Source organism: Thalassophryne amazonica, chromosome 4 (genome assembly GCF_902500255.1).
Source record: "Thalassophryne amazonica chromosome 4, fThaAma1.1, whole genome shotgun sequence".
Taxonomy (NCBI): domain Eukaryota; kingdom Metazoa; phylum Chordata; class Actinopteri; order Batrachoidiformes; family Batrachoididae; genus Thalassophryne; species Thalassophryne amazonica.
The window spans coordinates 22,445,737-22,589,915 of record NC_047106.1 but is presented as its reverse complement, the minus strand read 5'-3'; the positions used below and the strand labels follow the sequence as shown (position 1 = coordinate 22,589,915).

Here is a 144,179-nt window from a genome sequence, read left to right as displayed (position 1 = left end):
CAATGATTCTCGGTGGCATTTTCAATATGACCACCATGACAGCCATATTTGACATCGGATTGTAATGCCTTGAACAAACTTTGGTGTCCTTATAGGATGGAATATTTGCCAAGTTTCAGCTTCCTTGGCTCAGCTGTTTTGGAGAAGAAGGTGTTTACACACACTGCCACTGCCGAAAGACAGGTGACCCATGACATACGCTCACCGAGCCTTTGGTGCAGGTGAGCTAAAAATTCACAAAAAACAAACTATCAGATCTGATTTTTGGTCTTCTGGATTGCTACCCATGTAGCAAATTTCAGCTTAAATGCTGCATTAATGGATGACAAATGGCACTATAGGCGATTTTCAAGATGGCCACCATGCTGGCCATATTTGAAATCAGATCAGAATGCCTCAAATAAGCCTGGGTGTCCTCATGGGTAGGAACAAGCACACCAAACATCAGCTCCATTGATTCAGTGGTTTTGGAGAAGATGATGTTTAAAGTGAAAAGTGGAAAAACGGGCTTGGTCACGGTCCAGGGGTCATATCAAGGTCAAACAAAAACAATGTTATTTTAAAAACAAATTTTTGATGTTTCGAATACATGGGACATGCACATCCCGGGCATGTGTATGTTTTATAAACATGCATCTAGCGTTATTGAGTTTGCATCAGGATGGCGTCAGCACAATCTCTGCTGAATGCATCACATTTTGGAAACATTTTCAAGCTGTAAGAGCTTATAGATGAAAATGGAGTGAGATTTTATTTCCGTTTTTATTTAATGCAAAACATTTTAATCTCATCTTTTTCGTCAACAATAATGCATGTTAATCGTGTTAGTGTTTAATACACTGACGTAGTCTCGTCATCTCACCTTAGTTGTGAAAAAAATTGTTGACAAATATATTTTGTCTCGTCTGATGAAATTAACACTAGCAGGTAAGAAGGTTTTATCCACGCTTTTATTTCATGCAATCCTCAGAAAGAGTGTTGTGTGTACCCGTATTTGGAAGGGGGAAAGCATTAGTAGTTTGTTTTGTTTGTTTTTAACTCACCACAGGTGTACTGCTGTTCTGTTTTTAGCTGCTATCAGCTTCACGCTAACACAGCCAGAAGACGCCCACAAATTTTGAAAGAAAAACAAAGCGTAAATAAAAAAGTCTGCTGTTTGTTTCGTTGCCACCGCGCTGTGAGACGCAGTAAGATGAGGCAAACAGCTGTAAAGCACTCAGAGGTGCTGCACAAAAACAGCAGACTTTAAAAGCTCAACATCCGTGCTGAAATAATAAATTATGGAGAAATACTAGTACACATACCGCATGTCTTAACACTGTCACCGCGATATGGCCCCTAATCCAGACCCAACGTGATTAACCAAGCTTATTTACTTTGGCAAAATATGTTGAGTTGGTGGGAACTTTTGCTTTACATAAACACTGAGTAATCACGTCTTCAGAAGAGTCAGTTTGAATCTGAGCCCATTGGAAATTAGCCATGGCTACACTTAGACATGATGAAACTTAATGACTCATGGAAAGAGGAATGGCTGAAATCTCTGAAGAAATATGACGTTTCATTGAAGAAGTAGCTCCTTCCTTCAGTGAGTTCAGGGAAGTTGCCACGGTGAGTCATGTTCAGGATGTAAGGTGAAACCACAGCTTCCACACTGCTATTTCTGGCATGGATTTTCAGGACACTTCTTAACACAATGCTGCTTTTCACACTTTCCACAATTCCGGCGTGCACTGAAGGGGGATGTCAAACATGTACATTAAATGCATACATTCACAAAACAGCAATGGTTACTTCCAAGTTCCAAATGAGTCTGAAATCAAAAACTCTTACACTGTCCACAAAGGAGGGCTTCATCCAGATTATTCAGTGACAGGAGTTTGGATTCTGAAACATAACATTTTACACACGGTGATGCAAGTCTTAGCAACTGTTGTCGTCTTGCTAGTGTGACATTGACATGTGCGGCAAGCAGGGGTGTTAGAGACCCTGCTCCTGGAGAGCGCCTGCCCAGCACTTTTGGACATGTAAACACACCAAATCTGTCAGTGTTACATTTTATCTACCTTGAATGGGGTTGCTGTGATTTCTGGTTTGGTGCACTGGATGTAGCTTCCCTGCGCATGACCACAGAGATGTGTTATAGTACTTGTGTCCGCAGCACTGGTGCTTTGGCTTGGTCCTGTACAACAGCTCCATCTCCTCACTCAAGCAGCATTCACCCTGTTACATATGTAGACATTTGATTCCACACTTTCCCCAGTCCCTATCTTATGAAATGAAATCTGACATATTGTAAAGTCATAGGCAGCAGAAGCAAACTGAATTTCGGGATGGGGGGGGTTAAGTTGTCCACCCAGTAACCATTGGGATAGGATCCTGCCCACACATTACCCTTAACTGGAATAAGCGGGTATAAAAATGAATGAATGAATGTGTGTTGGGTAGGTATTTTGAAGCTAGGCTACAATGTCAACTAAAATGATATACAATGCAGATTGTATTATTTGTGAAGCAAGTGGTGGGTGATTTCTTTGCAGTAGGGTGAAAATGATCAGAGCAGGCTGCGGTGAACAGCAGTCAGTGTGTGTGGGGTGGTGCATTCATTGACTCACTGTTCACTGACCTCTTTAAATCTCTGGAAATATTCATCCAGAATTCTAAGAAAAGCATATTGCACTCTTCAGCAGAAGACAGTTTTCAGATGTTAACAGATACATTTTTGGAATAATGTCTTGTTATAACCACAGTAAATTTAGACTGCACACAGTACTGTTGCGAGTATGCCCAGTAGCTCCAGTGACATGGTGCTGTGTTGAATGTCGCTTGCAGTTGGCAGTAATCTAGTGCATGTACTATGACGCAAAACTTTAGACTGCAGTTGTTGACAGTTAGACTTGATTTCCTCATTGTTTGAATTGGGATGATAATTGAGGCCAGAAATCGTCAAGGTGCAACATAAGAGTGAAAATATATGTATGTGAGTATTGGTGATACACTGAAAAAAATGCTACTTTGGATGAAAAAAATGTATAATTTGTTAAAGCTAATTTTTTAGTTTCTCACAACGTATATTTAGGATTTTGTAAAATGATTCCAGCAGATTTAAACTGGAAACCACAATTTTCCATTAGACCAGTGTAAATAAGTACTTTGAATGAAGTGCACTGTTTCATTTTTTTCAGTGTAGGTCTGTGAACATAAATGGTCATTTAGGACAGTTATTTTATGTTAATGATATTTCATGTGCACCAGTACTGTGGTTTTACGGCCAAGTGCTTTGGGGCATGTGTAACTCCACTTTGCTAACTATACTGCACACATGACAACTGCTTCAGCTGAAAAACAGCAATGAACCTTCATGTGTGCACTGTGTTGCTTTGGACCAGGAGTTCAGAATGTGTAGACAAGGTTATGAATGTTTGAGTAGTAGCATTTAATTATGTGTGCAGAAAAACTGTGCATTTTGAAGGTTTCAACTTAACATTAATAAAAGAGGTCCCCGATTTAAAACTGCATTGGTGGCTTACTAACAACTTTCAGCAGGTTATTACTTTAACCAAGGTTATTGAAAGCTTCTTATTCTTACATTTATGACAGCATTAAGTGTACCTTCACCAGCTGTTAGGTACACCTTGGTAGTACTGGGTGGGACCTCCTTTTGCCTTCAGATCTTCCTTAATTTTCCATGGCATAGATTCAACAAGGTGTTGGAAACATTCCTCAGAGATGTTGGTCCATATTGACATGATTGTCATGGTCTACTCATCTGCCTTGTCTGTTCCTGCCCTGTTGTCTCTCTGTTTTCCCTCCAGGTGGTGCGCAAGCAGAGCTGAGGAACCTGAACCACACCTGCAGCTCATCTGCACCTCATCAACAGCCTAACGAGGTAACCTGGCCTCTCTATTTTCTGCGATAGAGCTTGCTATTTTGGTCTTTCCACATGCCTTCCTATTCAAGCGCCGCGCTCAGTGCCTGTGTTTCTTCCTGATTACTTCCACGCCAATTTGGGGTCGATCACCTGTCCAGCCATCACCTGCATTTGGGTTCAGTACCAGTCCTGTTTGATCCATCCAGACCCTAACCATTACAATGATTGCATCATGCAGTCGCCCATTCAACCAATCTGCCTATTCTCCACTGACCTCATTTTCATCCACACACCTTCTCTTTTCTGGACCATTCTCTGTAAACCCTAGAGGTGGTTTTGCCTAAAAAATCCAGTAGATCAGCAGTTTCTGAAATACAGAGACCAACTGGTCTGGCACCAACAACCATGCCACATTTAAAGTCACTTAAATCCCCTTTCTTAACTATTCTGATGCTCGGGTTGAACTTCAGCAAGTTGTCTTTAGCACGTTTATATGTCTAAGGGTGATTCTTTAACTACGGGCACTATTGGTCTTGTAAATGTAATTTCCACCACACATTGCCTTACAATATAAAGCGCCTTGGGGCAACTGTTTGTTGTGATTTGGCGCTATATACATGTGCTCTGATGTCACTGTTTATCTCCATAGAAACTACCCAAACAATCTTTCATACAAGTTTAAAGGGACATTACAGTGTTGTGGTGGAAATTACGGCAATAGTGTGGGACAACTACATTTTGTTTAAAAAAATCACAACAGTTGTATGACATTGAATACCCCAATTATGTTTTGATTTTACTGATATTTATTCAGAGATATTTTAAAACATTAGAAAAAATGTTTCTTTACCATTCATTTTATCACTGAAGATCAAAAGTCTGGGTGTGGGACAAGCACAAAACAGCAATATTTGCATATAATGATGCTGAAAAACGGTGAAAAAGTCATCATAGACTACTAGAACATTTCTTAACACACTTTCATTGTAAAGATAACTATAAAAGTGTGAAATTTCCCCTTTTTGCTGTTTTTCATACAATATGATCAAAGGACATAATAAGTGCCCGTAGTCTAAGAATCACCCCTAAATGCATTAAGTTGATGCTGTGTGATTGGCTAATTGGCCATTTGTATTAACAAGCAATTGAACAGATGTGGCCAGTGAATATGTAATCCTGTATAAAAAGCTGAGGTCACCATGAATGTTAATCTCTGTTCTGAAGACAGAAAAATTAGACTGGGGCAATGAGATTGAGGCAGGTGAAACAGAAACAACCTCATTGAAGGGCCACTAATACACAAGGATGCTGAAGGACTACACTTTCTCTTTCTGATGCATTTTCATTGTTAATGTTATGCCCAGGCTCCAGATACCACAGTCAGCCCAATCAGTCAGTACAAGATATAGTTATCCAGTTATCTTTCACCCAAAACCTCAAATCTAGGCTTTTGCATCTCAGATGAACCTTCTGGCACATTGTAGCTGAAGTTCTTTTTAGAAAACCCTCCTCTGTACCACTTCATCATGAAGCTGTATAACTGGGGATACAAAATGCAAAATTTGCACTATGCACAAGTTCTTCAATCACAGCCAGAGAAGCCTATATAACTTCTTCTGGGTTGTCTGGGTGTCTTTGTGGCTTTCCTCACTCGTCTCCTTCTTGTACAGTCACTCAGTTTTTGAGAACTGTCTACTTCACACAGATTTACCATAGAGTGCCATACTGTTTGTATTTCTTCATAAATGATGTAAATTAAGTCCAAAACGTATTCAGTGGCTTGGAAATGTTCATGTATCCATCCCCTGACTTGTTTGAAGAAAACTGGCATAAAACTGACTATTCACAGGTATTATACCAAAGGGGCTGATTACTTATGCAACCCATCATCTTGGCTTTTATATTGTAATTAATTTACATCAAGTTGTAGAGATTTGCTTTCAGCTTGAGTTTAAAGTGGATATGACACTTAAAGACACATAGTCTTATTACATGTAACAAAGGTTATATAATTCAGTCAACCTAGGCGTTTTGGGAAAATGGACACGGTTCTCCTGTTATATATAACATTTGAACGTCCCGCCACTGAAAAATGTGCACGCCCGTGACCAGCTATTTACTGAGCAACAAGCCTGAAATACATCACTACGTATAGACCGTATCGGCTTGCGCACCTGGCGGCCATTGTTTTCACTTTTTTAAGCGTCAGAAACTTTGATTCAACACAGCTCTCAGGGACTTGTTTGTCGATATGCCTGACCAGTGTGTCGCAGCATATTGCACAAACACAAGGGCAAAAGGTTTTAGCCTTTTCAAGTCCAGGCAGATTGATCGAAAGCTGCAGTGTTGTGTGATGCACGAAATGTCAGGCTGCCGCTAGCTCCGCTCGCACACCCACATTTGCTCCCGACAGCAGACACTTTCCTCTACCGTCTCCATGTTCTCACCGCTCACAGGAACACCTAAAATGTCAACCCCAAAATATGTTCACAATAATCTTGAAATGGTCAAGGAACTTGTAAAAATATCAGTGCAATACGTAGTAAACGCGGTGGCGGCATGTTCACTGTTGTTCTCGGCGATCTTTCTCGAAATGTTTGCCATTTATTTCCTATTCTTTCATGAAAATAACATAACTAAACACGAATGAATGCAATGCCTGGCACTCGAAAACGGCAAAAACCCGAAGGTAATGACGGTGGTCCGCAAGTAATAGCTACACTGTCGCGGCTCTGGAACAGTAACAAAGGCAGTAAACAGACGCTAGAATGAAAAATGCTATAATTATAGTGTTATAAACAGCAGCAACAAAAATCAAAGCCTACCTTACCATTCCGTATTCTGCAGCCTTTCAAAATCCATCGGAATTGGCGCGTCTGCCTCTGCTTCGGCTCCGCCATAAGCACCGTCAGCATTATTTTCGCTGCCAGAATGTTCCTGGTTTGAATGTTCGTCCGAAAGATACGGCTCCAATCTGTAGGAACTAATCACTGCTGTGACATCCTCAGGATCTGAGTCAGAAATAATCCACACTTGAAGAGGAGTCAGAAAAGTTCTTGATCTCGTCACTGTCCATGCTGAGGTCTATCTGTTCCTGTTGTCAATCAAACAGACAAAGACGGGACTCTACACGTTGTGATGTCACGGCATCACGTGACCGCTGATGGAACGCTGCCAGCGCGCTTTCCAAGAACACACTTTTGAGAAACTGTACAAACTTTATTTCTCAGTGATAATGATTAAAACCACTTTCAACTTACAATACTGTATGTATATTTTGATATTTATATCAGTTTTACCTCATTTCTAGATGTCATATCCACTTTAAGGAAGATCATTTTTGAAATTTGTATTTTTTGTATTTAAAATGGCATAAACAAATTAAATGTGTAAGTATTCTAATACTTTTGGAGGGCACTGTATTTGTCAACCAGTCAAAAAAGTTACACTCTCTTGGGTATTTCTCCCTTCCTTTTTCGTCATTAAAAAAGGTCTTTAGGCTCCGTTATACAATTCAAAGATTAACCTGACAACTGTCAACACATGTAGACTGAATAGCAGCAGTGCATTTGCCAAAAAACAGGAATGTTCCTGTCTTTTCCACATGTACGAGGTCTGTCAATAAAGTATAGGTCCTTTTTATTTTTTCAAAAACTATATGGATTTCATTCATATGTTTTTACGTCAGACATGCTTGAACCCTTGTGCGCATGAGTATTTCCACGCCTGTCGGTGACGTCATTCTCCGTGTTGATAACCATTTGTAAAATCCAGGTGGCTTTTGATGGCTTTCAGTGGAGTGAGTATATGAGAAATTGTTTAACAGCTGGACATGTTCCAACTTGTCCTTAAGGCTTCCAACGGAGGTGTTTTTCTGTGGCGGAGCGTCGCAGCGGCTGCGAGCCGACACTGCAATCCGTCCGCACGTCTTTCATTAAAAAATCTCCTTAACAGTGGAATATCCGGATAAAATGCTGAAACCGACTTCTTCTGAAACTTCTCTGTTCTCTCACGTCCTGGATCAATAGAGCCTGAAATGTGGAGGTTTTCAGCTTGAAACAGGCTGACGACGGCGCCTGGGAGCGCTGCACGTCGTCTTGCACCGTGGGAAGTCCTTAAAGCGACAGTATCACCTCAAAATCTCTCATCAGCTGTTAAAATTTTCACCGAAAACCATCTTAATTTTTCGAACCGTGTCCACTTCGATGTGTCTCACAGGTTTAGAAAAAATTTGATCAAACAAAGCACCAGTCTCTCAGAAACTTCTCAGACAAAGGAATTCCAAGGAGGGGCTGGACGACTCCTCCCACAAGGAGTGCTCAAAGGCGAATGACGTCACCGACAGGCGTGGAAAAACTCATGCATGCGCACGAGGGTTCAAGCATGTCTGACGTAAAAACATATGAATGAAATCCATATAGTTTTTGAAAAAAATAAAAAGGACCTATACTTTATTGACAGACCTCGTATTTAGGCATAATCATCTTTTGATAAATATTTGTTATTTTCATTAAGACTCACCGCTGGGTCTTTCAGAATAGATCCACAACACTGCGCATCACGTTTATGTTCGTCTAAATTTGTCAGGTCGTGCAGCGTCTCAGAACAGCACTTGATCAACGGGTTGCTAATGTTGTAGGCCTGACGTCCACAGCAATGAATGTTTCTGCCTTTGGGATGCCTGAGTGTACAGACACAGCCATTAATCAGATGTGTAGACAATCCATACTACATTCACAGTCTAAGAAGAAGAACTCTGACGTTCAAAATTTTAATAGTGGTGCATCTTAGCTACAATTTCCATAACAATTGTGCATTTTTTGATTTTTTCATAGAATTTGGTACACATATAGCCAAAGGTATCATGAAATTTCAATGTGTCACCCAATGGCAGCAGTTTGTCGAAATGAAAATCGAAAAGTGCTCCAATCATATTAAAAATCTGATCATAAAGTCTGATCATAAAGATTCCAAAAAAGGTATTGTTTGGACTATCTATGACTGAATTCTATGGAGTTATGGACATCAGCACTTTTTCAGCACATTGAGACAGACGTGCGGAGGAATTCCGCACGTCGCGGTGGTGCCGCATGGCGCACAGCAACGCCGTGACGAAGCCTCACGGGACATGTTCTGGCATGTCCAGGCACATCCACAATTTCTCGGATAATCACTCGATGGAAAAACCACCGACAGCTGTCTGAACGCCATCTCAAAGCCATCCTGTGAGACCAAAACGGAGGTGGTTTTGTCTCGCTCCAGTAGCGAATCCATCGTGAAGCGCGAAGCCTCCACTCGGCTTTCCATGACAAAATCTCTTGTTAAAAGTGAAATCTGCCAGAAAATGGTTGATGTCCAGCTCTTGTGATACCAGAGAAATGGCACACAATGGTCACGGATCCAGAGAGCCATCCGTTTAGAAATGTAATGGTCGTTCAGCCTGTTGATGGCGACTTCGGAGCGCGGCGCGCCCCCAGCCGCTGGGGGCCGTCATTAAAGCGACAGTAACACTCCTTATTCTCTACCAAGCCCGTAACATTTTCACTGAAAAAATTCTGATGGAAAAAAAGCCCAAATCATTCCGCCATTTCCTGACAATGAAAATCCGACGAGGGGGCTGGACCACTCCTCACACAAAGCCTGCTCACAGGCGAATGACGCAACAGACAGGCGTGGAAAAACTCACACATGCGCACAAGGGTTCAAGCTTGTCTGACGCAATCACATGTGATTCAAATCCATATGGTTTTTGAAAAAAATAATAAGGTCAGATACTTTTCTAATAGACCTCGTATACTAGGTACCTTGGATCATGGCAGCACTATCGTGCATGTAAGCAGACCGATCAGATGATCCTGCCTCACGCAGGCGCAGTGGTGTGATCAGCTGTTATGAGCACACACACGTGCAGTGGGCCATCAAATGATCCAGCCTCATGCGTGCACAGCGGTGTAATCAGCTGCTATTCCTGCTGGTCTGAAAGGCATAGGAAGCCCAGAAAAAAAATTGCAGGAGGCCTCCAATTTCACATGGATACAGCCTTGGTGGCTACTATGTCGCTGTATTACGTTACTAATCCATATGTATTGATTTCTAACACAAAACTGTCAAAAAAAAAATACTGGAAAAACTGGAAAAAATATAAGTATAAAGATGATTGAATGTTTGGCCTCCTGCGCCCCTTGCACAAAGGTGATTATTTATTCTGTTCATATTGTGATGGCTTGGTAATACAGTTGTGACATCAATCCTTCATATGAGTTAGATGTTATAACTGTTCTATGATGTGTATTACAGCTGTAACAGCTCTTTCAGTCATGCACAGTGTAGTACGCTCTGAGATGCACTGACTCACTACGCAGCTCACCTGACCGGGCTGTTATAGGCACGTTGAACACAATATTACAGGTATATTATGTAACCCATAAGTGGGGATGTCATTGTATCTGTAATATCATGTTTATTATGGATGTAACAGCCTGTTCAGCCGTGCGTGCTGCAACGCAGCTCTGAGATGCACTGCCTTGCAGTGCCTGGCTTTGCACTATCACCACACCAAATAGGATTTGAAATATGGACCACTTATTTTACACCTCTGGCCAAGATGGTGCCCTGAGAGTTAACCAAATTTTGTGCAACAAAATTTTGGCAGAGCTCGATGAGAATTCTGAAGCTACCTTTCTGCATTTTAATAACATCATAAACTACAGGGTTTTTTTAATGTTCGTATCACAGGTCATTATCAAAGAACAACCAAGAGTTTGACTCTTAAACTACAGAACTCTATGAAAATAAATAAATGTTCTGTGGACGTCATGAGAAAACAAACAGTGTCCCAATACTTGTACATTCTGTAAATTCTTAGACAAGCAGATCACACAGTTAAGCAGACCACCCAGTTAATAATTAAAAAAAATTTAAACGCATCTCAGTCTGCAACACAGACAACAATGCATTCCTTGGCATGTTTTGAGTCTTTCCAGAAGTCAAAATATGTCCTGTCTGAGTGCTGGAATGCCCATCTGTCTCCAACCCAGTGTGAATGAGACATTTTCTGCACCACACCCGTCTGTATGTCTGTGATCGCTGATTTGTTGAGGTAAATGTTTCCATTGGGAGGATGGTTATCAAAGCCAAAAACAAAAAACCCACACAAATTCCAGACACTGAAGTCTGACATTTTGAAGGACTCACTTGCATCCGCTGCAGCAGATCTGAGTGTGAGGATCGTAGACGTCTGTGCCGCAGCAGTGCTGCCCGGCTGGCCGGTGTACCTTCGAGCAGCAAACCGTATACGTAGCTGCGTCGTAATCAAAGCTGGCCTCTGCACATCGCTGCGTGTCATTTACGCCGGCGTGTAGCTTACTGTTGCAGCAGAGAACTCCACTTTGAGCCAAACCATACGGCGTCTCCCCACAGCACTTGAAGAATAAAATAAAATTACAGTCAGACTTACAGCACAGACTTGCAATCAAAGACAAAGACTCCTGACAAAAGTGTGATTAAAATCTAAACAGATGGTCTTATACTGGCAGTGACGCTTTGCACGCAGACGCGTGTGAACGCTGCACCTTTCCAAGGGTGCTGCTGTGTCATCCTTTTGCATATGAGCTGAACGATAATGAAGAAGTTTGCAGGATTTTTTGTTCGTCAGGGACAACCCTATAAACTGTATTAACAGCAGCTGGGTGGAGCTCCAACTGCAGCCTATGAGGCTGGAGCAACACAGCAATCTGTCTTTTTAATATTTCAAGTGAGACGCAAACTTTTTCATTCATATTTTACAAAACGGGGAGGGTCCACTGCTCCTAACCTCTTTATAATATTTGATGGTGTATATGTGGTATCTGGGACATTCTATGACTGCAGTAGCGAGGGTTTCCTGCAGGGCTAGGCGCCATATTAAAGGCTATGACTGCAGCACAGACAGCGCAGAAGTAGAGTGGGATGAACAGAGATGAGATGGTTTTTCTTTTGATTGCTGGAAATAAATGTCAATAGTTCCAGTGCAGCTACGTTGTTTCTTCGAATCTTACGAACTTAAACCGAGCAGTAGACAACATATATTCCAACCCCAAACTGATTTTAAAGTTCACAACAAATGTAATACTTTAAAATTGCTAACAAACCCAAGCCAGTTTTGTTCAGTTTACAAAAATAAAACATATGATTCTGTTGACATACACCATTAATCACTTTTAACTGTACTGCTGTCTATAAAACTTGAATTGAAAAAAATCAACAAGTACTGGTAATTCACCATAATTAAATGTTTTTGTTTTTTTCTATTGTCACACTTTTGTAAACCTACCATAAATGCAAGTTCAACATACTCTCCTTAATACAAGGACTAATGGGAAGTTCCCTTATAAAACTACAGTAAAAAAAAATACAGAAAAAATGTTGAACATTGCAAGAAAAGAATATCACCAAATGATTACTTGGTGAAGCAACGGGCTCAGAAAAGAACAGCTTTTCTTCTTGCACAAATAAATGTAATGTGTCTTTAGCCTAAAGGGGACATTACTTTATCCATCCAGGGCTTCCTCTCAGATAGAACACCATCACAGCAGATATCAGTATGTGGGTCATAGACCTTAGCAGCAGCGACGCTCCAGTCTGAAACAAACAAAGGAGGGTCAGTGCCAGGAATTGTCATGATGTCTGCTGGTTCTGGGGTTTTTAGTAATGTCTGCGTCACACCTGACCTGTGTGTGTGTGTGTGCTCGAGTGGTCTCATCATCTTGGTTCTTACTGTCTGTTTCTGTTACTGTATCTTGTCAGGGTAACGCTCGACAGCGAGGCGGGGTTATCTGACAGCCTGACAACTGGCCCGGCTATGAATTGGGCCGGATACTGGCCTCCATTTTGACGTGAGAATTCCTTCTCCTAAACGACCAATAGGAGAGCAGCGATCCCGCCACATCAACGTGAGGCTGACGCATGGGCTGACATTAGCATCTCGGCCGCCAACCAATCACAGGCTCGGAGAGAGAGGCCAGTATCTGGCCTAAATCAGGGCCGGTTGTCGGGTTAGATTATCTGACAGCTACAGGGAGGGCTGTTCACCCCTCATGCCGATTTTCCTGCTTTTCATGTCTTTTAATTTTTCCCATCATTGCAGTTATTGTATTTCTGTTCTATCAGTTTATTATCTCCGCCAAGGAGGTTATGTTTTTGGTCGCGTTTGTTTGTCTGTCTGTCAGCAGGATAACTCAAAAGGTTTTGAATGGATTTTGATGAAATTTTGTGGAGTGGTTGGAAATGACAAGAGGAACAAGTGATTAATCCGATCCGGATCCCAATGCTAACGTGTTAGCATGTCTATGGCATTTTCAATGTTAAAAGTTAGCATTAAGCAGTTGCAGCTGTCATCACGTTCGGGTGCATTTGTTTTCAAATTGTAATATTTCTTAAATTTATTTTTGTTTATAGAAATTTTGTGGAGTGGTTGGAAATGACAAGAGGAACAAGTGATTAAATTTTAGTGGTGATCCGGATCCGGATCCCATGCTAATGCGTTAGCATGGCTATGGCATTTTCAATTGTTAAAAGTTAGCATTAAGCAGTTGCAGCTGTCATCACGTTCGGGTGCATTTGTTTTCAAATTGTAATATTTCTTAAATTTATTTTTGTTTATAGAAATTTTGTGGAGTGGTTGGAAATGACAAGAGGAACAAGTGATTAAATTTGAGTGGTGATCCGGATCCGGATCCCATGCTAATGCGTTAGCATGGCTATGGCATTTTCATGTTAAAAGTTAGCATTAAGCAGTTGCAGCTGTCATCACGTTCGGGTGCATTTGTTTTCAAATTGTAATATTTCTTAAATTTATTTTTGTTATAGAAATTTTGTGGAGTGGTTGGAAATGACAAGAGGAACAAGTGATTAAATTTTAGTGGTGATCCGGATCCGGATCCCAATGCTAATGCGTTAGCATGGCTATGGCATTTTCATGTTAAAAGTTAGCATTAAGCAGTTGCAGCTGTCATCACGTTCGGGTGCATTTGTTTTCAAATTGTAATATTTCTTAAATTTATTTTTGTTAATAATTTGTGGTGGTTGAAATGACAAGAGGAACAAGTGATTAAATTTTAGTGGTGATCCGATCACGATCCGGATCCGATGCTAACGCATTAGCATGTCTATGGCATTTTCAATGTTAAAAGTTAGCATTAAGCAGTTGCAGCTGTCATCACGTTCGGGTGCATTTGTTTTCAAATTGTAATTTCTTAAATTTATTTTTGTTTATACATTAATAATCTAATGATTATTATATACAATTTTAGAGAAAGAGACAAAAAGAAATCGATCACTGTGCCAAGGAGGGAATCTCTTTAGGGTCAGTGACCCTATGGCCTTGTTTAGAGAAGTGTTTCATAAATGTTAAAAATTAATATATTTGCAGTTTAGATGAATAATCAATTGAATTTTGTCTCTTATTTGTTTTTGTCTATAAGCACATGCAATATCAATATCAGTGCTCAGATTACAGTAGCCTCTGGGAAAGGTGCAAGTTGCAATAAACTGTGATGCCAAGCGCTAAGGATACATGCTATTCAGTCACAGCAGATGAAACTTTTTTTACTACTGAGCAAACATCATTGTTAGACTTTTTTAGGTTTAATGATTCCACGGTGTAATATTAATTCTAGGGCTCGATTAAAGGAAAACGTGCGCACGAATTATCACGGCCATTAAAACGTGCACGTTTTATTATCTTTGAGAGCATGTTTTATTAATTCGTGGGCTCAATTAAAGGAAAACGTGAGCACAAATTATCATGGCCAGAAAAACAAAAACAAAATCACTTTAAGTGACCTCTCCCTGGTTCCGTAATATACAACGTAGTACTACAGAGAAATAAGTTGATCTTTTGTTATGAGAGCTCTTGCAACACAGCACATGTATGCTTTTTCAGAAATAATGTGGAATCTCAATAAACTTATTTCAATTTAGCAACTTTTTACTGACCATATGGACCAAATAATGCAGGTTTGAAGGTATTTCAGAATCAGAATCGCCTTTGTCATTGTAATTTACATTGCAACGAGATTTGAACAAACTTGGTATATATTAGCTAGCCCATGATCAACACCAGTTTTGAAAATCAGGGTGAAATTTTCAAGCTTTTCAAAAATTTCATCCTGATTCACCACATCGTGGCTAGTGTGTGGTTTTCTTCTAGATGTTCATAGTCTTAACAGCTTCAGTCATGTTCGAACGTTTTTAAACAGGGTAGTCCTAGTGAGTACAGCTTGATACTTGTTTGTGCTCCATCTGGGTAAAAATGTGAAGCAGAAGCAGCGTTTGTTCCGGTTCTGGTTATAGGGCACAGCCGGTCGTGGCTCCTTTCTTTTGTTTTTGGGTAGATTGCCAGGTCTGCACTTCATAAGACAGCTAGTTGCCAGATCTGCACTTTATAAGCCAACCCATTAGGAGGCAAAGCAGTCTCTTCCCATGTTTGCACTTTTTGTGGATGGTGGTGATCGTAATAGAACGGTGCCCTGTGGAATAGGGGTGTAAGATATGTGTGCATCGAGTGAAATTATAGTGATATTATTTTGGATGCAAATGATGTTACCATTTGTAGCAGCTATCAGTATCTTCATGGCATTAGGTTGTTAAACCACAATTACTGAGGAGATTATCGGGTCATAATTTTTAATGCCCACACAAAAGCAAAACCATTATGAGAACCACTGCTCAGCTGCCAAAATATGATGTAATGAACACTGAAACCATTGGTTAGACTGTAGCTGAACTTGTTGGTACGATGCTACCAAAGTTAGCATTTATAGCATCTATCGATGCAGTGCTGTGACTGTGGAGGTAGTTTGTTCAAGTTAATCCATGATTAACCCCCCAAAAACCCCAATATGAGAACCACCACTAAACCCCCAGAAATATGATTTAATAAACATCCAAACCTGAGGTTGGCCTGTTAGCTGAGGTTGTCCGTTGGATGCTAATGGTGTTTAGCATTTGTAGCTGCTATAGGTAGCATGAGGATTTTTCGGTTGAGTTCATCCACTAATGAGGAAGTAAGCAGGTCATAATTTTTAATGGTTACTCCAAAGCAAAACTGATATGAACCAACCTCAGCATCCAAAATATGACTTAATAAACATCCAATCGAGGTTAGCTTGTGAACTGAGCTTGTCAGTGTTTGGGCTTTGTTTGTCCTGCTCAAGTCCATGCACGGCTTGTATGTGCTACCTCTTTAGCCATATATGGGCTGCGGACGGAGACACACACACGCACATAGGGACGTGCATGCATACCTGTGCATGCAGTTGTGCATTAGCCGCTTTATGCATTAGATAGTAATGCTATAGGCCTTTCACAGGAATCAACACATTTACCAAAATAAAATCCAATAATGAATATAAATAATGAAAAGTTATACTACAACAGTGCACATAAGTCACAATTAATGTCCTGATTCACATTTTTATTATAGTCTCTACAATCCATGTTCATCTGACAATTTCTTTTTTATTTAAACTTGTGTCAAATAACATCCATGTTGTCCTTCTCACATTTATTTTTTCATCTTGTTTATTTTGGAATGTATCACATTTTGACTTTGTCCAGTGTGTTGTGTGGTGGGGCGCTCACGCTCTCATGAGGACTGGCCAGCATCTGAGCATGTGGGAGAGGTGTGAAGCAGCCCCACCAGCTGATTTCACTTCCACCACATAAATTGCAGTTACATGACAGATAAAAAGAGTGGAAATTAAATCACACAAATAAGGGTGACGAAGACGTGAACTCATTCTGTGTGAGTGCTTTACTGGTGGGACACTAGCACGTCAGCTGACTGCCGACTGACTGACAGCTGGACATGACCATGCACGCAAGGTGTACATTACAACACAGACAGAAATACGCCATACACAACGCCGTTTTGTCAGTTATTACGGTGAAAATCAAAGACTTCCTCTTGGTACATCGTCTAATTTCTTTTTTCAATATCTCCTTGTTAATTTAGGCCATTTACGCTCCTGTTGTAGGACAGTGATGGTAGTACAGTGGTAACGTATCCCTCTGTTAATCAGAGCTTTTGTAAATTGCAGGTTTGAATCCCACAGGTGACATGTATTTTTTTTCTTTTCTTCACAGCAGCAGCGTGATGTGGTGCAACATGTTCAAGCTGTTTTTTATTTTTCCCACAACAGTAGCGCGATGTGGTGCAACATGTTCCTTTTATTTTTTTCCCATAACAGTGGCACAATGTGGTGAAACATGTTCCAGCTGTGTTTGTGCACGTGCATGAGCGTGCACAAAACCGTCCCCCAGTGTGTTGTGCACACCTGCGCGACCCATGCGTCTCTCATGACAGCAAGTGGAATGTTTTGTGTGTTCCATTTCATGTTTGGTTCGAGGATTTTCTTCCGGTTTCTGTGTCTGAATGACCAGATGATCAGTCCATGTTAAATTCTTTATTGCATAAAAGAATCTTTGGAAGAGTGCGTGTATGCAGTGCATCTGTAAAGTATTCGTAGGGCTTCACTTTTTCCACATTTTGTTATGTTACAGCCTTATTCAGAAATGGAGTAAATTCATTTTTTCTCCTCAGACTTCTACTCACAACACCCTGTAATGACATCTAAACTAATAATTAAATAATAAGTAATTAATAATCTAAACTTTAATTTTTGCAAATTTATTAAAAGTAAATAAGAAATCACTTGTGGAGAAAGTGAAGTGCTGTGAATACTTTCCAGATGCACTGTAGTAGTTTTGTCATCCTGTAACAGCTTTTATTCCTGTGGCTGCAGTTTGTTGATTGTACGAGTATTCTCTGCATACCTTTCACTTGACTCACCAATGGTGGAGACCACAGTTCCCACAAAGTAGAAAGCACCTGGAATGTCCCAGAGGGCTCGGCTGCCTTCTGCCCGGATGCCTGCCGTCCTCGCCTTCTCATAGTGACACAACAGGTATTTCAGGTCTTCATGCTTGATGTTATGCTTTCTAGTGAAGTCCATGAGCCTTCTCTGCCAGAGCTGGTGTGCCTGCAGCTCCGCTGGCCTCTCCAAGCAAGAGAACATTGCAGCACCAGCCAGCATGTAAAGAGCGATGAGGAAAAACAGCAGGAAAAAACGAGCGGTTTCTCTGCTGGGTAACACGACCCAGCAGCAGTCTTTCATTGATGACATCTGTGGAGTTTTGAGGCTGATTCTGTAAAGCTAAAATATGCGCACATCAATAAGAGGAGAGATGTTTGTAAAGATGTTTGGTCTCATAGGATCCTGGTTTTGCTTTCATTTTTTTTTTTTGTTCCAACCTATTGTCTGTTCAATAGATTCTTGCAGCTTTAATCTCGACGATATTTCATTTAGCATCGCTTACCAAACATCAGATTTCCCATGCAGAGGTGCATTGGTGATTGTTGCGTCTGTGTCCGGCTTTGGCACCGACTTTAATAACCGGTGTAGCTACTGCTTATCACCAGCTCAATAATCTCTTTACTCTCTTTTTATGAGGCTGTACATGTGCCGCTTCCATCTACCTTAGTCCCAGTTGTTTAACAAAGCTCACAAATATAGAAACAGATATGTCTCCTGGCTGATCTGAATCCAAGGATAATATTTTTTACGTCTCCCAAGGACGTAATAAAATCAGTTTATCTGTCTGTCTGTTAGCAGCATTATGTCAAAACTACTGCACGGATTTTGACTAAATTTTCACCACAGATAGATATTAGGCCATGGAAGAATCCATTAAATTTTGGAGGTGATCCAGATTCTGGATCAAAATTTCACGTTATATAGGCTTTGAAGGATTACGTCAAAACTACTTCATGGATTCTCACCAAATTGGCACCACAGATAGACTTAGGCCATGGAAGAATCCACTGAATTTTCACGGTGAGCCGGTGTCGCCAACCGAACGACACTGGGCTCGGCTGCCTTCTGCCCGGATGCCTGCCGTCCTCGCCTTCTCATAGTGACACAACAGGTATTTCAGGTCTGCCGACTGGACCGGTGACCAAAATGTGGTCCCCCTGCTTCACCACGCATGCATCATTTCGGAGCTTCAGCAGCAATTCACCGATTATCACCTTGTTTCTGCTTCAAACTGGATTACAATCATCATCTATCTCAACGACAGATATCTGAAGCTTTGTACAAAAATCATTTCCACATAAATTCAGCATTATTTCATAATAAAAGAAGGAAGCCACAGCAGCACATCTGAGTCTGACTCTCTGAGTCTGACTCTCCACACCCAAACCGTTCAAAGGGAATAATGTGATTATTAACCATCAGATGACAAATTCAAACCTCTTAAATCATTCTAAAGTCATTTTTAAGCAGAAATGAGGTGATAATCGGTGAATCGCTGCTGACTCTCCGAAATGATACATACACAGTGAAGGCAGGGTGGACTGATTTTTAGGGGGACCACTCAGTTGGCGACACCAGAGCCAGATTCTGGCTCAGGATTTCACTTAGGCTTTTAAGGATTACGTTAAAAACTACTGCATGGATTTAGACCAACTTTTCACCACAGATAGATATTAGGCCATGGAAGACTCCATTAAAGTTTGGAGTGGATTGGGATAAAAATCCCGATTCTGGATCATTTTTAAAAATTTTCACCATTTCCAGGATCATCTCAAATCTGCTGATAGAGCTTGACAAAATTTAAATCACATGTGGCTGTTGTAGACCCTGTTAGTGTTGGATGTTCGGAGTGATTCAACTCAATGTGCAGATTCTGCAGCAGAATGATACGACATCACGATGTAAAACCAAGATCAGGAAGACACTATTTTGTTTCAGCTTGTGAATTAAATATCAGATTGCAACATCTTGAATCAGTCGGACCGTTCTGGATCAGTACGCAATTACTGCATTGTGTTGTGGAATCCGGTGTTGCAGACCGAACAGTCCACACCTAAAAATCAGTCCGCCTTTTGCATCTGCGCATGCGTCATTTAGGTCCACATTAGCACGTCTGAGATGGAGTCTCTTCACCCAGAGCAATCAGATGGATTAATGGGATTATTAACCATCAGATGATAATGGTAAAACCTCTTAAGTCATTCTAAAGTCAGTTTTAAGCAGAAACAAGGTGAAATTCTGTGACGCTTTGAAATGCCCAGCGTGCAGTGAATGCATCAGCTAGCAGCTCATTTAGCTGCGGCGCTCTGATTGCTTCCGCCGCCTTTTATGATGAAATAATGCTAAATTTATGTGAAAATGATTATTGTACTAAAACTTCAGATATCTGTTGCTGAGGTGATGACTGGAGTGCAGTTTGAAGCAGAAACGAGGTGATAATCCATGAACCATGTCATCGGGGGGGACCGATTTTTAGGGGGACCATTCGGTCTGCGCCACCGGATCCAGGTAAAATCTGGGTCACGATGTGAATCACATCTCTTTTATTTTGAGTCCTCGTCAACCCTTGGCGGACATCAAAAATCTCCAGTTGCTCTTGTTAATCCCTGCAACTACTTTCCTTTCATATTTAAAGATAATTTAACAAACATTCTGCAATAGGAACATGTGACCCATTAGAACCTTGTTGCTCAAGTCAAGTTCCTTCATGTTTCCTGTAGGTCATCTTTCACACCCCCACAATTCTCAAATTAAACACTGGCATTTTTTCATGCCTTCTTTATTGAAAGTACAAATTTACATTTTGATGTAATAATGTAATACTTCAGAGACATAAGGGAAACTGCTATCACATTTTGGGTCATTGAATCATGTGTAATTAGCCGTGGAAAAATAAAAGGCTCTGCATTATATAAGCTGAAGTAACGTTGAGGATACTGCTGAGAGCTAATCGAGTTCTGCATGCTATGTGTACAAAGTATTAACAGGAAATCCTTAACTACTGCATCTTAATTACTTGCTGTGTCGTATCTTCCACTTCCATCAGGATAGCTGCACTATCAAATCCAACCTCCTGCTAATTTCACACTAATTCACAACATAATGCTTCAAATTAGAATATTTATATTTATCCCATCTCACTGTGAAGCATAACATTTAGAAATGACCAGAATAGTTATTTTTACATATAAAGCATGTAAAAATTAAGCAGAATGTGGTGGCTATCTCATGTTTGGACTTCTGGTTGAGTTCCGAAGATTGGTTCCAGATGAACTGTGGTCTAATCTGTCATCAGTGACTTACTGTTGCTGTAGTGAACGGAAAATTGAAAATAAAGATTTTTCATTCCATTAAATTTGGTGATGCTGATTGGCCAAAAATTTATTTTTTCTTAGCAGCCATACACAATTGGTCATTTCACTGGACTTCATGGGACTCTTTGAATGAGCGCCCAAGAAGAGAAATGATGCGTTCTGTCAGTGGAAATGCACTGTTGAATGAGAGTCAGTTAGTGGAAATGTTGTTTTAATCATTCAGATTACATGTAGGCACATACAATTAAGTAAAACTGACATTGATAATACGAGGGCTGTCAATAAAGTATAGGTCCTTTTTATTTTTTTCAAAAACTATATGGATTTCATTCATATGTTTTACGTCAGACATGCTTGAACCCTCGTGCGCATGCATGAGTTTTTTCACGCCTGTTGGTGACATCATTTGCCTGTGAGCACTCCTTGTGGGAGGAGTCGTCAAGCCCCTCGTCGGAATTCCATTGTCTGAGAAGTTGCTGAGAGACTGGCGCTTTGTTTGATCAGAATTTTTTCTAAACCTGTGAGACACATCGAAGTGGACACGGTTCGAAAAATTAAGCTGGTTTTCGGTGAAAATTTTAACGGCTGATGAGAGATTTTGAGGTGATACTGTCGCTTTAAGGACTTCCCACGGAGTGAGATGTCGTGCAGTGGTCCCAGGCGCCGTCGTCAGCCTGTTTCAAGCTGAAAACCTCCACATTTCAGGCTCTATTGATCCAGGACGTCGTGAGAGAACAGAGAAGTTTCAGAAGAAGTCAGTTTCAGCATTTTATCCGGATATTCCACTGTTAAAGGAGATTTTTTTAATGAAAGACGTGCGGACGGGTCCGTGCGTCGGGACGCAGCCGGCGCGGTGCGGCGGCACAGGAAAAACACCTCCATGTTGATAACCATTTGTAAAATCCAGGTGGCTTTTGATGGCTTTCAGTGGAGTGAGTATATGAGAAATTGTTTAACAGCTGGACATGTTCCAACTTGTCCTTAAGGCTTCCAACGGAGGTGTTTTTCCTGTGGCGGAGCGTCGCAGCGGCTGCGAGCCGACGCTGCAATCCGTCCGCACGTCTTTCATTAAAAAAATCTCCTTTAACAGTGGAATATCCGGATAAAATGCTGAAACCGACTTCTGAAACTTCTCTGTTCTCTCACGTCCTGGATCAATAGAGCCTGAAATGTGGAGGTTTTCAGCTTGAAACAGGCTGACGACGGCGCCTGGGAGCGCTGCACGTCGTCTCGCACCGTGGGAAGTCCTTAAAGCGACAGTATCACCTCAAAATCTCTCATCAGCTGTTAAAATTTTCACCGAAAACCAGCTTAATTTTTCGAACCGTGTCCACTTCGATGTGTCTCACAGGTCTAGAAAAAATTTTGATCAAACAAAGCACCAGTCTCTCAGCAACTTCTCAGACAAAGGAATTCCGAGGAGGGGCTGGACGACTCCTCCCACAAGGAGTGCTCAAAGGCAAATGACGTCACCGACAGGCGTGGAAAAACTCACGCATGCGCACGAGGGTTCAAGCATGTCTGACGTAAAAACATATGAAAGAAATCCATATAGTTTTTGAAAAAAATAAAAAGGACCTATACTTTATTGACAGACCTCGTACTTTAAATATATAGGGCAGCGCCCGAGTACCCCCGATGGCCCAGCCGCCACTGTTTAATTCTGTGTTCTTTCACGTTATCTTTATTTCTTTGGTGTTTGGGATTTGTTTTATCACAGTTTGCCACCACTTGTGTACCTGCCTCACCATGTCAGAACTTTGCTTGTTTTTTGACCACGCCTCAGCCTTACGGCTGTCTGTACCTCCGTCAGTTTGTTTGACTACCTGTGTACCGAACGTAAGTCTGTTTTTTTTTTAATAAAACTTTATAATTCCAACACTAGAGTCAATGAGTCTGCATGTGTGTCCATCTGCCTTCTGTGCCACGCCTCCTCAGTGCATGACAGAACCAACTCTGATCTCTGGCTGAGTGGAATGGGAGCATTCAGATTAGGGGCCTGATTTACTAAATGCTTGCATGTGTTAAAACATGCACAAACACCATTACACTCACAAAAACATGCATGCTGGTTGATTAACTGTGTCAACTGAGGATTACATTTTTAAAATATGCAAAACAGCACACGTGCACACATTTAATGCATTTGCCTTCATTAAGATGCAGTTTGGGGTTTGTCCACCTGAGTGCGAAAAATTGGTGAGATTTCCACTCCCAATTAACAAGTGCTGATAGCATCTGAATTTTGCACGGCTGAAACCCAGGCATTAATTTACTGAACTTGACAGACTGCTGTTTCAGCAGCAGGGAAACTGTCACCTTCTCATATAAAGAATCAAAACACAAACACAAAAAAGTCATTTATTGCAAACATCAGATATATTTAAAGAGTAAGTTGTTTCCTTTGTTCAGAATAAGTCTCTTGGTGTGTAACAGTTGGACCATAGTGCTTCTCTATTCTGCACTGTGAATAAAGTACATAATGGTGAAATGTGATCATTACTGTCATTAATACGTCATGCTTTATCAAGACACACATGTTGGAGTCAGTGTGGGACATCACGGCTGTGCGCCAATGGGAGGAGATATACTGTTACACCAGATTAGATTGGCCGACATCAGAAATCTCTGATTGTTCTTGTTTGTAATTATTTTGTATACGACCAAGATATTGATTAGAAAGAAATTATCAAGTTTTTCCATTTTTCTTGAAATATTAAATGCGTGTCTTTTCCAGACCAGGTCAACTCCATGTTGACATTACAACGTATTTAACCAACAGCATCACAGCATGTTATTTGTAGAACATATGCACCTTTACTTGTCAGCTTTTCAGGATATGTCACGTACTGTACATCAAAGTGCCAAAAAGCAAAGCGTATTTATGCAAAATGTAGCTCGAGCAGTAGTGCACAGTCAAGCCTAAGTAGTTTCTCCAGCCGCTTCAGAAACGGTTTGAGCTTAGTGTTGGTTGCCAGCATGCCATTTGTCTACACCCTCTAGCTGAGTGTGAACTTGACAGCTGCAGCTTTGCAAAATCCTGGTGCTGATTTCTTAGGAAGATTATTGCTTCATTTACTTGTTTTTGTCTCACTGATGCAATGTTAAGAGTATATAGTGTATGCTGAAAATTCAACAGCTTACTCATGCTTGAATTATTTCACTGACTCTAACCTCAGTGGTTTGTCCAGCTGAAACCCTTCAACCCACTGAAGGTATTAAAAATGATATTGCTTCATGTCCTATTTTAGCAATGCAGAAATGTTAAATTAAGTAAACATATTTTATATGACTCATCAATTCCACTTAGTGCAGAACTGGAGAAAAACTTAGGCCCTCATTAAAATGATTAAATATTTTAGTTGTTGAGAACATATTATTATTGTTGCAGAGTAATAATAGTTGTAGTATATGTAAAGAATGTCCTTCAAAGTGGACCTTTACTCTAAGGGTGTGTGTTGGGGGGGCATATTGTCCTCTTTCTTGTCTGGCTCAGCTCCTGGTCTGAACAGTGAGCAGAAACCATGGGGAACGTGTATTTATGTGGAAATCAAGTATTAGTCTTGTGTCAAATATCCTTATTAGTTTTTGTGATATTTAGTCATTCACATACCATTAGCCAAGTTTTCATCAACTAAATGTCTGTTAATTTTAGTCAAAAGAGAATTTAATGTATTTTAGTCTCCTTTCAATCAAGACATTTTAGTCTTTTTGATAATCAAATCAATTTTATTTATATAGCGCCAAATCACAACAAACAGTTGCCCCAAGGCGCTTTATATTGTAAGGCAAAAGCCATACAATAATTACAGAAAAACCCCAACGGTCAAAACGACCCCCTATGAGCAAGCACTTGGCGACAGTGGGAATAATAATAAAAACAGATTATTTGTAATTACCATTTCAGTCAATACACTTGTTGAATAATTGAAGGTTTGTGGTGTTTTCCCCCAATATTTTAAATCTGCAAGGCTTCCTGTCAGATACAATTAGACATTCGGTTATCTTGTAAATCCACTGCGCTGTAGGGGCGCAGGTCTTTTTTGAAATGAAACATTTGTTGGATGTAGTTATTCTACTTGTACATTCAGAATTTACTGGATTCCCCCCCCCCCCCCCAAAAAACAAAAAAACAATAGTGCCACAGGCACTGTAGCTCATTTGGATGATACAAAACATCACAGTTTCAGCTAGAAAAGCTCCCCTTGTACCAAATTTCAGTATCTTTAAAAGCTTCTGACCAATTATTCTCGGTGGCATTTTCAATATGACCACCATGACAGCCATATTTGACATCGGATTGTAATGCCTTGAACAAACTTTGTGTCCTTATAGGATGGAATATTGCCAAAGTTTCAGCTTCCTTGGCTCAGCTGTTTTGGAGAAGAAGGTGTTTACACACACTGCCACTGCCGAAAGACAGGTGACCCATGACATACGCTCACCGAGCCTTTGGTGCAGGTGAGCTAAAAATTCACAAAAAACAAACAAACTATCAGATCTGATTTTTGGTCTTCTGGATTGCTACCCATGTAGCAAATTTCAGCTTAAATGCTGCATTAATGGATGACAAATGGCACTATAGGCGATTTTCAAGATGGCCACCATGCTGGCCATATTTGAAATCAGATCAGAATGCCTCAAATAAGCCTGGGTGTCCTCATGGGTAGGAACAAGCACACCAAACATCAGCTCCATTGATTCAGTGGTTTTGGAGAAGATGATGTTTAAAGTGAAAAGTGGAAAAACGGGCTTGGTCACGGTCCAGGGGTCATATCAAGGTCAAACAAAAACAATGTTATTTTAAAAACAAATTTTTGATTGTTTCGAATACATGGGACATGCACATCCCGGGCATGTGTATGTTTTATAACATGCACCTAGCGTTATTGAGTTTGCATCAGGATGGCGTCAGCACAATCTCTGCTGAATGCATCACATTTTGGAAACATTTTCAAGCTGTAAGAGCTTATAGATGAAAATGGAGTGAGATTTTATTTCCGTTTTTATTTAATGCAAAACATTTTAATCTCATCTTTTTCGTCAACAATAATGCATGTTAATCGTGTTAGTGTTTAATACACTGACGTAGTCTCGTCATCTCACCTTAGTTGTGAAAAAAATTGTTGACAAATATATTTTGTCTCGTCTGATGAAATTAACACTAGCAGGTAAGAAGGTTTTATCCACGCTTTTATTTCATGCAATCCTCAGAAAGAGTGTTGTGTGTACCCGTATTTGGAAGGGGGAAAGCATTAGTAGTTTGTTTTGTTTGTTTTTAACTCACCACAGGTGTACTGCTGTTCTGTTTTTAGCTGCTATCATCTTCACGCTAACACAGCCAGAAGACGCCCACAAATTTTGAAAGAAAAACAAAGCGTAAATAAAAAAAGTCTGCTGTTTGTTTCGTTGCCACCGCGCTGTGAGACACAGTAAGATGAGGCAAACAGCTGTAAAGCACTCAGAGGTGCTGCACAAAAACAGCAGACTTTAAAAGCTCAACATCCGTGCTGAAATAATAAATATATGGAGATGAGAATACTAGTACACATACCGCATGTCTTAACACTGTCACCGCGATATGGCCCCTAATCCAGACCCAACGTGATTAACCAAGCTTATTTACTTTGGCAAAATATGTTGAGTTGGTGGGAACTTTTGCTTTACATAAACACTGAGTAATCACTGTCTTCAGAAGAGTCAGTTTGAATCTGAGCCCATTGGAAATTAGCCATGGCTACACTTAGACATGATGAAACTTAATGACTCATGGAAAGAGGAATGGCTGAAATCTCTGAAGAAATATGACGTTTCATTGAAGAAGTAGCTCCTTCCTTCAGTGAGTTCAGGGAAGTTGCCACGGTGAGTCATGTTCAGGATGTAAGGTGAAACCACAGCTTCCACACTGCTATTTCTGGCATGGATTTTCAGGACACTTCTTAACACAATGCTGCTTTTCACACTTTCCACAATTCCGGCGTGCACTGAAGGGGGATGTCAAACATGTACATTAAATGCATACATTCACAAAACAGCAATGGTTACTTCCAAGTTCCAAATGAGTCTGAAATCAAAAACTCTTACACTGTCCACAAAGGAGGGCTTCATCCAGATTATTCAGTGACAGGAGTTTGGATTCTGAAACATAACATTTTACACACGGTGATGCAAGTCTTAGCAACTGTTGTCGTCTTGCTAGTGTGACATTGACATGTGCGGCAAGCAGGGGTGTTAGAGACCCTGCTCCTGGAGAGCGCCTGCCCAGCACTTTTGGACATGTAAACACACCAAATCTGTCAGTGTTACATTTTATCTACCTTGAATGGGGTTGCTGTGATTTCTGGTTTGGTGCACTGGATGTAGCTTCCCTGCATAGCATGACCACAGAGATGTGTTATAGTACTTGTGTCCGCAGCACTGGTGCTTTGGCTTGGTCCTGTACAACAGCTCCATCTCCTCACTCAAGCAGCATTCACCCTGTTACATATGTAGACATTTGATTCCACACTTTCCCCAGTCCCTATCTTATGAAATGAAATCTGACATATTGTAAAGTCATAGGCAGCAGAAGCAAACTGAATTTCGGGATGGGGGGGGTTAAGTTGTCCACCCAGTAACCATTGGGATAGGATCCTGCCCACACATTACCCTTAACTGGAATAAGCGGGTATAAAAATGAATGAATGAATGTGTGTTGGGTAGGTATTTTGAAGCTAGGCTACAATGTCAACTAAAATGATATACAATGCAGATTGTATTATTTGTGAAGCAAGTGGTGGGTGATTTCTTTGCAGTAGGGTGAAAATGATCAGAGCAGGCTGCGGTGAACAGCAGTCAGTGTGTGTGGGGTGGTGCATTCATTGACTCACTGTTCACTGACCTCTTTAAATCTCTGGAAATATTCATCCAGAATTCTAAGAAAGCATATTGCACTCTTCAGCAGAAGACAGTTTTCAGATGTTAACAGATACATTTTTGGAATAATGTCTTGTTATAACCACAGTAAATTTAGACTGCACACAGTACTGTTGTGAGTATGCCCAGTAGCTCCAGTGACATGGTGCTGTGTTGAATGTCGCTTGCAGTTGGCAGTAATCTAGTGCATGTACTATGACGCAAAACTTTAGACTGCAGTTGTTGACAGTTAGACTTGATTTCCTCATTGTTCGAATTGGGATGATAATTGAGGCCAGAAATCGTCAAGGTGCAACATAAGAGTGAAAATATATGTATGTGAGTATTGGTGATACACTGAAAAAAATGCTACTTTGGATGAAAAAAAATGTATAATTTGTTAAAGCTAATTTTTTTAGTTTCTCACAACGTATATTTAGGATTTTGTAAAATGATTCCAGCAGATTTAAACTGGAAACCACAATTTTCCATTAGACCAGTGTAAATAAGTACTTTGAATGAAGTGCACGGTTTCATTTTTTTCAGTGTAGGTCTGTGAACATAAATGGTCATTTAGGACAGTTATTTTATGTTAATGATATTTCATGTGCACCAGTACTGTGGTTTTACGGCCAAGTGCTTTGGGGCATGTGTAACTCCACTTTGCTAACTATACTGCACACATGACAACTGCTTCGGCTGAAAAACAGCAATGAACCTTCATGTGTGCACTGTGTTGCTTTGGACCAGGAGTTCAGAATGTGTAGACAAGGTTATGAATGTTTGAGTAGTAGCATTTAATTATGTGTGCAGAAAAACTGTGCATTTTGAAGGTTTTCAACTTAACATTAATAAAAGAGGTCCCCGATTTAAAACTGCATTGGTGGCTTACTAACAACTTTCAGCAGGTTATTACTTTAACCAAGGTTATTGAAAGCTTCTTATTCTTACATTTATGACAGCATTAAGTGTACCTTCACCAGCTGTTAGGTACACCTTGGTAGTACTGGGTGGGACCTCCTTTTGCCTTCAGATCTTCCTTAATTTTCCATGGCATAGATTCAACAAGGTGTTGGAAACATTCCTCAGAGATGTTGGTCCATATTGACATGATTGTCATGGTCTACTCATCTGCCTTGTCTGTTCCTGCCCTGTTGTCTCTCTGTTTTCCCTCCAGGTGGTGCGCAAGCAGAGCTGAGGAACCTGAACCACACCTGCAGCTCATCTGCACCTCATCAACAGCCTAACGAGGTAACCTGGCCTCTCTATTTTCTGCGATAGAGCTTGCTGTTTTGGTCTTTCCACATGCCTTCCTATTCAAGCGCCGCACTCAGTGCCTGTGTTTCTTCCTGATTACTTCCACGCCAATTTGGGGTCGATCAGCTGTCCAGCCATCACCTGCATTTGGGTTCAGTACCAGTCCTGTTTGATCCATCCAGACCCTAACCATTACAATGATTGCATCATGCAGTCGCCCATTCAACCAATCTGCCTATTCTCCACTGACCTCATTTTCATCCACACACCTTCTCTTTTCTGGACCATTCTCTGTAAACCCTAGAGGTGGTTTTGCCCAAAAATCCCAGTAGATCAGCAGTTTCTGAAATACAGAGACTAACTGGTCTGGCACCAACAACCACGCCACATTTAAAGTCACTTAAATCCCCTTTCTTAACTATTCTGATGCTCGGGTTGAACTTCAGCAAGTTGTCTTTAGCACGTTTATATGTCTAAGGGTGATTCTTTAACTACGGGCACTATTGGTCTTGTAAATGTAATTTCCACCACACCATTGCCTTACAATATAAAGCGCCTTGGGGCAACTGTTTGTTGTGATTTGGCGCTATATACATGTGCTCTGATGTCACTGTTTATCTCCATAGAAACTACCCAAACAATCTTTCATACAAACTGTTTAAAGGGACATTACAGTGTTGTGGTGGAAATTACGGCAATAGTGTGGGACAACTACATTTTGTTTAAAAAAATCACAACAGTTGTATGACATTGAATACCCCAATTATGTTTTGATTTTACTGATATTTTATTCAGAGATATTTTAAAACATTAGAAAAAATGTTTCTTTACCATTCATTTTTATCACTGAAGATCAAAAGTCTGGGTGTGGGACAAGCACAAAACAGCAATATTTGCATATAATGATGCTGAAAAACGGTGAAAAAGTCATCATAGACTACTAGAACAATTTCTTAACACACTTTCATTGTAAAGATAACTATAAAAGTGTGAAATTTCCCCTTTTTGCTGTTTTTCATACAATATGATCAAAGGACATAATAAGTGCCCGTAGTCTAAGAATCACCCCTAAATGCATTAAGTTGATGCTGTGTGATTGGCTAATTGGCCATTTGTATTAACAAGCAATTGAACAGATGTGGCCAGTGAATATGTAATCCTGTATAAAAAGCTGAGGTCACCATGAATGTTAATCTCTGTTCTGAAGACAGAAAAATTAGACTGGGGCAATGAGATTGAGGCAGGTGAAACGGAAACAACCTCATTGAAGGGCCACTAATACACAAGGATGCTGAAGGACTACACTTTCTCTTTCTGATGCATTTTCATTGTTAATTGTTATGCCCAGGCTCCAGATACCACAGTCAGCCCGATCAGTCAGTACAAGATATAGTTATCCAGTTATCTTTCACCCAAAACCTCAAATCTAGGCTTTTGCATCTCAGATGAACCTTCTGGCACATTGTAGCTGAAGTTCTTTTTAGAAAACCCTCCTCTGTACCACTTCATCATGAAGCTGTATAACTGGGGATACAAAATGCAAAATTTGCACTATGCACAAGTTCTTCAATCACAGCCAGAGAAGCCTATATAACTTCTTCTGGGTTGTCTGGGTGTCTTTGTGGTTTTCCTCACTCGTCTCCTTATTGTACAGTCACTCAGTTTTTGAGAACTGTCTACTTCACACAGATTTACCATAGAGTGCCATACTGTTTGTATTTCTTCATAAATGATGTAAATTAAGTCCAAAATGTATTCAGTGGCTTGGAAATGTTCATGTATCCATCCCCTGACTTGTTTGAAGAAAACTGGCATAAAACTGACTATTCACAGGTATTATACCAAAGGGGCTGATTACTTATGCAACCCATCATCTTGGCTTTTATATTTGTAATTAATTTACATCAAGTTGTAGAGATTTGCTTTCAGCTTGAGTTTAAAGTGGATATGACACTTAAAGACAACATAGTCTTATTACATGTAACAAAGGTTATATAATTCAGTCAACCTAGGCGTTTTGGGAAAATGGACACGGTTCTCCTGTTATATATAACATTTGAACGTCCCGCCACTGAAAAATGTGCACGCCCCGTGACCAGCTATTTACTGAGCAACAAGCCTGAAATACATCACTACGTATAGACCGTATCGGCTTGCGCACCTGGCGGCCATTGTTTTCACTTTTTTAAGCGTCAGAAACTTTGATTCAACACAGCTCTCAGGGACTTGTTTGTCGATATGCCTGACCAGTGTGTCGCAGCATATTGCACAAACACAAGGGCAAAAGGTTTTAGCCTTTTCAAGTCCAGGCAGATTGATCGAAAGCTGCAGTGTTGTGTGATGCACGAAATGTCAGGCTGCCGCTAGCTCCGCTCGCACACCCACATTTGCTCCCGACAGCAGACACTTTCCTCTACCGTCTCCATGTTCTCACCGCTCACAGGAACACCTAAAATGTCAACCCCAAATAATATGTTCACAATAATCTTGAAATGGTCAAGGAACTTGTAAAAATATCAGTGCAATACGTAGTAAACGCGGTGGCGGCATGTTCACTGTTGTTCTCGGTGATCTTTCTCGAAACGTTCGCCATTTATTTCCTATTCTTTCATGAAAATAACATAACTAAACACGAATGAATGCAATGCCTGGCACTCGAAAACGGCAAAAACCCGAAGGTAATGACGGTGGTCCGCAAGTAATAGCTACACTGTCGCGGCTCTGGAACAGTAACAAAGGCAGTAAACAGACGCTAGAATCGAAAATGCTATAATTATAGTGTTATAAACAGCAGCAACAAAAATCAAAGCCTACCTTACCATTCCGTATTCTGCAGCCTTTCAAAATCCATCGGAATTGGCGCGTCTCTTGCCTCTGCTTCGGCTCCGCCATAAGCACCGTCAGCATTATTTTCGCTGCCAGAATGTTCCTGGTTTGAATGTTCGTCCGAAAGATACGGCTCCAATCTGTAGGAACTAATCACTGCTGTGACATCCTCAGGATCTGAGTCAGAAATAATCCACACTTGAAGAGGAGTCAGAAAAGTTCTTGATCTCGTCACTGTCCATGCTGAGGTCTATCTGTTCCTGTTGTCAATCAAACAGACAAAGACGGGACTCTACACGTTGTGATGTCACGGCATCACGTGACCGCTGATGGAACGCTGCCAGCGCGCTTTCCAAGAAACACACTTTTGAGAAACTGTACAAACTTTATTTCTCAGTGATAATGATTAAAACCACTTTCAACTTACAATACTGTATGTATATTTTGATATTTATATCAGTTTTACCTCATTTCTAGATGTCATATCCACTTTAAGGAAGATCATTTTTGAAATTTGTATTTTTTTGTATTTAAAATGGCATAAACAAATTAAAATGTGTAAGTATTCTAATACTTTTGGAGGGCACTGTATTTGTCAACCAGTCAAAAAAGTTACACTCTCTTGGGTATTTCTCCCTTCCTTTTTCGTCATTTAAAAAGGTCTTTAGGCTCCGTTATACAATTCAAAGATTAACCTGACAACTGTCAACACATGTAGACTGAATAGCAGCAGTGCATTTGCCAAAAAACAGGAATGTTCCTGTCTTTTCCACATGTACAAGGTCTGTCAATGAAGTATAGGTCCTTTTTATTTTTTTCAAAAACTATATGGATTTCATTCATATGTTTTTACGTCAGACATGCTTGAACCCTTGTGCGCATGAGTATTTCCACGCCTGTCGGTGACGTCATTCTCCGTGTTGATAACCATTTGTAAAATCCAGGTGGCTTTTGATGGCTTTCAGTGGAGTGAGTATATGAGAAATTGTTTAACAGCTGGACATGTTCCAACTTGTCCTTAAGGCTTCCAACGGAGGTGTTTTTCCTGTGGCGGAGCGTCGCAGCGGCTGCGAGCCGACACTGCAATCCGTCCGCACGTCTTTCATTAAAAAATCTCCTTTAACAGTGGAATATCCGGATAAAATGCTGAAACCGACTTCTTCTGAAACTTCTCTGTTCTCTCACGTCCTGGATCAATAGAGCCTGAAATGTGGAGGTTTTCAGCTTGAAACAGGCTGACGACGGCGCCTGGGAGCGCTGCACGTCGTCTTGCACTGTGGGAAGTCCTTAAAGCGACAGTATCACCTCAAAATCTCTCATCAGCTGTTAAAATTTTCACCGAAAACCATCTTAATTTTTCGAACCGTGTCCACTTCGATGTGTCTCACAGGTTTAGAAAAAATTTTGATCAAACAAAGCACCAGTCTCTCAGAAACTTCTCAGACAAAGGAATTCCAAGGAGGGGCTGGACGACTCCTCCCACAAGGAGTGCTCAAAGGCGAATGACGTCACCGACAGGCGTGGAAAAACTCATGCATGCGCACGAGGGTTCAAGCATGTCTGACGTAAAAACATATGAATGAAATCCATATAGTTTTTGAAAAAAATAAAAAGGACCTATACTTTATTGACAGACCTCGTATTTAGGCATAATCATCTTTTGATAAATATTTGTTATTTTCATTAAGACTCACCGCTGGGTCTTTCAGAATAGATCCACAACACTGCGCATCACGTTTATGTTCGTCTAAATTTGTCAGGTCGTGCAGCGTCTCAGAACAGCACTTGATCAACGGGTTGCTAATGTTGTAGGCCTGACGTCCACAGCAATGAATGTTTCTGCCTTTGGGATGCCTGAGTGTACAGACACAGCCATTAATCAGATGTGTAGACAATCCATACTACATTCACAGTCTAAGAAGAAGAACTCTGACGTTCAAAATTTAATAATAGTGGTGCATCTTAGCTACAATTTCCATAACAATTGTGCATTTTTTGATTTTTTCATAGAATTTGGTACACATATAGCCAAAGGTATCATGAAATTTCAATGTGTCACCCAATGGCAGCAGTTTGTCGAAATGAAAATCGAAAAGTGCTCCAATCATATTAAAAATCTGATCATAAAGTCTGATCATAAAGATTCCAAAAAAGGTATTGTTTGGACTATCTATGACTGAATTCTATGGAGTTATGGACATCAGCACTTTTTCAGCACATTGAGACAGACGTGCGGAGGAATTCCGCACGTCGCGGTGGTGCCGCATGGCGCACAGCAACGCCGTGACGAAGCCTCACGGGACATGTTCTGGCATGTCCAGGCACATCCACAATTTCTCGGATAATCACTCGATGGAAAAACCACCGACAGCTGTCTGAACGCCATCTCAAAGCCATCCTGTGAGACCAAAACGGAGGTGGTTTTGTCTCGCTCCAGTAGCGAATCCATCGTGAAGCGCGAAGCCTCCACTCGGCTTTCCATGACAAAATCTCTTGTTAAAAGTGAAATCTGCCAGAAAATGGTTGATGTCCAGCTCTTGTGATACCAGAGAAATGGCACACAATGGTCACGGATCCAGAGAGCCATCCGTTTAGAAATGTAATGGTCGTTCAGCCTGTTGATGGCGACTTCGGAGCGCGGCGCGCCCCACAGCCGCTGGGGGCCGTCATTAAAGCGACAGTAACACTCCTTATTCTCTACCAAGCCCGTAACATTTTCACTGAAAAAAATTCTGATGGAAAAAAAGCCCAAATCATTCCGCCATTTCCTGACAATGAAAATCCGACGAGGGGGCTGGACCACTCCTCACACAAAGCCTGCTCACAGGCGAATGACGCAACAGACAGGCGTGGAAAAACTCACACATGCGCACAAGGGTTCAAGCTTGTCTGACGCAATCACATGTGATTCAAATCCATATGGTTTTTGAAAAAAATAATAAGGTCAGATACTTTTCTAATAGACCTCGTATACTAGGTACCTTGGATCATGGCAGCACTATCGTGCATGTAAGCAGACCGATCAGATGATCCTGCCTCATGCAGGCGCAGTGGTGTGATCAGCTGTTATGAGCACACACACGTGCAGTGGGCCATCAAATGATCCAGCCTCATGCGTGCACAGCGGTGTAATCAGCTGCTATTCCTGCTGGTCTGAAAGGCATAGGAAGCCCAGAAAAAAAATTGCAGGAGGCCTCCAATTTCACATGGATACAGCCTTGGTGGCTACTATGTCGCTGTATTACGTTACTAATCCATATGTATTGATTTCTAACACAAAACTGTCAAAAAAAAAATACTGGAAAAACTGGAAAAAAATATAAGTATAAAGATGATTGAATGTTTGGCCTCCTGCGCCCCTTGCACAAAGGTGATTATTTATTCTGTTCATATTGTGATGGCTTGGTAATACAGTTGTGACATCAATCCTTCATATGAGTTAGATGTTATAACTGTTCTATGATGTGTATTACAGCTGTAACAGCTCTTTCAGTCATGCACAGTGTAGTACGCTCTGAGATGCACTGACTCACTACGCAGCTCACCTGACCGGGCTGTTATAGGCACGTTGAACACAATATTACATGTATATTATGTAACCCATAAGTGGGGATGTCATTGTATCTGTAATATCATGTTTATTATGGATGTAACAGCCTGTTCAGCCGTGCGTGCTGCAACGCAGCTCTGAGATGCACTGCCTTGCAGTGCCTGGCTTTGCACTATCACCACACCAAATAGGATTTGAAATATGGACCACTTATTTTACACCTCCGGCCAAGATGGTGCCCTGAGAGTTAACCAAATTTTGTGCAACAAAATTTTGTGCAGAGCTCGATGAGAATTCTGAAGCTACCTTTCTGCATTTTAATAACATCATAAACTACAGGGTTTTTTTAATGTTCGTATCACAGGTCATTATCAAAGAACAACCAAGAGTTTGACTCTTAAACTACAGAACTCTATGAAAATAAATAAATGTTCTGTGGACGTCATGAGAAAACAAACAGTGTCCCAATACTTGTACATTCTGTAAATTCTTAGACAAGCAGATCACACAGTTAAGCAGACCACCCAGTTAATAATTAAAAAAATTTAAACGCATCTCAGTCTGCAACACAGACAACAATGCATTCCTTGGCATGTTTTGAGTCTTTCCAGAAGTCAAAATATGTCCTGTCTGAGTGCTGGAATGCCCATCTGTCTCCAACCCAGTGTGAATGAGACATTTTCTGCACCACACCCGTCTGTATGTCTGTGATCGCTGATTTGTTGAGGTAAATGTTTCCATTGGGAGGATGGTTATCAAAGCCAAAAACAAAAAACCCACACAAATTCCAGACATCACTGAAGTCTGACATTTTGAAGGACTCACTTGCATCCGCTGCAGCAGATCTGAGTGTGAGGATCGTAGACGTCTGTGCCGCAGCAGTGCTGCCCGGCTGGCCGGTGTACCTTCGAGCAGCAAACCGTATACGTAGCTGCGTCGTAATCAAAGCTGGCCTCTGCACATCGCTGCGTGTCATTTACGCCGGCGTGTAGCTTACTGTTGCAGCAGAGAACTCCACTTTGAGCCAAACCATACGGCGTCTCCCCACAGCACTTGAAGAATAAAATAAAATTACAGTCAGACTTACAGCACAGACTTGCAATCAAAGACAAAGACTCCTGACAAAAGTGTGATTAAAATCTAAACAGATGGTCTTATACTGGCAGTGACGCTTTGCACGCGAGACGCGTGTGAACGCTGCACCTTTCCAAGGGTGCTGCTGTGTCATCCTTTTGCATATGAGCTGAACGATAATGAAGAAGTTTGCAGGATTTTTTGTTCGTCAGGGACAACCCTATAAACTGTATTAACAGCAGCTGGGTGGAGCTCCAACTGCAGCCTATGAGGCTGGAGCAACACAGCAATCTGTCTTTTTAATATTTCAAGTGAGACGCAAACTTTTTCATTCATATTTTACAAAACGGGGAGGGTCCACTGCTCCTAACCTCTTTATAATATTTGATGGTGTATATTGTGGTATCTGGGACATTCTATGACTGCAGTAGCGAGGGTTTCCTGCAGGGGCGCTAGGCGCCATATTAAAGGCTATGACTGCAGCACAGACAGCGCAGAAGTAGAGTGGGATGAACAGAGATGAGATGGTTTTTCTTTTGATTGCTGGAAATAAATGTCAATAGTTCCAGTGCAGCTACGTTGTTTCTTCGAATCTTACGAACTTAAACCGAGCAGTAGACAACATATATTCCAACCCCAAACTGATTTTAAAGTTCACAAACAAATGTAATACTTTAAAATTGCTAACAAACCCAAGCCAGTTTTGTTCAGTTTACAAAAATAAAACATATGATTCTGTTGACATACACCATTAATCACTTTTAACTGTACTGCTGTCTATAAAACTTGAATTGAAAAAAATCAACAAGTACTGGTAATTCACCATAATTAAATGTTTTTGTTTTTTTTCTATTGTCACACTTTTGTAAACCTACCATAAATGCAAGTTCAACATACTCTCCTTAATACAAGGACTAATGGGAAGTTCCCTTATAAAACTACAGTAAAAAAAAAATACAGAAAAAATGTTGAACATTGCAAGAAAAGAATATCACCAAATGATTACTTGGTGAAGCAACGGGCTCAGAAAAGAACAGCTTTTCTTCTTGCACAAATAAATGTAATGTGTCTTTAGCCTAAAGGGGACATTACTTTATCCATCCAGGGCTTCCTCTCAGATAGAACACCATCACAGCAGATATCAGTATGTGGGTCATAGACCTTAGCAGCAGCGACGCTCCAGTCTGAAACAAACAAAGGAGGGTCAGTGCCAGGAATTGTCATGATGTCTGCTGGTTCTGGGGTTTTTAGTAATGTCTGCGTCACACCTGACCTGTGTGTGTGTGTGTGCTCGAGTGGTCTCATCATCTTGGTTCTTACTGTCTGTTTCTGTTACTGTATCTTGTCAGGGTAACGCTCGACAGCGAGGCGGGGTTATCTGACAGCCTGACAACTGGCCCGGCTATGAATTGGGCCGGATACTGGCCTCCATTTTGACGTGAGAATTCCTTCTCCTAAACGACCAATAGGAGAGCAGCGATCCCGCCACATCAACGTGAGGCTGACGCATGGGCTGACATTAGCATCTCGGCCGCCAACCAATCACAGGCTCGGAGAGAGAGGCCAGTATCTGGCCTAAATCAGGGCCGGTTGTCGGGTTAGATTATCTGACAGCTACAGGGAGGGCTGTTCACCCCTCATGCCGATTTTCCTGCTTTTCATGTCTTTTAATTTTTCCCATCATTGCAGTTATTGTATTTCTGTTCTATCAGTTTATTATCTCCGCCAAGGAGGTTATGTTTTTGGTCGCGTTTGTTTGTCTGTCTGTCAGCAGGATAACTCAAAAGGTTTTGAATGGATTTTGATGAAATTTTGTGGAGTGGTTGGAAATGACAAGAGGAACAAGTGATTAATCCGATCCGGATCCCAATGCTAACGTGTTAGCATGTCTATGGCATTTTCAATGTTAAAAGTTAGCATTAAGCAGTTGCAGCTGTCATCACGTTCGGGTGCATTTGTTTTCAAATTGTAATATTTCTTAAATTTATTTTTGTTTATAGAAATTTTGTGGAGTGGTTGGAAATGACAAGAGGAACAAGTGATTAAATTTTAGTGGTGATCCGGATCCGGATCCCAATGCTAATGCGTTAGCATGGCTATGGCATTTTCATTGTTAAAAGTTAGCATTAAGCAGTTGCAGCTGTCATCACGTTCGGGTGCATTTGTTTTCAAATTGTAATATTTCTTAAATTTATTTTTGTTTATAGAAATTTTGTGGAGTGGTTGGAAATGACAAGAGGAACAAGTGATTAAATTTGAGTGGTGATCCGGATCCGGATCCCAATGCTAATGCGTTAGCATGGCTATGGCATTTTCATTGTTAAAAGTTAGCATTAAGCAGTTGCAGCTGTCATCACGTTCGGGTGCATTTGTTTTCAAATTGTAATATTTCTTAAATTTATTTTTGTTTATAGAAATTTTGTGGAGTGGTTGGAAATGACAAGAGGAACAAGTGATTAAATTTTAGTGGTGATCCGGATCCGGATCCCAATGCTAATGCGTTAGCATGGCTATGGCATTTTCATTGTTAAAAGTTAGCATTAAGCAGTTGCAGCTGTCATCACGTTCGGGTGCATTTGTTTTCAAATTGTAATATTTCTTAAATTTATTTTTGTTAATAGAAATTTTGTGGTGGTTGAAAATGACAAGAGGAACAAGTGATTAAATTTTAGTGGTGATCCGATCACGATCCGGATCCCGATGCTAACGCATTAGCATGTCTATGGCATTTTCAATGTTAAAAGTTAGCATTAAGCAGTTGCAGCTGTCATCACGTTCGGGTGCATTTGTTTTCAAATTGTAAAATTTCTTAAATTTATTTTTGTTTATACATTAATAATCTAATGATTATTATATACAATTTTAGAGAAAGAGACAAAAAGAAATCGATCACTGTGCCAAGGAGGGAATCTCTTTAGGGTCAGTGACCCTATGGCCTTGTTTAGAGAAGTGTTTCATAAATGTTAAAAAATTAATATATTTGCAGTTTAGTTGAATAATAAATTGAATTTTGTCTCTTATTTGTTTTTGTCTATAAGCACATGCAATATCAATATCAGTGCTCAGATTACAGTAGCCTCTGGGAAAGGTGCAAGTTGCAATAAACTGTGATGCCAAGCGCTAAGGATACATGCTATTCAGTCACAGCAGATGAAACTTTTTTTTACTACTGAGCAAACATCATTGTTAGACTTTTTTAGGTTTAATGATTCCACGGCGTGTAGATGTTATGGCGTCAGTGACCCCATGGCCTTGGTGGAGGTTTGCACTCTCCGAGTCCTTCTAGTTCTTGTTCTGGTATTATTTTTTTCCACACAGGTTGTCTGCTTTGTCTCATGTGCTCGCACTTATTTTTCTCACGTTCTTCTTTAGTTCCGGTCGTCTGTAATTTGTCGGTTCTATAAGTCACATCTTGATTTCTGCTTGTTGCTGGTCGACTGTATGTCGTACCTGAGTTCTTCCGCCACGCGTCCTGTCAGTCTACGAGGGTTATTCTTCATTTTGTAAGTTACTTCACTGTCACCTTTTTGGCAGTTGGCTTTTGTTGCATTTATTACCTCATTTGCCTTTTTCTGTATTTTTGTCTTTTTGCTTGTCTAACTTTGTTCATGAACACTTATAGTATTTCTAGAGTTTTTCTCCTTTGCAATTTTGACGCTCTGATTTATTGCATTATTACCTTTTTTTGGACTGATTAAATATCTTGTTTTTGCACTTACTACTTGTGCTTTGGCTACTTTGCATTTGGGCTCCAATTCCTGTCTTGAGAGGTATGGAGTCAGGGGAAATGATCCAACATGTCTGATGACGTGTTTTGCAGCTGTGATACTATTTACAGTAACATCACTCAAGAGGCAGAGTCACAGGCAACACATCAATTAAATTCTCCCCACGGCACAATTCCATTTTTTACCCAAAAAACACACGTGATAAGTCAATTTTATTTACACTATGGCAGAGTTTCAGTGGGTCAAAGGTTTACATACACCGAGATGACTGCATCTTTATGGTCCATTCACACTCTGACGATTAGCTCAGCATTTGCTGAGTGAAAGTGAAAAGTTGCTTATCGTTGTGTGTCGGTAGTATGGCCCAAGCAGAGGGTCACCCCTTTGACTCTGGTCTGCTTGAGGTTTCTTCCTCAAGCCATCAGAGTGAGTTTTTTCTTACTACTGTCACCTGTGTGGTTGCTCTGGGGGTTGTTAAGGTTATACCTGACTTGTGTGAAGCGCCTTGAGGCAACTTTGCTGTGATTTGGCGCTATATAAATGAAATAAATTTAACTGAATCGTTGACTAGTGCCAAGGTTCACCACAATCTGTCAGTACTAAATTGGTCAGTCAGGCAATGCTGATGTTCGCCGTATTCCCGGAAAAAAATTCGAACATGCTTAAAATCTCTCACTAAAATGTCGGCAAGAGTTGAGCTCCACTTTTGCTACATCACCTGCATGAGTACGCGTTACTGCTCCATGCACCTCAGCTAACCAACGTCAGAGGCTTTACCTGGATGCACCACAGATTTACTAGATAGGCAAGACCTGTGTAAAAGGCCTGCCCCAAGTAGGTTGTGGCCCCACCATCTTGAAAGGTTGAAGCGCTGCATCTGTCTCTCGCTATCAGTGAAAAATGCATGCGCTGCGCTTGTAACCGACTTCTCCCCCGTTATTTACATTTAAGACGTGAAAACGTGTGCTTAGGTCAATTCATATACACTCAACAAAAATATAAACGCAACACTTGTGGTTTTGCTCCCATTTTGTATGAGATGAACTCAAAGATCTAAAACTTTTTCCACATACACAATATCACCATTTCCCTCAAATATTGTTCACAAACCAGTATAAATCTGTGATAGTGAGCACTTCTCCTTTGCTGAGATAATCCATCCCACCTCACAGGTGTGCCATATCAAGATGCTGATTAGACACCATGATTAGTGCACAGGTGTGCCTTAGACTGCCCACAATAAAAGGCCACTTTGAAAGGTGCAGTTTTGTTTTATTGGGGGGGGATACCAGTCAGTATCTGGTGTGACCACCATTTGCCTCAAGCAGTGCAACACATCTCCTTCGCATAGAGTTGATCAGGTTGTCAATTGTGGCCTGTGGAATGTTGGTCCACTCCTCTTCAATGGCTGTGCGAAGTTGCTGGATATGGGCAGGAACTGGTACACGCTGTCGTATACGCCGGTCCAGAGCATCCCAAACATGCTCAATGGGTGACATGTCTCGTGAGTATGCCGGCCATGCAAGAACTGGGACATTTTCAGCTTCCAAGAATTGTGTACAGATCCTTGCAACATGGGGCCGTGCATTATCCTGCTGCAACATGAGGTGATGTTCTTGGATGTATGGCACAACAATGGGCCTCAGGATCTCGTCACGGTATCTCTGTGCATTCAAAATGCCATCAATAAAATGCACCTGTGTTCTTCGTCCATAACAGACGCCTGCCCATACCATAACTCCACCGTCACCATGGGCCACTCTATCCACAACATTGACATCAGAAAACTGCTCACCCACACGACGCCACACACGCTGTCTGCCATCTGCCCTGGTGAACCGGGATTCATCAGTGAAGAGAACACCTCTCCAACGTGCCAAACACCAGCGAATGTGAGCATTTGCCCACTCAAGTCGGTTACGACGACGAACTGGAGTCAGGTCGAGACCCCGATGAGGACGACGAGCATGCAGATGAGCTTCCCTGAGACGGTTTCTGACAGTTTGTGCCAAATTCTCTGAAACGTCTTTGGAGACGGCTTATGGTAGAGAAATGAACATTCAATACACGAGCAACAGCTCTGGTTGACATTCCTGCTGTCAGCATGCCAACTGCACGCTCCCTCAAATCTTGCGACATCTGTGGCATTGTGCTGTGTGATAAAACTGCACCTTTCAGAGTGGCCTTTTATTGTGGGCAGTCTAAGGCACACCTGTGCACTAATCATGGTGTCTAATCAGCATCTTGATATGGCACACCTGTGAGGTGGGATGGATTATCTCAGCAAAGGAGAAGTGCTCACTATCACAGATTTAGACTGGTTTGTGAATAATATTTGAGGGAAATGGTGATATTGTGTATGTGGAAAAAGTTTTAGATCTTTGAATTCATCTCATACAAAATGGGAGCAAAACCAAAAGTGTTGCGTTTATATTTTTGTTGAGTGTACATAGATTCGATTCTGAAGTCAGATTCATCAAAACTGTTGATCCTTTCTCCCTATAAGGCTGTGAATGGAGCGTAAAGTTCAGCTCCAGTCAATACAAAACTCATGTCATCAGTCAACTCTCTGGCTGATTCCTCTTTTTTTCTCTCTCTGTGCTTTGACAGCGAAGGATTAGAGCAAAATCATCCCGTGCTGGACCGCAGCCCCCAGCCAATCGCGTCCACCATAAATTGAATCTACGTATCTGAATTGACCTAAGCACAAGTTTTCACATTTTGTCCATGTAAATAACGGTGGAGAAGTCGGCCAGAGAATCGACAGTGATTACAAGCACAGAGCATGCATTTTCCACTGACAGCTGCAGTGCTTCAACCTTTCAAGATGGTGGGGTTGCAATCCACTCAGGGGCAGGCTCGAACCGATCTCGTATATCTCTGGGGTGCACCACCTCCTTTGGATCACTTGGGTATGAAGAAATATGACGAAATGTGAAGGAAAATATTAAACCTGTTTTGATGATGCACCAGTAGCAAGAGACGCAATCGAAGAATTTTGTTGACTTTATATGTCCGAGTTGACGGTGAGATCTGCGACTGCTCTGAGGGGTGTGCTACAGATGCGCTTGCCCTCTGACAGCGGAAGGTACACAAACTCCTGTGTGAGTCAGTAGACTTTCTCCAAACAAACATCGAGCTCCGCCAAAACAACCGCGTCATGTGCTGGGCTACGTCAACCTGCATTGGAGACAAGAAATTTGGAGCACTGGGGTACGCCTTTGACGCCATTTCACAGAGATTTTTGAGAACCCGCTACGTCAGCCACTTCACGTCATAGTGTGAATGAGTCCTAGTGTGAAAGACTGCAGAAATGGATTGAATTACATTTACGTTTCATTTCCAGACCAGTGGTGGGCACAGATAACCAAAAAATTAACTTCGATAACAGATAATCAGATAACTGAAAAGTTATCTTTGATAAAGCTAAAACGATAAACCACCCAAAAATGTATCAGAAGTTACAGACAACCGATAACCGATAAATTTCACTATTGTCTCTGGTACATTTACAACTACTAACAAACTGAATTTGACACCACGATCGCTTCTGGTAGCATCAAAAGCGACAACAGACCCAAACAATGAGCCTGCACTTCTGTCTTTGAACATCTTGCCCCCTGCTGGAAGCTCTTGTTGACTACATGGCTTCCAGCACAGACGCAAACTGACAGCAGCCACAAAGCCCAGCTCTCTACCCAATCACAACGCTCCGGTCAGGCGGAGGTCTTCGAAAATAAAGCCATGCTGACTTATGGTTTGATGTATAAATAAAATGAATACTGATAGAATAACTCCATTAATGTCAATTCTGTCATTTGTACAAAGTTAAAATGTAACATATATCTTTTAATGTTGAATAATGCACTAATTCTGAAGTTTTGTAAAAAACACAGACAGATCGCAAAGGATTCTGGGTAAAATGTGCCTCTTCTGCTAAACACTGATTGGTTGAGTCATTCACTATGTAAACCAACAGGTTAATGTGATGTGTGTCGTGTGTTGGTGTTTACAGATAAATGTGCTTTTGTAAAATATTCCATTTGTTGTGTGGGCCGCCAGAAGAGGAGGTACTGCTGGCCCACCACCAGAGGGCGCCCTGCCTGAAGTGCGGGCTTCAGGCACGAGAGGGCGCTGCCGCCACGGACACAGCCGGGGGTGACAGCTGTCACTCATTATCTCTTGACAGCTGTCACTCATCTACACTACATCATCTCACTCCATAAAACCCGGACGTCATCTCCACCTCATTGCCGAGATATCGTCGACCTGTAAAGGTAATACTCTCAGCCGTATCACTGACTGTGTTTAGTAAACTCGTTTTTGCAGCTGTTTTCCTGCGGAGTGCTCTATCTGGAGATTGGCGTGACCGGCGACAGCTTCGCTTTACACCCCCAACAGATAAGTTTTTGAGACAGGAGCTGCACGAGTGTGTGCTAGAGGTGGAGGTGGAATCTCCATCATTGTTGTTACTGGGTGTGCACACACCCACATCTTATTGTCTCTGCTCCTTGCCAGCAGTACCAGATCCGACATTCGGAGACGGTGGCCACCTGGGGACTCGGGACTTGGCGGCTCCAGTATTCTCTGGGTTCGGTGGCGGAGGAAATCGTGTGGTTCCGGTTCTTCTCAGGACAGACGTCTTCTATCCTCGAGCCTGCCCACACGTCACCCTTGTGATTGACTATTTGCAAAATTTCACATTCCTCTGTATTGTGGTTGTGCTCATTCACAACAGTAAAGTGTTCATATTCGACTCTTTCATTGTCCGTTCATTTACGCCCCCTGTTGTGGGTCCATGTCACTACACTTTCCCAACACCATTTTTTTATTTGTAAAAACAGGCATTTTTACGGAGCCCTGGAAGTGTCATTGCAAAATGTTTTACATGTGGAGAGAATGTGCGCTCATTTTATTATATTGTGCACTCATTTTATTATATTGTGCGCATGTTTTATTATGTTGTGCACACGTGCACTCAATATTGTCTTGACACATAAATGTTGGCTATTCACCCTATTGACGTTTCAAATCCCGCAAAAGTTCGAAGAGGTTGCTGCGCTGCGAGATCTCAGTAACATTGAGAACTGCATTGTGATGCTCTGATCACGCTGCACTTTAACCGCTGCACACAGACAACACCATTAACATCGCAACATAAAACTATTTTTATATTGTGCCTAAAACTCTTGTGAATATATTCTCTGGGTTTTTAGACATTGTTATTGCGCTTATTTTATGTAAACATGCGAGAATCACAGGCTGTCTGTTATGTGTCGGACGCAGCTCGGAGAACCGACCAGCGTTTGAAGGACCCAGTATGAAATAAGCAGAGCACGGTTCAAAGGATAACTGAATTTAATACATAACAGTGATAATATAATAAAAGGTGCGGCCTGGCGTGGTGCGCTCCCAGCAGCGCTAACGGTCCGGAGCCAGAAGCTGTTTCGGACCCAAGGACCCCGCCGACACCCCCCAGGTGGCCGCAACAACCGAGTCTGTGAAAGAAGGAACCATTATGTGAGTCCACACTCTACACACAGAACACTTAAAGGTGTACAAACAGCAAACACTTCCTGGCTTGATTACTGATCAGCTTCCCAACCTGCAGGCATGGAACATCCCGTTCACAAAACTCCACTGCAGTGGAAGCCGATACATGACTAACGTACAGCTCAATATAATAAGGTGTGAGGGACACCACATTTACTGACTGTATAACTGTTAGTCACAAAATCTAACGTACCTCAGGAAGTGTGCTGACGAGCGTGAGACCTCACCCCCTCCTCTTTCACAGATTGTGCATCAAACCTGGACGTTCTCAGCATCCGCTGCTGATGAGATGGCTCCCGAGACGACGATCTCACCCGTCTGGTCACAAGGTCGAGTCTCTGGCAAATACACTCTGTGCACTCCAGTCTTAAATGCCAACATGTTCCAATCCATCCAGATGCACCACAGCTGTGAGTCCTGACGAGTTGCAGGTGATCAGGGTGAGGTCCTGACAGCCTCAGCAACACAGCCACTCAGTCCCAAACGCACGCCACCTGGGAGGAAAACCAAAAAACAGAAACAAACCGGCAGCCAGGCCCCCCCAGCCATATAACACTGTCTCTCCATTATTAGCTACAATCACTTCCTGATCATGTCGTTCTGGGGGAAAGTGAAGTTTGCTCTTTTTAACGTCTTGATTATTGTTCTTTACAACACTGTTTGTCCTCTTTGTTCCAGACTAATATATATAATATGTCTGAAATTCAGTTTGCGTTCATTAAATTCCACACAGATTAAACGTAATGACACAGATTATTTGTTATAATTGTTTTAGCAAGTTTTCAGGGTATCATGCAGCAGTCTCTTATTAATGTGACGAAATGCATAAAAAATTACATTTTTGTAGTATAATATTCATTTACAACTGTCATCGTGTTGATTCTCTATAGAGTCTATATGTTTGACTGCAGCGACTCTCTGGCATGCAAGGGATTATGGGATATGTCAATAGGGCAAATGAACACTACTGGCCAGTAGATGGCATTAGAGACCTTGAAAACTTGCCAAAACAAAATTCCAGATAATCCGTGTCTGCTACATTTAAGATGCGTAGAATTTAATAAACGCAGACACAATAACAACGTCTATAAACCCAGAGAATATATTCATGAGAGTTTTAGGCACTAGAGTTTAATGCTGTTGTCAGTAGAGCCTGATCAGAGTGTCTGAAATGCATTTCTCATGTCGTGAACGTACTGAGATTACCCTGTCCTACCCATAATGCACTGCTGGGCACAGCATATATCCACACTAAAACCTTAAAAATGAGCGCATTACTTTAAAACTAAAACATATATCTGATATTTTCACTTTATAAAGCTTCAGACATGACATTAATTTAAATAACTTGTCCGAAATTAGTTTGCTTGAAAGTTGAACCATAAGTTAAAAATGTATGCCTCTGGATGACTTGGGTGATATTTCCCGCGTATCAGTATGGGGTTCAAAGAAATTAGTTTTTTTTTTTTGGGACCAGTTCTCCTTTGCCTGCAGAGGATAGAGTGGTTTATTCTTAAAGCAGCTCTTCTCTGTTTTGCAGAGGGTAGATCTACACATCAGCTACGAAACATTTACAGGTAGGTGCTCAACTGATTTTAAATTTTATAAATATTTGTAGCTGTTCAGCTTTATTTACCACATTATCGGTCTAAAAATTATTGGACAAAAATTTATCGCAAGATAATTAGTCCGATAATGGTTTTTAAAGTTATCTAATTATCTTCGATAATTATCGGATTATTGGAACTGAGCCCACCACTGTTCCAGATGATATCAACACATGATCACTGCGACTTACCACACCTCATTTTTAGACCAGCTCAACTAGCCAGGTGGTTCTGTTTGCAGTATGAAGGAAATTAGAGTTTTGGGGTGAAAACAAGAAATTCTATTGAATTTGTGCTGTGGCTGCTTTGCACCACTGAAGGAGACAGAGTAATAAATGTGCCTAAACTTAAAAACCGGATTGTTTGTGTAAATGTGCATGTAATCAGGGTGACGAAAACTGGTGACCCCAATAGAATGTGAGAGTTGTAAGACCCTGAGAGGGATTGCACTTGGACCATAAGTGTTTTTTGGGTGGGAGGTGTTACGTCAGATATCTTTTCATCAGGGACTTCATCACATAAAAACATATAGAAGCATCAAAGAGTTTCTGGCACAAGCACACAGCCCTACCTCCAGCCCGGTCAAGCCGGTGCTTTGTGTGGTTTCTTTCACAGCAGCTCTTTATCAGTGGATCGTAACAAGTCATCCCACACTTCTGTTCAGGGTCATTGCTACATGAAAACAAAACCAGTCCATATCACACAACATAACATCTGCACACACAACACAAGAACAAGTGCCCACATTAACAGGGTAGAACAACTTTTGAATGACTCACCATCTGATTGGAGGTCTTGGTGTCTAAAAACAAACACAAGCTTGTTATTCTCTCTTCTGTTAAACCTTTGTTTATTGGGGGTTTTAACAGGAAAACTGTATAAAGAACAGCATTGAGAATTGTATACTTCTTGTTCTCACTTTCATTGACTCTGGAAACAAACGCTGAGTTTTACCCCAATCCAGGACTTCCCAAGCCAATTCCTGCCAGGTGGGAAAGAATGCCTTTAGTTTTTCAGCTCCCTCTGATTGGAATGTTCTCCCGTCTGAACTGAAACGGTCTCGACTGACTTCCTTGAACACCTTCTGGTCTATTTTACAAGATCGCAAATGGCATTCTTTTGAGCAATGCCTATGTTTCTAAATCCGTTTGAGACTTTACGTCATGTGCAATGTTATTATGACCAAGATGATTGTATTTTATTTATCACCAATGTTCTCAAGTTGATGTTAACCTGTCCACTATGGCGTGTGCTGCTGCTGTTTTTCTTGGCCAGGTCATCCTTGTGTAGCGGGATGAAAGTCCCGGGTCCCAATTGAAAAGATGTTCCCGCTAGCTTGGCTAACGGGGAGTTCCCCTTTGGCTGACCTGGTGGAGGAGCGGTCTATTGGTGCGAGCCGCGTGGGTTTGATCCCCACCGTCGTCCCGGCCACGAAGGTCCTGCTGCTTCAATCTGGCTTCACGAACAGGATGTGGGTCACAGAGTATGCTAACATGCACCTGTGACTTCGGGACGAAGTCAAAAATGGTGGGGAGATGTGTAGCGGGATGACAGTCCCGGGTCCCAATTGAAAAGACGTTCCCGCTAGCTTGGCTAACGGGGAGTTCCCCTTTGGCTGACCTGGTGGAGGAGCGTTCTTTTGGTGCGAGCCGCGTGGGTTCGATCCCCACCGTCGTCCTGGCCATGAAGGTCCTGCTGCTTCAATCAGGGAGTTCCCCTTTGGCTGACCTGGTAGAGGAACGGTCTTTTGTGCGAGCCGCGTGGGTTCGATCCCCACCGTCGTCCCGGCCATGAAGGTCCTGCTGCTTCAATCTAGCGTCACGAACAGGATGTGGGTCACAGAGTATGCTAACATGCACCTGTGGGTTCGATCCCCCACCGTCGTCCCGGCCACGAAGGTCCTGCTGCTTCACATGTAAAAGAGGTTTATTATTATTAGACGCCTGAACAGAATATTTGAATGTCTTTGTGCTCTCCTTACAACAGAGTATTTAATTATAGTGTTTCCCAGCTTCCACGTGAGGACAGCAGGCACACACACACACGCATCATGGCAGAGTTGTAATGTTGTGTCCTTCAAAACACGGTACGTGTTCTCCAGCTGTGACTTGTGGGTCCAAAGATCTCAACAGCTGCTGCTGTGTGCAGACACGCCCACCTGTCCGTTCAGCCTACAGAACAAAGTGTCACTCTCTGTTTCTGTGTTATGTGATCATTTATTTTAGTTATTTGTTTTGTAACTGTGTATGTAGTTATTGTAGTAATCATTTATATACTCGGCTGGACATATTAAGAGTGCACTGCTTCATTCATGTCATTTCATGACTGTATGTCTATGACCATGGGTCATATACAGAGGCACAGAGGGATCACTCACTGCCTCTGTGTGCTGGAGACCCTCCTGTCCTGTGCTCCAACAGCATTTCCTGTATATTTATTTTGTGAATTGTTCTGTAATTATGTCTGTTGCATGGCCCAAGTAGAGGGTCACCCCTTTGAGTCTGGTCTGCTTGAGGTTTCTTCCTCAGAGGGAGTTTTTCCCTACCACTGTGCTCTGGGGGTTAGTAAGGTAAGACCTTACTTGTGTGAAGAGCCTTGAGGCAACTCTGTTGTGATTTGGTGCTATATAAATGGGAAAAAAATTTTAAATTGCATTGAAATTGATCACGCTTGTATTGTCCGCTCAATTTGAGGGATTAAATATTGGAAATTGCATTTATTTTTTATGGTGTGTGGATTTTATTTTTTTCTCCACAGCAGTGGCGCGATGTGGTGCCACACATGCCAGCTGCACGCACTGTGTTCGTGCACAGTCGCAGCGGGATTGTTCACGCTCGCCTGACCGTGTGTCCCTCCCGCCGTCGGCTCGATGTTTTCTGGGGTTCGCTCATTCGGGCTGTTTCCCCGTGATTCGCCCTGATTTGTGTTTATTTGACTGATGCTTGTCAGCAGTTAAAAAAAAAAAAAAAAAACACAACTAAACAGTCAAGGAAGTTTGGGCATTTTTGTCAAAATGCTCATTTTTTTGTGAATTTCTTAGCAGAAGGGTAATGTATAAATATTTCTTACCTGCAGTTGTGTATCTGAGGACAGAAAACATGTTGTGCATTAGATGAAAAGTTCATCATAATTTATCATTTATCAGATTACACATAATCAAGACTCTTGTTTGGATAAAAACTATCTCACTCTGCTGATGACTCATTGTACACAATGACATTTACGTTCTTTTTCATGTTTTGACACACACCCAGGACACACACGCAGAAAAATAAATATAACTACAACTGTTAGTGCTGCAGTTCTGGATGATCCATGATCATCAAACTGATTCCTCCTCAGCTTCCTCAGACTTGTCAGTTGGACTCACCTGTCACTCCTGAGCTCATGAATGACTCCAATAACAATATTCTTGTGTCCTCTGTGGAATGGTCATAGAACTGGTCTTGATTGTGAGAAAAGCTTTGGTTCAGGAATCACATTTAATATTAGTATTAAGCAGTCCAGTATTTTTACCAATTTGAATAAAGCTAGTGTGAACCTATTAACCAAAACACATTAAATTGTGTTGGTTCTAGTGCACCAGGTGGGCCCAAGAACAAGGGTTTCGATCTTAAAATAGCTTTTTCTGATATGCAGTTCATTGGATAATTTTAAGTCATGAAACTGGGAGATACAAATAAAGCTAACCAACAAGTGTTCTATAATTACAGCAAATTGTGATATTTGTCAAAAACGTTTTGGCCATGGGCCAGAAATGGGCCCCTTAAACCCCCCACCCCGCCTCCAACTCAACAAAATTTGTTTGGGTTTTTTTTGTTTGTTTTTTGTCCAAGCCTCATGATCTAAAAAATTAATTTTTAATGCTAGCACTGAAAGTACTGATATGCGGTCCATGTTTATTTATTTATTATTTGCTTATTACTGAAAGAAATTATTTTTAAAAAATCCACTTTCATCATTTCGATACATGCATTTTAGGTATACACAACTGAATGAATGGAAAATTATGCATGTAATGAGCTTTTGTTTGATATATTGCATGCTAACATCCAAAGTTTGCTAAGCTAGAGGCAAATTAATACAGCACACAATTTTGTGTTTTGCAGAAAGTGGCAATTTACAATTTGCAAGCGACCCACTTGTGGCCCATGACCTATGTGCTGCTGTGTATCACAAATGCTCAGCAGCAGATAATGCCAATAAGCCGCGTGCCAATGGAGGCCAAAAACAGTCATGTGAGGTTAGCTGGAACTATTCAGCCATTCCATTTACATTTATTTAGCACAATGAAAATCAGAATTAGAAAGAGAATAATAAATGTACATATATATACATATATAAACAGAGGGACCACCACCCCGGTCTGCCAATCCAGAGGCACTGTCCCCGATCACCACGCAATGTTGCAGAGGCGTGTCAGCCAAGACAGTCCCACAACATCCAGAGACTTAAGGTACTCAGGACGGATTTCATCCACCCCAGGAGCCTTGCCACCGAGGAGCTTTCTAACCACCTCGTGACTTCTGCCTGGGTAATGGATGAGTCCGCCTCTGGGTCCCCAGTCTCTGCCTCCTCTTCGGAAGACGTGACGATGGGATTGAGGAGATCCTCGAAGTACTCCTTCCACCGCCCAACAACATCCCCAGTCAGGGTCAACAGCTCCCCACCTGCACCGTAAACAGTGCCGGTGGAGATATCAGCTTTGTTGATATCAACATCTCTCACGGTCTTAAAATGAAGATGTGGTCTGTACGTGATCCCGTGCATTGACGTCTTCGTGTACAGACTGCCTGCTTTATTTAGTCCAGCAAAAAAATTGCGACAGCGTTTCTCATTTAGCTAGAGGCGTCCAAGCGAATGCTGCAAATGTCCACAGACGGCTTACGCCTGCCTGGAGCTTGTTCAAATCATCATCTGTCAACAAAACAAACCCCGCCATGTTTGTTTTTAAACTAAGCATCGTCAATGCTAGTGTGAGCACGTGGTGATCACACTGTGCAATGGTACAAAACGTGGAGAACAAAAACTGCACATTAAATGGTACACAATGGCAAATAGGATGAATGATCAATATCACATGACATACAAACCACCAATCAAATGACAAGGATCTATTTAGGCCTAATATATAATACTGTATGTATTGTTGTAAATGTCACAATTTCACCTGTCGGTGTTAACTGTCTCGTTGAGGCTTTTCCTGCAAATATAACAAATTCTGTGTAATTATATAAAAAATAATCAGGCAGAGGCCAGTGTGGAGATCCTACGGTTTGTATGATTTCAAATAAGTGGAAGATATTTCTGATTAAAAAATGAAAAAGCTTCAATTTCTGAAATAGTTAAAAAAAAACAAAAAAACACTGTGTTGTGAAAGTGTAGGAACACGGACCCACAACAGGGGGCGCAAATGAACGGACAATGGAGAAGGTAAATAACAAGTTTTACTGTTGTGAAACGAGCACAACCAATACAACAATCAACAATTTGGGATTAAGCCGAATTCTGCTGGTGTCGTGTGGGCAGGCTCGAAGGTAGGAGACGTCCGTCCGAGTCGAACCGGAACCACCCAGATCTCCTCTGCCACCGAACCCTGGAAATACTGGAACCGCCAAGTCCCGAAGTCCCAGGTGGCCACTGCCTCCGCTCGTCGGATCCGGTACTGCTGGCAAGAGAGAGCAACAAACACACAGGTGTGGATGCGGCTGCACCCAGTAACACGGAGAGGGAAGAAGCCGCCTCCACCTCTCGTCACGTTAAAACAGGAAGGTGAGTACTTATCCAAGCAATTGGCTTTCGGTAGTCAGCTGTCCTGAAAGGTTTAACACGTATTATCAAATATACAGAATATGCTGCAGAGTAGTTTACCTCTATCTCAAGGCGATATCTCGGCACTGAGGTGGAGACGCCGTCCTCCTGATATACCTCGGTGCTGAGTAGAACAGCTGTGTCTGGTGATGGGTGACAGCTGTCACCCAGGCTACTCCCATGATGCGGCAGCGCCCTCTGGTGGTGGTGGGCCAGCAGTACCTCCTCTTCAGCGGCCCACACAACAGGACCCCCCCCTCAACGGGCGCCTCCTGGCGCACGACCGGGCTTGTCCGGATGGCGTCGGTAGAAGTCGGCCAGGAGGGCCGGGTCCAGGATGAAGCCCTTCTTCACCCAGGAGCGCTCCTCGGGGCCGTACCCCTCCCAGTCCACCAGATACTGAAAACCCCGGCCCATCCGATGGACGTCAAGGAGCCGGCGGACAGTCCAAGCCGGTGCTCCGTCGATGATCCGGGCAGGAGGCGGCGCCGGACCCGGGGTGCAGAGGGGTGAGGTGTGAAGAGGCTTGATCCGGGAAACGTGGAAGACTGGATGGATCCGCAGTGAGGCCGGAAGCTGGAGCCTCACTGCGGCGGGGTTGATGACCTTGAGGATCTTATAAGGTCCGATGTACCGTTCTTGCAGTTTTGGAGAATCAACCTGTAAGGGGATTTCCTTCGTGGACAACCAGACCTCCTGCCCAGGACGGTACTTGGGGGCCGGGGCTCGCCGCCGGTCTGCATGTCTCTTCGCCCTCGTCCGGGCCTGCAACAAGGCAGAGCGGGCGGCCCGCCACACCCGACGGCACTTCCGTAGGTGGGCCTGGACCGAGGGCACACCGACCTCTTCCTCAACCACCGGAAACAAGGGGGGCTGATACCCCAAGCACACCTCAAACGGGGAGAGGCCGGTGGCTGATGACACTTGGCTGTTGTGGGCGTACTCGATCCAGTCCAGGTGGGTACTCCAGGCCGTCGGGTGCGCGGCTGTCACACAGCGAAGTGTCTGCTCCAGTTCTTGATTCGCCCGCTCTGCCTGCCCGTTGGTCTGGGGGTGGTACCCAGACGAGAGGCTGACCGTGGCCCCCAGTTCCCGGCAGAAGCTCCTCCAGACATGTGAGGTGAACTGGGGACCGCGATCGGAGACGATGTCTGATGGTATGCCATGCAGACGGACGACGTGGTGGACCAGGAGGTCCGCTGTCTCCTGGGCCGTAGGGAGCTTCGGGAGGGCCACGAAGTGGGCCGCCTTGGAGAAACGGTCCACTATCGTGAAGACGACGGTGTTTCCCTGGGACGGCGGGAGACCCGTGACGAAGTCCAGGCCGATGTGGGACCAGGGGCGATGAGGCACGGGCAATGGCTGTAGCTGCCCTGAGGTCTTCCTATGGTCGGCCTTGCCCCTGGCGCAGGTGGTACAGGCCTGGACGTAGTCCCGGACGTCGGTCTCCAGGGATGCCCACCAGAAGCGTTGCCGGACGACTGCCATGGTCCTTCGCACCCCTGGGTGACAGGAGAGCTTAGAACCGTGACAGAAGTCCAGGACTGCAGCCCTAGCCTCTGGTGGGACGTATAGTCTGTTTTTTGGTCCGTTTCCGGGGTCCGGGACACGGGTCAGGGCCTCCCGGACGGTCTTCTCCACGTCCCAGGTGAGGGCGGCCACGATAGCGGACTCCGGGATGATGGGATCCGGGGGATCCGACGGTTCCGTTTTGACCTCATCTTCGTGCACCCGGGACAATGCATCCGATCTCTGATTCTTGGTCCCGGGACGGTAGGTGATCCGGAAGTCAAAACGGCCAAAGAACAGTGACCAGCGGGCTTGCCTGGGGTTCAGACGCTTGGCGGCTCTGATGTACTCCAGGTTCCGATGGTCAGTGAAAACCGTGAACGGCACGGCTGTTCCCTCCAACAGATGTCTCCACTCTTCGAGGGCCTCTTTCACAGCAAGGAGTTCCCGATTGCCGACGTCATAATTCCGTTCAGCGGGGGTCAACCTGCGAGAAAAATAGGCACACGGGTGAAGGACCTTATCAGTCTTCCCGCTCTGGGAGAGCACCGCTCCTATCCCTGAGTCCGAGGCATCCACTTCAACCACTAACTGGCGGCTAGGATCAGGCTGCACCAGAACTGGTGCAGACGAGAAGCGCCGTTTCAACTCCTTGAACGCGGCCTCGCACCGGTCCGACCAGGTGAAGGGAACTTTTGGAGAGGTCAGGGCTGTCAGGGGGCTAACTACCTGACTGTAGCCCTTAATGAACCTCCTATAAAAATTAGCAAAACCGAGGAACTGTTGCAGCTTCCTACGGCTTGTAGGTTGGGGCCAGTCTCTCACCGCCGCAACCTTGGCCGGGTCCGGGGCGACGGAGTTAGAGGAGATGATAAACCCCAGGAAGGACAAAGAAGTGCGGTGGAACTCACACTTCTCGCCCTTCACAAACAGGCGGTTCTCCAACAACCGCTGCAGGACCTGACGGACATGCCGGACATGAGTCTCAGGATCCGGGGAAAAGATGAGTATATCGTCCAGATACACGAAGACGAACCGGTGCAGGAAGTCCCGCAGGACATCGTTTACCAACGCTTGGAAGGTCGCGGGAGCGTTAGTGAGACCGGACGGCATGACCAGGTACTCAAAATGGCCCAACGGGGTGTTAAATGCCGTCTTCCATTCGTCTCCCTTCCGGATCCGAACCAAATGATACGCATTCCTAAGATCAAGTTTGGTGAAGATATTGGCTCCATGCAAGGGGGTGAACACCGAATCCAACAGGGGCAACGGGTATCGATTGCGAACCGTGATTTCGTTCAACCCCCTATAGTCAATGCATGGACGAAGCCCGCCATCCTTTTTACCCACAAAAAAGAAACCAGCACCCATCGGAGAGGTGGAATTCCGGATCAACCCGGCAGCTAATGAGTCCCGGATGTAGGTCTCCATTGATTCACGCTCCGGCCGTGAGAGGTTGTACAGCCTACTGGACGGAAACTCACTGCCTGGAACCAAATCAATGGCACAATCGTACGGGCGGTGAGGAGGAAGCGTAAGAGCCAGATCCTTGCTGAACACATCAGCGAGGTCATGGTACTCCGCTGGCACCGCCTTCAGATTGGGCGGGACTCGGACCTCCTCCTTAGCTTGGGAGCCGGGAGGAACCGAGGAACCTAGACACTCCCGATGGCAGGTTTCGCTCCACTGAACCACTACCCCGGACGGCCAATCAATCCGGGGATTGTGCTTTAGCATCCATGGAAACCCTAAAACCACACGGGAGGTGGCCTGAGTCACGAAGAACTCGATCACCTCTCGGTGGTTACCTGACACCACCAGAGTTACTGGAGGTGTCTTATGTGTGATTGGTGGGAGTAGGGAGCCATCTAGTGCCCGAACCTGCACAGGCGAGGTAAGAGCCACCAGAGGGAGCCCTATCTCCCTGGCCCATCTACTGTCAAGCAGATTCCCCTCAGAGCCCGTGTCTACCAGTGCTGGGGCCTTCAGGGTTGAATCCTCATAAAGGATCGTGACTGGGAGTCGTGTAGCAATGTGGGTGTGTCCCACGTGAATGTTTTGGCCCACCCCTGGCCCAGTCTCTAGGGGCGGGCGTTTGGCGTTTGACCGCTCAGGGCAGTCTCTCACATGGTGCTCCATTGAACTACAACCAAGACACGCTCCGTGGGTCCATCTCCTCTGTGCATCTGGTGCCCTAAATGTTGCCCTACTCGTGTCCCTAGCTTCGTCAGTAGGGGGAGCTGTGACCCCACGGAACGCAGGAACAGAGGAGCGTGGGGAGGGCGGAGCTCGATCGGACCCGGAAGGGAGAGGGACGACGCGTGCCTGGCCACGCCCTTCGCCTCGTTCCCGACGGCGTTCTTCTAACCGGTTGTCGAGTCGTATGACTAGATCGATGAGCCCATCTAAATCCCGCGGTTCGTCCTTAGCCACCAGGTGCTCTTTTAGGACCAGAGACAGTCCGTTTACAAAGGCAGCGCGGAGGGCAGTGCTATTCCAGCCGGATCTCGCCGCCGCGATGCGGAAGGCGACTGCATAGGCAGCTGCGCTCCGACGTCCCTGTCGTATGGACAGTAGCGCGGTTGAAGCGGACTCTCCTCTGTTGGGATGATCGAACACCGTTCTGAGCTCCCGTACAAACCCAGCGTACGTATGAAGGAGCCGTGAGTTCTGCTCCCAGAGCGCTGTAGCCCAAGCGCGTGCCTCCCCGCGAAGCAGATTTATCACATAAGCTACTTTGCTAGCATCAGTCGCGTACATCACGGGACACTGAGCGAAGACGAGCGAACACTGCATAAGAAAGTCCGCGCACGTCTCCACACAGCCTCCGTACGGTTCTGGAGGGCTTATGTATGCTTCTGGGGACGGAGGAAGGGACCGTTGAACGACCAGTGGAACGTTACTTTCGCACGCAGGGTCCTCGGGAGGGAGAGCCGCAGCGGCCCCGAAGGGCGCGCCTCCACTTGTGCGGCGAGAGCCTCCACCCTGCGGTTTAGGAGAACGTGCTGCTCGGTCATTAAGTCGATCCGAGAGGTGAAAGCGGTGAGGATCCGCTGCAACTCACCGATTACCCCTCCCGAAGCCTCCGCCGCGCCTTGGTCTTCCATTGGCCGTTCAACAGCCGGTTGACGCCCCTCGGGATCCATGACGCTGGCCGAGATATCCTGTTGTGAAAGTGTAGGAACACGGACCCACAACAGGGGGCGCAAATGAACGGACAATGGAGAAGGTAAATAACAAGTTTTACTGTTGTGAAACGAGCACAACCAATACAACAATCAACAATTTGGGATTAAGCCGAATTCTGCTGGTGTCGTGTGGGCAGGCTCGAAGGTAGGAGACGTCCGTCCGAGTCGAACCGGAACCACCCAGATCTCCTCTGCCACCGAACCCTGGAAATACTGGAACCGCCAAGTCCCGAAGTCCCAGGTGGCCACTGCCTCCGCTCGTCGGATCCGGTACTGCTGGCAAGAGAGAGCAACAAACATACAGGTGTGGATGCGGCTGCACCCAGTAACACGGAGAGGGAAGAAGCCGCCTCCACCTCTCGTCACGTTAAAACAGGAAGGTGAGTACTTATCCAAGCAATTGGCTTTCGGTAGTCAGCTGTCCTGAAAGGTTTAACACGTATTATCAAATATACAGAATATGCTGCAGAGTAGTTTACCTCTATCTCAAGGCGATATCTCGGCACTGAGGTGGAGACGCCGTCCTCCTGATATACCTCGGTGCTGAGTAGAACAGCTGTGTCTGGTGATGGGTGACAGCTGTCACCCAAGCTACTCCCATGATGCGGCAGCGCCCTCTGGTGCCTGGAGCCCGCACTCCAGGCAGGGCGCCCTCTGTTGGTGGTGGGCCAGCAGTACCTCCTCTTCAGCGGCCCACACAACACACTGTGCTACAACCACAGAGCCCTCTATTGATAGTAAAAAGCAGAGGGTAATAAGTACCTTCATCTGACTCCTCTGCACAGCAGTCTGGCTGGTAGGGTAGGACATGAAGAGTTCCATTCATCGGACAGCAGCACTTGGTTTCAGGATCAAACTGGTCACTTGCACAGCACTGGTGCTTGATGGATCTTCTTTCAAGGATCCGTTTGTTTGGACCACAGCACAACTGCTTGTCTGGATCAAAAGACTCTGTTGAAAAGAGCACGATATTAGACTGATAACTGCCGGTTTAATAGACTTTACACATTTTGTTATACCAAAGGGACCCAATACTTATGCAACCCATCATCTTTGCTTTGATATTTTTATGTAATTTATATCAAATTGTAGATATTTGTTTTGAGTTTAAGGAGGATCATTTTAGAAAATGTATTTGAGAAGCCTGAATTACTTTTGGTATTTGAAATGGCATAAACAAAATTTAAATGTTTGAAATACCAAGGGGCCCAGTACTTTTTCAAGGCACTGTATTGATGGCCAAACGAAGCTACATCAGACACTGTTTGAGTTCAGGGCTGACATGGTTCACCTTCACCTGTTAGTTTTCTTATCTGTGAATTTCTATTCCTCCTGTTGTGTGGGCCGCCAGAAGAGGAGGTACTGCTGGCCCACCACCAAAGGGCGCCCTGACTGAAGTGCGGGCTTCAGGCACGAGAGGGCGCTGCCGCCACGGACACAGCCGGGAGTGACAGCTGTCACTCATTAATTCCTGACAGCTGTCACACATTCTTCATCATCGCACTCCATAAAGACCAGACGTCATCTCCACCTCATCGCCGAGATATCATACTTCATTGGAGGTAATATCCTCAGCCGTTTGTGTCTTTTGCAATATATCTGTATATTGTGAGTGTTTGCAGGAGTACCGGTTCCTTTTTCTGTGGAGGCTGAGTGAGTGCAGGACGGCACTCTTTTCCCCTGAGGAATCACTGCAGTTCTCTGCAACATATTGAGTGAGAGGTGGAGGTGGCATTCCCACCGCTGTTGTTACTGGGTGTACACACACCCACACTTGACTGTCTTTGTTCTTCGCCAGCAGTACCAGATCTGACAGTCGGGGACGGTGATCACCTGGGAATTCGAGACTTGGCGGCTCCAATATTCACCAGGTTCTGTGGGGGCGGAAATCGTGTGGTTCCGGCTCTTCTCAGGACAGACGTCTTCTATCCTTGAGCCTGCCCACACGTCACCTTTGTAATTTGACTGTAATTATATTCTGAGATTGTCTGTATGTTCGTTGTGCACGTTTCACAACATTAAATTGTTACCTTTTGGCTCATCTATTGACCGTTCTTTTGCGCCCCCTGTTGTGGGTCCATGTCACTACACTTTCACAACACCTCCCTCTGTTACATTTGTAGTGCTTATCTTGTGGGTGGTACTGATATCTCCACTTGTTGTTATTATTCCTGCTTTTACAACCCCAAATCAGAAAAAGTTGGAAAAATATGTAAAAATAAATATTAGATTTTTTTTTTAAATACAGTGATCCTAATACAGCGCATCTGGAAAGTATTCACAGGACTTCACTTTTTCTACATTTTGTTATGTTACAGCATTATTCAAAATGGTAAATGGACTGCATTTATATAGCGCTTTTCCATCTGCATCAGACACTCAAAGTGCTTTACACATCAATGCCTCACATTTACCCTAATGTGAGGCTGCTGCCATGCAAGGTGCCCACTACACATCAGGACCAACTAGAGGATTAAGGACTTTGCTCAAGGGCCCTTTGTGATTTCTCCGGTCAGGCTGGGATTTGAACCGAGGATCCTCTGGTCTCAAGCCCAACGCTTTAACCACTTGACCATTACCTCCCCTATTCCAAAATGGAGTAAACTCATTTTTGCCTCAAAATTCTATTCACAACACCCCATAATGATACCATAATTTTTTTTTAAATAAAAACCTTTAATTCACATGTACACATCCATCCTCTCTACTTTTAAGATTAGGCTTAAAACTTTCCTTTTTGCTAAAGCTTATAGTTAGGGCTGGATCAGGTGACCCTGAACCATCCCTTAGTTATGCTGCTATAGACGTAGACTGCTGGGGGGTTCCCATGATGCACTGAGTGTTTCTTTCTCTTTTTGCTCTGTATGCACCACTCTGCATTTAATCATTAGTGATTGATCTCTGCTCCCCTCCACAGCATGTCTTTTTCCTGGTTCTCTCCCTCAGTCCCAGCAGAAGACTGCCCCTCCCTGAGCCTGGTTCTGCTGGAGGTTTCTTCCTGTTAAGAGGGAGTTTTTCCTTCCCACTGTCGCCAAGTGCTTGCTCACAGGGGGTCGTTTCGACCGTTGGGGTTTTTCCGTAATTATTGTATGGCCTTGCCTTACAATATAAAGCGCCTTGGGGCAACTGTTTGTTGTGATTTGGCGCTATATAAATAAAATTGATTTGATTTGATTTGTTCATTGCTGCATTCATCTTTCCTTCAATCGTGACTAGTCTCCCAGTTCCTGCTGCTGAAAAACATCTCCACAGCATGATGCTGCCACCACCATGCTTCACTGTAGGGATGGTTCCTGGTTTCCTCCAAGCATGATGCCTGGCATTCACGCCAAAGAGTTCCGATCTTTGTCTCATCAGACCAGCAAATTTTGTTTCTCATGGTCTGCGAGTCCTTCAGGTGCCTTTTGTCAAACTCCAGGTGGGCTGCCATGTGCCTTTTACTAAGGAGCTCAATATTGATTTTAATGGCAAAAGCTGTGAATATTTATGTTCATGTGATTTTTTTTTTTTTTTTATAAATTTGCAAAAATAAAAAAAGTCACATTGTCATTATGGAGTATTGTGTGTATGTAGAATTTTCATGGAAAAAAATGAATATCTTCCATTTTGGAATAAGGCTGCAACTTAAAAACAATATGGAAAAAGTGCAGCGCTGTGAATACTTTCTGGATCCACTGTATACTTTGACTTCTATTTCATCCAATGGTTTCTCATTTCCAAAAATGTACTGCGATTTGTGGCACGAAAATCTGTGCGTGCCTGTGAGATGAGAGCAATGGCACAAAAGGATTTTCAATATCACAGTTTTTGTATTCTTATTTAGTCGTCTGAATGATCTAAACAGTTTTCTTATGCAAGTTACTGGTAATTTTCTGTGTACTTACGAACAAGCATTTTTAGTTAAGACTTCCCTGTTCATTTGAATACTATACTTGATGCTGTGTAGTGGTGTATTTGTATTTTTGGACAGACTCTATGGCAAAGAGTTTAACTATTTATCTCAGGATCTCACGCTCATAGGTAACGTAGAGGGAGAACGGTTTGTTTTACATTCTGAAATCAAGGAACTGAAGGTTCATCAGCCACATACATGCACAATTTGCCTTTAGCCATGAAATGGTGTCACTGTTTTCTGACATATTTTTTCACTCTTTCTTTTTTTTTAAGGATTTACATGACAGCTTTCACATGTGACATTTTTTAACCACAAAATTTTCTTAAAGGTTTTGTCCATGACAGCACAACATCACATGAGTCTCACTGTACTTTTGATTTTGTTGCTTGATTGTACTACATGGCATTTATGTTCAAGAACATCAAAAACACACACAAAAACAAAAATAAATCAATAAAGTAAAAGAAAAATAAGTACACAAAAAATTAAAATATTCACAGCTTCTCTTAGCAACTAAGGTAATTCAGTTTTTCAACTTGGACTAGAATACTAGAATCTGTTTCCAGAAAAAGTATGGGTACATATATTTCCTTCTCCTTGGAACTGCATAGTGGACATTCTCAGTTGTTCATATCTGAGCAATGTTCCTGAAATACTATGACTGGAAGTGTTTTAATGTTTTCATCCAGTGCTCCCTCTAATGGTGCTAAACTGAGGAGACTAGACAGATTCATGAACAGTCTCTGGTTTTACTCACCTGTTCCGCAACACTCAGCCTTTGCTACGGGTTTGACGCTGATCGTTCCCTGACAGCATATTTCATTAAGTCTGTCGTACGGCTTCAGTTCACAGTAAGATGACACTTCTTGGCTGATACCCTGCGTGATATTAGCTGAGAAGACACATAAAATCACAACATAATTCTTTTCACTGCAGTATTTAATATGAAATTGACACATGAATGCATGATTATATTTTTAATGACAAAAGTTAAGTTTCTCCCAAGGCCAGATGTGAGGACTGAAAATAATCTACTGCAAAATATTGATGTATTATAATAACATTGTTATAAATGTTGGCACACAGATAATCCCACATGTGAAGTGATGTGACCATAACATGAATTATGATGAAGAAAAGGGTTGAATGTCTTTATGCTGTGTTCACACTGGGCGCGACGAGAGCGACAGCAGTGACAGGTTGCTGTTGTGTGGGCCGCCAGAAGAGGAGGTACTGCTGGCCCACCACCAGAGGGCGCCCCCTGCCTGAAGTGCGGGCTTCAGGCACGAGAGGGCGCTGCCGCCACGGACACAGCCGGGGTTGACAGCTGTCACCCATCTCCACTTCATCAATCCACTCCATAAAAGCCGGACGTCATCTCCACCTTGCTGCCGAGATATCATCTACCTGTGAAGGTAATTTCTCTGCTGACTTAAAACTAAATAATAGTCTGAACTCTTTTGCAGCCGTTTTCCTGTGGTGTGCCTTATCTGCTGGATTGGCGTTTGGTGTGAACAGCGACGGCTTCGCTTCACACCCAAACCAGATAAGTGGTTTAACAGGCGCTGCACGAGTGTGTGATTAGAGGTGGAGGTGACTTTCCACCTTCTGACTGTTTTTGTTACTGGGTGTGCACACACCCACATCTCGCTGTTTGTGCTCCTCACCAGCAATACCAGATCCGACAGTCGGGGACGGTGATCACCTGGGAATTCGGGACTTGGCGGCTCCAGTATTCACCAGGTTCTGTGGCGGTGGAAATCGTGTGGTTCCGGCTCTTCTCAGGACAGACGTCTTCTATCCTCGAGCCTGCCCACACGTCACCTTGGTGTATTGACTGCTGTCAGATTCTGTGATTGTCTGTATAATCGTTGTGCACATTCACAACATTAAATTGTTACCTTTTGGCTCATCTATTGACCGTTCATTTGCGCCCCCTGTTGTGGGTCCGTGTCACTACACTTTCCCCAACAGTTGCCATGTAATCCCTATGGAACGACATGTTTTGGCTCCAAGTCACGCAGTGCGACACGAGTGAAGTGACACGAGTGAAGTGACACGAGTGAAGCGATTTTGAGCGATTGGTGCGTTTGCGGCGCGATATTGCGTCGCATCACGTCGCGTTGCCCTCCTCCCCAAGTTGACAAATTGGAACTTTTTCGTCTTGCCGTGCCGCGATGACCAATCAGGGACTGAATATGTAGTGACGTGGAGATGTCTGGAGTTTGACTGAAGATGTGAACATGTTCTGTCTCTGGTAGCAGCCTGTGAGCAGGACTTATGTCTCTTTTGTCATTTACTTCACAATTATGACAGAGTTTTTGGAGCAAGCAGCAGCCCTGCAGCAGCGGGAGCGGAGTTTCTTTTTCTTTGTATTTTACTGCGCGCGCGATCGAATCGTCCATGGAGATTATTTTACTTATTAACTACACAGATGTATAATAAAACAAATGCTGACTGGTTTCTAAACACAATTATGACAGAGTTTTTGGAGCGAGCAGCAGCGGGGAGCGGAGTTTCTTTTTTTTTATTCTCCATGTGCGCGCGCGAGCGAATCGTCTGTGGAGAATATTTTATTAACTACACAGATGTATAATAAAGCAAATGGTGACTGGTTTCTAAACACAATTATGACAGAGTTTTTTGGGGGAAGAGCGAGCTGCAGCCCCGTAACAAGCAGCTGAGTTTCTTTTTTTTTAAAATTGTTTACATGTGCGCGCGTGAACGGGACAGGAGGTCCTCAAACTGGGTCCTGCAGAGGTGGAAGGACCGCTGAAACCGGCCATCATCCAGACCTAGCTCCTGCAGCAAATAATGATACTCCCTGTATTGGGAGCTTTCCACAACAACTCGCTCTGTGTGATCAAGGTCCGTCATGTTAACTTGACTGACAACCGGAACCAGTGAGCGGAATGGAAGCTCCTCCTATTTGATGGCGCACCGGGGTGAATTTTCCCAGCAAAAGCAGAGCGACACACCGGGCGAAGGAGGCGCGTCCGTCGCCACACGACCCCCACGAATTTGTAGCGTCTGATCTCGCCAGTGTGAACGCGGCATTAGACTTTAAAGGTACTGAGTGAACATAAATGAGTCAATTCCCTTAAAGACTGTCAACAAGATAATTCCAAAAACAACAAATGCCATCATGTATAAGCCCACCCAATTTAAAGGGCATGAAGATAAACTTTGATGGCTGAGATCAATAAAAAACAGCTTGTGGGGGCGCTGGTAAGTGATAACATGTAGATACATGTTTTTTGTGAAGTTCCTGAACAGGGCAAATGTTTTGTAAATATTTAACTTTTTTCAGTCAACCCCAAATAGATTTGACGATTTCACACGATATTGATACATCAAACCTCTTAATTCACAACTTTGCACGCCATTTGACCATTCGGAAGCTGCCATGAGCAAAACTAGATCTGCTCGAGCCTTGAACGATGAAGCTATAGACTCATCTGGAGGTGATGGCTGCTGTTGCAAGCAGTGAGAGTACGATATTGTCTTGGATAGACTTATGCACATAAGTCTATCCAAGACTTTGTCATAAGTCGGTTCTGCTACTAGTCTATAAAATTGTTCACGGACTGGCACCTCTCTACCTAACTGACCCAATTAAACCTTACGTACCGGCCTGGGCTTTGCATCCTCATGGTGCAGGACTACTTTGTGTCCCTAGGGTGAATAAGAATTCTGCAAGTCACAGAGCTTTCTCTTATTGTGCCCCTGTTCTGTGGAATGGTCTCCCTGTGTCAATAAAACAGTCAGATTCTGTGGAGACTTTCAAGTCCAGACTTAAGACGCACTTATTTTCCCTTTCGTATGGCTAGCATACTGGCATAGTTTTGTTTTACGCCTTTTACTCTTTTAATTCATTTTATTAGGAAACAGAGTATGCCACGGCCTCAACTTTACCTAAATTCTGGGTCTTTTAGTGAAGCTTAGGGCTAGTGGCCGGTGATCACCTTAGTATTTCCTGTTTTTGTATTTCTTGTCTTTCTGATGCCTGACTCTGTTTTTTCTCTCTGTTTAAGGTGCAGCTCCATCCAGAGATGGGTGTGGTATTTGTGCTGGAGACCCTCCTGTCCTGTGCACCAACAACATTTCCTGTATATTCGTTTTGTGAATTGTTCTGTAATTTATGTCTGTAGAATGGCCAAAACAGAGGGTCACCCCTTTGAGTCTGGTCTGCTTGAGGTTTCTTCCTCAGAGAGAGTTTTTCCTTACGACTGCTGCTCTGGGGGTTAGTAAGGTTAGACCTTACTTGTGTGAAGAGCCTTGAGGCAACTCTGTTGTGATTTGGTGCTATATAAATGAAAACAAATTGAAATTGAATTGAAATTGATTTAAATGCCAAAACAGACTATATATGGGATGACGTGGAGAAACAAGAGAGTCATGTGAAGGATCTGGAAGACGGACTGAACATGCACTCAGATAAGATGACTGACACAAAGTGGGATGTTGGCCGGCTGAAGTTGAAGTTTGCTATGCTATGGCTAAAGCTGGATGACTTGGAAGGACGTCAGCGCCGATCCAATGCTCGCATTGTCAGGATAAAAGAGGAAATGAGAACAACGGAGGCCAATGGCCTACAGATGCTATTACGAAGGTCCTTCAGGAGCTACTTCGTCTCAACTTGGCTCCGACTTTGGACTCGGCCCACCTCGGCCTGCAACCACCGCCCAGCGAAGGAGAACCCCCGAGAGTTATTGTGGTGAAATTTCACGATTATCAACAGAGAGAGGTGGTGTTCCGTGAAACTTCCCACACAAACTCACTGACTGTCCACGACAAGAAAGTGAGTAAGTATCTTCTGACTACACCGCCAGGATGGCTAACATGAGAGAGGCTTTCACGGTGGCAAAGCAGCAACTGCAGAGCAGTCAGGGGATCAAGTTTGGGATCCTCTTCCGTGCAGTTCTTCGCATCTCCTTGTCAACAGGCCAAGACAAACGAATTGAGGACCCGTCTGCAGTGACTGACTTTACCTGGAAGAATCTAAAGCCTTAGGATATGGACCCTTTTTGAGATCCAGATGGTCCAGTATTGACGGCTAACAGCTATTAGTGGCTAAGTGCTAATGGCTAACGTTGACAGTTTAAGTAAGACATTGAGATTGTGTGGTAAATTTCCACTTAGTTCATCTTATCTTTTTCAATGTGGGATTAGCATGTAATGTGGCCTTTATTTTTGTTTATATGGAAAACAGGACAAACCTATACTATTTGTATTTATCTATTTCTAATTTTGTTTAAAAGTCGTCAAATTTTATAAAATATTTTGTTTATTTTCTAAGAAAACATTAAGGTTATCTAAGGTCAAAGGGTTAAAAAAAAACACTTTCCCACTTGATTCATGTATTCACCATCATCCATTGGAATATTTGTGTACTGGGTCAAAATCTTCCCATCAATAGAATATAGACATGTGAGTGCAAACAATTTGGATTTCAGTCCAGATCCAAAACCAGGCTGCATATAATGGGCCTCATGTATCAACATTGCGTACGGCGATATTTGAGCGTATATGGGGTGTACGCCAAAACGGCTGCGCTATTTGGCATTTATCAATGTGGTCGTTGGCGTACGCTGCGCTGAAAATATACACCAGGTCGAGAGGTGGCATAAATTATACACCAAAATGAACCAGTGCTGGAATCCACATAAAAATGAAGATGATCAACATGATAAACAGTGCCATTATACAAATCAATGCATATGTTACATAAATAACACTTTCCTGATTATACTACATAATAATCAATACAAATCCCGCCTTTGCGGGATTGTTATGGAGCACGATCCGTGGCTACAGCGCTGACAGGAAGGACAGCGCTGCTCACCTTTTTCTCCAGACTTCGAGCCTGGAGCCAGAGCAGCGCTGAGCTTAACTTCATGTGGTGTGATCATTTTAGACAATGAAATTGATAATAACAACTGTAGTTCCGTCATTCCCTTAATTCGCCCGTGCTGCAACCAGGTTTTGTCGTCTCCATTCGGTTGTCACAATAAAATAAATACAGAAATACATTTAAAAAATAAAGAAATCTGACAGATTAGGCGTGTCTTATTAATTGAGCGAGCAAATATCCACATGTCAAGAATTATTGACATGTGAAAAGAGAATACAGTGGTCCCTCGCTATAACGCCGTGCACCTGTCGTGGCCTCGGAGTCTCGTGGAGTATTTAGTCCAATTTTGCATTGCCTTTTTTTTTTTTTTTTTTACAATGTTCTGTGTTCTGCGTATCTGTTCATAAGAATCTTGTTGCCCAGAAGAGAAAAGAGCGCCAACAACTACTCATAACTGTGTTTGTCACACGGAAACACACACCTGCTGCAGCCAGGTGTGAGTGGGAAAAGGCGCAGCGTCAGGACGCAGAGGCCCGATTTGTGAAATACTGGTCAGTCACTATTAATAATTTCTTATGTGTCCGACCTCGTTCGTTGATCGTTAAAATTAATTCGTTAGTTCTAAAAGCCATCATAATTATTTATAGGAAAACGTTCTATTTTTATTTCTCAAACAAATGTTTGGGCCTGAAAACAGTTTGGTTTTATTTTCCTACTAAGGTTTGAACTTTGAGAGTGTTTACACACGAGAGAAAAGTGAGAAAATGTTAATGCCTGATAGAGAAAGTGTATAAACTGCGTAGTGAGGGGTTTTACAGCTTTGAAACATCTATAATAATTGTAAAAAATAACGCTGACTACGTCGCGGTTTCGCGTATTTCGGGCTATTTTTTAGAACGTAACTCCTGCGATTAATGAGGGACCACTGTAACACTTTATTGATTATATACTACAAAACAATTGATACGGCGGCCGCTTTTGACGCTCTATTGGCACGCGTCGTGATTGGTGGAGTTCTTTTTCATTGCCGTCTTCCCGACTTCCATGTCGTAAAATGAGGGTGTGTCTGAAGCGGAGTCTGAATATTTATGGACGTGTTTATTATAATTACGATCGTTTCCACCCGCCGCATTTATCAAGATCACGTTAGGCGTACGCCAGAAATGGGCAGGTGCGCACTGCTTGATACATGTCATGGTGACTTTGGTGTATTTCAAGTTTACGCCGTAAATTTACGCCACAAGTGCGCAACATTGATACATGAGGCCCATTGTGTCTTATTTTGTTGGAATGTACAACATAAAAGTTAAGGCTGAGATGAATAACTGGTATTTGTGGAAGCTTTGTTTCCATATTGATTCTGAAAAGTCTAAAGAAACACAAGTAAAAGTTCAAACAGGAGAAAGAACACAAGATGCTCAGGGGAAGTAAGCAGTGTGTAGATCAGTGGTCTCCAAACTATTCCAGAAAGAGCCGAGAGGGTGCAGGTTTTCTTTGCAGCCACTGACTCCAGCAGCTGATTTCACTGATTAACATCACTTGGAGCAGGTGGGATGAGTTCATCAGTGAAATCACCTGCTGGAGTCAGTGGCTGCAAAGAAAACCTGCACCCTCTCGGCCCTTTCTGGAATAGTTTGGAGACCACTGGTGTAGATGGATCTTTCACCTCATGAAGTATTCTTTCTATTACACAAATGAAAAAAACATTGACGTCTTCGTGTACAGACTGCCTGCTTTATTTAGTCCAGCAAAAAAATTGCGACAGCGTTTCTCATTTAGCTAGAGGCGTCCAAGCGAATGCTGCAAATGTCCACAGACGGCTTACGGCTGCCTGCAGCTTGTTCAAATCATCTGTTACCAAAACAAACCCCGCCATGTTTGTTTTTAAACTAAGTGTTGTCAACGCTAGTGTGAGCGCGTGGTGATCACACTGTGCAATTGTACAAAATGTGTAGAACAAAAACTGCACATTAAATGGTACACAATGGCAAATAGGACGAATGATCAATATCACATGACATACAAACCACCAATCAAATGACAAGGATCTATTTAGGCCTAATATATAATACTGTATGTATTGTTGTAAATGTCACAATTTCACCTGTCGGTGTTAACTGTCTCGTTGAGGCTTTTCCTGCAAATATAACAAATTCTGTGTAATTATATAAAAAATAATCAGGCAGAGGCCAGTGTGGAGATCTTACTGTTTGTGTGATTTCAAATAAGTGGAAGATGTTTCTGATTAAAAAATGAAAAAGCTTCAATTTCTGAAATAGTTAAAAAAACAAAACAGTGTGCTACAACCACAGAGCCCTCTATTGATAGTAAAAAGCAGAGGGTAATAAGTACCTTCATCTGACTCCTCTGCACAGCAGTTTGGCTGGTAGGGTACGACATGAAGAGTTCCATTCATCGGACAGCAGCACTTGGTTTCAGGATCAAACTGGTCACTTGCACAGCACTGGTGCTTGATGGATCTTCTTTCAAGGATCCGTTTGTTTGGACCACAGCACAACTGCTTGTCTGGATCAAAAGACTCTGTTGAAAAGAGCACGATATTAGACTGATAACTGCCGGTTTAATAGACTTTACACATTTTGTTATACCAAAGGGACCCAATACTTATGCAACCCATCATCTTTGCTTTGATATTTTTATGTAATTTATATCAAATTGTAGATATTTGTTTTGAGTTTAAGGAGGATCATTTTAGAAAATGTATTTGAGAAGCATGAATTACTTTTTGTATTTGAAATGGCATAAAAAAATTTAAATGTTTGAAATACCAAGGGGCCCAGTACTTTTTCAAGGCACTGTATTGATGGCCAAACGAAGCTACATCAGACACTGTTTGAGTTCAGGGCTGACATGGTTCACCTTCACCTGTTAGTTTTCTTATCTGTGAATTTCTATTCCTCCCTCTGTTACATTTGTAGTGCTTATCTTGTGGGTGGTACTGATATCTCCACTTGTTGTTATTATTCCTGCTTTTACAATCCCAAATCAGAAAAAGTTGGAAAAATATGTAAAAATAAATATTAGATTTTTTTAAAAAATACAGTGATCCTAATACAGCGCATCCGGAAAGTATTCACAGGACTTCACTTTTTCTACATTTTGTTATGTTACAGCATTATTCCAAATGGTAAATGGACTGCATTTATATAGCACTTTTCCATCTGCATCAGACACTCAAAGTGCTTTACACATCAATGCCTCACATTTACCCCAATGTGAGGCTGCTGCCATGCAAGGTGCCCACTACACATCGGGACCAACTAGAGGATTAAGGACTTTGCTCAAGGGCCCTTTGTGATTTCTCCGGTCAGGCTGGGATTTGAACCGAGAATCCTCTGGTCGCAAGCCCAACGCTTTAACCACTTGACCATCACCTCCCCTATTCCAAAATGGAGTAAACTCATTTTTCCCCTCAAAATTCTATTCACAACACCCCATAATGATACCATAATTTTTTTTAAATAAAAACCTTTAATTCACATGTACACATCCATCCTCTCTACTTTTAAGATTAGGCTTAAAACTTTCCTTTTTGCTAAAGCTTATAGTTAGGGCTGGATCAGGTGACCCTGAACCATCCCTTAGTTATGCTGCTATAGACTTAGACTGCTGGGGGGTTCCCATGATGCACTGAGTGTTTCTTTCTCTTTTTGCTCTGTATGCACCACTCTGCATTTAATCATTAATGATTGATCTCTGCTCCCCTCCACAGCATGTCTTTTTCCTGGTTCTCTCCCTCAGCCTCAACCAGTCCCAGCAGAAGACTGCCCCTCCCTGAGCCTGGTTCTGCTGGAGGTTTCTTCCTGTTAAAAGGGAGTTTTTCCTTTCCACTGTCGCCAAGTGCTTGCTCACAGGGGGTCGTTTTGACCGTTGGGGTTTTTACGTAATTATTGTATGGCCTTGCCTTACAATATAAAGCGCCTTGGGGCAACTGTTTGTTGTGATTTGGCGCTATATAAATAAAATTGATTGATTGAATTGATTGATTTGCGCAATACGTTGTTGATCCACCTTTGGCAGCAATCACAGCCTCAAGTCTTCTTGAATATGATACCACAAGCTTGGTGCACCTATCATTGAGCAGTTTTGCCCATTCCTCTTTAGACACCTCTCAAGCTCCATCAGGTTGGATGGGGAGCGTCGGTGCACAGCCATTTTCAGATCTCTCCAGAGATGTTCAATTGGATTCAGGTCTGGGCTCTGGCTGGGCCACTCAAGGACATTCACAGAGTTGTCCTGAAGCCACTCCTTTGATATCTTGGCTGTGTGTTTAGGGTCACTGTCATGCTGAAACATGAATCATCGCCCCAGTCTGAGGTCACGAGTGCTCTGGAGCAGGTTTTCATCCAGGATGTCTCTGTACATGATCTTCTTATGGCCTCAGACAGTGGACTCATCTCTGTGCTTGTTCTGTTAGACCTCAGTGCTGCTTTTGATACTGTTGACCATAAAAGTTTAATTCAGAGATTAGAGCATGCCATAGGTATTAAAGGCACTGCGCTGCGGTGGTTTGAATCATATTTATCTAATAGATTACAATTTGTTCATGTAAATGGGGAATCTTCTTCACAGACTAAGGTTAATTATGGAGTTCCACAAGGTTCTGTGCTAGGACCAATTTTATTCACTTTATACATGTTTCCCTTAGGCAGTATTATTAGACAGCATTGCTTAAATTTTCATTGTTACGCAGATGATACCCAGCTTTATCTATCCATGAAGCCAGAGGACACACACCAATTAGCTAAACTGCAGCATTGTCTTACAGACATAAAGACATGGATGACCTCTAATTTCCTGCTTTTAAATGCAGATAAAACTGAAGTTATTGTACTTGGCCCCACAAATCTTAGAAACATGGTGTCTAACCAGATCCTTACTCTGGATGGCATTACCCTGACCTCTAGTAATACTGTGAGAAATCTTGGAGTCATTTTTGATCAGGATATGTCATTCAATGGGCATATTAAACAAATATGTAGGACTGCTTTTTTGCATTTGCGCAATATCTCTAAAATTAGAAAGGTCTTGTCTCAGAGTGATGCTGAAAAACTAATTCATGTATTTATTTCCTCTAGACTGGACTATTGTAATTCATTATTATCAGGTTGTCCTAAAAGTTCCCTGAAAAGCCTTCAGTTAATTCTAAATGCTGCAGCTAGAGTACTGACAGGGACTAGAAGGAGAGAGCATATCTCACCCATATTGGCCTCTCTTCATTGGCTTCCTGTTAATTCTAGAATAGAATTTAAAATTCTTCTTCTTACTTATAAGGTTTTGAATAATCAGGTCCTATCTTATGTTAGGGACCTCATAGTACCATATCACCCCAATACAGCGCTTCGCTCTCAGACTGCAGGCTTACTTGTAGTTCCTAGGGTTTGTAAGAGTAGAATGGGAGGCAGAGCCTTCAGCTTTCAGGCTCCTCTCCTGTGGAACCAGCTCCCAATTCAGATCAGGGAGACAGACACCCTCTCTACTTTTAAGATTAGGCTTAAAACTTTCCTTTTTGCTAAAGCTTATAGTTAGGGCTGGATCAGGTGACCCTGAACCATCCCTTAGTTATGCTGCTATAGACGTAGACTGCTGGGGGGTTCCCATGATGTACTGTTTCTTTCTCTTTTTGCTCTGTATGCACCACTCTGCATTTAATCATTAGTGATTGATCTCTGCTCCCCTCCACAGCATGTCTTTTTCCTGGTTCTCTCCCTCAGCCCCAACCAGTCCCAGCAGAAGACTGCCCCTCCCTGAGCCTGGTTCTGCTGGAGGTTTCTTCCTGTTAAGAGGGAGTTTTTCCTTCCCACTGTCGCCAAGTGCTTGCTCACAGGGGGTCGTTTCGACCGTTGGGGTTTTTCCGTAATTATTGTATGGCCTTGCCTTACAATATAAAGTGCCTTGGGGCAACTGTTTGTTGTGATTTGGCGCTATATAAATAAAATTGATTTGATTTGATTTGTTCATTGCTGCATTCATCTTTCCTTCAATCGTGACTAGTCTCCCAGTTCCTGCTGCTGAAAAACATCCCCACAGCATGATGCTGCCACCACCATGCTTCACTGTAGGGATGGTTCCTGGTTTCCTCCAAGTATGATGCCTGGCATTCACACCAAAGAGTTCGATCTTTGTCTCATCAGACCAGCAAATTTTGTTTCTCATGGTCTGCGAGTCCTTCAGGTGCCTTTTGTCAAACTCCAGGTGGGCTGCCATGTGCCTTTTACTAAGGAGTGGCTTCCATCTGGCCACTCTACCATACAGGCCTGATTGGTGGATTGCTGCAGAGATGGTTGTCTTTCTGGAAGGTTCTCCTCTCTCCACAGTGGAATGATGGAGTTCTGACCAATGGGATGATGGTCTGAGTGACCAGTGGGTTCTTGGTCACCTCCCTGACTAAGGTCCTTCTCCCCTGATTGCTCAGTTTAGATGGGCGTCTAGCTCTAGGAGGAGTCCTGATTGATCTAAACTTCTTCACTGTGCTCATTGGGACCTTCAAAGCAGCAGAAATGTTTCTGTGCTCTTCCCCAGATTTGTGCCTTGAGACAATCCTGTCTCAGAAGTCCACAGACAATTCCTTTGACTTCATGCTTGGTTTGTGCTCTGACATGCACGGTCAACTGTGGGACCTTATATGTAAACAGGTGTGTGTCTTTCCAAATCATGTCCAATCCATTGAATTTAACCCAGATAGACTCCAATTAAGCTGGAGAAACATCTCAAGGATGATCAGTGGAAACAGGATGCACTTGAGCTCAATATTGATTTTAATGGCAAAAGCTGTGAATAATTATGTTCATGTGATTTTTTTTTTTTTAAATAAATTTGCAAAAATAAAAAAAGTCACATTGTCATTATGGAGTATTGTGTGTATGTAGAATTTTCATGGAAAAAAAAGAATATCTTCCATTTTGGAATAAGGCTGCAACTTAAAAAAAATATGGAAAAAGTGCAGCGCTGTGAATACTTTCTGGATCCACTGTATACTTTGACTTCTATTTCATCCAATGGTTTCTCATTTCCAAAAATGTACTGCGATTTGTGGCACGAAAATCTGTGCGTGCCTGTGAGATGAGAGCAATGGCACAAAAGGTGCCCATTTTCTGAGTGATTTTCAATATCACAGTTTTTGTATTCTTATTTAGTCGTTATCTGAATGATCTAAACAGTTTTCTTATGCAAGTTACTGGTAATTTTGTGTGTACTTACGAACAAGCATTTTTAGTTAAGACTTCCCTGTTCATTTGAATACTATACGAGGGCTGTCAATAAAGTATAGGTCCTTTTTATTTTTTTCAAAAACTATATGGATTTCATTCATATGTTTTTACGTCAGACATGCTTGAACCCTCGTGCGCATGCGTGAGTTTTTCCACGCCTGTCGGTGACGTCATTCGCCTGTGAGCACTCCTTGTGGGAGGAGTCGTCCAGCCCCTCGTCGGAATTCCTTTGTCTGAGAAGTTGCTGAGAGACTGGCGCGTTGTTTGATCAAAATTTTTTCTAAACCTGTGAGACACATCGAAGTGGACATGGTTCGAAAAATTAAGCTGGTTTTCAGTGAAAATTTTAACGGCTGATGAGAGATTTTGAGGTGATACTGTCACTTTAAGGACTTCCCACAGAGCGAGACGTCGTGCAGCGGTCCCAGGCGCCGTCGTCAGCCTGTTTCAAGCTGAAAACCTCCACATTTCAGGCTCTATTGATCCAGGACGTCGTGAGAGAACAGAGAAGTTTCAGAAGAAGTCGGTTTCAGCATTTTATCCGGATATTCCACTGTTAAAGGAGTTTTTTTTTAACGAAAGACGTGCGGACGGATTGCAGCGTCGGCTCGCAGCCGCTGCGACGCTCCGCCACAGGAAAAACACCTCCGTTGGAAGCCTTAAGGACAAGTTGGAACATGTCCAGCTGTTAAACAATTTCTCATATACTCACTCCACTGAAAGCCATCAAAAGTGGCCTGGATTTTACAAATGGTTATCAACACGGAGGTGTTTTTCCTGTGCCGCCGCACCGCGCCGGCTGCGTCCCGACGTGCGGACCCGTCCGCGCGTCTTTCATTAAAATAATCTTCTTTAACAGTGGAATATCCGGATAAAATGCTGAAACCGACTTCTTCTGAAACTTCTCTGTTCTCTCACGACGTCCTGGATCAATAGAGCCTGAAATGTGGAGGTTTTCAGCTTGAAACAGGCTGACGACGGCGCCTGGGAGCGCTGCACGACGTCCCGCTCCGTGGGAAGTCCTTAAAGCGACAGTATCACCTCAAAATCTCTCATCAGCCGTTAAAATTTTCACCGAAAACCAGCTTAATTTTTTGAACTGTGTCCACTTCGATGTGTCTCACAGGTTTAGAAAAAATTTTGATCAAACAAAGCGCCAGTCTCTCAGCAACTTCTCAGACAAAGGAATTCCGACGAGGGGCTGGAGGACTCCTCCCACAAGGAGTGCTCACAGGCGAATGACGTCACCGACAGGCGTGGAAAAACTCACGCATGCGCACGAGGGTTCAAGCATGTCTGACGTAAAAACATATGAATGAAATCCATATAGTTTTTGAAAAAAATAAAAAGGACCTATACTTTATTGACAGCCCTCGTACTTGATGCTGTGTCGTGGTGTATTTGTATTTTTGGACAGACTCTATGGCAAAGAGTTTAACTATTTATCTCAGGATCTCACGCTCATAGGTAACGTAGAGGGAGAACGGTTTGTTTTACATTCTGAAATCAAGGAACTGAAGGTTCATCAGCCACATACATGCACAATTTGCCTTTAGCCATGAAATGGTGTCACTGTTTTCTGACATATTTTTTTCACTCTTTCTTTTTTTTTTAAGGATTTACATGACAGCTTTCACATGTGACATTTTTTAACCACAAAATTTTCTTAAAGGTTTTGTCCATGACAGCACAACATCACATGAGTCTCACTGTACTTTTGATTTTGTTGCTTGATTGTACTACATGGCATTTATGTTCAAGAACATCAAAAACACACACAAAAACAAAAATAAATCAATAAAGTAAAAGAAAAATAAGTACACAAAAAATTAAAATATTCAAAGCCTCTCTTAGCAACTAAGGTAATTCAGTTTTTCAACTTGGACTAGAATACTAGAATCTGTTTCCAGAAAAAGTATGGGTACATATATTTCCTTCTCCTTGGAACTGCATAGTGGACATTCTCAGTTGTTCATATCTGAGCAATGTTCCTGAAATACTATGACTGGAAGTGTTTTAATGTTTTCATCCAGTGCTCCCTCTAATGGTGATAAACTGAGGAGACTAGACGGATTCATGAACAGTCTCTGGTTTTACTCACCTGTTCCGCAGCACTCAGCCTTTGCTACGGGTTTGACGCTGATCGTTCCCTGACAGCATATTTCATTAAGTCTGTCGTACGGCTTCAGTTCACAGTAAGATGACACTTTTTGTCTGATACCCTGCGTGATATTAGCTGAGAAGACACATAAAATCACAACATAATTCTTTGCACTGCAGTATTTAATATGAAATTGACACATGAATGCATGATTGTATTTTTAATGACAAAGTTAAGTTTCTCCCAAGGCCAGATGTGAGGACTGAAAATAATCTACTGCAAAATATTGATGTATTATAATAACATTGTTATAAATGTTGGCACACAGATAATCCCACATGTGAAGTGATGTGACCATAACATGAATTATGATGAAGAAAAGGGTTGAATGTCTTTATGCTGTGTTCACACTGGGCGCGACGAGAGCGACAGCAGTGACAGGTTGCTGTTGTGTGGGCTGCCAGAAGAGGAGGTACTGCTGGCCCACCACCAGAGGGCGCCCCCTGCCTGAAGTGCGGGCTTCAGGCACGAGAGGGCGCTGCCGCCACAGACACAGCCGGGGTTGACAGCTGTCACCCATCTGCACTTCATCAATCCACTCCATAAAAGCCGGACGTCATCTCCACCTCGCTGCCGAGATATCATCTACCTGTGAAGGTAATTTCTCTGCTGACTTAAAACTAAATAATAGTCTGAACTCTTTTGCAGCCGTTTTCCTGTGGTGTGCCTTATCTGCTGGATTGGCGTTTGGTGTGAACAGCGACGACTTCGCTTCACACCCAAACCAGATAAGTGGCTTAACAGGAGCTGCACGAGTGTGTGATTAGAGGTGGAGGTGACTTTCCACCTTCTGACTGTTTTTGTTACTGGGTGTGCACACACCCACATCTCACTGTTTGTGCTCCTCACCAGCAATACCAGATCCGACAGTCGGGGACGGTGATCACCTGGGAATTCGGGACTTGGCGGCTCCAGTATTCACCAGGTTCTGTGGCGGTGGAAATCGTGTGGTTCCGGCTCTTCTCAGGACAGACGTCTTCTATCCTCGAGCCTGCCCACACGTCACCTTGACTGCTGTCAGATTCTGTGATTGTCTGTATAATCGTTGTGCACATTCACAACATTAAATTGTTACCTTTTGGCTCATCTATTGACCGTTCATTTGCGCCCCCTGTTGTGGGTCCGTGTCACTACACTTTCCCCAACAGTTGCCATGTAATCCCTATGGAACGACATGTTTTGGCTCCAAGTCACGCAGCGCGACACGAGTGAAGTGACACGAGTGAAGCGATTTTGAGCGATTGGTGCGTTTGCGGCGCGATATTGCGTCGCATCACGTCGCGTTGCCGTCCTCCCCAAGTCGAAAAATTGGAACTTTTTCGTCTTGCCGCGCCGCGATGACCAATCAGGGACTGAATATGTAGTGACGTGGAGATGTCTGGAGTTTGACTGAAGATGTGAACATGTTCTGTCTCTGGTAGCAGCCTGTGAGCAGGACTTATGTCTCTTTTGTCATTTACTTCACAATTATGACAGAGTTTTTGGAGCAAGCAGCAGCCCTGCAGCAGCGGGAGCAGAGTTTCTTTTTCTTTGTATTTTACTGCGCGCGCGATCGAATCGTCCATGGAGATTATTTTACTTATTAACTACACAGATGTATAATAAAACAAATGCTGACTGGTTTCTAAACACAATTATGACAGAGTTTTTGGAGCGAGCAGCAGCGGGGAGCGGAGTTTCTTTTTTTTACTTTTCATGCGCGCGCGCGAGCGAATCGTCTGTGGAGAATATTTTATTAACTACACAGATGTATAATAAAGCAAATGGTGACTGGTTTCTAAACACAATTATGACAGAGTTTTTTGGGGGAAGAGCGAGCTGCAGCCCCGTAACAAGCAGCTGAGTTTCTTTTTTTTTTTTTTAATTGTTTACATGTGCGCGCGTGAACGGGACAGGAGGTCCTCAAACTGGGTCCTGCAGAGGTGGAAGGACCGCTGAAACCGGCCATCATCCAGACCTAGCTCCTGCAGCAAATAATGATACTCCCTGTATTGGGAGCTTTCCACAACAACTCGCTCTGTGTGATCAAGGTCCGTCATGTTAACTTGACTGACAACCGGAACCAGGGAGCAGAATGGAAGCTCCTCCTATTTGATGGCGCACCGGGGTGAATTTTCCCAGCAAAAGCAGAGCGACACACCGGGCGAAGGAGGCGCGTCCGTCGCCACACGACCCCCGCGAATTTGTAGCGTCTGATCTCGCCAGTGTGAACGTGGCATTAGACTTTAAAGGTACTGAGTGAACATAAATGAGTCAATTCCCTTAAAGACTGTCAACAAGATAATTCCAAAAACAACAAATGCCATCATGTATAAGCCCACCCAATTTAAAGGGCATGAAGATAAACTTTGATGGCTGAGATCAATAAAAAACAGCTTGTGGGGGCGCTGGTAAGCGATAACATGTAGATACGTGTTTTTTGTGAAGTTCCTGAACAGGGCAAATGTTTTGTAAATATTTAACTTTTTTCAGTCAACCCCAAATAGATTTGACGATTTCACACGATATTGATACATCAAACCTCTTAATTCATAACTTTGCACGCCATTTGACCATTCTAGAAGCTGCCATGAGCAAAAATACATCTGCTCGAGCCTTGAACGACGAAGCTATAGACTCATCTGGAGGTGATGGCTGCTGTTGCAAGCAGTGAGAGTACGATATTGTCTTGGATAGACTTATGCACATAAGTCTATCCAAGACTTTGTCATAAGTCAGTTCTGCTACTAGTCTATAAAATTGTTCACGGACTGGCACCTCTCTACCTAACTGACCCAATTAAACCTTACGTACCGGCCTGGGCTTTGCATCCTCATGGTGCAGGACTACTTTGTGTCCCTAGGGTGAATAAGAATTCTGCAAGTCACAGAGCTTTCTCTTATTGTGCCCCTGTTCTGTGGAATGATCTCCCTGTGTCAATAAAACAGTCAGATTCTGTGGAGACTTTCAAGTCCAGACTTAAGACGCACTTATTTTGCCTTTCGTATGGCTAGCATACTGGCATAGTTTTGTTTTACGCCTTTTACTCATTTAATTCATTTTATTAGGAAACAGAGTATGCCACGGCCTCAACTTTACCTAAATTCTGGGTCTTTTAGTGAAGCTTAGGGCTAGTGGCCGGTGATCACCTTAGTATTTCCTGTTTTTGTATTTCTTATCTTTCTGATGCCTGACTCTGTTTTTTCTCTCTGTTTAAGGTGCAGCTCCATCCAGAGATGGGTGTGGTATTTGTGCTGGAGACCCTCCTGTCCTGTGCACCAACAGCATTTCCTGTATATTCGTTTTGTGAATTGTTCTGTAATTTATGTCTGTAGAATGGCCAAAACAGAGGGTCACCCCTTTGAGTCTGGTCTGCTTGAGGTTTCTTCCTCAGAGAGAGTTTTTCCTTACGACTGCTGCTCTGGGGGTTAGTAAGGTTAGACCTTACTTGTGTGAAGAGCCTTGAGGCAACTCTGTTGTGATTTGGTGCTATATAAATGAAAACAAATTGAAATTGAATTGAAATTGATTTAAATGCCAAAACAGACTATATATGGGATGACGTGGAGAAACAAGAGAGTCATGTGAAGGATCTGGAAGACGGACTGAACATGCAGTCAGATAAGATGACTGACACAAAGTGGGATGTTGGCCGGCTGAAGTTGAAGTTTGCTATGCTATGGCTAAAGCTGGATGACTTGGAAGGACGTCAGCGCCGATCCAATGCTCGCATTGTCAGGATAAAAGAGGAAATGAGAACAACGGAGGCCAATGGCCTACAGATGCTATTACGAAGGTCCTTCAGGAGCTACTGCGTCTCAACTTGGCTCCGACTTTGGACTCGGCCCACCTCGGCCTGCAACCACCGCCCAGCGAAGGAGAACCCCCGAGAGTTATTGTGGTGAAATTTCACGATTATCAACAGAGAGAGGTGGTGTTCCGTGAAACTTCCCACACAAACTCACTGACTGTCCACGACAAGAAAGTGAGTAAGTATCTTCTGACTACACCGCCAGGATGGCTAACATGAGAGAGGCTTTCACGGTGGCAAAGCAGCAACTGCAGAGCAGTCAGGGGATTAAGTTTGGGATCCTCTTCCGTGCAGTTCTTCGCATCTCCTTGTCAACAGGCCAAGACAAACGAATTGAGGACCCGTCTGCAGTGACTGACTTTATCTGGAAGAATCTAAAGCCTTAGGATATGGACCCTTTTTGAGATCCAGACGGTCCAGTATTGATGGCTAACAGCTATTAGTGGCTAAGCGCTAATGGCTAACGTTGACAGTTTAAGTAAGACATTGAGATTGTGTGGTAAGTTTCCACTTAGTTCATCTTATCTTTTTCAATGTGGGATTAGCATGTAATGTGGCCTTTATTTTTGTTTATATGGAAAACAGGACAAACCTATACTATTTGTATTTATCAACTTCAATCAATCAACTTTTTTCTTATATAGCGCCAAATCACAACAAACAGTTGCCCCAAGGCGCTCCATATTGCAAGGCAAGGCCATACAATAACCATGAAAAACCCCAACGGTCAAAACGACCCCCTATGAGCAAGCACTTGGCCACAGTGGGAAGGAAAAACTCCCTTTTAACAGGAAGAAACCTCCAGCAGAACCAGGCTCAGGGAGGGGCAGTCTTCTGCTGAGACTGGTTGGGGCTGAGGGAAAGAACCAGGAAAAAGACATGCCGAGAAGGGGGGCAGAGATCGATCACTAATGATTAAATGCAGAGTGATGCATACGGAGCAAAAAAAGAAAGAAACAGTGCATCATGGGAACCCCCCCACAGTCTACGTCTAAAGCAACATAACCAAGGGATGGTCCAGGGTCACCCGATCCAGCCCTAACTATAAGCCTTAGCGAAAAGGAAAGTTTTAAGCCTAATCTTAAAAGTAGAGAGGGTATCTGTCTCCCTGATCTGAATTGGGAGCTGGTTCCACAGGAGAGGAGCCTGAAAGCTGAAGGCTCTGCCTCCCATTCTACTCTTACAAACCCTAGGAACTACAAGTAAGCCCGCAGTCTGAGAGCGAAGCGCTCTAATGGGGTAATATGGTACTACGAGGTCCCTAAGATAAGATGGGACCTGATTATTCAAAACCTTATAAGTAAGAAGAAGAATTTTAAATTCTATTCTAGAATCAACAGGAAGCCAATGAAGAGAGGCCAACACGGGTGAGATATGCTCTCTCCTGCTAGTCCCCGTCAGTACTCTAGCTGCAGCATTCTGAACCAACTGAAGGCTTTTTAGGGAACTTTTAGGACAACCTGATAATAATGAATTACAATAGTCCAGCCTAGAGGAAATAAATGCATGAATTAGTTTTTCAGCATCACTCTGAGACAAGACCTTTCTGATTTTAGAGATATTGCGTAAATGAAAAAAGGCAGTCCTACATATTTGTTTAATATGCGCTTTGAATGACATATCCTGATCAAAAATAACTCCAAGATTTCTCACAGTATTACCAGAGATCAGGGAAATGCCATCCAGAGTAACGATCTGGTTAGACACCATGCTTCCAAGATTTGTGGGGCCAAGTACAATAACTTCAGTTTTATCTGAGTTTAAAAGCAGGAAATTAGAGGTCATCCATGTCTTTATGTCTGTAAGACAATCCTGCAGTTTAGCTAATTGGTGTGTATCCTCTGGCTTCATGGATAGATAAAGCTGGGTATCATCTGCGTAACAATGAAAATTTAAGCAATACCGTCTAATAATACTGCCCAAGGGAAGCATGTATAAAGTGAATAAAATTGGTCCTAGCACAGAACCTTGTGGAACTCCATAATTAACTTTAGTCTGTGAAGAAGATTCCCCATTTACATGAACAAACTGTAATCTATTAGACAAATATGATTCAAACCACCGCAGCGCAGTGCCTTTAATACCTATGGCATGCTCTAATCTCTGTAATAAAATTTTATGGCCAACAGTATCAAAAGCAGCACTGAGGTCCAACAGAACAAGCACAGAGATAAGTCCACTGTCCGAAGCCATAAGAAGATCATTTGTAACCTTCACTAATGCTGTTTCTGTACTATGATGAATTCTAAAACCTGACTGAAACTCTTCAAATAGACCATTCCTCTGCAGGTGATCAGTTAGCTGTTTTACAACTACCCTCTCAAGAATCTTTGAGAGAAAAGGAAGGTTGGAGATTGGCCTATAATTAGCTAAGATAGCTGGGTCAAGTGATGGCTTTTTAAGTAATGGTTTAATTACTGCCACCTTAAAGGCCTGTGGTACATAACCAACTAACAAAGATAGATTGATCATATTTAAGATTGAAGCATTAAATAATGGTAGGACTTCCTTGAGCAGCCTGGCAGGAATGGGGTCTAATAAGCATGTTGATGGTTTGGATGAAGTAACTAATGAAAATAACTCAGACAGAACAATCGGAGAGAAAGAGTCTAACCAAATACCGGCATCACTGAAAGCAGCCAAAGATAACGATACATCTTTGGGATGGTTATGAGTAATTTTTTCTCTAATAGTCAAAATTTTGTTAGCAAAGAAAGTCATGAAGTCATCACTAGTTAAAGTTAATGGAATACTCAGCTCAATAGAGCTCTGACTCTTTGTCAGCCTGGCTACAGTGCTGAAAAGAAACCTGGGGTTGTTCTTATTTTCTTCAATTAGTGATGAGTAGAAAGATGTCCTAGCTTCACGGAGGGCTTTCTTATAGAGCAACAAACTCTTTTTCCAGGCTAAGTGAAGATCTTCTAAATTAGTGAGACGCCATTTCCTCTCCAACTTACGGGTTATCTGCTTTAAGCTACGAGTTTGTGAGTTATACCACGGAGTCAGACACTTCTGATTTAAAGCTCTCTTTTTCAGAGGAGCTACAGCATCCAAAGTTGTCTTCAATGAGGATGTAAAACTATTGACGAGATACTCTAGCTCCCTTACAGAGTTTAGGTAGCTACTCTGCTCTGTATTGGTATATGACATTAGAGAACGTAAAGAAGGAATCATATCCTTAAACCTAGTTACAGCGCTTTCTGAAAGACTTCTAGTGTAATGAAACTTATTCCCCACTGCAGGGTAGTCCATCAGGGTAAATGTAAATGTTATTAAAAAATGATCAGACAGAAGGGAGTTTTCACGGAATACTGTTAAGTCTTCTATTTCCATACCATAAGTCAGAACAAGATCTAAAATATGATTAAAGTGGTGGGTGGACTCATTTACTTTTTGAGCAAAGCCGATAGAGTCTAATAATAGATTAAATGCAGTGTTGAGGCTGTCATTCTCAGCATCTGTGTGGATGTTAAAATCGCCCACTATAATTATCTTATCTGAGCTAAGCACTAAGTCAGACAAAAGGTCTGAAAATTCACAGAGAAACTCACAGTAACGACCAGGTGGACGATAGATAATAACAAATAAAACTGGTTTTTGGGACTTCCAATTTGGATGGACAAGACTAAGAGACAAGCTTTCAAATGAATTAAAGCTCTGTCTAGGTTTTTGATTAATTAATAAGCTGGAATGGAAGATTGCTGCTAATCCTCCGCCCCGGCCCGTGCTACGAGCATTCTGACAGTTAGTGTGACTCGGGGGTGTTGACTCATTTAAACTAACATATTCATCCTGCTGTAACCAAGTTTCTGTTAGGCAGAATAAATCAATACGTTGATCAATTATTATATCATTTACCAACAGGGACTTAGAAGAAAGAGACCTAATGTTTAATAGACCACATTTAACTGTTTTAGTCTGTGGTGCAGTTGAAGGTGCTATATTATTTTTTCTTTTTGAATTTTTATGCTTAAATAGATTTTTGCTAGTTATTGGTGGTCTGGGAGCAGGCACCGTCTCTACGGGGATGGGGTAATAAGGGGATGGCAGGGGGAGAGAAGCTGCAGAGAGGTGTATAAGACCACAGCTCTGCCTCCTGGTCCCAACGCTAGACAGTCACAGTTTGGAGGATCCAAAAAAAATTGGCCAGATTTCTAGAAATGAGAGCTGCTCCCTCTAAAGTGGGATGGATGCCGTCTCTCCTAACAAGACCAGGTTTTCCCCAGAAGCTTTGCCAATTATCAATGAAGCCCACCTCATTTTTTGGACACCACTCAGACAGCCAGCAATTCAAGGAGAACATGCGGCTAAACATGTCACTCCCGGTCTGATTGGGGAGGGGCCCAGAGAAAACTACAGAGTCCGACATTGTTTTTGCAAAGTTACACACCGATTTAATGTTAATTTTAGTGACCTCCGATTGGCGTAACCGAGTGTCATTACTGCCGACGTGAATTACAATCTTACCAAATTTACGCTTAGCCTTAGCCAGCAATTTCAAATGTCCTTCGATGTCGCCTGCTCTGGCCCCCGGAAGACAATTGACAATGGTTGCTGGTGTCGCTAACTTCACATTTCTCAAAACAGAGTCGCCAATAACCAGAGTTTGATCCTCGGCAGGTGTGTCGTCGAGTGGGGAAAAACGGTTAGAGATGTGAACGGGTTGACGGTGTACACGGGGCTTCTGTTTTATCTATTTCTAATTTTGTTTAAAAGTCGTCAAATTTTATAAAATATTTTGTTTATTTTCTAAGAAAACATTAAGGTTATCTAAGGTCAAAGGGTAAAAAAAAAACACTTTCCCACTTGATTCATGTATTCACCATCATCCATTGGAATATTTGTGTACTGGGTCAAAATCTTCCCATCAATAGAATATAGACATGTGAGTGCAAACAATTTGGATTTCAGTCCAGATCCAAAACCAGGCTGCATATACTGGGCCTCATGTATCAACGTTGCGTACGGCGATATTTGAGCGTATATGGGGTGTACGCCAAAACGGCTGCGCTATTTGGCATTTATCAATGTGGTCGTTGGCGTACGCTGCGCTGAAAATATACACCAGGTCGAGAGGTGGCGTAAATTATACACCAAAATGAACCAGCGCTGGAATCCACATAAAAATGAAGATGATCAACATGATAAACAGTGCCATTATACAAATCAATGCATATGTTACATAAATAACACTTTCCTGATTATACTACATAATAATCAATACAAATCCCGCCTTTGCGGGATTGTTATGGAGCACGATCCGTGGCTACAGCGCTGACAGGAAGGACAGCGCTGCTCACCTTTTTCTCCAGACTTCGAGCCTGGAGCCAGAGCAGCGCTGAGCTTAACTTCATGTGGTGTGATCATTTTAGACAATGAAATTGATAATAACAACTGTAGTTCCGTCATTCCCTTAATTCGCCCGTGCTGCAACCAGGTTTTGTCGTCTCCATTCGGTTGTCACAATAAAATAAATACAGAAATACATTTAAAAAATAAAGAAATCTGACAGATTAGGCGTGTCTTATTAATTGAGCGAGCAAATATCCACATGTCAAGAATTATTGACATGTGAAAAGAGAATACAGTGGTCCCTCGCTATAACGCCGTTCACCTGTCGTGGCCTCGGAGTCTCGTGGAGTATTTAGTCCAATTTTGCATTGCCTTTTTTTTTTTTTTTTTACAATGTTCTGTGTTCTGCATATCTGTTCATAAGAATCTTGTTGCCCAGAAGAGAAAAGAGCGCCAACAACTACTCATAACTGTGTTTGTCACACGGAAACACACACCTGCTGCAGCCAGGTGTGAGTGGGAAAAGGCGCAGCGTCAGGACGCAGAGGCCCAATCTGTGAAATACTGGTCAGTCACTATTAATAATTTCTTATGTGTCCGACCTCGTTCGTTGATCATTAAAATTAATTCGTTAGTTCTAAAAGCCATCATAATTATTTATAGGAAAACGTTCTATTTTTATTTCTCAAACAAATGTTTGGGCCTGAAAACAGTTTGGTTTTATTTTCCTACTAAGGTTTGAACTTTGAGAGTGTTTACACACGAGAGAAAAGTGAGAAAATGTTAATGCCTGATAGAGAAAGTGTATAAACTGCGTAGTGAGGGGTTTTACAGCTTTGAAACATCTATAATAATTGTAAAAAATAACGCTGACTACGTCGCGGTTTTGCGTATTTCGGGCTATTTTTTAGAACGTAACTCCTGCGATTAATGAGGGACCACTGTAACACTTTATTGATTATATACTACAAAACAATTGATACGGCGGCCGCTTTTGACGCTCTATTGGCACGCGTCGTGATTGGTGGAGTTCTTTCTCATTGCCGTCTTCCCGACTTCCATGTCGTAAAATGAGGGTGTGTCTGAAGCGGAGTCTGAATATTTATGGACGTGTTTATTATAATTACGATCGTTTCCACCCGCTGCATTTATCAAGATCACGTCAGGCGTACGCCAGAAATGGGCAGGTGCGCACTGCTTGATACATGTCACGGCGACTTTGGTGTATTTCAAGTTTACGCCGTAAATTTACGCCACAAGTGCGCAACATTGATACATGAGGCCCATTGTGTCTTATTTTGTTGGAATGTACAACATAAAAGTTAAGGCTGAGATGAATAACTCTGGTATTTGTGGAAGCTTTGTTTCCATATTGATTCTGAAAAGTCTAAGGAAACACAAGTAAAAGTTCAAACAGGAGAAAGAACACAAGATGCTCAGGGGAAGTATAGATCACTGGTCTCCAAACTATTCCAGAAAGAGCCGAGAGGGTGCAGGTTTTCTTTGCAGCCACTGACTCCAGCAGCTGAATTCATTGATTAACATCACTTGGAGCAGGTGGGATGAGTTCATCAGTGAAATCACCTGCTGGAGTCAGTGGCTGCAAAGAAAACCTGCACCCTCTCGGCTCTTTCTGGAATAGTTTGGAGACCACTGGTGTAGATGGATCTTTCACCTCATGAAGTATTCTTTCTATTGCACAAATGAAAAAAGCATTCATTATTTGTTTTATATAACGCCTAAAATAGATCCTTGCCGTTTGATATTTCATTCATTTATAAACAAGAGAAAACAGAATTACATTTTGGTGTGTGTCACTGGTTCTTTAAGGTCAAGAGGTTCCAAATAGTCCAACAAGAACATTTGAATAGCAATCTAAATGATAAAACCTATCAGCTTTGTTGATATCAACATCTCTCATGGTCTTAAAATGAAGATGTGATCTGTACGTGATCCCGTGCATTGACGTCTTCGTGTACAGATTGCCTGCTTTATTTAGTCCAGCAAAAAAATTGCGACAGCGTTTCTCATTTAGCTAGAGGCGTCCAAGCGAATGCTGCAAATGTCCACAGACGGCTTACGGCTGCCTGGAGCTTGTTCAAATCATCTGTTACCAAAACAAACCCCGCCATGTTTGTTTTTAAACTAAGCGTGGTCAACGCTAGTGTGAGCGCGTGGTGATCACACTGTGCAATGGTACAAAACGTGTAGAAGAAAAACTGCATATTAAATGGTACACAATGGCAAATAGGACGAATGATCAATATCACATGACATACAAACCACCAATCAAATGACAAGGATCTATTTAGGCCTAATATATAATACTGTATGTATTGTTGTAAATGTCACAATTTCACCTGTCGGTGTTAACTGTCTTGTTGAGGCTTTTCCTGCAAATATAACAAATTCTGTGTAATTATATAAAAAATAATCAGGCAGAGGCCAGTGTGGAGATCCTACTGTTTGTGTGATTTCAAATAAGTGGAAGATGTTTCTGATTAAAAAATGAAAAAGCTTCAATTTCTGAAATAGTTAAAAAAAAAAAAAAAAAAAAAAACTGTGCTACAACCACAGAGCCCTCTATTGATAGTAAAAAGCAGAGGGTAATAAGTACCTTCATCTGACTCCTCTGCACAGCAGTTTGGCTGGTAGGGTACGACATGAAGAGTTCCATTCATCGGACAGCAGCACTTGGTTTCAGGATCAAACTGGTCACTTGCACAGCACTGGTGCTTGATGGATCTTCTTTCAAGGATCCGTTTGTTTGGACCACAGCACAACTGCTTGTCTGGATCAAAAGACTCTGTTGAAAAGAGCACGATATTAGACTGATAACTGCTGGTTTAATAGACTTTACACATTTTGTTATACCAAAGGGACCCAATACTTATGCAACCCATCATCTTTGCTTTGATATTTTTATGTAATTTATATCAAATTGTAGATATTTGTTTTGAGTTTAAGAAGGATCATTTTAGAAAATGTATTTGAGAAGCCTGAATTACTTTTTGTATTTGAAATGGCATAAAAAAAATTTAAATGTTTGAAATACCAAGGGGCCCAGTACTTTTTCAAGGCACTGTATTGATGGCCAAACGAAGCTACATCAGACACTGTTTGAGTTCAGGGCTGACATGATTCACCTTCACCTGTTAGTTTTCTTATCTGTGAATTTCTATTCCTCCCTCTGTTACATTTGTAGGCTTATCTTGTGGGTGGTACTGATATCTCCACTTGTTGTTATTATTCCTGCTTTTACAATCCCAAATCAGAAAAAGTTGGAAAAATATGTAAAAATAAATATTCGATTTTTTTAAAAATACAGTGATCCTAATACAGCGCATCTGGAAAGTATTCACAGGACTTCACTTTTTCTACATTTTGTTATGTTACAACATTATTCCAAATGGTAAATGGACTGCATTTATATAGCGCTTTTCCATCTGCATCAGACACTCAAAGTGCTTTACACATCAATGCCTCACATTTACCCCAATGTGAGGCTGCTGCCATGCAAGGTGCCCACTACACATCGGGACCAACTAGAGGATTAAGGACTTTGACGAAGGGCCCTTTGTGATTTCTCCGGTCAGTCTGGGATTTGAACTGAGGATGCTCTGGTCTCAAGCCCAACGCTTTAACCACTTGACCATCACCTCCCCTATTCCAAAATGGAGTAAACTCATTTTCCCTCAAAATTCTATTCACAACACCCCATAATGATACCATGATTTTAAAAATAAGAACCTTTAAATCACATGTACACATCCTTTGCTCAATACTTTGTTGATCCACCTTTGGCAGCAATCACAGCCTCAAGTCTTCTTGAATATGATGCCACAAGCTTGGTGCATCTATCTTTGGGCAGTTTTGCCCATTCCTCTTTGCAGCACCTCTCAAGTTCCATCAGGTTGGATGGGGAGCGTCGGTGGACAGCCATTTTCAGATCTCTCCAGAGATGTTCAATCGGATTCAGGTCTGGGCTCTGGCTGGGCCACTCAAGGACATTCACAGAGTTGTCCTGAAGCCACTCCTTTGATATCTTGGCTGTGTGCTCAGGGCCATTGTTCTGCTGAAAGATGAACCATCGCCCCAGTCTGAGATCTAGAGCGCTCTGGAGCAGGTTTTCATCCAGGATGTCTCTGTACATTGCTGCATTCATCTTTCCCTCAATCCTGACTAGTCTCCCAGTTCCTGCCACTGAAAAGCATCCCCACAGCATGATGATGCCACCACCATGCTTGACTGTAGGGATGGTGCCTGCATGGTTTCCTCCAAGTATGATGCCTGGCATTCACACCAAAGAGTTTGATCTTTGTCTCATCAGACCAGCAAATTTTGTTTCTCATTCTCTGAGAGTCCTTCAGGTGCCTTTTGTCAAACTCCAGGTGGGCTGCCATGTGCATTTTACTAAGGAGTGGCTTCCATCTGGCCACTCTACCATACAGGCCTGATTGGTGGATTGCTGCAGAGATGGTTGTCTTTCTGGAAGGTTCTCCTCTCTCCACAGTGGAATGATGGAGCTCTGACCATTGGGATGATGGTCTGAGTGACCACTGGATTCTTGGTCACCTCCCTGACTAATTGATTGCTCAATTTTGACGGGTGGCCAGCTCTCGGAAGAGTCCTGATGGATATAAAACTTCTTTACGGTGCTCATTTTGTACCTTCAAAGCAGCAGAAATGTTTCTGTGCTCTTCCCCAGATTTGTGCCTTGAGACAATCCTGTCTCAGAAGTCCACAGACAATTCCTTTGACTTCATGCTTGGTTTGTGCTCTGACATGCACGGTCAACTGTGGGACCTTATATGTAAACAGGTGTGTGTCTTTCCAAATCATGTCCAATCCATTGAATTTAACCCAGATAGACTCCAATTAAGCTGGAGAAACATCTCAAGGATGATCAGTGGAAACAGGATGCACTTGAGCTCAATATTGATTTTAATGGCAAAAGCTGTGAATATTTATGTACATGTGATTTTTTTTTTAAATAAATTTGCAAAAATTAAAAAAAGTCACATTGTCATTATGGAGTATTGTGTGTATGTAGAATTTTCATGGAAAAAAATGAATATCTTCCATTTTGGAATAAGGCTGCAACTTAAAACAAAATATGGAAAAAGTGCAGCGCTGTGAATACTTTCTGGATCCACTGTATACTTTGACTTCTATTTCATCCAATGGTTTCTCATTTCCAAAAATGTACTGCGATTTGTGGCACGAAAATCTGTGCGTGCCTGTGAGATGAGAGCAATGGCACAAAAGGTGCCCATTTTCTGAGTGATTTTCAATATCACAGTTTTTGTATTCTTATTTAGTCGTTATCTGAATGATCTAAACAGTTTTCTTATGCAAGTTACTGGTAATTTTCTGTGTACTTACGAACAAGCATTTTTAGTTAAGACTTCCCTGTTCATTTGAATACTATACTTGATGCTGTGTCGTGGTGTATTTGTATTTTTGGACAGACTCTATGGCAAAGAGTTTAACTATTTATCTCAGGATCTCACACTCATAGGTAACGTAGAGGGAGAACGGTTTGTTTTACATTCTGAAATCAAGGAACTGAAGGTTCATCAGCCACATACATGCACAATTTGCCTTTAGCCATGAAATGGTGTCACTGTTTTCTGACATACTTTTTCACTAGTTTTTTTTTTTTTTTTTTAAGGATTTACATGACAGCTTTCACATGTGACATTTTTTAACCACAAAATTTTCTTAAAGGTTTTGTCCATGACAGCACAACATCACATGAGTCTCACCATACTTTTGATTTTGTTGCTTGATTGTACTACATGGCATTTATGTTCAAGAACATCAAAAACACACACAAAAACAAAAATAAATCAATAAAGTAAAAGAAAAATAAGTACACAAAAAATTAAAATATTCAAAGCTTGTCTTAGCAACTAAGGTAATTCAGTTTTTCAACTTGGAGTAAATCAAATCAAATCAAATCAATTTTATTTATATAGCGCCAAATCACAATGAACAGTTGCCCCAAGGTGCTTTATATTGTAAGGCAAGGCCATACAATAATTACGGAAAAACCCCAACGGTCAAAACGACCCCCTGTGAGCAAGCACTTGGCGACAGTGGGAAGGAAAAACTCCCTTTTAACAGGAAGAAACCTCCAGCAGAACCAGGCTCAGGGAGGGGCAGTCTTCTGCTGGGACTGGTTGGGGCTGAGGGAGAGAACCAGGAAAAAGACATGCTGTGGAGGGGAGCAGAGATCGATCACTAATGATTAAATGCAGAGTGGTGCATACAGAGCAAAAAGAGAAAGAAACACTCAGTGCATTATGGGAACCCCCCAGCAGTCTAAGTCTATAGCAGCATAACTAAGGGATGGTTCAGGGTCACCTGATCCAGCCCTAACTATAAGCTTTAGCCAAAAGGAAAGTTTTAAGCCTAATCTTAAAAGTAGAGAGGGTGTCTGTCTCCCTGATCTGAATTGGGAGCTGGTTCCACAGGAGAGGAGCCTGAAAGCTGAAGGCTCTGCCTCCCATTCTACTCTTACAAACCCTAGGAACTACAAGTAAGCCTGCAGTCTGAGAGCGAAGCGCTATATTGGGGTGATATGGTACTATGAGGTCTCTAAGATAAGATGGGACCTGATTATTCAAAACCTTATAAGTAAGAAGAAGAATTTTAAATTCTATTCTAGAATTAACAGGAAGCCAATGAAGAGAGGCCAATATGGGTGAGATATGCTCTCTCCTTCTAGTCCCTGTCAGTACTCTAGCTGCAGCATTTTAAATTAACTGAAGGCTTTTCAGGGAACTTTTAGGACAACCTGATAATAATGAATTACAATAGTCCAGCCTAGAGGAAATAAATGCATGAATTAGTTTTTCAGCATCACTCTGAGACCTGACCTTTCTAATTTTAGAGATATTGCGCAAATGCAAAAAAAGCAGTCCTACATATTTGTTTAATATGCGCATTGAATGACATATCCTGATCAAAAATGACTCCAAGATTTCTCACAGTATTACTAGAGGTCAGGGTAATGCCATCCAGAGTAAGGATCTGGTTAGACACCATGTTTCTAAGATTTGTGTGGCCAAGTACAATAACTTCAGTTTTATCTGAGTTTAAAAGCAGGAAATTAGAGGTCATCCATGTCTTTATGTCTGTAAGACAATGCTGCAGTTTAGCTAATTGGTGTGTGTCCTCTGGCTTCATGGATAGATAAAGCTGGGTATCATCTGCGTAACAATGAAAATTTAAGCAATGCTGTCTAATAATACTGCCTAAGGGAAACATGTATAAAGTGAATAAAATTGGTCCTAGCACAGAACCTTGTGGAACTCCATAATTAACCTTAGTCTGTGAAGAAGATTCCCCATTTACATGAACAAATTGTAACGTATTAGATAAATATGATTCAAACCACCGCAGCGCAGTGCCTTTAATACCTATGGCATGCTCTAATCTCTGTAATAAAATTTTATGGTCAACAGTATCAAAAGCAGCACTGAGGTCTAACAGAACAAGCACAGAGATGAGTCCACTGTCTGAGGCCATAAGAAGATCATTTGTAACCTTCACTAATGCTGTTTCTGTACTATGATGAATTCTAAAACCTGACTGAAACTCTTCAAATAGACCATTCCTCTGCAGATGATCAGTTAGCTGTTTTACAACTACCCTTTCAAGAATTTTTGAGAGAAAAGGAAGGTTGGAGATTGGCCTATAATTAGCTAAGATAGCTGGGTCAAGTGATGGCTTTTTAAGTAATGGTTTAATTACTGCCACCTTAAAAGCCTGTGGTACATAGCCAACTAATAAAGATAGATTGATCATATTTAAGATCAAAGCATTAATTAATGGTAGGGCTTCCTTGAGCAGCCTGGTAGGAATGGGGTCTAATAGACATGTTGATCATTCGGAGGAAGTAACTAATGAAAATAACTCAGACAGAACAATCGGAGAGAAAGAGTCTAACCAAATACCGGCATCACTGAAAGCAGCCAAAGATAACGATATGTCTTTGGGATGGTTATGAGTAATTTTTTCTCTAATAGTTAAAATTTTATTAGCAAAGAAAGTCATGAAGTCATTACTAGTTAAAGTTAAAGGAATACTCGGCTCAATAGAGCTCTGACTCTTTGTCAGCCTGGCTACAGTGCTGAAAAGAAACCTGGGGTTGTTCTTATTTTCTTCAATTAGTGATGAGTAGTAAGATGTCCTAGCTTTACGGAGGGCTTTTTTTATAGAGCAACAGACTCTTTTTCCAGGCTAAGTGAAGATTTTCTAAATTAGTGAGACGCCATTTCCTCTCCAACTTACGGGTTATCTGCTTTAAGCTGCGAGTTTGTGAGTTATACCACGGAGTCAGGCACTTCTGATTTAAGGCTCTCTTTTTCAGAGGAGCTACAGCATCCAAAGTTGTCTTCAATGAGGATGTTAAACTATTGACGAGATACTCTATCTCACTCACAGAGTTTAGGTAGCTACTCTGCACTGTGCTGGTATATAGCATTAGAGAACATAAAGAAGGAATCATATCCTTAAACCTAGTTACAGCGCTTTCTGAAAGACTTCTAGTGTAATGAAACTTATTCCCCACTGCTGGGTAGTCCATCAGAGTAAATGTAAATGTTATTAAGAAATGATCAGACAGAAGGGAGTTTTCAGGGAATACTGTTAAGTCTTCAATTTCCATACCATAAGTCAGAACAAGATCTAAGATATGATTAAAGTGGGGGGTGGACTCATTTACATTTTGAGCAAAGCCAATTGAGTCTAATAATAGATTAAATGCAGTGTTGAGGCTGTCATTCTCAGCATCTGTGTGGATGTTAAAATTGCCCACTATAATTATCTTATCTGAGCTAAGCACTAAGTTAGACAAAAGGTCGGAAAATTCACAGAGAAACTCACAGCAACGACCAGGTGGACAATAGATAATAACAAATAAAACTGGCTTTTGGGACTTCCAATTTGGATGGACAAGACTAAGAGTCAAGCTTTCAAATGAATTAAACCTATGTCTGGGTTTTTGATTAATTAATAAGCTGGAATGGAAGATTGCTGCTAATCCTCCGCCTCGGCCCGTGCTACGAGTGTTCTGGCAGTTAGTGTGACTCGGGAGTGTTGACTCATTTAAACTAATATATTCATCCTGCTGTAACCAGGTTTCTGTAAGGCAGAATAAATCAATATGTTGATCAATTATTATATCATTTACTAACAGGGACTTAGAAGAGAGAGACCTAATGTTTAATAGACCACATTTAACTGTTTTAGTCTGTGGTGCAGTTGAAGGTGCTATATTATTTTTCTTTTTGAATTTTTATGCTTAAATAGATTTTTACTGGTTGTTGGTGGTCTGGGAGCAGGCACCGTCTCTACAGGGATGGGGTAATGAGGGGATGGCAGGGGGAGAGAAGCTGCAGAGAGGTGTGTAAGACTACAACTCTGCTTCCTGGTCCCAACCCTGGATAGTCACGGTTTGGAGGATTTAAGAAAATTGGCCAGATTTCTAGAAATGAGAGCTGCTCCATCCAAAGTGGGATGGATGCCATCTCTCCTAACAAGACCAGGTTTTCCCCAGAAGCTTTGCCAATTATCTATGAAGCCCACCTCATTTTTTGGACACTACTCAGACAACCAGCAATTCAAGGAGAACATGCGGCTAAACATGTCACTCCCGGTCCGATTGGGGAGGGGCCCAGAGAAAACTACAGAGTCCGACATTGTTTTTGCAAAGTTACACACCGATTCAATGTTAATTTTAGTGACCTCCGATTGGCGTAACCGGGTGTCATTACTGCCGACGTGAATTACAATCTTACCAAATTTACACTTAGCCTTAGCCAGCAGTTTCAAATTTCCTTCAATGTCGCCTGCTCTGGCCCCCGGAAGACAACTGACTATGGTTGCTGGTGTCGCTAACTTCACACTTCTCAAAACAGAGTCACCAATAACCAGAGTTTGTTCCTCGGTGGGTGTGTCGCAGAGTGGGGAAAAACGGTTAGAAATGTGAACGGGTTGGCGGTGTACACGGGGCTTCTCTTTACGACTATGCTTCCTCCTCACAGTCACCCAGTCGGCCTGCTTTCCCGGCTGCTCGGGATCTGCTGGAAGGGAACTAACGGCGGCTAAGCTACCTTGGTCCGCACCGACTACAGGGGCCTGACTAGCTGTAGAATTTTCCACAGTGCGGAGCCGAGTCTCCAATTCGCCCAGCCTGGCCTCCAAAGCTACAAATAAGCTACACTTATTACAAGTACCATTACTGCTAAAGGAGGCCGAGGAATAACTAAAAATTTCACACCCAGAACAGAAAAGTGCGGGAGAGACAGGAGAAGCCGCCATGCTAAACCGGCTAAAAGCTAGTAGCTGCGCTAAGATAGCGGATTCCTAAAAACACAAAAAGTGAATAATGTGTAAATAATTTAGAGGTGATTCAGCAGAGGGAGTGCTTTAGTTAAGGCACGTGAAGATTACACTGTGAAACAAATCATTATCTAGTTATCTAGATCAATCTAACTGCACAGATTAAACAGCAGATTAACAGATACAGCAAAACACCGCTGTGCTCCAGAACAGGAAGTGATACAATACCGCAGTGAGAGCCAACCACCAGTAGAGGCAAGCAAGAGTCGTCTCTACTCTAGAGACTAGAATACTAGAATCTGTTTCCAGAAAAAGTATGGGTACATATATTTCCTTCTCTTTGGAACTGCATAGTGGACATTCTCACTTGTTCATATCTGAGCAATGTTCCTGAAATACTATGACTGGAAGTGTTTTAATGTTTTCATGCAGTGCTCCCTCTAATGGTGATAAACTGAGGAGACTAGACGGATTCATGAACAGTCTCTGCTTTTACTCACCTGTTCCGCAGCACTCGGCCTTTGCTATGGGTTTGACGCTGATCATTCCCTGACAGCATATTTCATTAAGTCTGTTGTACGGCTTCAGTTCACAGCAAGATGACACTTTTTGGCTGATACCCTGCGTGATATTAGCTGAGAAGACACATAAAATCACAACATAATTCTTTGCACTGCAGTATTTAATATGAAATTGACACATGAATGCATGATTGTATTTTTAATGACAAAGTTAGGTTTCTCCCAAGGCCAGATGTGAGGACTGAAAATAATCTACTGCAAAATATTGATGTATTATAATAACATTGTTATAAATGTTGGCACACAGATAATCCCACATGTGAAGTGATGTGACCATTACATTAATTATGATGAAGAAAAGGGTTGAATGTCTTTATGCTGCGTTCACACTGGGCGCGACGCGAGCGACAGCAGTGACAGGTTGCCATGTAATCCCTATGAAACGACGTGTTTTGGCTCCAAGTCATGCAGCGCGACACGAGTGAAGCGACACGAGTGAAGCGACACGAGTGAAGCGATTTTGAGCGATTGGCGCATTTGTGGCGCGATATTGCGTCGCATCACGTCGTGTTGCCCTCCTCCCCAAGTTGAAAAATCTGAACTTTTTCGTCTCGCCACGCCGCGATGACCAATCAGGGACTGAAGATGTAGTGACGTGGAGATGTCTGGAGTTTGACTGAAGATGTGAACATGTTCTGTCTCTGGTAGCAGCCTGTGAGCAGGACTTATGTCTCTTTTGTCATTTACTTCACAATTATGACAGAGTTTTTGGAGCAAGCAGCAGCCCTGCAGCAGCAGGAGCGGAGTTTCTTTTTCTTTGTATTTTACTGCGCGCGCGATCGAATCGTCCATGGAGATTATTTTACTTATTAACTACACAGATGTATAATAAAACAAATGCTGACTGGTTTCTAAACACAATTATGGCAGAGTTTTTGGAGCGAGCAGCAGTGGGGAGCGGAGTTTCTTTTTTTTACTTTTCATGTGCGCGCACGAGCGAATCGTCTGTGGAGAATATTTTATTAACTACACAGATGTATAATAAAGCAAATGGAGACTGGTTTCTAAACACAATTATGACAGAGTTTTTTGGGGGAAGAGCGAGCTGCAGCCCCGTAACAAGCAGCAGAGTTTTTTTTTTTTAAATTGTTTACATGTGCGCGCGTGAACGGGACAGGAGGTCCTCAAACTGGGCCTTGCAGAGGTGGAAGGACCGCTGAAACCGACCATCATCCAGACGCAGCTCCTGCAGCAAATAATGATACTCCCTGTTTTGGGAGCTTTCCACAACAACTCGCTCTGTGTGATCAAGGTCCGTCATGTTAACTTGACTGACAACCGGAACCAGTGAGCGGAATGGAAGCTCCTCCTATTTGATGATGCACCGGTGTGAATTTTCACAACAAAAGCAGAGCAACACACCGGGCAAAGGAGGCGCGTCCGTCGCCACACGACCCCCGCGAATTTGTAGCGTCTCATCTCGCAGGTGTTAACGCGGCATTAGACTTTAAAGGTACTGAGTGAACATAAATGAGTCAATTCCCTTAAAGACTGTCAAAAAGATAATTCCAAAAACAACAAATGCCATCATGTATAAGCCCACCCAATTTAAAGGGCATGAAGATAAACTTTGATGGCTGAGATCAATAAAAAACAGCTTGTGGGGGCGCTGGTAAGCGATAACATGTAGATACGTGTTTTTTGTGAAGTTCCTGAACAGGGCAAATGTTTTGTAAATATTTAACTTTTTTCAGTCAACCCCAAATATACTCAACAAAAATATAAACGCAACACTTTTGGTTTTGCTCCCATTTTGTATGAGATGAAAGATCTAAAACTTTTTCCACATACACAATATCACCATTTCCCTCAAATATTGTTCACAAACCAGTCTAAATCTGTGATAGTGAGCACTTCTCCTTTGCTGAGATAATCCATCCCACCTCACAGGTGTGCCATATCAAGATGCTGATTAGACACCATGATTAGTGCACAGGTGTGCCTTAGACTGCCCACAATAAAAGGCCAATCTGAAAGGTGCAGTTTTATCACACAGCACAATGCCACAGATGTCGCAAGATTTGAGGGAGCGTGCAATTGGCATGCTGACAGCAGGAATGTCAACCAGAGCTGTTGCTCGTGTATTGAATGTTCATTTCTCTAACATAAGCCGTCTCCAAAGGCGTTTCAGAGTATTTGGCAGTACATCCAACCAGCCTCACAACCGCAGACCACGTGTAACCACACCAGCCCAGGACCTCCACATCCAGCATGTTCACCTCCAAGATCATCTGACGCCAGCCACTCGGACAGCTGCTGAAACAATCGGTTTGCATAACCAAAGAATTTCTGCACAAACTGTCAGAAACCGTCTCAGGGAAGCTCATCTGCATGCTCGTCGTCTTCATCGAGGTCTCGACCTGACTCCAGTTCGTCGTCGTAACCGACTTGAGTGGGCAAATGCTCACATTCGCTGGCGTTTGGCACATTGGAGAGGTGTTCTCTTCACGGATGAATCCCGGTTCACACTGTCCAGGGCAGATGGCAGATAGCGTGTGTGGCGTCATGTGGGTGAGCAGTTTTCTGATGTCAATGTTGTGGATCGAGTGGATCGAGTGGCCCATGGTGGCGGTGGGGTTATGGTATGGGCAGGCGTCTGTTATGGACGAAGAACACAGGTGCATTTTATTGATGGCATTTTGAATGCAGAGATACCGTGACGAGATCCTGAGGCCCATTGTTGTGCCATACATCCAAGAACATCACCTCATGTTGCAGCAGGATAATGCACGGCCCCATGTTGCAAGGATCTGTACACAATTCTTGGAAGCTGAAAATGTCCCAGTTCTTGCATGGCCGGTATACTCACCGGACATGTCACCCATTGAGCAAGTTTGGGATGTTTCGGACCGGCGTATACGACAGTGTGTACCAGTTCCTGCCAATATCCAGCAACTTCGCACAGCCATTGAAGAAGAGTGGACCAACATTCCACAGGCCACAATTGACAACCTGATCAACTCTATGCGAAGGAGATGTGTTGCACTGCATGAGGCAAATGGTGGTCACACCAGATACTGACTGGTATCCCCCCCAATAAAACAAAACTGCACTTAGATACTGACTGGTATCCCCCCCAATAAAACAAAACTGCACTTTTCAGAGTGGCCTTTTATTGTGGGCAGTCTAAGGCACACCTGTGCACTAATCATGGTGTCTAATCAGCATCTTGATATGGCACACCTGTGAGGTGGGATGGATTATCTCAGCAAAGGAGAAGTGCTCACTATCACAGATTTCGACTGGTTTGTGAACAATATTTGAGGGAAATGGTGATATTGTGTATGTGGAAAAAGTTTTAGATCTTTGAGTTCATCTCATACAAAATGGGAGCAAAACCAAAAGTGTTGCATTTATATTTTTGTTGAGTGTAGATTTGACGATTTCACACGATATTGATACATCAAACCTCTTAATTCACAACTTTGCACGCCATTTGACCATTCAGAAGCTGCCATGAGCAAAAATAGATCTGCTCGAGCCTTGAACGACGAAGCTATAGACTCATCTGGAGGTGATGGCTGCTGTTGCAAGCAGTGAGAGTACGATATTGTCCAAGACTTTGTCATAAGTCGGTTCTGCTACTAGTCTATAAAATTGTTCACGGACTGGCACCTCTCTACCTAACTGACCCAATTAAACCTTACGTACCGGCCTGGGCTTTGCATCCTCATGGTGCAGGACTACTTTGTGTCCCTAGGGTGAATAAGAATTCTGCAAGTCACAGAGCTTTCTCTTATTGTGCCCCTGTTCTGTGGAATGATCTCCCTGTGTCAATAAAACAGTCAGATTCTGTGGAGACTTTCAAGTCCAGACTTAAGACGCACTTATTTTCCCTTTCGTATGGCTAGCATACTGGCATAGTTTTGTTTTACACCTTTTACTCTTTTAATTCATTTTATTAGGAAACAGAGTGTGCACGGCCTCAACTTTACCTAAATTCTGGGTCTTTTAGTGAAGCTTAGGGCTAGTGGCCGGTGATCACCTTAGTATTTCCTGTTTTTCTTGTTGTTTAATGCTGACAAATTATATTGTATTTCTTGTCTTTCTGATGCCTGACTCTGTTTTTTCTCTCTGTTTAAGGTGCAGCTCCATCCAGAGATGGGTGTGGTATTTGTGCTGGAGACCCTCCTGTCCTGTGCACCAACAGCATTTCCTGCATATTCGTTTTGTGAATTGTTCTGTAATTTATGTCTGTAGCATGGCCCAAACAGAGGGTCACCCCTTTGAGTCTGGTCTGCTTGAGGTTTCTTCCTCAGAGAGAGTTTTTCCTTACGACTGCTGCTCTGGGGGTTAGTAAGTTTAGACCTTACTTGTGTGAAGAGCCTTGAGGCAACTCTGTTGTGATTTGGCATTATATAAATGAAAACAAATTGAAATTGAATTGAAATTGACTATAATTAAAAAACTAAAAACTAAAAATAGACTATACGAGGTCTGCTAGAAAAGAATCCGACCTTTTTATTTTTTGCAAAAACTATATCATGTGTGCTTGCATCAGCCAAGATTGAACCTTCGTGCGCATGCGTGAGTTTTTTCATACCTGTCGGTTGCGTCATTCGCCTGTGAGCACGCCTTGTGGGAGGAGTGGTCCAGCCTCCTCTGCGGATTTTCACTGTCAGGAAATTGGCTGAGCGACTGCCGCTTTACTGCATCAAAATTTTTTCAGAAACTGTGAGAGACAGCCAGGTGGAAACCATTTGGAAAATTCAGATGGCTTTCGGTGAAGATCTTATGGGGATCACACAGATTAAGGAGCATTACAACCGGATTAAAGACGGCCCACAGCGACTGAGGGCGCGCCGCGCTCTGAGCGGCGATCGACAGGCTGAAATGACAAGATCATTTCCAAACTGAACGCTGTGTTGATCCGGGATGTCGGCTGACTACTACAGAAATGGCAGAAGAGGTGGACATACCACTTTTTCGGCACATTCCATTGTTACAGGAGTTTTTGTCATGGAAAGAGGAGCGGAGGAATTCGCCACGGAGCCGCTAATGGTGCGGGACAAAAGCACCTCCGTGTTGGTCTCACAGGACATGCCCTGACATTGCCTGCTCTTGCACCATTCTGTAGATTCAGACGGCTTTTGGTGGCTTTTCAGTCGTGTGACTATCTGAGAAATTGTGGTCGAGCTGGACATGCCACAACATGTCCTGTGAGGCTTCATCACAGCGTTGCTTTTTGTTCTGCGCCATGCGGCTCCGTCCCGACGCGCTAATTCCTCCGCACGTCTCCATTATTTTCAGTGGGCGTTGCTGCGAGCTGCGATCGCTTCCTGTTCATGTCGTTCGGGGAGAAAGTGAAGTTTGCACTTTAACGTCCTGTTTATTGTAATAAATATTTTTTTTATTAACAAACAGACATGTATATTTTATCTGTGCATAATAAAATATGTAAAGTAAAAGGAAAAAAAAGTTTTATTAAGTGTTCTGACCATAGAACCTGACGAATGTTTATTTATTTATTGACGGATTTTTATTTTGTTTTAGCACTGTTGTCGTGCGTTGCCTGTGCTGCTCCACAGCCTGTCCAGTGGATTTTTATTTTTATTTTATTTTATTTTTTAGCACTGTTGTTGTGCGTTACCTGTGCTGCTCCACAGCCTGTCTAGTGGATTTTTATTTTATTTTAGCACTGTTGTCGTGCGTTACCTGTGCTGCTCCACAGCCTGTCTAGTGTCGGATTCCCTGTTTGGGAATCCGCTAGCTTAGCGTAGCTACTAGCTCTTAGCCGTTTTAGCATGGCGGCTTCTCCTGTCTCTCCCGTACTTTTCTGCTCTGGGTGTAAAATGTTTAGTTATTCCTCGGCCTCTTTTAGCAGTAACGGTACATGTAATAAGTGCAGCTTATTCGTAGCTTTGGAGGCCAGGCTGGGCGAATTGGAGGCTCGGCTCCGCACCGTGGAAAATTCTACAGCTAGCCAGGCCCCTGTAGTCGGTGCGGACCAAGGTAGCTTAGCCGCCGTTAGTTCCCCCCTGGCAGACCCCGTGCAGTCGGGAAGGCAGGCTGACTGGGTGACTGTGAGGAGGAAGCGTAGCCCTAAACAGAAGCCCCGTGTACACCGTCAACCCGTTCACATCTCTAACCGTTTTTCCCCACTCGACGATACACTCGCCGAGGATCAAACTCTGGTTATTGGCGACTCTGTTTTGAGAAATGTGAAGTTAGCGACACCAGCAACCATTGTCAATTGTCTTCCGGGGGCCAGAGCAGGCGACATCGAAGGACATTTGAAATTGCTGGCTAAGGCTAAGCGTAAATTTGGTAAGATTGTAATTCACGTCGGCAGTAATGACACTCGGTTACGCCAATCGGAGGTCACTAAAATTAACATTGAATCGGTGTGTAACTTTGCAAAAACAATGTCGGACTCTGTTGTTTTCTCTGGGTCCCTCCCCAATCAGACCGGGAGTGACATGTTTAGCCGCATGTTCTCCTTGAATTGCTGGCTGTCTGAGTGGTGTCCAAAAAATGAGGTGGGCTTCATTGATAATTGGCAAAGCTTCTGGGGAAAACCTGGTCTTGTTAGGAGAGACGGCATCCATCCCACTTTAGAGGGAGCAGCTCTCATTTCTAGAAATCTGGCCAATTTTTTGGGATCCTCCAAACTGTGACTGTCTAGCGTTGGGACCAGGAGGCAGAGCTGTGGTCTTATACACCTCTCTGCAGCTTCTCTCCCCCTGCCATCCCCCTATTACCCCATCCCCGTAGAGACGGTGCCTGCTCCCAGACCACCAATAACTAGCAAAAATCTATTTAAGCATAAAAATTCAAAAAGAAAAAATAATATAGCACCTTCAATTGCACCACAGACTAAAACAGTTAAATGTGGTCTATTAAACATTAGGTCTCTTTCTTCTAAGTCCCTGTTGGTAAATGATATAATAATTGATCAACGTATTGATTTATTCTGCCTAACAGAAACTTGGTTACAGCAGGATGAATATGTTAGTTTAAATGAGTCAACACCCCCGAGTCACACTAACTGTCAGAATGCTCGTAGCACGGGCCGGGGCGGAGGATTAGCAGCAATCTTCCATTCCAGCTTATTAATTAATCAAAAACCTAGACAGAGCTTTAATTCATTTGAAAGCTTGTCTCTTAGTCTTGTCCATCCAAATTGGAAGTCCCAAAAACCAGTTTTATTTGTTATTATCTATCGTCCACCTGGTCGTTACTGTGAGTTTCTCTGTGAATTTTCAGACCTTTTGTCTGACTTAGTGCTTAGCTCAGACAAGATAATTATAGTGGGCGATTTTAACATCCACACAGATGCTGAGAATGACAGCCTCAACACTGCATTTAATCTATTATTAGACTCTATCGGCTTTGCTCAAAAAGTAAATGAGTCCACCCACCACTTTAATCATATTTTAGATCTTGTTCTGACTTATGGTATGGAAATAGAAGACTTAACAGTATTCCCTGAAAACTCCCTTTTGTCTGATCATTTTTTAATAACATTTACATTTACCCTGATGGACTACCCTGCAGTGGGGAATAAGTTTCATTACACTAGAAGTCTTTCAGAAAGCGCTGTAACTAGGTTTAAGGATATGATTCCTTCTTTATGTTCTCTAATGTCATATACCAACACAGAGCAGAGTAGCTACCTAAACTCTGTAAGGGAGTTAGAGTATCTTGTCAATAGTTTTACATCCTCATTGAAGACAACTTTGGATGCTGTAGCTCCTCTGAAAAAGAGAGCTTTAAATCAGAAGTGTCTGACTCCGTGGTATAACTCACAAACTCGTAGCTTAAAGCAGATAACCCGTAAGTTGGAGAGGAAATGGCGTCTCACTAATTTAGAAGATCTTCACTTAGCCTGGAAAAAGAGTTTGTTGCTCTATAAGAAAGCCCTTCGTGAAGCTAGGACATCTTTCTACTCATCACTAATTGAAGAAAATAAGAACAACCCCAGGTTTCTTTTCAGCACTGTAGCCAGGCTGACAAGAGTCAGAGCTCTATTGAGCTGAGTATTCCATTAACTTTAACTAGTAATGACTTCATGACTTTCTTTGCTAACAAAATTTTGACTATTAGAGAAAAAATTACTCATAACCATCCCAAAGATGTATCGTTATCTTTGGCTGCTTCAGTGATGCCGGTATTTGGTTAGACTCTTTCTCTCCGATTGTTCTGTCTGAGTTATTTTCATTAGTTACTTCATCCAAACCATCAACATGCTTATTAGACCCCATTCCTGCCAGGCTGCTCAAGGAAGTCCTACCATTATTTAATGCTTCAATCTTAAATATGATCAATCTATCTTTGTTAGTTGGTTATGTACCACAGGCCTTTAAGGTGGCAGTAATTAAACCATTACTTAAAAAGCCATCACTTGACCCAGCTATCTTAGCTAATTATAGGCCAATCTCCAACCTTCCTTTTCTCTCAAAGATTCTTGAGAGGGTAGTTGTAAAACAGCTAACTGATCACCTGCAGAGGAATGGTCTATTTGAAGAGTTTCAGTCAGGTTTTAGAATTCATCATAGTACAGAAACAGCATTAGTGAAGGTTACAAATGATCTTCTTATGGCTTCGGACAGTGGACTTATCTCTGTGCTTGTTCTGTTGGACCTCAGTGCTGCTTTGATACTGTTGACCATAAAATTTTATTACAGAGATTAGAGCATGTCATAGGTATTAAAGGCATTGCGCTGCGGTGGTTTGAATCATATTTGTCTAATAGATTACAGTTTGTTCATGTAATGGGGAATCTTCTTCACAGACTAAAGTTAATTATGGAGTTCCACAAGGTTCTGTGCTAGGACCAATTTTATTCACTTTATACATGCTTCCCTTGGGCAGTATTATTAGACGGTATTGCTTAAATTTTCATTGTTACGCAGATGATACCCAGCTTTATCTATCCATGAAGCCAGAGGATACGCACCAATTAGCTAAACTGCAGGATTGTCTTACAGACATAAAGACATGGATGACCTCTAATTTCCTGCTTTTAAACTCAGATAAAACTGAAGTTATAGTACTTGGCCCCACAAATCTTAGAAGCATGGTGTCTAACCAGATCGTTACTCTGGATGGCATTTCCCTGATCTCTAGTAATACTGTGAGAAATCTTGGAGTTATTTTTGATCAGGATATGTCATTCAAAGCGCATATTAAACAAATATGTAGGACTGCCTTTTTGCATTTACGCAATATCTCTAAAATCAGAAAGGTCTTGTCTCAGAGTGATGCTGAAAAACTAATTCATGCATTTGTTTCCTCTAGGCTGGACTATTGTAATTCATTATTATCAGGTTGTCCTAAAAGTTCCCTAAAAAGCCTTCAGTTGGTTCAGAATGCTGCAGCTAGAGTACTGACGGGGACTAGCAGGAGAGAGCATATCTCACCCGTGTTGGCCTCCCTTCATTGGCTTCCTGTTAATGCTAGAATAGAATTTAAAATTCTTCTTCTTACTTATAAGGTTTTGAATAATCAGGTCCCATCTTATCTTAGGGACCTCATAGTACCATATTACCCCATTAGAGCGCTTCGCTCTCAGACTGCGGGCTTACTTGTAGTTCCTAGGGTTTGTAAGAGTAGAATGGGAGGCAGAGCCTTCAGCTTTCAGGCTCCTCTCCTGTGGAACCAGCTCCCAATTCAGATCAGGGAGACAGATACCCTCTCTACTTTTAAGATTAGGCTTAAAACTTTCCTTTTCGCTAAGGCTTATAGTTAGGGCTGGATCGGGTGACCCTGGACCATCCCTTGGTTATGTTGCTTTAGACGTAGACTGTGTTTCATAATTATTGTATGGCCTTGCCTTGCAATGTGGAGCGCCTTGGGGCAACTGTTTGTTGTGATTTGGCGCTATACAAGAAAAAAGTTGATTGATTGATTGATTGAATGTGGCTAACGGAGGTGGAAGCGGAGAAGGGAGGGATGGAGGTTTGCGCACAATGTAAACACAAACTAAACTTAAACTGTAAATCCTTAAAAGGATCAAACAGTCATAACTTTAATTGTAAACTTGGAGGTCTTTGGACCCGGAAACAGATTTATCACGTGATGCGTTACGTCAGCGCTTAACAACCGGATAATGTTTTAGGTGGTCTTTTCAAGTTTAGTTTTTTCAGCCACATCTTTATGGGTTCCTCATCTCTCGGGCGACGGTGGAAGCTCTCTTAGTCTGGCTCCATGTTAAAAACATGGCTGTTGTAGCTGCAGATTTAACTTTTTCTGGTTATTAGTACAACCGCGATCAGCGCAACATGTTCCCGAGCTGTGCAAGGACCTTTTGAAATGCTACGGGAGCTGATGTTCATTTTGAAAAGGAAACAATAAACTTTAAAATAAACCAATCCGGGAAAAGAAATCCGCCAGTAAACAATGGCTCACTGCTACTTCTGGTCTCACAGATCGAACAGTCCACACCTAAAAATTGGTCCACTGCCTCCACTGTGCATGCGTCTTCTCGGAGCTCAGCCGCTCGTCTGAGACAGAGTCTCTTCACCCAAAGCGATCGAATGGTTTAATGGGATTATTAATCAATCAATCAATCAACATTTATTTATAAAGCGCTTTACAGCACCGACTGGTGTCCAAAGTGCTTAACATTAAAAACACAAATTCACAAAAATAAAACATGTAGAATAAAATTTTAACCATCAGATGACAAGGTAAAACCTCTTAAATCATTCTAAAGTCAGTTTAAGCAGAAACGAGGTGAAACTCTGTGACGCTTTGAAATGGCCGACGCACAGTGAGCACATTAGCTAGCAGCTTGTGTAGCCGCGGTGCTCTGATCGCATTCTCCGTCTCTTATGATGAAATAATGCTGGATTTATGTGTAAATGATTGTTGTACAAAAGCTTCAGATATCTGTTGCTGAGATAGATGATGACTGGAGTGAGGTTTAAAGCAGAAACGAGGTGATAATCCATGAACCGCGGCTGATGACGCATGCACAGTGAAGGCAGGGCGGACTGATTTTTTGGGGGAACTGTTTGGTCAGCGACACTGTTGTCTCACAGGAAGTTGCATCCATAATTTCTTCCCCAAACAAAGCCATAACAGAGAGGAAAAAAAATTTAATCAGATGTCCTGGGAAAAACTAAAACTGCATGGGAAAATAATTTTGGTGTGGTCCTTTCAGAGGAGCCACTCTTCACTGTGTGTACATCATGGATGAATTCAAATTAAAAGGTACGTCATCATCTCCACTACTCAAGGGACAAACTTGCTAGAATTTTTTTTTACCACAAACTCTGCCTGCCCGAGTTGCAGTAGTAGCCCAGCTTCAGTGGGACATATGTTTTGGGCCTGCGCCTCTCTAGTTACTGGGGCAGTAATTTTAATGCATTCTCTCAGAAAGGCTCAGATAGGCAAAAGAAGCAGTGACTTTTCTGTGTCCTGGAGTTCTTTTATAGACTATATTGAAGGTTCCTTACAGTAAGTGCTCTGCTCATTTATTAGTGATTGCTCTTTTTATTTATATGAATTTATATGTGTGCAACACTTATATTTAAACGCAAACAGAATAATGGTAAGAAGACCATCTCTAGTTTTGTGACTTGCTTTTTTTGCTTTTTTTTTTTTTTCTTCTCTCTTCTTTCTTTTTGGACCTCTGGGGAGGGGTGATATTTGTATTTTGTGTGTATTGTGTAAGAGTTGTTAGTATACTGTACATGTTTGTTTAAAGTGTGAAAAGAAGAAAATAAAGTATATAATAAAAAAGAGCTTATTTGTTTTGTCAATGTAATATCACATAGATGTGTCTGCCCCCTGGTGGATGATCAGTAGATCTTGGATTTATATGCATTTTGTTCAAAAGTTACCACATCAAATAATTAAACTGTTATTTTTCTATATTTTCATCCCATTGAAAGGATTTTATACATATTTCAGCTCCAGTGCCTCCCACATTTTACTGAACTGACAAAATTTAGTTTCTGCTGTAATCCAAGCATTATAATGTTGCTTTATTTTTGAAACACGTTTCAAAATTACAGCTCATTTTAATGAAGAGAACATATTTAACTAGGCATAATTCCATAGCGAATATTTTATTTTCCTTTTAAGACCTTCTGCAGGAGGATGTGCGTGTGCACAGTATGCATAAGGTGTTGAAATTGACTGTAAGTTACAGAAGTGTTAGTGTAGTGCTATGTGACTAAAAAGATTAATCCAGGTTTTGAGTATATTTCTTATTGTTACTTGGGAAACAAGGTACCAGTAGATTCAGTAGATTCTCACAAATCCGACAAGACCAAGCATTCATGATATGCACACTCCTAAGGCTATGAAATTGGGCTATTAGTAAAAAAAAAAGTAGAAAAGGGGGTGTTCACAATAATAGTAGTGTGGCATTCAGTCAGTGAGTTCATCAATTTTGTGGAACAAACAGGTGTGAATCAGGTGTCCCCTATTTAAGGATGAAGCCAGCACCTGTTGAACATGTTTTTCTCTTTGAAAGCCTGAGGAAAATGGGATGTTCAAGACATTGTTCAGAAGAACAGCGTAGTTTGATTAAAAAGTTGACTGGAGAGGGGAAAACTTATACGCAGGTGCAAAAAATTATAGGCTGTTCATCTACAATGATCTCCAATGCTTTAAAATGGACAAAAAAAAAAAAATGGAAAACATCCATCAAAATGGATAGAAGAATAACCAGAATGGCAAAGGCTCACCCATTGATCAGCTCCAGGATGATCAAAGACAGTCTGGAGTTACCTGTAAGTGCTGTGACAGTTATAAGACGCCTGTGTGAAGCTAATATTTGCAAGAATCCCCCACAAAGTCCCTCTGTTAAATAAAAGATGCGCAGAAGAGGTTACAATTTGCCAAAGAACACATCACCTGGCCTAAACAGAAATGGAGGAATATTTTGTGGACTGATGAGAGTAAAATTGTTCTTTTTGGGTCCAAGAGCCGCAGACAGTTTGTGAGATGACCCCCAAACTCTGAATTCAAGCCACAGTTCACAGTGAAGACAGTGAAGCATGGTGGTGCAAGCATCATGATATGGGCATGTTTCTCCTACTATGGTGTTGGGCCTATATATCGCATACCAGGTATCATGGATCAGTTTGGATATGTCAAAATACTTGAAGAGGTCATGTTGCCTTATGCTGAAGAGGACATGCCCTTGAAATGGGTGTTTCAACAAGACAATGACCCCAAGCCCACTTGGGGTCATTGTCACAAGCACAACTTTATTAAGTTTTTTCTAGACAATTTAATTTAATTTAATTTATTAATTTATATAGTGCCAACTCACGACAAAGTCGCCCCAAGGCGCTTCAGACAATTCATAACAACACAAAGTAATTTAAAATCAAAATTAAAATCAAGAGAAGTACAATAAAAACATAAAACACAGTAGAATAAAAAGAAATTACAAAGCAAACATAAAAACAAATTAGATTAATGATAAGACAGTCTAAAAAGTGGGTCTTCAGTCTTGATTTAAAAGTCACCCATAAATATTCAGACTCCGCTTCAGACACACCCTCGTTTTACGACATGGAAGCCAGGAAGACGGCAATGAGTGGCCGTCGTATCAATTGTTTTGTAGTATATAATCAATAAAGTGTTACAGTGGTCCCTCGTTTATCGCGGGAGTTACGTTCTAAAAAATAGCCCGTAATACGCGAAACTGCAACGTAGTCAGCGTTATTTTTTACAATTATTATAGACGTTTCAAAGCTGCAAAACCCCTGTAAACCCACATTATACACTTTCACAATCAGGCATGAACATTTTCTCACTTTTCTCTCGTGTGTAAACACTCTCAAAGTTCAAACCTTAGTAGGAAAATAAAACCAAACTGTTTTCAGGCTCAAACATTTGTTTGAGAAATAAAAACAGAATGTTTTCCTATAAATAATTATTATGGCATTTAGAACTAACGAATTTAATTTTAACGATCAACGTATGAGGTCGGACACATAAGAAATTAATAGTGACTGACCAGTATGTCACAGATCGGGCCTCTGCGTCCTGACGCTGCGCCTTTTCCACTCACATCTCGCTGCAGCAGGTGCTGTTTCCGTGTGACAAACACAGTTATGAGTAGGCAGTGTTGTTGGCGCTCTTTCTTCGTCTGGGCGAGAGGATTCTTATAAACAGACACGCAGAACAAAGAACACTGTAAAAAAAATTAATAGCATGCAAAACTGGACTAAATACTCCGCGGGACTGCGAGGCCGCGTTATAGCGAGGGACCAGTGTATTCTCTTTTCACGTCAATAATTCTTGACATGGATATTTGCTCGCTCAATTAATAAGACACGCCTAATTTGTCAGATTTCTTTATTTTTAAAATGTACCTCTTTATTTATTGTATTGTGACAAACGAATGGAGATGACAAAACCTGATTGCAGCACGAGCGAATTAAGGGAATGACATCAGTACAGTTGTAATTATCAATTTCATTGTCTAAAACAATCACACCACATAAAGTTAAGCTCAGCGCTGCTCTGGCTCCAGGCTCGACGTCTGGAGAAAAAGGCGAGCAGCGCTGTCCTTCCTGTCAGCGCTGTAGCCACAGATCGTGCTCCATAACAATCCCGCAACAGCGGGATTTGTATTGATTATTGTGTAGTATAATCAGGAAAGTGTTATTTATGTAACATATGCATTGATTTGTATAATGGCACTGTTTATCATGTTGATCATCTTCATTTCTATGTGGATTCCAGCGCTGGTTCATTTTGGTGTATAATTTACGCCACCTCTCGACCTGGTGTATATTTTCAGCGCAGCGTACGCCAACGACCACATTGATAAATGCCAAGTAGCGCAGCCGTTTTGGCGTACACCCCATATACGCTCAAATATCGCCGTACGCATGTTGATACATGAGGCCCATTTTCCATATAAAATTGAGCCTTTGTAATTTTGTGTATTTAACCCACTTTTCCCAACATATTGTAACGCATCCCTGTCTGTTGTTTATAAATGCTGTCATCTCTTCCATTTTGTACATATGTTATTTCCCACCATGTTGTCAAATTTGGTACTTCCTGTGATAATTTCTTGGTTATACACTTCTTACTAGCAACCAACAAAATACCAAATAGAGATTTATCCTTTTTCATCCAATCCTGTGGTACTTTTCCAAAAAAAAAAAAAAAAGTCTTAATCTCAAAGGGGATTAGACATTTAAAATTTCTTGCAGTATTCTATGAATGTCATTCCAATATTGTTTAATTAATGAACAGTCCCACAGATTATGCACACGCAGCGGCTCCTCTCGCTCCCAACACAATGGTATTTTCGTGTTTCTTGAGTTTACAAACAGCATGTGTCTGTTCATCATCGTACTCGTCGCACCCTCACATCTCAAAGCGCATTTATTCCCAGGAGTTTCTGCTCGACATCTGCAGAAACACGGACAAAATCACGGACCTAACTTCAGTGGACGCGGAAAAGTTACATGACAGCGGTTTACTCCGGAGGCCTGGTCAATCCCCAACCCCCACTCCTGCATCCAGCCTATAGTGGAGGCACCACGGGCAGAACCTGAGGAAGCAGAAGAGGGGTAAGAGTGGAGGTATCTGGGCTAGATTAGCCGCCAGACCTTACCGGCCAGCTATCCCTTCCATCACCCTGGCCAACATATGCTCGCTGGACAATAAACTGGACCATATTCATTTACTCCGGACATCTTCCAAGACTGTGGTTGAGTGCTGTGTCTTTGCTGTGTCATGGCTCAATGACAGCATTGCGGACCATGCTATCCAGCTAGCGCGGCTAACATGCTACCAGGCAGACAGAGTGCTCGTCAAGGGGGGAAAGTCCCGCGGCGGGGGACTCTGTGTTTACATCAGCAATGCCTGGTGCCGTGATGCTGTTGTTGTTTGCAAGCACTGCTCACCATTGGGGGAGGTGATGATTATTAAGTGCCGGCCATTCTACCTGCCGAGGGAATATATGCTATTTTGCTGGCAGCTATGCATCCTTCCCAGCTCCACCAACAACAGGAGTGAGGCACTGAACAAATTCCACCAGCACATCAGTGAACAGCTGACAGCCCACCTTGATGCCTTCCTCATCCTGGCTGGGGATTTCAACCATGCCAACTCCAAGAGTGTGTTTCCACAACGCCATGGACATGTCAACTTTCCCACTAGAGGCACCAATATCTTGGACAGTGTTTACACCACACACAAGGAAGCCTACAAAACCTCCTCCCTCCCCCACTTTGGGACCTCTGACCACTCCACTGTTATGCTAATGCCTGCATACAGACCGCTGGTTAAAGTCACAAAATCAGACAAAAAGGAGATCTGGGTGTGGCCAGAGGGGGCATCAGAAGCACACCAAGACTGCTTTTCCACTACTGACTGGAGCATGTTCAGACAGGCACCTACAATAACACCACAGACCTCCAGGAGTACATGGAGACCGTCACTGCCTACATGAGGAAGTGCATGGATGACGCCACGGTCTCCAGAACCATGTCCATTCAGGCCACAGGCTCCTGAAGGCTCGAAATGCTGCCTTCAGAGCTGGGGACGAGATGGGCCTAAGGACAGCCAGGGCCAACCTGTCACGGGGGATCAAAGAGGCTAAGAGAGAGTACTCCAGGAGAATCACTGACCACTTCAAGGACAGCAGAGACTCCAGGAATCTATGGTGGGGTATTCAGACCATCACGGACTATAAGCCCACCACACAGACCTGCGACAACACCCCCTCTCTGCTGAATCAGCTGAATGACTTCATTGCTCGCTTTGAGGCAGACAACAACACTCCAGCACAGAAGATCCCTCCGCCTTCAAAATTTATTAATTGTCGCTCAGTGCTAATGCAATACCATATCATAGGAATACAATGAGGCAACAACAGGTGACTGTCGAGTGTCGACTCAGCCTTCTCATTGGATGGGGTGGGCCTGGCTGACAAGTGGGCGGGCCCAGGCCCATCCAGGCCCACCCCTGGCTATGCGTAAGGTCTGAGAGGACTGAAATTTCATCTTTGCTGTATGTCGAGCATGTATAGCATATTTGACAATAAAGTTGACTTTGACTTTGAAGTGATTTGCTCGTTGATTTCCACATTTCCTCCAACAGAGAGGGGGGTTTCCATCATAGTGACACTTCTGACATGGAGTAATAAAATATCTAATCTGTCATGTTGTCTGCTGGTTCTGGGGTATTTATTAATTTCTGTGTCACGCCTGTCCTCTGTTTGTGTGTTATATAATAATGGCTGTGATTTGTTTTCCATGTGCATGGGTGAGTCCAGCTTCCTCATGACTGCTGAAAGCTTTATGGTGCCCTCCGGCAGTTTGCTCACGGCCAAGCCAGATTCCCATGTTCCTGCTGGGGTGTTCACCTCGGATCCTGCTGGTGAACCAGCTCAATACTCTTGGGTGGACGGGGTGAACACTAATGACTTTGATTTGTGTTCCAGTGTGCCATTCAGCATCTCACCCATGGCCGAGCTAACAGTTCCATCTGGCAGTCAGCTCACAGTTGAGATCCAATGCTGGGGAGCGGTCTGCCAACAGTCACTGAGTCAAGGTCTTCAATCAGAGTCAGTGTTGTCCACAGTTGCCGAGTCAAAGACCTCTCTCACCAAGTCAATGGCATCCTCAGTCGCCAAGTCACAGTCTGCCGTCACAGAGTCTATGTTGTCCACAATCGCTGAGTCACAGTCTGCCGTCACTGAGTCTATTTTGTCCACAGTCGCCGAGTCACAGTCTGGCATCACTGAGTCCACATCGTCCACAGTCACCGAGTCAGTCTGCTGTCACTGACTCTACGTCGTCCACAGTCGCCAAGTCAGTCTGCTGTCACTGAGTCCACATCGTCTTCAGTCGCAGAGTCCAAGTCTGCCATCACTGAGTCCACATTGTCCACAGTCACCGAGTCAGTCTGCTGTCACTGACTCTACGTCATCCACGGTTGCCGAGTCACAGTCTGGTGCCACTGAGTCCACATCGTCCACAGTCGCCGAGTCAGTCTGCTGTCACTGAGTCTACATCTTCCTCAGTCGCAGAGTCCAAGTCTGCCGTCACTGAGTCTACGTCGTCCACAGTTGCCAAGTCAGTCTGCTGTCACTGAGTCCACATCGTCCTCAGTCGCAGAGTCCAAGGCTGCCATCACTGAGTCCACGTTGTCCACAGTCACCGAGTCACAGTCTGCCGTCACTGAGTCTATGTTGTCCACAGTCGCCGAGTCACAGTCTGCCGTCACTGAGTCTACGTCGTCCATAGTCGCCGAGTCAGTTTGCTGTCACTGAGTCCACATCCTCCTCAGTCACAGAGTCCAAGTCGGCAGTCACTGAGTCCAAGTCGTCCTCAGTCGTGGAGTCCAAGTCGGCAGTCACTGAGTCCATGTCGTCCTCAGTCGCAGAGTCCAAGTCGGCAGTCACTGAGTCCACGTCGTCCTCAGTCGCGGAGTCCAAGTTGGCAGTCACTGAGTCCTTGTCTTTCTCAGTTGCAGAGTCCAGGTTGTCCTCAGGTGCCACGTCAAAGACTCCCATCTCAGAGTCAAGGTCGCCACCGGACAGAGAGTCAAGGTCAGCTGAATCACAGGTAACATTCACGAGCCGACCTACAGCTAAATCTCCATTCACAGTGAGAGACTCCTGCCAGCCCAAGAGCTGGTCCCCAGCTTTTCATGAGTCTTGTAATCGGCCGGACACCAGTTTTCACAGTTCCGTCAATTTGAGCCGGGTGTCGGCCCAAAGTTGACCCCGCTTTCAGCGGCAACCAGACTTTTCAGCCTTTGTCAAATAATGTGTTTTCACCTCATGGTTTTGGGGTTACTTGCCTCTGTTTGGTGGGGTTCTGTCCTTTGTGCCTTCCCACACCTCCCCCCCGGTATGGGGTTTTTGGTGTGTGGGGTCTCTTGGTTTCGTTGTTTGGTGTCTTTTTCTTTGTCCCGTGTCTGTTGTTTTTGTGTCTTCCCCCGATCCTGCTTGGGGGAGGATTGTTTTAAAGCCCCTTTCACACCGGGGGTGCTCCCGGTTGCGCCATGCATCATTATGACGCCGCCGCGTGGAAGCAACTCAGTGCCAAGATGATGCAGCTCGGGTTGTCATTTTGTCTGCTGGTTCTGGGATTTTTATTAGTTTCTGTGTCACACCTGTTCTCTCTCTCTCTCTCTGTGTGTGTGTGTGTGTGTGTGTGTGTGTGTGTGTGTGTGTGTGTGTGTGTGTGTGTGTGTGTGTGTGTGTGTGTGTGTGTGTGTGTGTGTGTGTGTGTGTGTGTGTGTGTGTGTGTGTGTGTGTGTGTGTGTCTCATGCCTGTTCTCTGTGTCTGCTGTCTGTTTCACTTTCATGTTTAAGATTTAGGGCTTTCTGTGTTTATCATGACTTTATTTCTAGCATCCATGGCTTCTCAGATTATTTTCTCATTGAGTTTTTTTTATTATTATTATTTCTTAGTGTGTATTTTATCTGGTCTGTTTCTCGCCTGCCGTCTGTTTGTGTTTAGCTTTTCCCAGCTGGCCTCTTCTTTCACGTCTGCTGTCCGCTCTGCTTCTTTCCCCAGTTCACGCCTCTCATTTTTGCTGTCATGTATTTTCAGTATGCGTTTCGTTTTTCTGATTATTCTATTTTGTGTTCTTGCCAGTTTTTATTTCTTTGTCAGTTCAGTTACAGTCGCTCTGTGTGAGCACGTGAGGGCGTGTCCCGCCCTTTTTGTTGACATCACCAGCATGTGCATTTTTAAACAACTTTAACAGATCCAGATTAACATCAGATACCATATCTACCTTTGTGTTTATATAATGTTGTATTTGCAAGTATTGATAAAAGTTGTGCTTTTCCAAGTTATATTTGTGTTTCAGTATTTCAAAACGAATTAATTTACCATCTTTAATCAAGTTGTCTATTGGTAGTCCTTTGGTAGTCTGTTTTAAATCGTGAGTCTAATCGGTTTGGAACAAAGTCAGAATCATATGCATACCATTTTAACACTGCAATGTCTTTATCAAATTTGTATTCTTTCACCATGTTTTTCCATACTGAGAGAGTACACTGAACCCAATGGTTATCAACCCTGTCTATATATTTGTGGATATTTGGGTCTGCCAACGTGGATTGTATTGGGACAGAAAAGACTTTCTCCTCAATACTTTTCCACTGGGCATTATAAGATACATCACACCAATTTATTACTGTCTTAATCTGTGCTGCACGGTAATAGTTCTTAAGACATGGCAGGCCCCATCATCCTTCTTTTTCTTTAGCTAATTGTAAGTTTTTGAAGCTGACTGTAGGTCTCTTCCCTCTCCATATACAACCCCTGGCAAAAATTATGGAATCACCGGCCTCAGAGGATGTTCATTCAGTTGTTTAATTTTGTAGAAAAAAAGCAGATCACAGACATGACACAAAACTAAAGTAATTTCAAATGGCAACTTTCTGGCTTTAAGAAACACTATAAGAAATCAAGAAAAAAGATTGTGGCAGTCAGTAACGGTTACTTTTTTAGACCAAGCAGAGGAAAAAAATATGGAATCACTCAATTCTGAGGAAAAAATTATGGAATCACCCTGTAAATTTTCATCCCCCAAATTAACACCTGCATCAAATCAGATCTGCTCATTGACATTGACCCTATGTGTCTTTTTGCAAGGAATGTTTTTGCAGTTTTTGCTCTATGGCAAGATGCATTATCATCTTGAAAAATGATTTCATCATCCCCAAACATCCTTTCAATTGTCCAAAATAACAACATAAACTTGTGCATTTATTGATGATGTAATGACAGCCATCTCCCCAGTGCCTTTACCTGACATGCAGCCCCATATCATCAATGACTGTGGAAATTTACATGTTCTCTTCAGGCAGTCATCTTTATAAATCTCATTGGAAAGGCACCAAACAAAAGTTCCAGCATCATCACCTTGCCCAATGCAGATTCGAGATTCATCACTGAATATGACTTTCATCCAGTCATCCACAGTCCACAATTGCTTTTCCTTAGCCCATTGTAACCTTGTTTTTTTCTGTTTAGGTGTTAATGATGCCTTTCGTTTAGCTTTTCTGTATGTAAATCCCATTTCCTTTAGGCGGTTTCTTACAGTTCGGTCACAGACGTTGACTCCAGTTTCCTCCCATTCGTTCCTCATTTGTTTTGTTGTACATTTTTCGATTTTTGAGACATATTGCTTTAAGTTTTCTGTCTTGACGCTTTGATGTCTTCCTTGGTCTACCAGTATGTTTGCCTTTAACAACCTTCCCATGTTGTTTATATTTGGTCCAGAGTTTGGACACAGCTGACTGTGAACAACCAACATCTTTTGCAACATTGCCTGATGATTTACTCTCTTTTTAAGAGTTTGATAATCCTCTCCTTTGTTTCAATTGACATCTCTCGTGTTGGAGCCATGATTCATGTCAGTCCACTTGGTGCAACAGCTCTCCAAGGTGTGTTCACTCCTTTTTAGATGCAGACTAAGGAGCAGATCTGATATGATGCAGGTGTTAGTTTTGGGGATGAAAAGTTACAGGGTGATTCCATAATTTTTTCCTCAGAATTGAGTGATTCCATATTTTTTTTCCTCTGCTTGGTCTAAAAAAGTAACCGTTACTGACTGCCACAATCTTTTTTTCTTGATTTCTTATAGTGTTTCTTAAAGCCAGAAAGTTGCCATTTGAAATGACTTTAGTTTTGTGTCATGTCTGTGATCTGCTTTTTTCTACAAAATTAAACAACTGAATGAACATCCTCCGAGGCCGGTGATTCCATAATTTTTGCCAGGGGTTGTATATTGTGATATCATTTTATTGCAACCATTAAATATGTTCAGGGTCTGGAATACATACAATAGTCTTGGCAAGACGTACTGTACATTTTGATGGACTCTATCCATGAGTGTAAGGTAAAGAAAGGGATCAGATTCCATCGTTTTATATCTTCAAAACGTTTTCTTCTGCAACGGGACATAATTCACCTCAAAAAGTTTAGTTTGGTCCTTTGGTATGTTAATGCCCAAGTATTTTAAGGATTTGGCCTGCCATACCATTGAGTATCTGGTAAGTATTTCCCCTGGTGGATTATAATTGTAGGAAAGTGTTTGAGTTTTGCTCATATTAATTTTATACCCAGAACTTTTACCATATTGCTCACACAGATGAAACCGTCTTGGTAGGGAGTTTGTAGGTTGTCTTAAATAAATTAAAATGTCATCAGCATAACAAGCAAGTTTATGCTCCTTCCCTTTGATAGTAATCCCTTTAATGTTTTGATTTTGTCTTATGGATTGGGCCAATGGCTCTAAATATAATCCAAACAGAAGAGGGGACCATGCGCAGCCCTGTTTATTTCCTCTTTGTAATATGAAACTGTCAGATAAGTATCTGTTAACCTTGATCCTTGCAGTAGGGTTTGTATACAAGGCCTTTATTGTTTGTATAACCATTTCATGTAACCCAAATTTGTATAACACTCTATAAAGAAAATCCCAATTAACTGAGTTGAATGCTTTCTCAGCATCAACACTCACAAGCATGGCTTCAGTTTTATTTTGTGGAATTTGGTCTACTATATGAAAAGTTCTGTGTATATTGTCTTGCGTCTGTTGGTTTCTTATAAATCCAGTTTGGTCATTATGTATCAACATGGGTAAAAATTCTCCCATTTGTCTGGCCAATATAGAAGTGAATAATCTGGAGTCTATATTCAGGACTGATACTGGCCTGTATGATCCATACTCAGTTTTACCTTTACCTTCTTTTAGTACAGCAGTAATAATAGCTTCTTTCCAACTTGGGGGTGTCTGTGCCTTTTTTAATACCCAGTTTAATGTATTATTGGAATCAACTCATTTTTTAGTTCCTTATACCATTCAGCAGTATAGCCGTCAGAACCTGGATATCTGCTTGATTTCAGTCTACAAATGGCTCTTTTGAGTTCCGCCTCTGTTATTTCCACTACCATTTGTTTGTTTTGCTCTGAATTTAACCTTGGTAGATCCAGTGAATTTAAAAAGTTACTTATTATTATTCTGCACTCTTTACCTGTATTAATATAGTTCACAAAATTAAGGGAAAACACTGACATTGATAACTTTGATATGGTTTTGATTAAGAACATTACTGACTGTATTATCAAACCCTTAACATATATTTGTAACCTGTCATTCATGACTGGGAAATTTCCCTCCAGAATGAAAATTGCTAAGGTGATACCATTGTTTAAATCTGGTGATAAACACTTTTTTTTTTAATTATAGGCCAATCTCTTTGTTACCACAGTTTTCTAAAATTCTGGAAAAAATATTTGTAAAGAGGTTGAACGATTTTATTGAAAAACATCATATACTTAACGAACAGCAGTATGGTTTCAGAAAAAAATCGAACAACTTCTTTGGCTTTAATAGACTTTGTGGAACAAGTTACAAACGCAATACAGAAGAAGCAATACACGGGGTTTTTTTTTTTACTTACAGAAAGCATTTGATACTATTGATCATACCGTATTATTGGAAAAATTACAGATAGATAGATAGATAGATAGATAGATAGATAGATAGATAGATAGATAGATAGATAGATAGATAGATAGATAGATAGATAGATAGATAGATAGATAGATAGATAGATAGATAGATAGATAGATAGATAGATAGATAGATAGATAGATAGATAGATAGATAGATAGATAGATAGATAGATAGATAGATAGATAGATAGATAGATAGATAGATAGATAGATAGATAGATAGATAGATAGATAGATAGATAGATAGATAGATAGATAGATAGATAGATAGATAGATAGATAGATAGATAGATAGATAGATAGATAGATAGATAGATAGATAGATAGATAGATAGATAGATAGATAGATAGATAGATAGATAGATAGATAGATAGATAGATAGATAGATAGATAGATAGATAGATAGATAGATAGATAGATAGATAGATAGATAGATAGATAGATAGATAGATATAGATAGATAGATAGATAGATAGATAGATAGATAGATAGATAGATAGATAGATAGATAGATAGATAGATAGATAGATAGATAGATAGATAGATAGATAGATAGATAGATAGATAGATAGATAGATAGATAGATAGATAGATAGATAGATAGATAGATAGATAGATAGATAGATAGATAGATAGATAGATAGATAGATAGATAGATAGATAGATAGATAGATAGATAGATAGATAGATAGATAGATAGATAGATAGATAGATAGATAGATAGATAGATAGATAGATAGATAGATAGATAGATAGATAGATAGATAGATAGATAGATAGATAGATAGATAGATAGATAGATAGATAGATACTTTATTCATCCCCTGTAAGGGGATATGTATGGTATTAGAGGACTGGCCTTTAACTGGATATCTAGTTATTTACGTAACAGATATCAGTGTGTTCACCTTGGTGGGATAAAATCAGAATTTTTGAGGATTACATGTGGAGTGCCCCAGGGGTCACTTCTCGGGCCATTATTGTTTTTGCTGTATATTAATGATATAGGTTTAGTTTCTAAGTCTTTGAGTTGTATTTTGTTTGCTGATGATACAACTGTGATTGGTAGTGGAGATAATTTGAGACAGCTCTTGGACTTGGTGGAGAGGGAACTGCAAAAATTTAAATACTGGTTTGACTAATAAATTATCACTTCATTTCGGTAAAACTAAGTGCATTATATTTGGAAATAAGCCTAGAAATTTAAGCAGTAAATTATTGTTGAATGGCATTGAAATTTAAATTGTATCTCAAACTAAATTTCTTGGAGTTTTTGTTGATGACAAGCTCAGTTGGAAAACTCATATAAAACACATTGAGTCCAAAATATCAAAAGTTATTGCTATCTTGTACAAAGTACAATACTTTCTCCCCAACATCTGTTGGTTTCATTGTATCACTCATTACTTGTCCCTTATGTGACTTACTGTATTGAAGTTTGGGGAAATACATATAAAACAAATACTAATCCAATATTTCTGTTACAAAAAAAAGCTATAAGAGTGATAAGTAAAAAACCATATCATGAACCAACAAATTTGTTCATCTTCAGTTTTTGAAATTTTATGAATTGGTTGACTTTTTTACAATACAGATAATGTATAAAGTTAAAAATGGACTCTTGCCTCAACATGTCCAGGAGCTGTTTAAAATGAAAGAGTCCAGTTATAATTTGCGTGGAACTTTGGTGTTTGATAGAAGAAAGATTCAAACTACTGCTAAAGGTCAATGCGTTTCCGTAATTGCCTGTGTGGCTATTTTTTGTTTGTTTGTCTGTTGTATTACTTTCTTTGTTTCACTGCGTTACATTGCTGACTGGTAATTGTTTTTTGTGTTTATTTTTTGTTTGTACACAGAAACTGATGTACGGGGTGGGCATTTATAAGCTTTTGCTTCTGCCCACACCCTTTCAGCCGCACTAAATTGGTAAATTGTTTGAGTTTTGTCCTATATGTTTTAATTTTTGTTTTCTCTTGACTTGTTTTGTAAATGAGAGATTTTGTTTGTGCGTGCTGAATAAATCATTCATTCATTCATTAATGGCACCTGTTTGAACTCATTGCCTGTATAAAAGACACCTGTCCACACTCAATCAATCACACTCCAACCTATCCACCTTTGGCCAAGACCAAAGAGCTGTCTAAGGACATCAGGGACAAAACTGTAGACCTGCACAAGGCTGGGATGGGCTACAAGACAACAGGCAACTAGCTTGGTGAGAAGATAATAACTGTTGGAGCAATTCTTAGAAAATGGAAGAAACACATGATGACTGTCTGTCTTCCCTGGTTTTGGGCTCCATGCAAGATGTCACCTCGTGTGGTAAGGATGATTCTGAGAAAGTCCAGAACAACACAGGAGGACCTGGTCAATGACCTGAAGAGAGCTGGGACCACAGTCACAAAGATTACATTAGTAACACATGATGCTGTCATGGTTTAAAATCCTGCAGGGCAGCAAGGTCCCTCTGCTCAAGCCAGCACATGTCCAGGCCCATTTGAAGCTCACCAGTGAGCATCTGGATGAACCAGAGGAGACATGGGAGAAGGTCATGTGGTTACATGAGACCAAAGTAGAACTTTTTGGTATCAACTCCACTTGCTGTGTTTGGAGGATGAGAACAACCCCCACTGTCCCAACCATGAAGCGTGGGTGTGGAAACATCATTTTTGGGGGTGCTGTTCTGCAAAGGGGACAGGACGACTGCACCGTATTGAAGTGAGGGTGGGGTCATGTATCATGAGAATTTGGCAGACAACCTCCTTCCCTCAGTAAGAGCATTGAAGATGGGTTGTGGCTGGGCCTTCCAGCATGACAATGACCCCAAACACACAGCCAGGACAACTAAGGAGGGGCTCCGTAAGAAGCACTTCAAGGTCCTGGAGTGGCCTGGCCAGTCTCCAGACCTGAACTCAATAGAAAATCTTCGGAGGGAGCTGAAACTCCAAACCTGAAAGATCTGGAGAAGATCTGTATGGAGGAGAGTGGAGCAAAATCCCTGCTGCAGTATGCAAACTTGGTCAAGAACTACAGGAAATATCTGAGCTCTGTAACTGCAAACAAAGGTTTCTGTACCAAATATTAAGGTCTGTTTTTCTATTGGATCAAATACTTATTTCATGCAATAAAATGCAAATGAATTATTTAGAAATCATACAATGTGATTTTCTGAATTTTTTGTTTTGTTTTTTTATTCTGTCTCTTACAGTTGAAGAGTACCTACGATAAAACTTAGACCTCTCCATTCTTTGTAGGAGGGAAAACTTGCAAAATTGACAGTGGATCAAATACTTATTTGCCCTATTGTGTATATATATATATATATATATATATATATATATATATATATATATATATATATATATATATATATATATATATATATATATATATATATATATATATATATATAGTGGCCATACACTCTGTGACCATTGAAGAGTGGATTTGAAACTCATAGTGTGGCTCTAGATGTCTACATCTTGGCAATGCGTACTCCACCCAAGTCCCTGTCAGCCCATAAATGTGTAAATAGGGAGTGTGGGCAAGAGTAGGACATCTGAAGCCCCAAGACGCCCCGTTCTCAGAGTTATCAAACAAGCTAAAGCCAACAGGTTAATCTTGGTTCAGATATTTTATTAACACATATGCTTTTGGACTGGATGGTGGTTTGGCTAAAGGTCTCTTTAAGCCTGTGGCAGGAAGTCGCTGCTTGTATTCAATTCAGTTTATTTGTGCAATGCAAGTCGCTCCAAAGCGCTACTGCACACATGATAAAGATAAGTTTTATTGCTGGGTGAGTGTTTAGATTTCTACCAGTGGCAGACTGACTTCCTGCAGATCAATTCCTGGTTTCTACTTAACTGGTGTGTGTTCAGAAACCGTGGGGCTGGAAAATCTTTGCAGACAACATCATTCTGAGTGCTGTCTGTTATTTGTTGACACCTATGTGGGACCATCACCTTTTCCACCCTGGACTTTGCAACATGTGGCGTTTTCAGGTGAGAAAGCCTGGCTTCCACAGCTTGACAGCCCTGCCCCAGGATGAAGCTGGTCCTCGCAGCAAACGCTCTCCCGCTTGTTGTATTCCCCTGTACACGTGGCGCTGGAAGACAAAGATAACATGATGCCAGCTGGGAATATTAACACGAATTAAAACTCCAGCTGGTTATCTGACAGACCTGGCACCAGTATCTAGGTAGAGATTTCAGGTTGTCCTTTGTAATACTGCCCTCTGATGGATGTCTTTGAAAATACTAGTAAAGAGTTTAACTGCAGTATGATTGTATGTACAAGTATTTTCACAATTGCTACTCATGGGAAATGGTTTAAACTGTTAATCTACTGTTCCTCGATCAATTTTTGACATTTTGGTTAATTGCGAAGCTAAAGAACTACAGAAGGCAGGCAGTAGAGTGGCTTGGTGGTTAGCACTGTTGTCTCGCATCAAGAAGGTTGTGGACCAGTGACGTGCACTGAGGTGGATGGCTGGTGAGGCACTGACTTCATCACAGTCAGATTTACAAACATATGAACCCCACAAAATAGCTTATTCACTGTGATTGGCAGCAGTTAACGGGTTATGTGTAAAATCTCATATCAGCATTCTTTACACATACAAACTGTAGCACACAAAAAGTACATTTAATTTAAAAAAACGTTATTATGGTCTTACCTTTACTTACAAATGAAGTCCATGTACCGCTCCTTCTGAACATGCACACAAAAACTGCTGTCTGCAGAGCAGTAGTCCTGAGTACACTCCTCTATGGTTGTGAAATGTGGACAGCCTACCGTAGTCACATCCAGCTAGGCTACAGTTTTGAATTGTGTGTTTAAAACACACATTTCACAACTGAAGCGTGACTGTCAATAACAACACCAGAAACCATCTCAATTTGGGGCACAGAGTGGGACATCTGGTCACCCTACATCCAGCAGTATGAAGGGTTTCACCAGAGCTGCCTGCGCCCAATATGCAACATCAAGTGGCAGGACAAGGTGGCAAATCTCCAGAGGCCTCATGTACAGAACAACATAAAAACCTATTGGACTAAGCGGTAGAAGATGGATGGATGGATGGATGCCATCTCTGCATGTTCGTGCAGATGTACCAAAAGTGACTTGAGCGTGGAAACGTGTGGTGCATCTCGCAGAAATCCTGTCTGTTTCTACAGCTATTGTGCCACCGCCGACATGTACATGTACAGGTGACACAGGGAACTGTTAATAGTGTGAAAACAAGTCATCAGAGTGATGTGCACATCAGAGACACACTGAACATACATTTAACACACCCACATGTTTGCAGTTATATGGATGGATATAAAAGCACGCGCAAAGTGATGCGTAAAATGGCACTAACAGTGGCTGCGTTAGCATCAGAAGACCTTGCAAATGATGCAATCTGACATGAGCGTGTACTCAGGGAACACAAGGGTTTACTTCCAAATGAGGATAGTTGGCTCTGAAACTGATTTCAATTACCAAGGCCACTGTTACTGGAGATGCGCACAGAACTGCGGTCGGCCCAGAGCGCAATATGATGTGGACCCATGGGTTGTCTGTGCGCACAAACGTGCTGACCACGCTGGGCGTCCAGGCATCAGCGTGAGCTGGCTGATCAGTCAGGCGTGTGCCAGTCAACCTTGCGGCGAGCCACCAGCTGTGTGGAACACAATCATCTGAATGTCATCCAGGTACATTCCAACATTACAGCACATTTTGCAGCGAGAGCCAGTTTCTCAAACTAATCGGATATATTGACCACACACATGTTGCTATAAAGGCACCGTCACATGATGAATTTGTTTCTGTTAATAGGAAACATTTTCATTCCATCAATGTTCAAATCATACCTGGTGCGCATCAGGCAGCTGGCACGGCGAGCCATGGGGGGGGGGGGTGTTTGTGTTAAAACAGTTTTTAATTGTTCCGAACGAAAACTAGCACGGACACATTTGTGCATGTGTGCATTCAAATATGTTTTTATTATTATTAATGTCTTTTTTTTATTTTTGTTTGATGGTGAGCTGCAGAGCTTCTTAACAGGCATCTTGTGTTCAGTATGTGTCAGTAAACGTGTGTATAAGTTGTGAATGTCACACTGTCAGCAGAGACACGCCTCACCTTTTTAATGACGCTGTTCTGTGTGTGTGTGTGTGTGCAGCCTCACACACTCGCGCTCTGTAACTCCCACAAACATTTTTCCAGTTTCATGGTTAATCTGTTTAACAGCTCACTGAATAAACTGTACCTGTGTGTCTTCATGTAATTTCTAGTCATCTGTAGTATAATTTCTTTTCTGTGTTCATGTTGTCTGATGCCACGTTGTGGGGAATCCCTGCTCCAAGGTCCTATTTACATAAAATTGCATATTTAAATGGGGCGTGACCAGGGAGGAGTTTGGTTTCTTGCTCAATTCCATGTTCAGTGGGATGTACAAATGGAACGTTCATGAACTCATGCCCATGCACACTTTGATACATCTGAATATATTTGTGCTTACGCCAGATTCAGGGTTTTGGCGTACGCCAACTTTTAGGAGAAAGTCCACGTTAGTCTTTGTACATGAGGCCCCAGGTCCTGCAGAAGTGTGGGCTACCCAGTGCTGAAAGTCTGATCTTCCAAGCTCAGCTCCAGTGGGTATAGTACAGCAGATAAGTGTAAGAAGCGTTCAAATCTGGTTACAAGCACCAAAATTTGACTCTATATACATTTTGGTACATATTGTAGAAAAATAATATTATCCATTTGAATTTTCAATAGGGGGCAAATTAGGGGTCCAAAAAAAAAAAAGATCCAATCATATTGAAAGCTATACCACATTATGTGTCTGATCACAAAGATTCCAAAAAGGTATAGTTTGGACTATCTGTAACTGAATGTTATGAGGTAAAAACAGCAAAAATGGTGACAAATGTCAGTTTCAGTTTGTACAGGGGTCAAAAGTTAGGTTGCTCCAGTTTTGGTAAAATGTGGTGCAAATTATTGGTTGAACTAATAGGATTAACAAATGGAATAGTTCTGACTGTATTGAATGTTTGGTCTCCAAAGTAAAGGCCAAACAATGTCGACGTACATTGGATTCTATGACATGTGACATATGTTACCCCATAACATGATAACTAAGCATGACACATGGTGCAAACTATTCCTTTTTAAAATCCTACTAACTCAACCAATAATTTGCATCACGCTTTACAATAATTGGAGAAACTTTAACTTTTGACCCCTGTACAAACGGAAACTGACCTTTGTTGCCATTCTTGCTGTTTTTACCCCATAACTCCAGAACATTCAGTCACAGATAGTCCAAACTATACCTTTTTGGAATCTTTGTGTTCAGACACAAAAACACCTACAGTGTTTGAAAAAGTACTAATACTAATGTATTGCAGAATTTTAAAAAGTTAATTTTTTATGGAGTGATATGTTAGTTTGAAGATTGAAACACACAACAAGTCAGACTCCAGAAAAAAAAATTAAATTATGACATTATCTACTTTTTGTGAACATGCAGGAGAAATTTCTGGGATCACTCCAATGTCATGAAGCTCAGGATTTTAAAGTTCATAATTCAACCCAACCACTCACTTATGGTGTCAAGTTGCTTCATGATTGAGACATCAAAAACACCTACAGACATAATTTTAACAAGATCTAAGAAACTTCAACATGTTTACCACAGCAGTAGCATAAAGCCATGCAATCTGCAGAATAAGGACACATTTACAGTTGGGGCCAAAAGTTTACATACGCTGGCAGAAGTTTCGTTTTTTTGGCCATTTTTCAGAGAATATGAACGATAACACTCATGATTGGTGGTTGGGTGAAGCCATTGATTGGCAAACAACAGTGTTTACTCTTTTCAAATCATAATGACAACAGAAACTACCCAAATGATCCTGATCAAAAGTTTACATACCCCTGTTCTTAATACTGTGTATTGCCCCCTTGAACATCAGTGACAGGTTGGAGTCTTTTGTGGTCGTTGTGGACGAGGCTCTCTGATGGTAAAACTGCCACTGATTATGTTTTGGACTTTATTTACCTTAGCTATGAAGAAATACAAACAATATGGCACTCTATGGTAAATCTGCATGGAGTAGACGGTTCTCAAAAACTGAGTGACTGTGCAAGAAGTAGAAGAGTGAGGAAAACCACCAAGACACCCAGACAACCCAGAAGAAGTTATAGGCTTACATGGCTGTGATTGGAGAAATTATGCACAGTGCAAGCTTTGCATTTTGTATCACCAGTTATCCATCTTCATGATGAAGTGGTATAGAGGAGGATTTTCTTAAAAAGAAGACCTGAAAGTTTAGCTACAAATTCCCAGAAGGTACATCTGAGATGCAAGCCTGGATTGGATCTGTTTTGGTGAAATAAAATCCTACTCTGCTGTACTCCACTATGAAGCTAAGAGTAGTGATGCAAAATGCAAAGCTTGCACTGTGCACAATTTCTCCAATCACAGCCATAAGCCCATAACTTCTCCTGGGTTGTCTGGGTGTCTTGGTGGCTTTCCTCACTCTTCTCCTTCTTGCACAGTCACTCAGTTTTTGAGAACTGTCTACTCCATGCAGATTTACCATAAAGTGCCATACTGTTTGCATTTCTTTGTAATTAATGTAAATAAAATCCAAGACATATTCAGTGGCAGCTTTACCATCAGAGAGCCTCGTCCACAACTACCACAAAAGACTCCAAGCTGTCATTGATGTTAAAGAGGCAGGTATTAAGAACAGGGGTATGTAAACTTCTGATCAGGGTAATTTGGGTAGTTTCTATTGTCATTATGATTTGAAAAGAGTAAACACTGTTGTTTGCCAATAAATGGCTTCACCCAACCACTAACCATGAGTGTTATTGTTCATATTCTCTGAAAAATGGCCAAAAAACTAAACTTCTGCCAGGGTATGTAAACGTTTGGCCCCAACTGTATTTATCAGTACATTTTACCCAGAATGCATTGCATTGGTATGTTAATCGTACACATTTAGTCAATCAGCAGTATCCTGATAGCCTTTCTCTCTGAGTTTATTTATTGCTGCTGGCTTCCCTCTTTTCCTTTTTAGATGTTTAAATTCCTCATAGGTCTTCATTATAAGTGCTGCTCTGAGGCCGTGAACATTGCTGCTTGCTTTTTACATTTTGCTATTGTGAATCCAGTTGATCTGTGTTCGACCTCATGGGCCGCCTATGAATGTCGTGCACATGAAGTTAGTCTGACTGGCTGAACCTGTCTTGACTTAGTTTGAGTCTCGGCCTTTATGGAATCGCTTTAGCCTCATCTCATTTGTAAGGCTTATTCGAGTCAAGTGTTTCACATTAAGCGCCACTTTTCTGAGCTTGCTTCATAGAACGGGCCCCAGGTTCCGCACTGCTTATTCTGAGATTTCACGCTCGGTGTACGGGCTCTCTACTTGAAAGGACCAAACTCACACTAGACCACATCTGCCAACTCTTGGAGATCTGTCTTAACACCACATATTTCCTGTTTAGGGGGAATTGCTACAGGCAGATCCATGGTTGTGCGATGGGGTTTCCAGTATCCCCCATTGTGGCCAATCTGTACATGGAGCAAGTGGAGAAGAGAGCTTTGACGTCTTTCACAGGCATCCCTCCCAGTCACTGGTTCAGATATGTCGATGACACATGGGTTAAAATCAAGCAACAGGAGATCGAGGACTTTACAGAGCACATCAACTCGGTGGACTCCAATATCAAGTTCACATGTGAGGATGCCAGAAACAACCATTTAGCCTTCTTGGACTGTGATGTTACAATTGGAGAGAACAGGCAGCTCCAGAAAGGGGTTTACAGAAAACCCACTCACACTGACCAATATCTGCTCTTTGGCTCAAACCACCCCTTTGAACACAAGCTCGGGGTGATCAGGACTCTTCAACACAGAGCCCTACAGGTGCCCACAACTACAGAGGGAAGGGCTAAAGAACAACAACTTGTCCGGAAAGCCCTCACAATATGTGGGTACCCACGATGGTCCCTGGATAAAATGCAGAAGTCCCAGAGAACAAAGAGGCCAGACAGACAGGAAACAGAGACAAGAAGAGGAGTGTCTCTCCCTTATTTAGCAGGAGTAGGGGAAAACTACAGAGGATCTTCAGACAGCACAAAATCCCAGTTTACTTTAAACCTGTTAACACCTTGAGACAGAAATTAGTTCACCCTAAGGACAGGATCCCTAGTTACAAACAGAGTAATGTAGTGTATTCTATCAGATGTCAGGAAAACTGTAACGAACACTACATAGGTGAGACTAAGCAGCTGTTACACAAAAGGCTATACCAGCACCGCAGAGAGGGCACTGGTGGACCTCAGTCTGCAGTTCATCTCCACCTTAATGACACTAACCACACGTTTCAGGACAAGGAAGTTAAAATCTTAGACAGAGAGAAGAAATGGTTTGAGAGAGGGGTGAAGGAGGCATTCTGAGTGGGTCTGAGACACGCTTTGTCCCCTGTTTACAATGGGGTACTCAGATCAAAGCAGTTTCAGTCTTTTGTTCATGGTAATGAGTCATTCACGTCATCAGGAGAGGCATCAGTCCCAACGTTAGGAGGGACAGCTACCCTGTCATTAGGAGGGTGCTAACTAGAGCACAGTAGGTGCTAATTAAAGCAATTGTTTAATCACTAGCCAATAGCAGTCTGCCTCTCGGTAGGAGGCGTCTGGTTAGGTTTAAAACTCCAGCTTTTGTGGCTTCTGTTTGTTCTTTGCTGCAAGGGTCAGACAGAAGTCAAACTACCAGAGCAAGAATTTTAGCTGAGGACGTTTCTGTGATTTGAAGCGAAACGTCCTCGCGTCAAGCAACCCAGTCCAGTTGAAGATTCAAGCTTCTCTACTACACCGAGCAGATCAGCTGTGGTGAGAATACGCAATTATTACGCAATATTTATGTTTTCACAAAGTATCAAGTTTCAGAACATGAATTTTGCTGTCAATATAATGAACATTGTCTTTACATGTTGGGCAGTGGGCACAGCTTTAAGGGATTGTAACGCATAAAGTTCCCTGGGGATTGTATTGTGATGCCATGTGTGAAAGTAGACAAGCATTGTGTGCCTGAGTCCAGTACATCCACAATATTTTGTACAGCTACAAGTGGCAGTCAAATGCTCTCCCAATTCCGGTGTTGCAGCGTGACTTTCCATCCTCAAAGAATACACTCACAACTAGTGTGTGTGTGTGTGTGTGTGTGTGTCAAATGCAGGTTTTAATCACTGACCGCACTATTATCCTGTTATCAGTTTATGGCTGTGTATATCACAATAATGATCATAAACCTTAACTTGCTAAGTTTCAACTATATCATGCAAGGAATGATGAATTTATGGCACATGAGGACACATAATATATATTTTTTTTTCTGAGTTTCAATACCTCAGAAAACTTTGGAACTATATACAAAAGTTTGTTCCTCTTGGGGCTCTCCAAGTCAGTCAAACTCAGCTTGTGCAGGGGAAACTATATGTCAGGCACAACCCTCAATAATGCCTAGGTGTACTATGCAAGGTACAGCAAGGTACTTTTGTACACAGTACATTTTGCAGAGTAAAATATACTCTGCCGGGACAACTTCAATTCACTCAATTATAAAGTGAAATCAGCTTCTCAACTGATTTTACATTGTGATAGAGCTGATTTAGCACTGTGATAGAGTACGAGGTCTGTCAATAAAGTATAGGTCCTTTTTATTTTTTTCAAAAACTATATGGATTTCATTCATATGTTTTTACGTCAGACATGCTTGAACCCTCGTGCGCATGCGTGAGTTTTTCCACGCCTGTCGGTGACGTCATTCGCCTGTGAGCACTCCTTGTGGGAGGAGTCGCTGATGTCCAGCTCTTGTGATAACCAGAGAAATTGCACACGACTGTCCCGGATTGACACAGCCATCCGTTTAGAAATGATCTGGTGGTTTCTGCCTGTCGATCGTGGTTCGGAGCGTGGCGCGCCGTGCGCCATTGTGGGCCATCCTTAAAGCTGTAGTAACTGTTGTATGGCTGGGGGGCCTGGCTGCCTTTTTGTTTCTGTCTTTTGTTTTTCCTTCCAGGTGGCTTGCATTTGGGACTGAGTGGCTGTGTTGCTGAGGTTATCAGGACCTCACCCTGATCACCTGCGGCTCGTCAGGACTCACAGCTGTGGTGCATCTATATGGATTGGAACATGGTGGCATTTAAGACTGGAGTGTACAGTGTGTATTTGCCAGAGACTCGACCTTGTGACCAGACGGGTGAGATCGTCGTCTCGGGAGCCATCTCATCATCAGTGGATGCAGAGAACGTCCAGGGTTTGATGCACGGTCTGTGAAAGAGGAGGGGGTGAGGTCTCACGCTCGTCAGCACACTTCCTGAGGTACGTTAGATTTGTGACTAACGTTTATACAGTCAGTAAATGTGGTGTCCCTCACACCTTATTATATTGAGCTGTACGTTAGTCATGTATTGGCTTCCACTGCAGTGGAGTTTTGTGAACTGGATGTTCCATGCCTGCAGGTTGGGAAGCTGATTAGTAATTAAGCCAGGAAGTGTTTGCTGTTTATGTACACCTTTGAGTGGTCTCTCTGTGTGTAGAGTGTGGACTCACATAATGGTTCCTTCTTTCACAGACTCGGTTTGTTGCGGCCACCTGGGGGGTGTCGGCGGGGTCCTTGGGTCCGAACGGCTTCTGGCTCCGGACCGTTAGCGCTGCTGGGAGCGCACCGTATCACCACCACGCCAGACCGCACACTCTTTTGTTGTTTTGTATCACATCACTGTTATGTATTAAATTCAGTTAGCCTTTGTACCGTGCTCTGCTTATTTCATACTGGGTCCTTCAAACGCTGGTCGGTTCTCCGAGCTGCGTCCGACACATAACAGTAACACTCCTTAATCTCTGCGAAGCCCGTAAAATTTTCACCGAAAGCCACCTAAATTTTTCGAATAGTTTCCAGCTGCCTGTCTCTAACAGTTTCTGAAAAACTTCTGATGGAACAAAGCCCAAATCATTCTGCCATTTCCTCGCAATGAACAAAATGACGAGAGGAGTGGAGCAGTGCTCACTCAAAGCCTGCCCACAGGCGAATGACGCAACCGACAGGCGTGAAAAAACTCACGCATGCGCAGGAAGGTTCAAGCTTGGCTGACGTAAAAACATATGAATCAAATCCATATTTTTTTTTCATAAAATAAAAAGGTCCGTTACTTTTCTAACAGACCTCGTAGTGCGAATTTGGTCAAATTGCACATCAAGTGCGCATGAAGCAGGAATCGTGTGCAAAACATTTAAAATTGTAACTCCTTCCAAAACTTTGTACACCTGTTGCTACAAATATTTGCACACACCAGCAGCTGAAAGACAGAGTGTGCACTGTGCGAGCCCTCTTGCGGCAGGTGTCGGTCAAATTCCAGGTGACACACACGAACATCTAACACCGCTCGCATGGCACTTAGAAAATGTGTGGCCATTCACAGTATTAACATGACAACAGTCATCAGGCAATCACTGTTGAGCTGGATGTGAAAATAGTCTAAGTGCCCCACGAGTGTGGCTTTGCAAACAGACACAGTGACACGTTGGTGTGTGTCTGCCCACAGGAGCGGCTGTGGAGATCTGCAGTTCTGGACGTCATGGCTGGGGAACACATACTGTGTTTGGACGGACATGAACTAACAAGTGCCCACTGTGACATGCGTGTGTCTGCTTGCTGTCCTCACATGGACATAAATAAAAACATATTTCACTGTGGCAACAGGCTGCAGTAAGCGAGCGCGTGCACAGTGCAGACATTGACAGGCTACCCCAGGTTGAAATGGACCGTCAGATCATAATAAGCAGCGGACGATCTGACTGTCACGTCACCCATGTGAGCACTGTTCCACATGATGTGGTGTCTGTCCTGTGGCACGCAGTCCACAAGACATGCGTGTCAGGCAGGACAGACATGCAGGGCTGGCTGGACAGTCTGGACCAGTAGATGTGGCCCTGCTTCTCATTCATGTCATTTCATGACTGTAAGTCTGTGACCATGGGTCATCTACAGAGAAACAGACGGATCATACTTGTATTGCCTGCTTGATAAGAGAGATTCAATAAAATGCAGTGTTTTGGTGTGTCGTTTTATTTTTTAAAATACGCCCATGTCCTTCCTGATATCAGGCAGTTTCTCACACCCTTCACAACACAGCAATGGTAGCTCATTGGTAAAGTTTCTGACTGGCAGTCAGAGCTCTTGGAAAGTGTGGGTTTGATTCCCATGGGTGGCATGTAACTTTTATTATTTTTTTTAAATTTTCACAGAAGCTATGCAATGTGTAACCACATCGCGCAGCTGCTGTGAAGAAAAAATAAATAACAAAAAAATACATGCTGCGATGGTTTCGTGCAAGTGGGAACTAGAGGGTGACAAGGGAGTAGATTTTCACTCCTGTCCCGTCCCACTCCCACAGAAAAATTCCTGTTTCACCCCAAGCCCAGGCCAGAGTTTAAAAAAATAAAATCCTGTCCGCCCCACTCCTGCTAAAATGACTCCCTCTCCCATCCCACTCCCATTCAGAATGGCTACTGTACTGCTCCCATTTTTTCCCTTCTTTAACTTTTTAGGCTTTAGTGTTCTGTTTATTTCAGAAGATATGGCAACAGAAACAGTTCATCTGTGGTAATACAGGGAGGCACTTATTGCCTTAATCAAAATTGAAAAAAAAAAAAACTTCACTAAAGGACACAAAACATGAATAATGCATGGCCTGTGGTCTTATAGTCTTTCAAAATGTGGTGGTGGGGGACACGTAATGATCCTGACATTTACTTTGATATTTATTTCTGTAACTGCAGACTGTATGAAACCAACATATTTCATGTTTTGTGAGGTCAGCTTTATTTATATATATATATATATATATTTTTGTTAATATATATCCATTCCTACATTTAAGGTCTGCAGAATTTTCTAAGAAAAAAAGGTTGGGACAGGTCAGTTTATTCTAAAAGTAAGAATTTATTAATAATTTTTACAGCCAGTTTTCTTGAGAAATGTCAGAGGATGAATACATGAACATTTCCAAGTCACTGAATATTTCTTAGACTTCATTTATATCAATCATTCAGAAGTACAAACAGTGTGGTATTTTGTGGTAAATCTGTGTCAGGTAGGCAGTTCTCAAATACTAAATGCCCATGCTGGAAGAAGACAAGTGAGGGAAGCCACCAAGACACAACTCTGGAAGAACTTTTGGCTTCTGTAGGTGTGAGTGGAGAAACTGGGAATAGTGCAACATTTTTATTTTTATCTTCATTTTACATACAGTCCCAACTTTTTTCTTATTTGTGGTTGTTTCTGTTGCATTTCTGAAATTACAGAACGTGTTAACATTTTATTGTTTTTAAAACTTTGTAGAACGAATGTAAACAGCAAACTCTTATAAAGAAGGAAAAAATACACAAACGTGCAGGAAAAACTGAACAATGCAGACTGATTTGACTCATGATTTTTGAAAATAATAAGAGGTAACTTACTTTGAAATAAATGAAATGCAGAGCTGCAGCCTAATAACTGAAAAAAATCAGCAGCTTGTATTTTTATTCAGACTAGAGTTCATTTCCTCTTTTTTCCTCCTCAGTCACATTTTGTGCTTGAACATAAAACATTAAGCCCTCTAACCTGTTAAAGTTCAGAGTTCTCAGCTGCTTTATGTGATTTCTGCTTCTGAACTCACTGCAGAGTTTTTCCACATCAGGTTTTTTTTTAAACACGTTTGTGATTTTTTTTTTTTTTTAACGTTCATTCCTATATTCTCATTTTTTAAGGAATTTTGACCATTTATTTCATCTCATAAATTCAGTAGGCACATGGTGTGAACAGGACGTACCAACAGTTTTGTGCGTTGCTTCCTCTCTGCTCCGTGCACGCGCCCTCTCTCTGCACTGACTGAAGCCGCTCATACCCCGCCCCCTCCCCTCTCCCTCCTCGCAGCGAGCTGACTCACACACTCTCTCACACACACACGCACACACACACACAGACAGACGGCTGCAGCGATCAAACCCAGTCCTAATTTTAGACGGCTTTAAGCAAAGCCCCCTGCTATTTTTTCAGCCTTTTTTTTTTTTTTTTAAATTGACCACCCAAATGCAGTGGTGGGCACAGATAATCAAAAAATTTACTTCGATAACAGATAATCAGATAACTGAAAAGTTATGTTTGATAAAGATAAAATGATAAACCACCCAAAAATGTATCGGAAGTTACAGATAACCAATAAATTCCAGTCTTGTCTCTGGTACATTTGCAACTGCTAACAAACTGAATTTGAGTTTTAACACCACGATCGCTTCTGGTAGCATCAAAAGCGACAACACACCCAAACAATGAGCCCGCATTTGTGTCTTTGAACATCTTGCCCCCTGCTGGAAGCTCTTGTTTACTACATGGCTTCCAGCACAAAAGCAAGCTGAGCGCAGCCGCAAAGCCCAGCTCTCTCCCCAATCACAACGCTCCAGTCAGGCTGTCTCTCCGTTATTTTCAATGGGAGCTGCTGTGAGCTACAATCGCTTCCTGATCATGTCATTCTGGGGGAAAGTGACGTTTGCTCTTTAAGGTCTTGATTATTGTTCTTTACAACACTGTTTGTCCTCTTTGTTCCAGACTAATATATATGAGGTCTGTCAATAAAGTATAGGTCCTTTTTATTTTTTTCAAAAACTATATGGATTTCATTCATATGTTTTTACGTCAGACATGCTTGAACCCTCGTGCGCATGCATGAGTTTTTCCACGCCTGTCGGTGACATCATTCGCCTGTGAGCACTCCTTGTGGGAGGAGTCGTCCAGCCCCTCGTCGGAATTCCTTTGTCTGAGAAGTTGCTGAGAGACTGGCGCTTTGTTTGATCAAAATTTTTTCTAAACCTGTGAGACACATCGACGTGGACACGGTTCGAAAAATTAAGCTGGTTTTCGGTGAAAATTTTATTTCATTAAAAAAATCTCCTTTAACAGTGGAATATTTGGATAAAATGCTGAAACCGACTTCTTCTGAAACTTCTCTGTTCTCTCACGACGTCCTGGATCAATAGAGCCTGAAATGTGGAGGTTTTCAGCTTGAAACAGGCTGACGACGGCGCCTGAGAGCGCTGCGCGACGTCTCGCTCCGTGGGAAGTCCTTAAAGCGACAGTATCACCTCAAAATCTCTCATCAGCCGTTAAAATTTTCACCGAAAACCAGCTTCATTTTTTGAACCGTGTCCACTTCGATGTGTCTCACAGGTTTAGAAAAAATTTTGATCAAACAAAGCGCCAGTCTCTCAGAAACTTCTCAGACAAAGGAATTCCGACGAGGGGCTGGACGACTCCTCCCACAAGGAGTGCTCACAGGCGAATGACATCACCGACAGGCGTGGAAAAACTCACGCATGCGCACGAGGGTTCAATCATGTCTGACGTAAAAACATATGAATGAAATCTATATAGTTTTTGAAAAAAATAAAAAGGACCTATACTTTATTGACAGACCTCGTATGTCTGAAATTCGGTTTGCGTTTATTAAATTCCATGCATATTAAATGTAGCAGACACGGATTATTTTTTATAATTGTTTTAGCAAGTTTTCAGGGTATCATACATGCAGTCTCTTATTAACGTGATGAAAAGCATAAAAAAATACATTTTTGTACTATAATATTCATTTACAATTGTCATCATGTGGATTCTCTATGTTATTTTGACTGCAGCGACTCTCTGACGCGCAAGGGATTATGGGATACATCAATAGGGTGAATAGAGAACTCCAGCTGCCCAGCATGACATCATCTGGAGTTTAAGCACATTAAAAAGGATGCTTAGGGCGAAGCGTCTCACCGTCGTGAGGATGACAATTTAGGTCATATTATGAAGTTAATTTTGAATGAAAGGAAAATGTGCGCACGTTTTATTAATTCGAGGGCTCAATTAAAGGAAAACGTGCATACGAATGATCACGGCCAGGAAAACGTGTGCACGTTTTATTAATTTGAGAGCATGTTTTATTTATTCGTGGGCTCAATTAAAAGAAAACGTGTGCACAAATGATCATGGCCAGAAAAAAATATCACTTTAAGTGACTTCTCCCGGGTTCTGTAGGGCCTAGCTTCAGGGCCAATACTGCCATGAACACTACTGGCCAGTAGATGGCAGTAGAGACCTTTAAAACTTGCCAAAACAAAATTCCAGATAATCCGTGTCTGCTACATTTAAGGTGTGTGGAATTTAATACACGCAGACACAATAACAACGTCTATAAACCCAGATAATATATTCACGAGAGTTGTAGGCACTACAGTTTAATGCTGTTGTCCGTAGAGCCTGATCAGAGTGTTTCAAATGCATTTCTCATGTCATGAATGTACTATTATCCTATCCTACCCATAATGCACTGCTGGGCACAGCATATATCCACACTAAAACCTTAAAAATTAGTGCATTACTTTAAAACTAAAACATATATCTGATATTTTCACTTTATAAAACTTCAGACATGACATTAATTTAAATAACTTGTCCGAAATTAGTTTGGTTAAAACTGGAACCATAAGTTAAAAATATATGCCTCTGGATGACTTGGGTGATATTGCCCTCGTGTTAGTATGAGGTGAAAAGAAAGTAGTTTTTTTTTTTTTTTGGGGTGACCAGTTCTCCTTTGCCTGCAGAGAATAGAGCGGTTTCTTTTTGAAACAGCTCTTCTCTGTTTTGCAGAGAGTAGAACTACACAAAAGCTATTATATGGTTTTTATTGAGTGGTCTATTTTCTTTTATTTATTTAATCTTATTTGTGTGTCTGGTGTAATGTGTGTGTCTTGTCTAATGTGCAAGCTGCTGGATGCCTTGAATTTCCCTCTGGGATCAATAAAGTATCTATCTATCTATTAAATGTTTAACAGGTAGGTGCTCAACTGATTTTAAATTTTAGTAGCTAATTTGTAGCTGTTCAGCTTTATTTACCACGTTATCGGTCTAAAAATTATTGGACAAAAATTTATCGCAAGATAATTAGTCCAATAATGGTTTTTAAAGTTATCTAAAAAGATAATCCGATAATGAAAACATTATTTTCGATAATTATTGGTTATTGGATTATCGGAACTGTGCCCACCAATGCCCAAATGACAGTAGGATGGCCCGTTGCCTAACGCCTTGGTTCCTGCTCCCGTGAACTTTTAATCCCATACTGTCCCAATCACGTGATAAATAGCAAAGTTGACTCCCATCCTATGGGAATCTCACGGGAATCCCATGACCCGTGGGATTCCCGAAAAAATGTCAGCATCTAGTAAGAACACAGCAGCTTTTCACAACAGCTGCGTGATGTGTTCCCGCGTGCACGAAACCATAGCAGCATGTATTTTTTTGTCCAGTGTGTTTACACATCACGCACCTGCTGTGAAGAAAAAATAAATAAAAAGGCCGACCCTATTTGAACGGCGGTCGTGTCCATAACTCTCATTTCACTATTCCACATGTGGGTGGCGTGACATATAGATCACCCGCTGTGTGTTATGATCTGACAGTCTGGATCACCTGGAGCAGCATGTCAATGTGTGTGGCATGCGCATGCTCGCTGCAGCCCATTGCAACAGCAATATGTTTTTATGTATGTCCACGTGATGATAGCAAGCAGACACACGCGTGTCACAGTGGACAGTTCATGACATCCAGAACCACAGATCTCCATAGCTGCACCTGTGGGCGGCGACACTCCTTGTCAATTCAGCACACATACCAACGTGCCACTGTGTCTGTTTGCAAAGCCACACTCATGGGGCACTTAAACAAATTTCACATCCAGCTCGACAGTGATTGACTGCTGACTGTTGTCGTGTTAACAGTGCGAATGGCCACATATTTTATAAGTGCGATGCGAGCGGTGTTAGATGTTCGTGCGTGTCACCTGGAATTTGGCAGACACCTGCTGCGAGAAGGATCAATGGGCTCTCACAGCACACACTCTTTCACCCGCTGGTGTGCGCAAATAGTTGTAGCAACAGGTGTACGAGGCATTAGAGGCAGCTACGATCTTACATGTATTGCATACGATTCCTGCTTCATGTGCAGTTTTACCAAATTCGCACTATGTGTGAAGGGGCCCTTGCATTTGCACTGAAAGGCTTGCACTTTACCTTTCGTTGTACTTGTTACAATGATAATAGAATCTGTATCTGCAGAATACCCAGGCCTATGTAATGTCATGTACCACCATTGCAGGTACCCCCTGGTGATCACAAAAGGCACCACATGTTCGGTGTGCATGTCCAAATGGATTACTCCCATGATGCAAACAGCTTTAAACTAAATTGTGTTTTATCATGCATAATGAAAATACCAACGACAACTTGGTTGCGTACATGGATACATAATTAAGTAAAACCTCACCTGTCGCAGTGTTTAGATACTGCATTAGATCCAGAAGGAAAATCTGAAATGTACAAGAACAGAATGTAAGAAAAGCAGCTGTAAAACAGAATAATAGCTGTAAATAAGAATAAGTGAAAACATGAGATTGTGTACAATCCAGGACAGATTATTTTTCAGGTATAAACATAAGGTTCTGCTGCAAATTACTTTAGGTGGGCATTTAATAAACTTTAATATAAAATAATTTTGGGTGGGTGTCATCGCCTGCAGGGGTGAGTTTCTTTTTCGTCGAAAAGAAGGATAAAACACTCCACCCCTGCATCAATTACCGTGGCCTTAATGATATTACTATAAAGAACCGCTATCCGCTACCGCTAATCTCCTCTGCGTTCGAGTTGTTGGAGGGTGCCACATCCTTTACCAAGCTCCACCTGCGAAATGCATGCCATTTAGTTAGAATAAAACAAGGAGACGAATGGAAAACAGCCTTCAGTACCCCCTCCCTGCTTCTCGCAAGGAGGTGCACCCTGCACGGCAGTTCGTGTTCGAAGTCGATGCCTTCAATGTAGGCGTGGGTGCAGTCCTATCCCAGCAGAGTCCTTCCGGCAACAGGCTGCATCCATGCGCCTTTCTGTCAAAGAAGCTATCCCCAGCAGAGCCTAACCATGGCATCGTGACCGCGAACTGTTAGCAGTCAAAGTGGCCTTGGAGGAGTGGCGGCACTGGTTGGAGGGGGCACAGCTTCCTTCCATAGTCTACACCGACCACAAAAACCTTGAATATCTGCGCTCCGCCAAACGACTGAACTCCCGACAGGCCTGTTGGGCAATCTTTTTCAGTAGGTTTCAGTTCACCTTGTCCTATCGCCCGAGCTCTAAAAACGGGAAACCCAACATGCTATCCCGACAGGGGGACCCGGCTGATGCTATTATAAAGCCGGAGTCGATTCTACCCTCATCATGTTTTATGGTTGCTCTAACCTGGGACATCGAGTCCAAAATAAAGTTGGCAGTAGGAGATGCGCCTGTTCCCACAGGATGCCCACGGGGTAAACTATTTGTTCCTCCTGCTCTCAGGGGAGAAACCATCTGATGGTGTTATGAAAGCCAGATGTTCTGTCACCCAGGGGTCAAGAAGACCACGTTCATAGTAAAACAAAGGTTTTGGTGGCCAGGGTTAATCAAGGATGTCACTGAGTATGTGTCCGCTTGTCAGAAATGTGCCATATACAAATCTTCCAGTCGCCCGCCTGCAGGCGCATTACAGCCTTTACCAGTCCCGACTCGTCCATGGACGCATATAGCGATGGATTTTGTAACAGGATTTCCTCCCTCTAAGGGATGTACTGCTGTCCTGACGGTGGTGGATCGCCTCTCTAAGATGGTTCACTTTATTCTTTTGAGCAAGCTACCATCAGCTAAAGAAACTGCCGAAATCATGCTAAAACTAATTTTTAAATTGCACGGGTTACCACAGGACATAGTGTCAGACCGGGGTCCACAATTCGTGTCCCATTTTTGGAGGGAGTTTTGCTGGCTCCTCTGAGTCTCGTCTAGCTTAACCTCAGGCTACCATCCGCAGGCTAATGGGAAGGCGGAATGGTTAAACCAAGAATTGGAAAAGGGGCTTCAGTTACTCGTGTCATGGCACCCCACATCCTGGTCTGACCAACTCCCCTGGATTGAGCTTGCCCATAACAGTTTGCCCTCAGTGGTCACCGGTTACTCCCCTTTTCATGTGGTATTTGGTCACCAGCATACTCTGTTCCCCTCAGTTGATCACAACTCCTCAGTTCCATCGGCACTTAGTCTGATCCTTCAGTGCCGTAGGACCTGGGAACGGGCACGGACGGTTCTGTTGCATTCCACGGAGTCCTATACTCAACAAAAATATAAACGCAACACTTGGTTTTGCTCCCATTTTGTATGAGATGAACTCAAAGATCTAAAACTTTTTCCACATACACAATATCACCATTTCCCTCAAATATTGTTCACAAACCAGTCTAAATCTGTGATAGTGAGCACTTCTCCTTTGCTGAGATAATCCATCCCACCTCACAGGTGTGCCATACCAAGATGCTGATTAGACACCATGATTAGTGCACAGGTGTGCCTTAGACTGTCCACAATAAAAGGCCACTCTGAAAGGTGCAGTTTTGTTTTATTGGGGGGGATACCAGTCAGTATCTGGTGTGACCACCATTTGCCTCATGCAGTGCAACACATCTCCTTCGCATAGAGTTGATCAGGTTGTCAATTGTGGCTTGTGGAATGTTGGTCCACTCCTCTTCAATGGCTGTGCGAAGTTGCTGGATATTGGCAGGAACTGGTACACGCTGACGTATACGCCGGTCCAGAGCATCCCAAACATGCTCAATGGGTGACATGTCCGGTGAGTATGCCGGCCATGCAAGAACTGGGACATTTTCAGCTTCCAAAAATTGTGTACAGATCCTTGCAACATGGGGCCGTGCATTATCCTGCTGCAACATGAGGTGATGTTCTTGGATGTATGGCACAACAATGGACCTCAGGATCTCGTCATGGTATCTCTGTGCATTTAAAATGCCATCAATAAAATGCACCTGTGTTCTTCGTCCATAACAGACGCCTGCCCATACCATAACCCCACCGCCACCATGGGCCACTCGATCCACAACATTGACATCAGAAAATCGCTCACCCACACGATGCCACACACGCTGTCTGCCATCTGCCCTGGACAGTGTGACCCGGGATTCATCCGTGAAGAGAACACCTCTCCAACGTGCCAAACGCCAGCGAATGTGAGCATTTGCCCACTCAAGTCGGTTACGACGACGAACTGGAGTCAGGTCGAGACCCCGATGAGGACGACAAGCATGCAGATGAGCTTCCCTGAGACAGTTTCTGACAGTTTGTGCAGAAATTCTTTGGTTATGCAAACCGATTGTTTCAGCAGCTGTCCGAGTGGCTGGTCTCAGACGATCTTGGAGGTGAACATGCTGGATGTGGAGGTCCTGGGCTGGTGTGGTTACACGTGGTCTGCGGTTGTGAGGCTGGTTGGATGTACTGCCAAATTCTCTGAAACACCTTTGGAGACGGCTTATGGTAGAGAAATGAACATTCAATACACGAGCAACAGCTCTGGTTGACATTCCTGCTGTCAGCATGCCAATTGTACGCTCC

At 42.4% G+C, this 144,179-nt stretch overlaps 1 protein-coding gene and 1 long non-coding RNA gene across 3 annotated transcripts; both read right to left on the bottom strand.

The window, feature by feature from the left end:
• Positions 1–2,121: 2,121 nt before the first annotated feature.
• Positions 2,122–11,382, bottom strand: LOC117509115. Of its 2 annotated transcripts, XR_004560250.1 has the most exons (4): positions 11,066–11,382; positions 8,389–8,552; positions 2,616–2,638; positions 2,132–2,223 (listed from the first exon to the last, which is right to left on the bottom strand). It is a non-coding gene; the product is annotated as an uncharacterized LOC117509115 (long non-coding RNA). The 2 variants fall into 2 exon arrangements; XR_004560249.1 differs by lacking the exon at positions 2,616–2,638 and having other exon boundaries at positions 2,122–2,223; positions 8,393–8,552.
• A 26,331-nt stretch (positions 11,383–37,713) lies between these two features.
• Positions 37,714–124,708, bottom strand: si:ch211-195m9.3 (galaxin). The gene is made up of 8 exons (XM_034168722.1): positions 124,580–124,708; positions 97,116–97,250; positions 88,880–89,068; positions 77,121–77,255; positions 70,140–70,328; positions 62,691–62,825; positions 58,801–58,989; positions 37,714–37,826 (listed from the first exon to the last, which is right to left on the bottom strand). Exons 2-8 carry the CDS (start codon positions 97,159–97,161, stop codon positions 37,714–37,716), a joined length of 996 nt encoding a protein of 331 aa, XP_034024613.1. The 5' UTR covers positions 97,162–97,250; positions 124,580–124,708.
• Between the last annotated feature and the right edge of the window lie 19,471 nt (positions 124,709–144,179).

What these genes read in the sequence shown, in the direction of transcription:
- si:ch211-195m9.3 (XM_034168722.1), bottom strand. Translation starts at nt 97,161, where the DNA reads ATGATCAGCGTCAAACCCATAGCAAAGGCCGAGTGCTGCGGAACAG. An exon ending in TGCAGAGGAGTCAGATGAAG is followed by an intron (nt 77,256 to 88,879) that starts GTACTTATTACC and finishes GTGTCTTCTCAG; the next exon opens with CTAATATCACGCAGGGTATC. An exon ending in GGCTGAGTGTTGCGGAACAG is followed by an intron (nt 58,990 to 62,690) that starts GTGAGTAAAACC and finishes TCTTTTCAACAG; the next exon opens with AGTCTTTTGATCCAGACAAG.